Source organism: Emydura macquarii, unplaced genomic scaffold (assembly GCF_026122565.2).
Source record: "Emydura macquarii macquarii isolate MOO-44397 ecotype Brisbane River unplaced genomic scaffold, CSIRO-AGI_Emac_v2 contig_1790, whole genome shotgun sequence".
NCBI lineage: Eukaryota > Metazoa > Chordata > Testudines > Chelidae > Emydura > Emydura macquarii.
Window position 1 is genome coordinate 911,866 of NW_027131927.1, and position 131,810 is coordinate 1,043,675.

Here is a 131,810-nt window from a genome sequence, read left to right on the forward strand (position 1 = left end):
AACCCCAGCACAGACCAACCTCCCCGTCCCTCGGAGGGCCCCTTCCCTGGCTGTGCATGGAAAGAGCTCTCACTGGCCCATGGCTCCGGCGGGGGGGGGGGCACAGTTCTAGTCTCAGCTCTGCCTGTCGCTGCTGCAGCCCCCTTCCACTCCCCTCCCATCAGCACCATCCTGGGTCAGGATCTGCCAGTGCCGTTTACTGAGTCCCCTGGAAGGCACGGCCTCCATGCCCAGCAGCCGGGTGGGGGTAGGCAGGGCAGAGACAGCCCCACTCCTAGCTGGGGGGTGGATTCTGGGTCCCTCTCCCACCCCCCCCACCAGAAACAACACGTGTGACCCTCGAGCCCCCCGAATATTCCCCATGCAGCCTCCTCCCTGGTCCTTCGAGGGGAGGGGAGCCTGAGCCCCCTAAGAAAGGGCAAGCGCCAGGCACCCTCCCCCCACCAAGTGCCCCAGTTCCCCCCTCCCCTCCGGGGCCTGACTCCGCCCCCCGGGCCCCGTCCCACCCCAGCCTGTGCAACCTCCAGCCTTTCAATATAGCTCTGGCAATAGCTCTGGATATAGACTCGATTCATATATAGATCTCTGGAAAATACATCTCCCTGCCCACACGCCCCCTGCTGCCCCCAGAGGGCTAATGGGACCCCCCCCACCCCCATCTATGCGAGCCCCCCCCCCCCCGCCGGGGGAATAGCTGCTGGGTGCCTCTCCACCCCCCCCCCACTCCCCCGGCCCCTAGACGAGGCGCCACTGCAGGATGCTGGTGTCCACGCCCCCGGTGGAGAGCAGCAGGCTGTCGTCGGGCAGGAAGGCAACGTTGGTAACGTGGCTGCTGTGTCCACTCGCCGGGTGGCTCGGGGCCTGCGAAGGAGACGGGCAGGGGTCAAGGCTGGGGGGGGGAGATCTCACTAAGCCCCAGGGGCCTGCGTCAGCCGAGCGCTCCCCGGGGCTCTGCTCCCAGCCCAGATCCCGAGAGGAGCTCAGACCCCGCTGACAGCTTGCCTGGGTGCAGGGGGGCCGGGCCATTCCCAGAGCCCTGCGGGGTGGCACTGGGGTGCGGGGGGGCCCTGCCTGCGGAAAGGCTGAGCCCTTGGGGTGGGCTTGTCGTGGAGCTCGGGGGCGGGGCACACGGGCCACGAGAGGGGCTGGACTGGGGGGGGCAGGGGTCACAAACCGGAGGCGGGGGGAGGAGAAGCAGGGAAGGACCCAGAGGAGACATTGCCTGGAGATGGTGCCCATCGCAGCTGGGGGCAATGAGAGACACAGGGGGCCATGGCTGGCAGTCCCTGCGGCTGCCCTGGGGCTCAGGGCACAAGGGGATGGGGAGGGCCCGGCTTGTGTGGGGCACCAGGGGGCATGGGGCGCCGGGGGAAGGGCTGACGCTGGGGCTCACCCGCGGCTGGCAGCAGGGGTAGGAGAACAAGTGCACTTTGCCGAAGTCGTCGGCGGAGGCCAGGAACTTGCCATCGTGGGAGCGGCACACGGCGTTGATGTCCGTCCCGTCTGCGCCCTCCGGCCAGATCCCTGCCGGGGCAGCGAGGGCAGGTCAGGCCAGGCCAGGCCTGCCCTCGGGGCCCCCCAGCACCCCCGCTCCCCGACCGGGCCCCCCATCCTGCTCTCCATCCCTCCATTCACCTGCCCACCCCAACCCCTGTAGCCAGCCCCAGCCCTGTTCCCCAAACAGGCCCTCAACGCAGTGGGACCAGCCACCCCCCAGCCAGCTGCCCTGTCTCCCTCCCCCCACCACAGAGTCCATGGACCCTGGTGACAGGGGCGGGCTGCCCTGAAGGGGGCTGGCCCCGCAGCTCCCCGGCACTCACCAAAGACCCAGAAGCCTAGCACGCAGCTGGCCGTGGCCCACTCCAGGTTGCGCACGACCTCGGCGCTGGGGATCTGCCGGCAGGTGGCGGGGTCCCCTGGAGACAAGGGGGCAGGGATGAGCAGGGGACCCTGCGCCCCTCTCCCCCCTCCAGCATGGGAGGGGCAAGGAGACGCCACCCGGAGCAGCCACAGAGCCCCTGGCCCCAGCAGCCCAGGATACTCCCCTGGCCCGGGGGTCTCCCAGCCCCGCCTCGGGGGTGACGGTCCCATAATCCCCCCTTAGGGGGGTAGAAGCAGGGCACAACCCTGCCACCAGTCGGTGCCAGGAGCAGAACCCCCGAGTCCTGGCCCCCCGGTCCCCCCAGCCCAGCCCTGAGCTGGTTGCATCTTGGGCTCCCCAGGGACTTTTCTGCATTAACCATTTACTCTCCAGGCTGAGGAGTATGGGGAGGGGATCCCTGGACCCCCCAGGGAAATGGGGGCACCATGGGCTACCCACTGCAGAGATGCCCCACCGGGGACATGGGACTATTTCTCCCTTCCCAGGAGGAAAGATCACGCCTGCCCTGGTGTGATTCATCTCTGCCACCTTGGGGGCAAACTACCTCTGCCCTTAAAGGGGTGGTGCCCAGCAGGACCCCGGCATGGCGCCAAGCAGGGCCCTGGCTTCCCGGCACAGTGTCCAGTGGGCCCCGGCTCCCCAGCATACCCCAGGCCACACTCACAGTACAGGATCTCATAGTCCCCAGAGTTGGTGACGAAACAGCTGCTGTCGGCCGCCCAGTCCAGGTGGGTGATGAAACTGGAATGACCCTGGGGGTGAGGAGGTTAGTGGAGGGGAGGGAAGGGAAGATGACTGACCCTGGGGAGGAGGGGAGAGGGTTAACGGGAAGGCGGGCGACCCAGGACTCTGGGGGTGCCCATGCTATAGAGAGAACAAGGGTCTGGTTCTAGAGGTGCCCTGAGAGGCCCCCGACTGGCTCCCCCCATCCCGGGTAGCCCTGCGGTGAGCCTCACGGGGCAGGTTCTCGGCAGTGCCCCCGCTGGCCGCCCTCTGGGCTGCAGGGCATGGCTCCGCCAGCCCCATTGCTGCCCCCCCCGCAGAGCCCCCAGGGGGCAAAGCAACCCCCCCCATTCCCTGCCCAGCCCTGTGGGGTGCCCCCCGACCAGTACCAACCTACCGAGCACTTGCCGACGCGGCCGTACTTCCTGCCGCCCTCGGAAACAGCGTACACGTAGACGAAGTTGTCGTGGGAGCCCACGGCCAGGTAGCTGCCATCTGGGGGCACAGAGAAGGAGAGGGGGAGCTGGGCAGAGCCACACGGGCCGCAGAGCAGGGCCCGGCCCAGGGACAGATGGAGGCTGCTCACAAGCGACTCCAGCGGGGACGTCCCTCCACGGGAGCCGAGGAGCTACCGGAATCGGGGACAGGAAGGGCTGCAGGTGCGGGATCAAGCCAGGCACGACGAGATGGGCTCCCCTCCCCCAGCTCTGGCAGGGCCCCTCAATCCTGACCTGCAGCTCCCTGCCAGCCCAGCCCTAGATGGCCCCCCAGCCCCCTGGCGTCTCCTACCTGGCGAGAAGCTGACGACAGAGATGGGCTCGCTGCCGTCCGTGTGGATTGTGACCAGGTCCCGTGTCTCCGTGTCCAGCACCAGCCACCTGGCGGGGAGGAGAATGTGACTGTGGGCCAGGGACCCTGACAAACACCTGGAGAGACCGGGCCTGGCACACGCTCCTCCAGGCCCGAAGATGGAGGATTATTGGTCTCCCTGGGATCCCGGCAGGGCGGGCGCCGCAGGGTGCAGATCCCCGGGTGGGAGCTGCCCATCCTGCCCGCAGGGAGCACAGCCAGAGCTGGCTGGCGAAGCTCTCCCTGGGGATGCCCCGACACAGCTGCCTGGGGATGGGCTGTGAGTGGGGGGGGTCGCTCCAGCCCCAATGGGGAGCTACTACAGTGCTACTTCCACGCCAGGCCTGAGTCCCGCCTACCCCACTGGGCTCTGCGGGGATGCAGGGCACCATCATGGGACCGCCAGCTGGGGCAGCGGCATGGAACCTGCACCGCGCCCCACCTTTCCCTGGGTTCCCCGTGGGGCTGCAGTGCCCTAAAGGGTCAGCCCTCTCCACTCCCCACCCCCAATACCTTCCCGTCACCGTCCCCACCGCCAGCACCGAGCCGTTGGGATGGAAGCCAGCTGAGCGGGCTGCGTCCTGGGGGACAGAGAGAGAGAAAGAGAGAGAAATGGGGGGGGGGGATCGCTCCGGGCCTGGGACCACTGCAGCAAATGCCCCCGCACTCCCCCTCCCGGCTGCAGTGAATCGCTCCCCAACCACAAGATGCTCCCAGCCTGGCTCCTGCAGGAGGCGGTTGGCAGCTGACGCAGCTCACAGCACGCGCCAGGAGAGGGCAGCGTGAGTCCCAGGCGAGCCCCCCCCCCTCCCCCGAATCCGCGCACCTCGATGGCTTTGCTCCACAATGGCCGGCGGGTGGCCACGTTCCACAGATGGACCTGTCTGTCCTGGCCGCAGGTCAGGAACTGGTCCAGGCTGGGGTGGGTGGCCAGACCCCAGAGCTCCTCCGTGTGACCCTGGGGAGAGATGGGTCTGCTCAGTGCCCAGATTCCCGACCTTTCCTACCCAGGAGCCCCCCCCCCCCCCGGGCTTCAGCAAGGCGGGCTTAATCCAGGAGTCCTGGCCCCAGCCCCTCCCTGCTCTGACCACTAGACCCCACTCCCCTCCCAGGGCTGGGCACAGAACCCAGGTGTCCTGGCTCACAACTCACAAACCAGGTTGCAACTGTTTTCTATGTGCTGTGTATGTCACTATGGGTGTGACCCCCTCCTCCCCTGCCCCCCCTTCACATGCTCACCCCCACACCCAAGACCCTCACAAACCCTTCCCTCCCCCCAGGGGATCATAGAAACATCGGACAGGAAGGGACCTCGAGAGGGCAACTAGTCGCGGGCAACTCCATAGTAACTAGCCCATCCCTGACAGGTGTTGGTCCAACCTGCTCCCAAAAACTGCCAAGGATGGAGATCCCACAACCTCCCCAGGCAATTGATTCCAGGGCTTAACTACTCTGACAGCTAGGAAGCTTTTCCTAATGTCCAACCTAAACCACCCTGGCTGTAATTTAAGCCCATTGCTTCTTGTCTTATCCTCAGAGGTTAACGAGAACCATATTTCACCCTCCTCCTTGTAACAATCTTGTATGTGCTTGAAAACTCTTCTCATGTCCCCCTCTCAGTTTCTCTTCTCCAGGCTAAATAAGCCCAACTTTTTCGGTCTCCCCTCACAGGTCCTGTTTTCTAGCCCTTTCATCAGTTTTGTTGCTTTTCTCTGAACTTTCTCCACATCCTTCCTCAAATGTGGCGCCCAGACCTAGACACAAGACGCCCGCTGTGGTCGGATCAGCGCGGAGCAGAGCGGAAGAGCTTCTCCTGTCTCGCTTACAACGCTCCTGCTGATACACCCCAGAATGATGTCTGCTTTTTTTTTTTTTTTTTTTTTTTTGCAACATTGTCAGAGTCTTGACTCATTTTCAGCTTGTGATCCACTAAGACTAGGGGGAAGTGGCTGAGCCAGCACAGGGCTCTTCTATTGGCTGTCTGGGAAGTCTGTCCCAGCACCATTTGTCCCACCCCCGACTCCTGCTCCAGGCTGTGGCAGGGCAGCAAACTGCATAGGGGGTGGACATGGATACCCGCAGAGGGCATGGGGAGGGGGCAGGAGGTGATGGGTACCTGTGAAGGGGAGAGGGGGAGGGGATGGGTGTGATGAAGAGGGAATTTTCTGCAAACATTTTGTATGTTGTGTCTCAATTTCCCCCATATGCTGCATTGTCCCCGAGGGGGTGGAGAAGGGCTGGTTACTCTTGGGGGAGGCCTAGAGATGCAGATGTGAATGGCGCCTGGCAGTCTTGGGTTTGGGGGCCCAGGTCAATGGGGAGATGATGGCACACGCCACCACCCGGACACTTGGTACCTAGCAACTAACAATAGGAAGCCAGCCGGGTCCGACCAGCTGTGAACGAAGGACAGAGGAGGGGCCAGGTGGGATGGGCCCGGGAACCTGAACAAAGATGACACAGAGGGACAGAGTGGGAGCGAAGGGGGTCACACTGCCTGGCTGGGCTCGGGGCTGATCCCGACGGGCCAGGCTGTAACTTCCATCTCTCCGCTGACCAAGGACTTTCTACGCTTGGTCCAGTTGCCTCATAACCCCGACTGCGCCCGTGCTGTGAGCACCCCCTGCAGGTGCTGGCGAAGGACTGCGCTGCACCCCAGGATGGGACGAGTCTCCCTCAGGGTCTGCCTCAGTGGGTCTCGCTGAACGAGCTCATGGTGGGACGTAGAGGGGCTGATGGCCCAGGGGTCCCGCCTAAGGAGGTGGTGAGGCTGCATGGCCTGCCCTGGAGGGAGAGTGAGACCCCAGAGGGTCTGTTGCACTGACTGGAGGCTTCCCAGAGACTGTTCCAAAGCTGGGGCCAGAGCACTGACCGAGTGGATCTGTGACGATGGGACCTGCACTGGGGTGGGTGCCTGCATGGGGCGGGAGGAGTACCTGCACCAGGAGGGAGAAGCCGGTGGCCAGCGAGCCCTGCAGCACCGAGTTGCGGGTAGTTCCCACGAAGAGGGTGTCACCTTTGCCTTCTGCGATGGTGCGCACCGGCCCGAAGCTCTCTGGGACCTAGGGAGAGGACAGCACCAAGCCACGGGCATAGCTGGGGGATAGAACCCAGGTTTCCTCCTCCCCCCACCCCCCAGCTCTAACCCATCACTCCCCTCCCAGAGCCGGGGACGGAACCCAAGAGTCCTGGCTCCTGCCCATCCTCCCTCCTGACCCCTGCTGCTTGTGCGGCCACAGGAACACTGCACCCCCGTGGGGGCTCGGGGCAGAAGGGGACATGGCACCTGCTCCCCCGCACCGGCCCCCCTCACCTCATTCTCCTGCAGCTTCTGGTAGTCGCGCCCCCAGAGCACGACCCGGCGGTCCTTGCCACCGCCCGAGACGATGGTGCCATTGTGTAGCACGCAAAGCCCGAAGACGCCACCCTCATGCGCCCCCAGCACCGCCTGGCTGATCCGGTTCCCCCCTGCTGGGCAAGGGCACAGTCAGCAGGGAGAGCCCCCCCACTGGGAACCACATATTCCTCCCCCTCCCCCCCCACAGGGGCAGCTGTAATTTAGGGTCCCCGAGGGGGGGGATCATGGAGTCACTCCTTGTGCTGCTATGACTTCAGCCACCCACCCCCTCCCCCCCAAATCCAGATGCTCTTTCTGGTTGCTCCCCACACCTGGAATTCTACCCCCTAGCCAGTTCCCTCCCCAACACCGATGCCCTCTCCCAGGGCAGCTCCCACCGCCCAATGCCCCCCCTGCACCCGGTACTGACCTTTGCCCCAGATGTAGAGGTTGCCCCCAGAATCGCCGGTGACCACGTCTCCGTTCTCGGTGAAGGCCACGCACAGCACGTACTTGGGCTTCTCGTGTTTCTGGGGGGAGGAGGAGAAGACAGGTGACCTCCCTGTAACCGGCCTCTGCAGGTTCCCACCCCTGGGACGGCTTGGCAAGCGGGACGCCCGGAGAGGACAAAGGGGGCAGAGTCGTAACTGCCCAGCAGTTGAAGGGCTGCTCTGCCAAACCCAGCCCCTGGTCTGCTTCCAGATCAGACACACAACGTCTTGTCTAGCGTGACCTGTGCTCCATGGAGCAGCCTGGCCAAGCTCAATAACGGCTGGTGCCGCCATTTCTTTAGCACAATGAGCTCAAAGAGGAGCAGGAGAGGAATGCGAAGCTGACCTGTCACACTCTGCAATACAAAGTCTGCCCCTTCTAGATAGGGACTGTGCTGGAACTGCCTGGCCCCTACGTGAAACGAATAACTTAGGAGGCGACCTGAGGTCCTTAGTTCGATCTAGATAACACGAGAGCACTCTTCCTGAATCCACAGCATGTGACCTAGAATCCCCTTTACTTGTATGAGATTTAAGAGAAAACACAGGTAAGTTTACACTTGGATTAACTTGGAAATCCAAAGCTGCCTTCAGAAGGGATGTAGGATGCGGTCTAAGAACTGTTTTGTCTTTATGGAAAGCAGCATCGGGGAGTTGTGCCAACAATGTGCACGGCTCACTAACTCCAGCAGAAGTGATTGCTAGTACAAAGACTGCCTTTACAGAAAGATGAAACAGGGAACAATCCTGTAGCTGCTCAAAGAGAGGAAGACAGGAGCTTATACTAAATTCAACTTCCACATAGGGATTGGAGAACAGAGATTCAGTAAGCCTTTTACAATGTTCTTCACCAGCATGTGTGAGAAAATGCATTTGCCCTTAATAGGAGTGTGGGCTGATGCAAAAGCTGTTAGACGTACTTTAACAGAGGATAAAGATAAAAGAGGATGTCTCAGAGCAACAGATATTCTAAAATCAATTGAACACAGGATGAAACTGGGTCCACATTTTTATTAGCTGCCCATATAAAAAATCTTTTCCATTTAAAGTCATAATTTCTCCTGGCAGAGGGTTTTCCAGCACTAATGAGAATTTGCTGATTCTCAATGGAAAGGAACTTTTCTAGATCCCTCAACGTCCTGTCTCCCTAGCTGTTAGATGTATGATTTGAGATCTAGGCAGAGGACTCGCCTCTGCTGCTGTCAGGGCAGGTCCTCTGGCAACCGCAGCGTTGTGTATTTGGCGCTGGATAAGTGGGGTAGCTAGGGGTGTCACGGTTGTCCCCACCACGCTGGAGCAATCAAGATCATCCAGGCAGAATCCTGTATTCTTCTCGCTAGAACTTTGGGAACTGGGGGGAGATGCAGACATGAGATCTTTTCCCCAAGCTAAGAGGAACCCGTTTGTCAACGATTGACTGTCCCAACCTGCTCCTGAGCAAAAACAGGGTAATTTCTTCTCAAGTCCAGTGGTAAACAGAACTACGTCCAGAAACCCCCGATCGTTGAAGATACTCTGGATACTGAATCTTTTAGAGCTCACCCGTGAATCTGGGACGAGACCCTGCTGAAATGATCTGCCATCTCATTGTGTTCTCCCACAACAGGTCAGAGGACAGGGTAAATGGTAAACGGAACACCCCAGATCCAATGTTTTATTGCTTTGCAGGATGGTGAGGTTGATCGCACGCCATGCTCCCCAGTTGTTCACGTAATATACAGCAGCCACACTGCCCATTGCTACCTGGGTAACCGCATTGCGTATCTGTGTGAGAAAAACCTCCAGAGCCAAACGGATCACCCGCAAGTGCCAGCATGATTATGTGCAACAGAGATTTTCTGAATCTCCAAAGGTCCTGAACCACAACGCTGTGGAGATGCCCCCCCCCCCAACCAATCTTGGATGGGTCTGTGGTCACTCTTAAGGTAGGAGGAGGTGGGTTGAATGAGACAGGCACAGAACGTCCTCAAAGGTGTAATCGCCACGCTAGAAAAAGCTGAATTTTCTTTGGCACGGAGTATTTTTAGCATAATTTCCGCAGTGGGTTATAATTCCTTCAGAGCCAGAATTGGAGTGGCCCCATTCTGAACCTGGCGTATGGAGTTACTCCTGCTCTAAATGCCATGAGGCCCAGTAATTCAAACAATACATGACCCTTGGAAAGGGCTGTAGCATCAGCTTCTGTTTGGTAAAAGTGATTTTCAAAGAACTCTCTTCTGGGAGAAAATCCCTTCTCTTTCACACGGTCGAAGATTGCCCCCCATCACAGAGCCCCAGGAACAGGGCTACACCTCCAGATTTGGAAGCACCTGTCAGTGGGCCAGGGTCCCCAGGGGCTCACTCTCCTTCCAGGGCCGGCCACCTGGGATCCCCGCCTCGGAGACCAAACCTCTGAGCTCCAGGCTCCTGCTGCACTCGGTGAACTCTGCCCAGCGGAGATAGACTCCTGGCACAGCCTGGTCCCCTCTGCAGAGACAGATGCCCCCCACCAAGCTGTTTGCAGTGACACTCAAGCAGCGTTTTCTCAACAGTCGGGTTTATTAATCAGTTGGATCCCAGCCTCGGCAGCCCTTAGATTAGCAGAGAGCCATAAAGGTTAAAGCATCGTCCGCTGTAGTCAGCCTAGAACAATTCACCAGCCAAGCTGGAGTGACTCCATTGTCAGACTCCGAGGCTCCCTCCTTAGTCAGTTCCCAGGTAAGGGGTCCAAGCTTCTCCTAGAGGCATAAGCACACGACCTCGTTCAACATCTGACTTTAGATCCAATCCTGAATCCAATATCGAAGCAACCAGGGAGCTCCGCGCAAGGTGGAGAAAAGGTCTCCCCTGGTGGCCCTGTAAGGGCTTGAGGGGGTGGTGATAACCCCAGAGACCTCTAGCCTCCATCTTTTGCCCGGTGGGAAATGCAATCTGCTCAGATCTGAAGAGGGGTGAGGATCCAGAGGAATTGAAGCCATCAGCTTTACTGGGTGTTCTTGTCTTTGTCCAGACTTCGGATCCGTGAAACGTGAGTGATCCGAAGAGCTGCTGGACATAGACCAATCTAAAGCCTCTCTCCTCTGGGAAACTGTGGTAGACACTCCTGAGACACGCTGCGGATCCTTGGGTCGCTTGTTCAGACCCAGGTCAACGTGGCATATACCGAGGCTAAAGCCAGAGCTGAGAATGAGCTGGAACTGCAGCGTGGCACTGAAGCCCAAGCTCTTGTCTCTGATGCGGATGGTTTCTTGGATCTGGACCTGGTCGGAGCTGACTCCAGTCTCTTATCTTTAACATCAGATCCTTTAGAGCTACCGGATCCCAAAAGCTTTAGTGACCGAGGCCTCTTGTAACAGAAAAGCCTGCAGTCTATTTTCTCTCTTCTTCCTGGCGTGGGGAGCGAATGTGCTGCATACCTGACAACGTGCCGGCAAATGATTTTCCTCCGAGCATTTTAGGCACCAGACATGGGCGTAAGAAGGTGGAATGACCGCTGAAACCAACCTTCTTCCGCCACGACCACAAATAATTCTTATTAACAACGAAAACTAGACTGGACTCATCCGAACGAACTTAACCTAACGACTGACTGGGACTAATTCCTCCCCCGTCAACTAGCATCAGGCACGGAGCGCCTGATGGAAGGAAGGTGGCTCCCGTCCTAACACGGTGGCAGTGGGCAAGACCTGAGGGGGTAGCAGTGCTGGCGCCCCACCAATGGCCGTGCGCCCTGAGGGCAGGAGAGGAGAGGCAGGGGCAAGGCACCGCGAACAGGGCCTGCTAGTATCACTGTCCCGGCTGCACCTGTTCGGCACATCCCGGAGCGGAAATATGCAGAGGACACATGAGGAAGGATGGGAGGCTCCAACCCAGGGCAACCGCCCTGCTGGCCCTCTGCCAGGGACCTGCCCCACCCAGCCCGGGACCCAGGACCTGCCCTCCCGGGCCTCTGCCAGGGACCTGCCCCACCCAACCCGGGACCCAGGACCTGCCCTCCCGGGCCTCTGCCAGGGACTTGCCCCACCCAGCCCGGGACCCAGGACCTGCCCTGCCGGCCCTCTGCCAGGGACCTGCCCCACCCAGCCCGGGACCCAGGACCTGCCCTGCCGGCCCTCTGCCAGGGACCTGCCCCACCCAGCCCGGGACCCAGGACCTGCCCTCCAGGCCAGGAACAGGACCCCCAAATCCCCATTACTGGGGCACAGGCCTCAGCCCCCCCCCCCCGCCTTCAACTTTGAGGGCACAGGACTGAACCCCCGAATCCCTTATGAGGGCAAAGGCCTCAGTGCCACCTAACTCCCTATGGCAGAGCCCCAGTGGCTCCCCAATTCCCAGCCCCCTGGCTCTGCCCCCCGGGCCCTCCTCACCTCGAAGATACCCTGCCGTTTGCTCAGGCTGCCCCTGTCCAGGCTCCAGAAGTAGATGTGCGACTTCCCGCAGGTGATGAGCAGTGCCGGCTCCGTGGGGTGGAAGGTGGCAGCCAGGACCGACTCGTTTGAGCACTGCGGGGGGAGAGGGAGAGTGTGAGGGGGGTGGGTGCCGGAGGGAAATGTTGCGGGGGGGGGGGGGGGAAATATCGGAGTGCAGGGGGTTACCTTGACGTCAGCGATTTTCTGCTCCTTCTGCCAGTCCCACACCGACAGCACGTGCTCGTTGGAGTCGTCCACGGTGCACAGCTGCCCTCCCCCGTTCTGCGGAGAGGAGAGCGGGGGTCAGTACACCCTCTGCCTGCTGACCCCCCCACACTGTGCACATGGCCCCCCACATCCTCTGTCCCCCCCCGCACACTCTGACCCCCTCAACACTGCCTCCCCCACTCACCAGCCCTCCTCCCCCCATTCTCCTGTCCCTGCCACTCCCAGCACTTTGGCCACGGGGGGTGGGGGGGGGGGCAGTGCAGTTGGGTCATTGGTTCCCTACACCCCCTTTCGAAGGGGGGAAGGGCAGGCTCAGTGGGGTGTGGGGGGGATCACCCCGTGTGTTCCCCCAGGACCCCGCAGCCAGGAGATTCCTCCAGGGATGGCCAAGTGCCAGCTTCGCCCCCCCTCCAGGGCTAAGAGACAGAAGAGAGCACCCCAGCTGTGGTGAAGGGGTCAAGGGGAAGGTGAGGGGATAGGGGGGTGGTGAGTGGACAGGGACTGGGGCAGGTAAGAGGGGGGCGGGGACAGGGGCAGGTAAGGGGGTGGGGCTGAGATGAGTTGGGGGCAGGGCTGGGTAATAGGCCAGGGGGCAGGGCTGAGGTAGGGGGCAGGAGCAGGTGGCCGGCGAGGGGAGGCAGGTCACTCACAGACTTGGAGAATCCCACGCAGCTCACGGCTCGGTCGAAGGCCCCCAGGCCCAGCACGTGCAGCGTGTTCAGGCTGACCGAGTCCCAGACCCGCACGTGGGGCAGCAGCGGCTGCAGGGGAAGCCGGGAAGGGGGAAGAGGGGGGGCGGACTGTCAGCCTGGCCCAGCCCCCCCACTGCTCACCGGGGGCAGGGGCAAATTTCCCCAGCAGCTGCTGGGCCCTGGGAATGGGGAGACACCCCCCAGCAGACCCCTCCACCGTCCAGCCCCCATAACCCCACCTCCAGGACTGGCATTTTCCTAGCACCACCCTCCCCCCCATAGGCATCTGCCTTGCCCCCTATTGCAGACCCCACAGGTGCCCCCCTCCTCACCTTGCCGTCCTTGGACGTCCCAGCTACCTGCCCCGTTGCTATGGTTACCATGTCAGGGTGCACGGCCAGGCTAGGGGAGAGAGGAGCAAGTTCAGACTCCACAAGTGACACGAACTGCTGGGTCTCAGCTCTCCACAGGCACGCTGGATGGGGGGCTTGGGCAACTTTCCCCCCATCCACTACCATCCAACCCACATTGGAGCAAGACGCACCAGGGGGCAGGGATTGAAGTTCTGCCCTCCCCTTTCCCCTTCATTTGCTATCCCTAAGGCCTTGTGGGGCTGCTTGGTTTGGGGGGGGAGGGGAGATGGGGCAGGGGGCCTTTCCCCTTGAGCAAGGGACTGGTTGGGGGAGGAATGGGGCACAGTGGGGCCTTTCCCTTTGAGAGGGCACCAGCTCCGATCTGACCTGGTTGGGGGAGGAATGGGGCACAGTGGGGCCTTTCCCTTTGAGAGGGCACTGGCTTTGATCCAGGCCAGGCCCAGGTGCTGCTGCCGCTGCCCTGTGACACCTTCCTCCCAACACCCACCCCCACCGGGGGCGCTGGGTACCCACTGTGCCCCTCTCCCCACCACTTGATGTCGTCGTTGTGGCCCAGGTAGTGGCGCTGGCGCTGCTCCTCCACGCTGTACAGCACGGCCACGGCTGCCACGAAATAGACGATCTCCCCCGTGGGCAGCAGGAAGAGGTTGGCCCGGCAGTCGCGGCCCCGGTACCCATAGCTGGGGGCAACAGGTCAAGGAAAAGAGGGCAAGGCGGCTCCCATCCCCTCTGCCCACCCAGCACCTTTGGTCTGCAGCCAATAACCCCGCAGCCCCCTCAACTCCATGAGAAGGGGAAACTGAGGAACCAAGTGATGTGATCTGTCCCCTCCCCCGTCACCCAGGAGCCCTGATTCCCAGCCCTTCTGCTCTAACCACTAGCTACCACTCTCCTCTCAGAGCTGGAGATAGAACCCAGGAGTCCTGGCTCTCAGCCCGGTGCCAGCAGAGACCTGTTCTTAAGCTCTGTTTGCTAAATAGGGCTAGCCGGCAGGCCTCAGGAAGCGCGTGGCCCCTGGTGATACTGGTGTAACTGGTCAGACGTGTCTGTGTAAACAAGGCCCGAAGGACCAAAAAACGTTTTGTTGAAAAATGTTTCATTTCAAACTTGTGGCGGTTCCTGGCCCCGCCCAGAGGCAGCCACGGGGCCCAATCCACCCAAGGTGGGGGTCACAGCCAGAGACACGGGTTGCCAGGCTTAGCCACGGGCCAGGGACGCGAGTGGTGGATACACCCAGTCCAGTTTTAGCTTCTTCGGCGGCAGCTCCGGCTTGGCGTCCAGGCTGTAGGTGGCCACGAGGGCGTCGGGGACGTGCATGGGGACGGGACGGCCCCGCAGGAACATCTTCACATAGCCATCCTCTGCGTATAGACAGGGCTCATGGGGAGGGGGGCTGGGAGGCACTGCCCCTGCCCCCCCCAGCACCCCAGGGAGCAGATCTACCCCCCCCATCCCCCACAGTCAGCCCCCCGCACACCCGGAGATTGCTCCTGCCGTCCCACAGAATCAAGGTCTGTTTATCGGGGCCTCCCTCACCTGTCCCCCTCCCGGCTGCCCCATAGCCCCTCCCTCCCGCTTGCCCAGCGTGCTGCGGGGCACCCACTCACCAGCACTGAAGGTGGCCTCCTTGGGTTTGCTGCAGGAGAGAAACGGAGCTATTACATCAGGGACCTGGACTGGCATCCCATCATACCACCTCCTCCCCACGCCAGCATGGGCGATGTCCCCTGCACTTGGGGCCAGCAGCGCTGGGGCTCAGGGCCGTCCAAAAAACTGCTGACACCCTGGGCCACCTCCCTCAGGCCTCTGGTGGCCAATGGCAAGTGTGTGTGGGGGGCCCTCTTACTGTGGGGCTCACCTAGCCTGTCCCAGAGATCCCACCCCCACCCCAGGCACCCCTGCCCCACACAAACAGTCAGACGCCCATCCTCCCTCTGGCCAGGATGGAAACTCCCAGCCGGGAAGGAGTTAAGGCTCCCAGCACAGGGCGGCTCCCGGCCCATCTGTCGTTGTAGCTTTTATCTCCACCACTGCAAGGGGCACAACAGTTGATGCCTCCCCAGCCAGTCCCAGCCTGCCCCTCCTCCCCACTCCCGCCAGCCTGCCCCTTTCCCAGCCAGCCCCACAATTCCTTCCCCACTGGGCCAGCCTGCCCCAGTGCCCCATTTCCCTCTGCATGAGCCAGCCCCTCCCCCCACACAAGCCAGCCCCACTGCCCCCCCCTCCAAAAGCCAGTCTCATTGCCCCTCCCCCACCTGGTTGCATCAACCTGCCCCTCCCCCACCCTGCCCCATGTCCATCCCTACTACACCAGCCAGCCCCACACTGCCCCTCCCGCACCAGCCTACCCCATGGCCTCTCCCCCCACCTACCCCTGCACCAGCCTGCCCTCCGCCGCACCTGCCTGCCCCACAGCTCCCCTCTGCCCCTCCCTGCTGCACCTGCCTGCCCTGTTGTCTCAACCAGGATCCCCCCCACTCCGCCTGCCCCACTTCCCCTGGGCACCCGGCCCGAGCGCCACCCCCGCAGTCTCTGGAAAGGGGCCCAACCCCGCTGCACCCAGAGCTTGGGGGGCAGGCGCCTGGCGGGGGGGGTGTCTATAGCTGCTACAGTAGCCCCCCCCTCCAGGGGAGGGGGTCTGAGCGCGGGGCCGGGGGGCCGTGACCCCGGGGCCGATCCGGGAAGAGGTGGGGCGGGCGGGGGGTTACCTGGGGCTGGCCCCTGCCGCCACCGCCCTCCGCATGGTGCCGGCTGCGCTGCGCTGCGGTGCCTCCGGAGTCCTGACCCCCACCCGGGCTGCCGGGGCGGAGCTGCGGGCTGGGCCCGGCCCTGGGCGCTTCCCGGACGGGCCGAGTCCGGCTCCACCCCCGGGAGGCTGGGACCGGAGAGAGTCTCGGCCTCTTCTCCAGTCCCAGCCCGCGCAGCCCGCCCCGGCGGGGCTGGGCGAGCCCCAGAGACTCCCCGCCAGCGCCTGAGTCACCCCCAGTTCCCAGCCCCCCACACCCTGAGTCACCCCCCAGCCCTTCAGTGCCCCGCCCCTCACAACCCCAGTGCCCCAGCCAGCGCCTGGACCCCTGACTCACCACAAATGCCTGTACCCCTTCACCCCCAGCACCAGACCCCCATACACACAGCCACGCCCAGCCACCAGTGCCAGCCCCCCCAGTGCTGGACCCCCACATTCTGAATCATCCCGTTTTCAGACCCCCTGCACCCTGAGTCACCCCGGCCTCTTCCAGACATCCCCGTGTCTGAGCTCCACACCCCAAGTCGCCCCCAGTGACAGCCCCCAGTGCTGTCGGCCCCAGTCTCTTGCAGCAACCCCCAGCATTAGACCTCTAGTGCCAGGGCCCCTGCACCCCAAGGAATCCTGAGCCCCTCCCAGACCCCTGCAGCCTGAGATACTCTCAGCCTCCCGTTGCCGGCCCCTGCATAGTGCCAGACCTCCCCAAGTGCTGGCCTGCCCACACCCCCGAGTCACCCCCAGGTCCCAATACCTCTCCAGACATCCCTAGCACCACCCCCCAGTGCTGGGCGCCTCCTCTTTTTCCCTCCTGTAGTGCCAGACCCCTCCCTACTGAGTGCCAGGCCCCCAACCACCCAGCATCTGGCCCCCCATACTCTTGAGTCAGGCCCAGGCCTCCAGACATCTGTAGGGCCAGCCCCACAGTGCCAAGTCTCCCTGGCCTGCCTCCAGCCCCCGAACCTCCAGACACCCTCCAGCACCAAGCCCCACATCCCTGAATGACCCCTCCCAGAAGCCCTCCAATGCCAGGTCCCCAGCACCCCCAGACATCGCTCCCAAACACCCCCCCCCAGTGCTGGACCACCCCAATCCCTCCAGCTCCCTTCAGCCTTAAGCCACCCCAGCCTCCTCAGGGCTGGCCCCCCAACCCACTGAGAACCCTAGCCCTGAACTCCCCCAACCCCCTCCCAGCCCCCAGTGATGCCCCTGGTACCATGCTCCAATCCCCCCTCCCCCCCCCCGAGTCAAACTGGAGCCTGAACCCCAATGCACCCTGACCTTCCCCAGAGCCACCTCGGTGCCAGGTCCCCCCCCCCGAGCTTCCCCAGCGTGGTGATGCGGCCCAGCACCCCCTCCAGGCACTATGTCCTGAAACTGCCCCCAAACAGACCCAAAGACTAACACCAGAGCCGACCTGGTGTTGGGTCCCAGCCTCACGCCTGGACTCCACCGTCTGGCTGGGCTGCCCCGGGGCCCGTCCCCTCCGAACCTGGCCCACCCCAGCCTCCCTGAGCTCAGGTGGGGTCTGGCTCCAAACCCCTACGTCTCTCCCTCTGAGAGGGGTCACGGCCGCTGGACGGCCTGGATGCCACCATGTGGTGACTGGCTGGCTGCCTGCGCTGCCCTGGTATGGCCAGCGCCTGCCCAGCGCCCCATCCCACCCCACCTGGGGGCTCAGGGAGACAGGTCGGTGTGGGGAGGAGGAGGACGCATCTCGCTGCAGGAGCCACCCGCTTGCTGCTGAAGACTTCCAGGGACAGACTAGCATCCTCTGGGGGAAGGGATGGGGGCCCTGCAGGGCCCCAGGGAGGGGCTATCCCTGGGTGGGGTGGCCCACTGGCCTGTCCCCATCCCCAAAGGGCCTCTCTGGGCATCAGGGCGGTTGTCATATTATCCAATCCCGGCTAATGTAGCACGGCTTGGTGCCCTCTAGCGGCTTCAATTGTGTATGGCCATTTCCGAGGCAGCTGTGGGGGCCGATCCTGCGGCTCTGGTGGCCGAGCCTCGTGAGGTCAGATCCTGAGGTTGCAGGTTTGGTCCCTGCCATGGATAGTCCAGCAGTGCCAGGGGTTCCTTGGGCGCAGCGCCCCACTGCCCTGTGGCACAGCCTAGGACCCAGCGTGGCAGGGAGGCAGCCCAGCCGGCAAGGAGGGCGCAGGCTGCGTAGCTGGGCTGAGAGCACGGGTAGGAGCCTGGCAGAGAGGGGTGCAGGAGGAAGGGTGGGGTCTTTGGCCCCTGCCCCAGGAGGAGAGGCGGAGACACGTACCCATCACGCTTCCCGCTGCAGGAGCTGCTGGACGAGGTGGTGCGGCTCCTCTGCTCCCTGAAACAGTCGCGTCTGAGCGCGGCCGGCCGCTCCGGGGAGGGGCAGGTGTGCCCGCTGCAGGAGAGAGAGCATCAGCCAGCCGGAAGGGGGCCAGCCAGCGGTGGGGGGGCAGCCAGCCAGACAGCAAGGGGGACAGGGTGTAAGCGCACAAGAGGTAGGGCGGCGAGTGGAAGAGGAGGGTGGGCCGCAAGGTGCAAGAGTAGAAGGATGAAGCAAGGGGGTTGCACGGGGGGTCAGGCTGGGTTTGCCCAGAGCAAGGGGGGCCAAGAGGGTGGAGGGAGCCTACTGCCCCTCAGGTGGCTACGCCAGACGCTCACCATTCTATTTCTGGGCATTTAATTTCCCAGTGCGCACCCCCCTCCGGCCCCATTACATCTGTGACCGCACTCCCCCCTCTCCGCGTGCCCAGGCATTGGGCTCCCCCACAAGTGACTGGCCGGGGCAGGGGAGCAGTGGGGTGCAGCAATGCAAGCGGCGTGAGGCAAGACGTGACCCCGCAGCTGCTGGCGGGCGGGGGGGGGGGGGGAGTGTGACGGAAGCCATGCCACAGCGACGGGGCCTGGGCACACAGTGCACCAGCACATCCGTGCTGACAGACAGAGACCCCGCCCCTACTAGGCACAGCTATGGAGACCACACAGAAACCTGCCCCTTCCCCACCCGACACAGGCCAGACACACGGACACACAGGCAGCCCCAACCCAGACTCACAGTGCAGAGATACAGACTCTCCAAAGCTGCTAAGCTGTTTCAGGCCCCCCCAGCCCTGCACAGTACAGATACAAAACCCCCCAGCTGCGCCCCTGCATCCGACACGCGCATTCCCGCTTGACAAACCCCTGCCCAGTCCTCTGGCCCTAGAGATCCCCCAGCTGGCAGCCTGACGCCAAGCAGCATTAGCCCTGCCGGAGCTCTGGACGTGGGGTGGCAGGGATGGGGAAGTTGCTCAAACCCTAATTCCCCTTCCTCCCTCCCTCCTGTGAAGGGGCAGCCTGGCTGGAAATGCAGGCCTGGCCCCTGCGATGGGGTAAATCGGTGTCACTCAGGATGTGGCCCTTGTGTCTCTCCTTCCTCCATCTCCACACCAGCCCCCGGCCCCCCCGGCCGTTGGCCCCCAGGGACACACGCCAGCTGCACTGGGACAAGAACAGGCGAAGGCAGGAGCAGCTGTTGCTATGGAGCCTTCGGGACCCAATCCTGATGCTGGGGGGTGTCACCCATTGGGAGCATTGGGAGCAGGGCAGGAGACCAGCTGGGGTTTGTCACCCCTGGCTGGGTGCAGCACCAGGGGGGCCTGGGGCTGTGCTCACGGGAGGCCTGGACTTGCGGGGGGCGGTTCTAGGCCCCTTAGCGGCTGGCCTGGGCCAGCCCAGAGGAGCAGGACGGGTGCGGAGAGACAGGGAGACTCGCGCACGGCACCTTCCCACCCCAGCTGCTGGGTGCTCCCAGTGTCCGAGCCCCCTCTGCCCAGTCCAACCCCAGCAGCTTTGCTGCGACCCCTCGCCCCGCCCACTGGGCCATACTGCAACCCCCTAGCTCTGCTCCCCAACCCGAACTGCAACCCCCGACCCCTAGCTCTGGGGCTGTACCGCAGCTCCCCCTCCCCCAGGCCCCGGAGCAGCCCTGATGCAGAAGGCTCCTGCCCCACAGAGTCACCTCAGTGTCCCAAAGGGCCTCCCTGCCCATGAGAGCCCCCCCCACCCCCAGCGCAGGGTGGGCTGGGGACCAGTGCCTACCTCCTGGCGGCACCGTGGGCCGGCTCTCTCTTGGGGGACGACGGGGAGGTGGAGTAACCCCCGGATCTCTTCGGCGGGAGGATCCCGTTGCTGAGGATGGGCTTGGAGGGCAGCCCTTTGAGCAGCTGGCACACTGTGAAGGTGGGGAGACAGAGCAGGGGGGGGTCACTGCTCAGAGCTCCAGCCCCCCCTCCCCCTGCCCGCAATCTGCTGGGGAACTTTTCCCGCAGCCTTGGTTATTCCCAATCAGGGGGTGGAGGGTGGGAAGAAACACCCCAGGAGGCAGCCCCACTCCTGCCCCCTCTCTGCTGACTGAGCCCCACAGGGTGTGATGGGAAATGCTTGGCTGGGCTCCCCCATCAGCCCCCTCCCCACAACTTCCCCCTACTGGCACGGCCTCAGCCCCAGTTCCATGCCTCAAGGGGGAGCAAGGCCCCCGCCCCCATCCCTTTAACTCCTTCTAGAGCAGGAGGGATCCAGGCTGGGCCCTGGGACTCCAGGGCGGGTGGGGAGGGACTACCACCAGCTGTGGGGCTGTCAGAGCCGCCCTCCTGGTCTGACTGCAGATCTCAGAGGTGGCAGAGGGGGGAGCATACACCTTTGTCCACGCCCTGGGGGGGCTCCATGGGGCTCAGACCTTTCTGACCAGATTCTGTGGGGCTCAGCCTCCCCCATCCCCCCCCCGTCCTCGAGGTGGGGCTTGGCCTCTCCCCTTGGTGACAGGGGTAACCATCCAGCCCTCCTGGCTCTGCCCTGCCATTGAGGACAGCTCCTTTCGGAGGTGGGCTTGCGCCTTTGCCTGGCATGGGGCATGGCTGTGGGGCCTTTCAATCTTGCCAGAGCTCTCAGGGATCATGGGATAGGGTCAGGGGCCAGGGCTCTGTGGGAGGTGGGATTTGCCCCCCCTCCCCACACCTTGTCAGCAGGTGCTGATCCTACTTGGAACAGGCTCAGCGAAGCAGGTGATTGGATACAAGGTAAGTGAGAGGGGCTTTCTGGGAAGAGAGCACCCAGGGTGCGAGCTGAGCAGCCCTGAGGGAAGAGCCCTGGAACCTGGTACCTTTTGTGGGCCCCTTCCTCTGCAGGCTGACTCCGTTCTCCTCACAGGTACTCAGGCGCCGCAGCACGTCGGCCAGCGCTGCCTTCAGCACCTGGATCTCGTCTTCCTGCAGCTGCAGCCGCTGCTCCAGGTATGAAATGCGATCGTCCACCTCCATCCTGCTGGTGCCTGACAGGCTATCATCTGGGGGTGCAAGCAGAGGGACTGATGAACTGCTGCCCCTGGGATCTGGGTCCCTCCTGCTCCCCCAACAAAAGACAGCCCCCTGGGATCCTCCCCCTCCACCAGCATAACATCGTCATCAATGACCTGGAACTGGGGGGGGCATGGAGCTCAGACTCCCAGGCGATGCCAATGTGAGAGGAGCTGCAGGCTCAGCGATGGGACCCTGGAGCCTGGGCCATGTTAGTATCTCAGGGACACACCAGCTGCTTGTATCTCAGCCTGTCGCACAGTCCTGGCAAAACATGACACAGGCTGGACACAAGGGAGCCCTCCAGCCACGGGGAGGGGCACTGAGCTCCCAGCCGGCAGCCCTGGGCACTCTGATGCCAGCTCTTCGTATTCTGTGCACTGCCCGACCCTTATTCCCTGAGCCTCGCCCGCCTCCCACGGCCGTAGTGGAGGCAGCAATTCCTCCTGCACAGCCAAGGGAACTGGCAGGGTCCCAGCAGGCAGAGCTGGGAGCAGAGCCCCGAATTCAACAGGACAGGCCAATGGCTTAGCTGCTTTGCTCTGTGGAAAAGACTGCAAAATTTTGTGCCAGTGAAACCTCCGCTAACATGGTCCCAAGGCTGCTCCAGCCTCCGTGCTAATGGGCACTGTCCTTGCGGGAGGAGGAGAAGCTCAGACTTTTAGGTAGGGAGAGCCCGTGTCCAGCGCTCTGCAGATAATCCAAACGGGGGCATTGATACATGTGGCTAGGCTGTCTCTAACCACTAGACAACACGCCCTTCCTAGAGCTGGGGAAAGAACGGCGGAATCCTCACTCCCAGACCCCCTGCCCTGACCACAAGACCCCACACTCCTCCCAGAGCCAGGGGGAGAACCCAGAAGTCCCAGCCTAGAAGTCCCCCCCCCCCATACCTCTCTGGGTGTGTGGGGGGAGATGCTATCTGTCCCTCCCGCCTCCTGATATGGGACAAGAAATAACCACGACACCTCCCTTCCCCTGCCCAGAATCCTGCTGCTCAGTGGGAAGTGCCAGCCCCTCCCCGCCAAAGCTGTCCTGGCCCCACACCCATCGCCCACCCCACACGGGGACCCCAGCCCTAGGGCCCACAGGCCGGGCAGAGAGCGGCCCCCCTTCACCTGGGACCTCCATGCAGAGATAGGCCAGACGTTGTGGGGTGAGGCACAAAGTTGAGACTCTCTCACAGGGTCTGATGCCCTGCGACAGACACAGAATGCCCCCCGCTCCCCGGGAACTCCCGAGATACTCATCTGGGGAGCGCCTCATGGACCATCCCCAGCATAGATGGGAGCACCCATCTGAGCCAGCTGTGCCCATCCCCGAGCAACCCCTCTGACCAGCCATGCCAATCGCTGAGCAATTCCCTCCCCGCCCGGGCTGGCCATGCCAATCCCCAATGACCTCCCTAGTCAACCAGCCATGCCCACCCCCGAATGCCCCCGACCATCCATGCCCGTCTCTGAGTGCCTCCCCCCCCCCCCGACTGGCTAGACCCACCCCCGAGTGCCCCTGACCGGCCATGCCCATACTCAAGCCATCTGCTCCATGACTTGCTGTGCCCATTTCACATAAGGGAACTATGATCCCGGCTCATCCTCCTCTGGGGGCAGGAAGTGGGGGGACTGACTCTTGCAGGGGCCCCTCGGCCTGGCTGGGTGGGCCCTGGGTGAGCAGCTGAGATCAGGGGGCAGCCAGGTCCTCGTGACGGTGATGCCCCCCTACAGTGGCTTTGGCCCCCAGGCAGTGGCACCCCCAGAAATGCCCAAGCATGCAGGGAAGCAGATGAGTGACAGGCAGGATCAGGCCAATGGGCCCAGCTAGCCAGGTTCCCTCCCATACCCCAGCTGTGATCCAGGGTGGATAGTTCACGGGGACGTTTCTTTTCTGCCTTGGTGGGGGATGGGTCTGGGTCTTGGAGGGGGCCGTGGGGTGGGGGTGTCTGGTGCCACCCAGCCTGGCTGGAGACAAGTTCAGTTGTCTGCACGGTCAGGTTCCGCAGAACTTTACGGGTCCCCATCAGAGCCGGAAACAACCCCCTCCCTCCTTCCCCCTTCAGTGCCCCCTCCCCACTGCCCCCCGCCGGGCAGAGCCTGGAACCTGCCATTCCCCCATCCCTTAGATGCTGCTGCCCCAGTTCCCTGCAGAGCCAGCTGCAGCCCGGACACCAGGGCGGGCGCAGGCAGGAGCACCCACCTGTCATGCTGGGAGCTGCCCTGGGGCCCCGTGCCCTGGCTGGGCGCCTCCCCACCACCCTGCTCCCGGCCTCTGCAGTGGTGGCTCCTCCGTCCCTGCCCGCTCTCTCCTCTGCAATCGTATTTCACTCCTCGGCCCGCCCTCCCTGCAGCATCCAGGCAGCAGCCCAATGGCTGCCGCCCCGCCACAGCCACCCGCTCCTCTCCGGCTGGCACCACTCCAGTGGGAACAGCTGGGGCTGGGGGCCTGGGCTGGAGGACAGCACCACCCACACGCTGCAACCAGAGCACCTGAGCCGGGACTGTGTCGGGCACCACCCCAGTTACTGACCTTGAACCTGCCCAGGGGGGAATCAGCTGCAGGGGGGCCGAGGAGGGGCACTGGGAGCTGGGGAGCCGGGTGCCAGGCAGCCCTGGCATCTGGGGCGGGAGAGGAGGGATGATGGAAGGCACCGGCGCTATGGCAGATGCCAGGCAGTCCCATTACTGAAGGAGTGGGGGAATCCAGGCAGCCCAGGGCACAGGGAGGGCCTGGCGTGATAGAGGGTGGGGATGGGCTGGCACTAGGGGGCCAGGGAGGGGAACTGGTGGTCCTGGCACTGGGGAAGGGGAGTACCAGGTGCTCCAGGTGCCGGGAAGGAGTGCCCCTCCCCTCTCCACAGACAGCTGCATCTCAGTGTCGGGCAAAGTACCCCATTATAAACAGGCCTTGTGCCACACCCCAGAAGAGACTGCATCTCAACATCGGGCAAGGGACCCCTGTATAAACTGCTCCATGCCCCACCTCAGAGACGCTTGCATCGCAAAGCCGGGTGAAGGATTCCTGTATAGACACTGCAAAGGGCTTAGAAGTGCTGTAAGCCGAGAAAAGCCAGAGAATGGGGAGGTGTGTTATTCTACTCACAATGGAGTCTGGGGCAGCGCCAGGCGGTGCCAGCTCCTCCCACTGCTCGGCCACTTGGGGTAAGAACAGGGGCTGGATCTCTGGGGCCCTGGCAAGGAGTGCTGGGGGAACCAGGTTATGTACTCCCCAGCAGGATGTGAAGGAACCTAGCTGACGGATGGCCCTGTCCAGTCTTTTCTCTCCCACACCCTTTCCTGGCAGCAGATGAGTCCCCTCTGCACTCAAGGGGGAGGCGCTGAGGGTCATGTGCCAACGCGCCGGGGCCAGATGGAATTCCCAGGCTGCTTGGATATGAGCCCCGAGTCCTGCCGGGGAAAAGGGTTGCTGCAATCTGGGCAAAGGCTGGGAAAGGTCACACATGCAGCGAGTTCGGTGGGTCTCAGATGAGTCCCTCCTCAGGGTGTTTATTCATTTCTGTGTGGCCATCGAAGCAAAAGCAATCCAGCATCTGGACAGGGTGGGCAAAGCAAGATCAGTGCAGGAGAGGGCCCGGGCTGCCACAGCAGTGGGGTTGTGGGGTCGGGATTGAGGGGCATCAGCAGAGCTGCCCCTGTCTGCACGGCACCTTCCCATTTACCGGCTCTTTGCCCATCCCAGCTATCAGCCTCGGTGCTGCCCGAGAGCGAATCCTGCCCAAATGCCATTTTGCTGCATCCTCCCCAGAAACCGGCTTCCTCTGCAACCTGGTGTGCCCCCCAGGCACAGAGCAGTGCTGCTCCCCCCCCCCCCCGGAGCACCTACGGGAGGCTAAGGGGACTCGGAGCATCAGGAGCATGCCACCTGCAGAAGGGCCCCTGGGCTTGGCTGATGGAGCTAGAGGGCGGCTTGTAGGGGGCGCAGGGGGCCAGGTCTTGCTTGGCACGGCTGGGGGGAGGGGTGCAGGGGGCCAGCCCCGAGCACAGCTTGTGTGTGGGGGGGAGGGGCACAGAGGGCCAGCCCCGGGCACGGCTGGGGGCAGCGAGGGCCAGGCTGGCAGGCGCCCCGGCAGCACCCAGCGCCCCCAGCCCGCTGGCAGCAGCAGAGTCCGCCGGCGCTCACTCACCGTTGCAGAACTGGAGCAGCGAGGCCGTGTCGTAGGGGCCAGCGCAGCCCGGAGCCCGCTCGGCCATGCCCGCACCCGGCCCGGCCCGGCCCCGCCGGCCGCTGCCCTCCGCCCCGCGCCCCGCGCCTCCCTCCCTCCCTGCCGGTCCCTCCCTGCCTCCCGTTCCCATGGCAACCGCCTCTCGCCTGCATCATCTCGGCCTGGCAGCGGAGACATCGCAGAGCGCCCCGCCCCGCGCTCCCCCCGCCCCCCTCAGCCCACCCTGCAGCCCGCCCCGCCCCCTCTGCCCCGCCCCGCCCCCTCAGCCCACCCTGCAGCCCGCCCCGCCCCCTTACCCCCACTGCCCCCCTCCGGTCCAACCCTCAGCCCCCCAATTGAGCTCCCCCATTGCACTTCCTCTTTCTGTCCCTTCACTGAGCTCCCCTCACCCCTCCTGTCAGGCCCCCCAGGGCGGCTCCCCACTCAGCTTCCCCGGGTGGGAACAGACACCCTCTGGACAGAGGGACACAACTTTGTGCTGTTGAAGGGTGTGTGTGTGTGTGTGTGTGCGTCAGGCGAAATGCTGATTGGCTGGTTCCCACCCTTCAGACTCATTGGGAACCAGCGCCCTTCCTCCCCCCCCCCCCACCAACCGGAGACAGTGGGGGGCTAGGTAGGTGGGGCGGCCTGAGATGCTCTGGGGACACACCACGCTGATTGGAGAGTCACCGGAGAGGCTCCGCCCACCCACCAGTAGCAAATGGGAGGAGCAGCTAGGGCAGGCAGGGAGAAGGCCCGAGGGGGCGGAGTCAGAGGTGAAGGGGCGGAGCCAGCAGGGGCATGTCTGGTGTCACCCAGTTTTTGACACCTTTTCTTTCTATCTAGTTCCTTTGCTCGGTTGGGTCCCCATTCCCTCTCTGTCCCCCTCAGTTCCCCCTGCACATCCCTAAGCCCCTACATCCCTCAGCCCCTCTGCACCCCCTCAGCCCCCCTCAGCACACCCTCAGTCTGGAGCCAGGGGGCTTAGATCCATTGCTCCAACTGGTGGGGGGCAAGTTGGGGGGCACAAAGTCCATTGCAGGTAGCACCAGGTCAAAGGCGGAGAGGCTGCAGCACGGGTGCCAGCCGGGGATGGGCTACAGGGGCAGGTGTTCTCTATAAAGAGCAGGGCATCATGCAGGAGCAGGAGCAGAAATGATGCTGGAAGAGGCTTCCAGAGGCCCTGGCAAAGCAAAGCCAGACAAAGGGAGAATTTTGGTAATATATTTAAGATGCCTACTTGTGCCTCAGTTTCCCTATGGGCTTTGCATTGCCATGCATGGCGTGTAAAGGGTTAAACCACGGTTGCTGGGGCAGAGCAGGGGACAGGAGGGGTGTGTGTCACCTCACTAGCTGGTGTGGTACCTCTGGGTCCTTAAAGGACTGGCTGAAACTGACCTAGAGCGGTGCAGAGTTCGGGCTTGCAGGGTATGGCGTGGGCCTCGACTCATCATTGCTGGCTTCTCAGAGGTTTGAGTTTAGCTCCGCTCCACATTCTGGAACAGCTCAAGGCAACAGTCACAAAGTTTGGGGACAATTAAATACAGGCACTGCCAGACACCGGGGGATATCTATTCCCAGACAAAAACTGCACCCATTGCAAGGAGGTTGCAATTAGCCCAGGGCCACTACCACAAACTTCACAGTTAAGGTAAAATTTAAAAAGTCCTGATTCATTAAGGTCTGGGAGTGTACAGGCTGGTCACCCAACAACCTTAACTCCGCCCTGTCACAGAATCTGCTGGCCCGGACTGGCTGAAATCTTGTGCACAAGCTGTATGTAAATACTTCGACGTATGCATCACTGAAAGTGCCTTCTTGGGCAAGAACCTTGACTTGTCCCTGAACTGACGCAATGCAAGACCTGCTGATTCAGGCATTTCAGTGTCTTTGGGCCCACTTTGGATAAAACACCTGCGTTATTTCATTCCCTCTCCCCCAGCAGTATCGCTCCAGGAGGGTTAGGCGTGCATTTCTAGACCTTGACACATTGGGATTTCTCTTACGTTCAACCGCAGCTCTGAATGGTTTGAGTTTATAGTGCATGGTTCTGGGATAAATATAACATCCCCGTCACGTAATTCGCCCTACATGGCTGATCTGTGCTCTCACCGAGAAAGTCAAAGAGACAGTCACCCTGGGCTCTTGACGTCATGACGTGTCAACCTTCAATCATTTGTTATGTCTGAGTATTCATGGACTGAGTAGCACAAAGTGGCCAGAGCGGACTGGCCAGTTAAACTGTGTCCATCCATAACAGGTGTGTTTTGCATCTCACTTCTGTCCTCCAAACTCCCCCTGATCTCTTGCCCCTGTTATGGGGAAATGTGTGGAGTCCAGGCTGAGTTGAGTCTTGCACTGACATCAGGGAGCTGACGTTCACTACGGGGGAAGAATAAACTGTGACGTCTCTAGAATGACTCCTTGAGACCAGGCTCCGTGTTTTGAGCATTGACAAGTAAATCCGCCAACTGGTTTATGAGTTCAGATGGGTCCTTTTTGAAATGGAGCGCCTGGGGCCAGCTCTTGGAGTCTATCTGGTGCAAAGGGGATAAATGGTTTCGGTAGCATGATCTTGCTTACCATGGCTCTTCGTAGTCAGACTTTTCCTTCTCCGAGGAGGCTGGTGAATAACGTTAACCATAAGAGAAATTCATGAAGAACTGCCCTATTTTGACATGGCTGCCGTATCCTATTATTTCAAATAGGATTGAGGCCACAGGCTGCCCTTGGCCAAAAGTGGATGCCACCCCCCGGCTCCCTTGTGTCTCATGACAGCAGAGCAGGAGCTGAACTCCATGGCTGGATGGCTGCAGAGATCCTCCTCTGCTACCAGCCTCAATCCAGGAGGTTCAGAGCAACGTCAGGGACCCTGGGGTCTTCTCTCCGATGCTTTTTGTAGCTGGGACTTGGGCTGGTAAAGGAACCAATTCAGTGATGGGAGCAGAACTCCCAAGGATGGACCGGACCCAGCTTCTCAAGAGACACGGGTGTCTCCCTAAAGCCGAGGACCCCATGAGGAGTACCCCCGTGTGGTGGTTTGTGGTGATGGGACTCTTCCAGGGGAACATGTATAGTGGGTCAGTCCCAGCGGGCCACAGAACCATGCCGACCTGCGAGCAACCCATCCAGTGGGACGGCTGTGGGTCTACCCCAGAGCATCTGGGATTGGATGCCAGTGCTGGGGGTGGGAAGCAGAGCCCCAAGGGAATGACCTGTCGCAGTGAAAGATGCCAAGAGCTCAATCGCTTTTGCTTAACAGGGAGAAAGTTAAGGCGTGATTTGGTCCCAGCCTGAAAGTTCCTACACAGGGAACAAATATTTGCTAATGGGCTCTTCAGTTTAGCAGAGGAAGATCAATGTGATCCAGCAGCTGGGAGCTGAAGCTAGTTAAATTCAGACTGGAAAGAAGTATCAGTGTTTAACCGTGAGAATAATTAGCCATTGGAACACAGGTCGTGGTGGATCCGCTGTCCCTGGCAATTTGCAAATGGAGATGGGATGTTTTTCTAAGGGCTCTGCTCTAGTTCCAAAGGAAATTGTTGGGGGGCAGTTCTCTAGCCTGGGTTAGCACTCTGCAGCCAATGCCCCCTATCTAGCCCAGGGGGCACACCAGCAGGGCATGCTCAGTGGGGCTGGGGCTTTGGAACTGGCTCCCCTCCCCCCCGCCTCCCCGCGGGAGCCCCAGTCTGTGAGCATCTGGGCATGTGTCCGGCCTGTCTGAGCTCTGGGTAGGGAGTTGATCTGGGCGGTGGGGGGATGTACAATGGGGTGGGGGTGGGTTGGACAGCCACGTGACCTCGCCAGGTGCAGATGGCAGCAAGAAGGCCAGATGCAGCCTGCCCAGGAGTCCTTCCCTAAAATAAATAGAACCGTGCCTTGAGCCAGAAACTTATTTCTGGCTCTGTGACCTAAAGACAAGAGTCCCCCATGCCCCTCCCATTTCTCCTGCCCCTGATACCAAGGTCTCCCGTTTCTCCCCCAAGCCAGGGGCCCTGGTGCCCCCCTCCCTTTCTGCCTGCGAGATCGGTCATTCAAGGTGCCAGCATTAGTAGGGCCAGCAGAGCACAGGGGGCGAGTGGGGCTGTGCTGGAAGGTGTTAGAACATAAGAACGGCCAGGCTGGGTGAGACCAATGGTCCAGATAGCCCAGCATCCTGCCGGCAGCGGCCAGTGCCAGGTGCTGCAGAGGGAATGAACAGAACAGGGTAATTATCAAGTGATCCATCCCCTGTTGTCCACTCCCAGCTTCTAGCAATTAGAGGTTTAGGGACACCCAGAGCGTGGGGTTGCATTCCTGACCATCCTGGCTAATAGCCGTCTATGGACCTATCCTCCATGAACTTATCTAGTTATTTGCTGAACCCTGTTATAGTTTTGGCCTTCACTACACCCCTGGCAAGGAGTTCCACAGGTGGACTGTGGGGTGTGTGAAGAAATACTTCTCTTTGTTTTAAACCTGCTGCCTATTAATTTCATCGGATGACCCCTGGTTCTTGTGGTATATGAAGGGGTAAATAACACTTCCTTTTTCACTTTCTCCACACCAGTCATGATTTTATAGACCTCTATTATATGCCCCTTAGTCGTCCCTTTTCCAAGCTGTACAGTCGCAGTCATTTTAATCTCTCCTCATATGGAAACTATTCCATCCCCTTAATAATTTTTAATTGCCCTTCTCTGCACCTTTTCCAATTCTAATATCTCTTTTTTGAGATGGGTTGACCAAATCTACACACAGTATTCAAGGTGTGGGCGTACTATGGATTTATATAGTGGCATTATGATATTTTCTGTCTTGTTATCTATCCCTTTCCTAATGGTTTCTAACACTCTGTTAGCTTTTTTGACTGCCACTGCACATTGAGCAGACGTTTCCAGGGAACTATCCATGATGACTCCAAGATCTTTTTCTTGAGTGGTAACAGCTAATTTAGACCCCATCATTTTGTATGTACAGTTGAGATTATGTTTTTCCAATGTGCATTACTTTGCAATTCTCAACATTGAATTGCATCTGCCATTTTGTTACCCAGTCACCCAGTTTAGTGAGATCCCTTTGTAACTCCTTGCAGTCTGCTTTGGACGTAACTATCTTGAGTCATTTTGTATTGTCTGCAAATTTGGCCACCTCACTCTTTTTCCAGATCATTTATGAATATGTTGAACAGCACTGGCCCCAGGACAGAGCCTGCTGTCACCACCAGGCATCTGCATCTCTCTATGCTGTCTGTCTCATTTACAGATAATATTATTATTAATTGTGCCTCGGCACCAAACAAGAACAGGGCCCACGGTGCAAGGCGCTGTACAAACACAGACCACAATCTTGTTCTCGATCTAAACAGATCTGACAGACCCAGTGTGGAGGAAGGAGAGGAGGATCCATGAATTGAGCATGCTGACCTTATGGGATGGGTGTGGGAAGAGCACCTTGCTGGTTCAGTAAGGAGAGATGCTGCCCTGTGATGGTACCCAAGGGAATGGCATTTTGTTAGTACCATCTACAGAACAGGGCTGGGAAAGTGAAATCTTATTTTCACCAAGGGCTGCAAAGTATCAAATGTGTTTCATTTCAAAGGGATTAAACTGGAACTTGCTTTGGGGAAATTTTTTTTTTCATAAATGTTTCTTTCCTGCTCTCCTTTGAAATTTTAATCAAAACCCTTATCAAAATAGCTCCAGGCGTTAAAACAATGGATGTTTTTGATAATAGTTAAGAACAAGCAAAAAACCTTTAAAGAGGCACTGAACATTTTTGCAACAAACCCCTACAAAAACCCAAACCAAACCACACAAAAGCCCATAGCTTTCCATGCAAAGGCCATTCTTCTACCCAAATCAAGATGTTTTGTTTGAAACATTTTGGCCAGCTCTCACAAAAATTAACACAACTGCAGTTTGGCATTTATCCAGGCTGAATTTATATCAGGGTTCTCCACCTGGGGGTCGGGACCCCTCAAGGGGTCATGAGGCTATTATGGGGGGTGGCGGGGGCTGTCAGCCTCCATGCATGCCATGGCTGTGACTGTCAGCCTCGTGCATGACTGACAGCCGGAGCCCTTCAGAGCTGGGTGACCGGAGAGCAGCAACTGATGACTGGGTGCTTTGGAGTCAGTGCTGCCCCTAGCAACAGCGCAGAAGTAAGGGTGGCATGGCATGGGGGGGATTGTCACTTTTTTGGAGGGGGTCATCAGAGCCTGAAATATTGTCAAGGGGGTCCCAGAAAAAAAAGTTTGAGGACCCTCTGATTTATATGAATCAAGGAGTTATGCCTGGATACTTCACTCATGCTCAGGTACCGTCTGTTCTCTGTTTGTACAGCAGCTTGCACAGCAGGGCCCTGATCCTTGCTGGCTCTTAGGTACGACAGTAATAAACTATTAATTATTAAGAATGAAAAGTAACTAAGGTGCTATTCCCATTGCCACCCCAGAAAGGCAGCCTCTCCCCATATGGTTTTCTTAGCCATCAGGCTGCTATTCCACCTGTCACCACCAGAGGCCAGTGCCCACCAGGGGGAATCCCAGTTCACCAAGGGGCCTGTTCTAGTGGGATTTCCTGGCCGGACCCCCTTGCACCCTTGGGTTGTTCATCGCTGGAGGGAAAGGCTGGATGTCTCCGGCTTTGCAGGACAGGCTGGCAGGTGCTGCCTGAGTCTCGGCTGGAGCTGCAAAGAGAGACGCCATTTCCACCAGTGTATTAATTCCCCCCCACTGCCCCGGCTCTTGGTCCGGGGAGCTGCAGATGGAGCCTGGCACGTTCAAACCAGGATTTCCTGCATGGATCCTGGGGCATTTGGGCTCCGCAGCCTCCCAGGCTCCATGTCCAGAAGCAGCATGCCACGGGAAACCGGTGTCATTTGTTGATTGTGTTAACGTAGCGCCCTGGAGTCCCGCCCCGCCTCTGGGCCCTGGTGTGAATCAGCTGTGTCTGCGTCCAGACCCCCCAGGGGCCATGCCGCTGTCAGGGAAAGGGGAGTCGGGAGCAGAGACCTCAGCGCTCTGTGCGTGGGAAGCGGCTCCAGCCAGGGAACTCTTGGGGTCACTGCACCTCAGAGACAGCATCTGCCCCGCACAGGGAGGACTTGGGTGGGGTGGCTCAGAGTCAATGAATTTTAAAGCATCTGGGACACAATCCAGCCATTACTCTGGAGAGATCCAGGCTGTCTTGTTGGGGGTGGGGCGGCTGCTGTCTTTGTATTGGGTGCAACGTTAGGGAAATTCACAGCCTCGCACGAGAGCACAGAGCCCATGCACTGTGCCCCACACTGACGTAGGCCCCTATGCTAGGGGCAGGCACCGGTGCAAGGAGGTGCCCTCATCTCATAGGATGGGACAATGGTTTCCTGCCCAGCTCTAGTAGTATCATGAGTGCACCAGCAGGGAGGGGCCCTGCACCAGTGCCCACCCCTAGAGGGGACGCCTGGCACCAGTGCGGAGCGGCTGCGCTGGGGCTGCGCCCTGGTCCGGTGCCAGGTAGTGTAAGGGACATATCAATGCCCCTGCACAAGGCTCTGGCGAGCTCTGACCTGGAATCCTGCGCCCACTTCGTGTCTCCCGCATTGGAGGGAGGAGTTCACACTGGAGCAGGTGCAGGGCAACGGAAAGCCGATCTCCCAGGAGGGGATCGAAAGAACTGGGCTTGTTTAACCTAGACTGTAGGCTGCAGGGGGATCTGATTGCTCTGTAGAAATACATCAGGGGGCGGGAGGCAGAGATAAGGGGGAGAAGAGCCTGGGGGTGGGAAAGGGGCAGTTTGCTCTGGGCCTCCTGTTTGAGACGGGTCCCCCAAACCGAGGGGGCATTGCAGCCTGGCGCGCCAGGTCACGATGCCACTCACTGGCCTTTGGCCCAGCGGCCCCTCCAGTGTGTCCCAGGGGCCGCCAGGCCAAGGCTGAGTGGGATCTCGCTAAGTGAACGTGAGAGTGGCTCAGCTGGGGGTACCATGTGCAAAATTTCTGGGGTGCCCCTTCCTGGTCTCCTCCCCCAGAGCAGCCAGCAGCAAGACACCATTTGTAGAAATCACCTGCCCTGTGCAATCTCAGGGAGGGCCCCCTCCCAACTCCCTGGCCTCTGGCTCAGGGGAACATGGCTCCTCTGGGGCCAGTCACACGTCCCTAACCATGGGCTCTCTCCCACTGCCGACCAACAACTCCTGGAGCAGACCCGGGGGGGGGGGGGGATGTTACTCCTGGCCCATCTCTGCTCTCTGAATGGGCACCTGTCTATTTTAGATGGATCCCATTGGCTGCTCAGCCCTTGGGTCTAGGCAGTGACTGCTGCCCCAGCTCTGGGTCTCCCAGGCGCAGATACCCTCCTTGGGCAGGAGAACCACCTGGGCTGCAGAACCAGTGTCCCAGCCCTCCTGAGCCCCCAGTTGTTTAGACACGTTCTCCGGCATCCCTCTGGCTGGGGAAGCATTGGTTTCTAGTTAACCCCTTCAGGGGACGAGGTAGCACCAAAACAAGGGACATCCAACAAAGGGATTTCTGAACCTCAGACATTTGACTCTCAAAAAGCACAAGAGAGATACAGCTTTAAGGAAAACAGCAGACTTTGGAACACAGCCCCTCTGTCCTCACTCCACACTCTGGGGTTGGACCAAGTCCTTAGGGGAACCAGATGGGCAGGGACCCAACCCATGCTTCGGGTGTCCCTAAGCCTCTGACTGTCAGAAGCTGGGACTGGACGACAGATCACTCAGTAATAACTGTTCTGTTCATTCCCTTTGAAGCATCAGGCACTGGCCAGTGCGAGAGACAGCATACTGGGCTGGATGGACCATTGCTCTGACCCAGTCTGGCCACTCTTACGTTAGAATCATAGAATCCTAGGGCTGGAAGGGACCTCAAGAGGTCATCTAGTCCAGTCCCCTGCACTCATGGCAGGACTAAGTAATATCTAGACCATCCCTGAGAGGTGTTTGTTTAACCTGCTCTTAAAAATCTCCAATGATGGAGATTCCACTACCTCCTTAGTCAATTTATTCCAGTGATTAACCACCCTGACAGTTAAGAAGTTTTTCCTAATGTCCAACCTAAACCTCTCTTGCTGCAGTTTAAGCCCATTGCTTCTTGTCCTGTCCTCAGAGGTTAACAAGATCAATTTTTCTCCCTCCTCCTTGTAACAACCTGTTATGTACTTGAAAACTGTTCTCATGTCCCCTCTCAGCGTTCTCTTCTCCAGGCCGAACACACCCAGTTCTTTCAGTCTTGCCCCATAGCTCATGTTTTCTAGACCTTCAGTCATTTTTGTTGCTCTTCTCTGGACTTTCTCCAATTTGTCCACATCTTTCCTGAAATGTGGCGCCCAGAACAGGACACAGTACTCCAGCTGAGGCCTAATCAGTGCGGAGTACAGTGGAAGAATTACTCCTCGTGTCTTACTTACAACACTCCTGCTGATACACCCCAGAATCACGTTTGCTTTTTTTGCAACAGCATTACACTGTTGACTCATATTTAGCTTGTGCTCCACTATGACCCTCAGATCCCTTTCCGCAGTACTCCTTCCCAGGCAGTCATTTCCCATATTGTACATGTGCACCTGATTGGTCCTTCCTAAGTGGAGTACTTTGCATTTGTCCTTATTGAATTTCATCCTATTTAACTCACACCAATTCTCCAGTTTGTCCAGATCATTCTGAATTTTAATCCTATCCTTCAAAGCACTTGCCACCCCTCCCAGCTTGGCATTGTCTGCAAACTTAATAAGTGTACTCTCTACGCCATTATCTAAATCACTGATGAAAATATTGAACAGATCCAGACCCGGAACTGATCCCTGCGGAACTCCACTTGTTTCGCCCTTCCAGCACGACTGTGAACCATTGATAACTACTCTCTGGGAATGGTTTTCCAACCAGTTTTGCACCCACCTGATAGTAGCTCCATCTAGGTTGTATTTCCCTAGTTTGTTTAAGAGAAGGTCATGCAGGACAGTATCCAAAGCCTTACTAAAGCCAAGATATACGACATCTACCGCCTCCCCCCATCCACAAGGCTTGTTACCCTGTCAAAGAAAGTTATCAGGTTAGTTTGACGAGCTTTGTTCCTGACAAATCCATGCTGACTGTTACTTATCACCTTATTATCTTCTAGATGTTTGCAAGTTGATTGCTTCATTATTTGCTCCATTATCTTTCCGGGTACAGAAGTTAAGCTGACTGGTCTGTAATTCCCCGGGTTGTCCATATTTCCCTTTTTGCAGATGGGCACTATATCTGCCCTTTTCCTGTCTTCTGGAATCTCTCCTGTCTTCCAAGACTTTTCAAAGATAATCACTAATGGCTCAGATATCTCCTCAGTCAGCTCCTTGAGTATTCTAGGATGCATTTCATCAGGCCCTGGTGACTTGACGACATCTAACTTGTCTAAATAATTTCTAACTTGTTCTGTCCCTATTTTAGCTTCTGATCCTGCCTCATTTTCGCCTGCATTCATTATGTGAAACGTCCAGTTGCCACCAACCTTCTTGGTGAAAACCAAAACGAAGAAGTCATTTAGCACCCCTGCCATTTCTGCATTTTCTGTTATTGTTTTTTCCCCCCTCATTGAGTAACAGGCCTACCCTTGTCCTTGGACTTCCTCTTGCTTCTAAGTCATGTTCTAAGCCAACTCCCAATTCTACCTCTGCTCTCTCCAGCAGGGTCATCTGTACCCGGTGATGACATGGGCCCCCTCCTTTCAAATAGCCGCTGACACCATTCCAGCCCCTGCACATCACTGGGCAATTCCCAGGCACCAGCACTGCTCCTGGGCTCCTGGGCAAAGAGTCATTCACGTCAAGGTCCCATTGCCCCACTGAGGTAGAACATTCAGTTGTCTTCTGAAGTCACCCTTTCTTTTAAACCCAGCTCCCTCCCCAGTATTTATGGCAGAGGAGCACATCAGCATTGCCCACAGCGAGGAATAAGGAGGGGGGGGGGGCCTAGAACTCAGCTCGGCAGCGTCCGGGCCATTGCTCGTTCCCACATCGCCAGCAGCACCTCCAAGGAGCACGGGGGAGATTAGTCGTCGCGGGAAGCCCCGCCCAAAGGGGCTGAGCAACAGCACCTGCAGTCTCTGATTGGCCCATACTCATTATTTAAAGGGTGCCCTGAGAAGTTGTCTGGGCAGTCACACGGACATCTGGCTGGCTGCAACTCCAGACCCCACCTCGCTTCCTGATCTCCTGCCTCCAACCCCGGCCTGATGCGGACTCTGACTCTCGCTTACAGATCCCGGCTGTAGCGATTTCCTCTGACCTCTGCTCGCTGAGCATCGCCTCCTGGCGCCCTTGACTTGTGGATGCCAGCCCAGCTGTGATTGCGAGGTCAGATTACCTACACCCAGGCCCTTACGCAGGGCAGCCCGCTAGAATTTCTAGACCTAGATCAGTGCTTTGCAGGCATAGAAAGAATTACACTGAAACTGGTACCTGGGCATTCAAGTAAAGTACATAGAAGCGTTCAAAGAACTCTTGCCAGTGAGCCTGGTCATTTAGGCAGCCTGAGTTTTAGGAACAGCCTTGCAGAGTAAACAAGGAATGTCAACACTGGAAAAGGCAGCGCTTTGCTTTCCAGTCCGAGAGTCTAAATCAAATCATTTGCCTGATGGGCTTGGATTGTGGGTAGAGAATGTTATGTTCACATGGCGCACCCAGAGAGGTTGGAGGCAAAGATTAAATCCTCTTGCTAGGAGGTTGCAATGTGACAGGACTTTATTGCTTTGACTCCAGAACCCTAACCCACAAGAGCCGAAAACAGAGAGAGAGAAAACAGGCTGCTCTCTAGGGCAGAGAGGCCCAACTCACCCGCCTTGCTCTAGGCTGGCTCTCTGCAGAGTCACTCACATCATACGCTTCCCTATTGGAACTCTCTAGTCTGCCAGCAGGACCAGGAAATCCCTGAGAATTTAAAGTGATTGTTTGTAGTTTTAACACAGGTTTCACTATACCACAGAAAGAGGAAGAGAGATTCTGTTGCTCACTCCGATATCGAACCGGCTGGCAGGGCTGGGCAGGAGCCGCCACCCGTCTCTACTCGCAGTGGTGTTTGTTTTAGCCTGTCCTTCTGTACCTTGGCAGAAATGTTCAGGGAGATGCTCTTTGATCTTTGCTGGGACGTTTCTGGGAAGGGCAGCCTTCTTTCTCCCGCCGCAGTCGGACACCTTCCTATGCCACTCTGCCATGATCTCCAAGGTCATCTTTGGAGGAGAGCCCAGCAGCCTCTGGCCCCAGGAGACCTTTGGCGACTTCCAGCCGCTGCCTCTCTGGGCCAGCGACACCCTCAGGACCATGTGTCAGCCAGAATCCCCATTGCCTGCCCCTGGCTGTCATGGGCAGGTTAACAGCCACCTGCCCTAGAGTGTCGGGAAAGTCAAGCTGAAGCTGGAGTTCATCGTGGTGGGCTCCAGGGCTGTGCCATGCCCTTGTTTTCCCAGCTCCATCTCTGCTCTTTCTCTCCCCTCTGTCTCTCTTCCAGTCCCTTCATCTCAGTTTCCTGGCCATTAAGTGTTGAGGTTCTGGTGGCTGGGGTCCCATTGTCTCATCTGGATCTTCCGTTCACACGCGCAGGCTCTGTTCACTTCATGGGAATGATTCCGGTCTCCATCCAGGCAGCTCCATGAGTCAGACACCTCAGGCTTCCCTCTTTGCCCTCAGGGCACAGCAGGACCAAGCAGGGAGGGAAATTGAGGCAGGCATGTGGCTCCTAAAAATATTACCCAGGTTCCCACGTTCATCACACAAGTCTAGCAACATTCACTGCAGTCTCCTTACAACTATGGTCCGAGGCCTCCCACACCGCGACACACCGCACGGACAACAGGCTCCCAGAGATCCAGCCAAGTCAGGAGGCATCGCCAGCGCCCTTCCAAGCTGCCAATGGCGCATGCCACGGTCAGCTCATGCCGGCTCAGATAACTTGCCTTGCTGCTGTCCAGAAACGGTTCCATGGGCTGGGGACACAGAGCCTGAGCCGAGTGCCCCAGAATTGCTGTTGGCATCGCAACCCCACCCGCGTGACTGTCCTGGAAAAACGTCCCCACTTGCAGTGTTTGCTGTGGTCCTCTGGTCCTAAAGATGCAACCGTCACGCCCTGTCCCAGACCAGCCAGCACTAACCCCAGTGAAACGTCTCTGCTGCTCCACCAGTGTCTGTATAACCTGAAGACGTGTCCCTTGCTGGTTACGTCCTTCTTGGCAAGGTGGGGTGGGGGAATCAGGTTTGGGGAACTTTCTATCATCCCACCTCAGCTTGGCCGGGAGTGACAGCAGGACACACTTGATGCCCTTGCACGGGTGGAGGACAACGGCCCCCACCGGCGATTTTGCAACACCAAACTGATTGCCCGCTGACCAAAAGCAATGTGGGGCTGCAAGCGTCCGGAGAGCAGTGGCCACCTGGCTCTCCACTCCCAGAGCGGCTTGCGGGCTGGGGCCTGAGCCGGCGGGTTGGGGCGAGCTCGGTGCACAGATCCAGGGGCGTTGGGGCCTTTTGCATCTGAACATTTTGCAGCCACCGCTGCTTGTCCCAGATCTGCAGCCTGGAGCGATCCCCCCCGTTGGTGCCTGGTGCGTGGGCCCTGAATCACCACTCCATCGCGTGCAGCTGCTTAGCGAACACCTGCAGCAGCCGCAGTTTTTCCTGCCCTGTCTGCATCCTCCACACCTCCTTAGTTTTCTCGTGGTCACCGCTGTGTGTGGGTGCCCAGGGCAGAGCTCCCTGCGCTTGCGTGAACTGAGACCAGGGAAAAGGGCAAGTGGGGAGGGCAAACCTGGGCCCAGCCTGGCTTCCTAGCTAGGGAGTGGAAGGCGAAAGGGAGCAGAAGGTGGACACGGGAGGAGGAGGAACAGCGAGAGGTGCTCGATTCCTCCTAGCACTTCCCTGTGCTGCTTCTCTCCTGACCCACAGACCCCTGCAATCCCAGCCCTGGGTTCCCCCCAGCACTGCCGGTGCCCCTCCCTCCTGACATCTGCAGCCCCCCTGCTATCCCAGCCCTGGGCTCCCTGTAACCTTTCACTTAACTATCGTCAATTTGCATTTGAAATGTAAATAATAATACCAATCACCAAATTAAATTCTTTAGATTCGGCCCTGTGATGCGCTTACCATTTCGGTTCGTGGGGAGCTGCGGGTGATACAAGGCGTGACAGAATCAAAGCCTTTATTAAAAACAGCACGCTTGGTTCAAAGCAAACAGGCCTCACAGCAAAGCCACACGTTGCTTTGCTACTCATAGGCCGAGAGGAAACAGTTCATCCGCTGTGACCAGCCCCTGGCTGAGAAGAACGGGGATTGTAAAGCTGTCTGAGCATGTCTCTAACTGGCGCTGTGCTGCTGATGAGTGGGATACTCTAAAATTAGCGTGCTGTCCTTTCTATAATCACTTACAAGAGTGCCCCTGAATTAACGAGCATTGCATCAACCTTTTGCCATATCTATATTTCTAGCCGCAATAATTCAAATGCCTTCTGCTCCCTCATTGGCTATTTAATATTACACGTCATCTTAATTAACAGTTGCACAAGGGCCGTTCCCGTAACGATCCGTCACGCGAGCAGGTGCCCCAAACAGTCACATTTCATCCAAAATGCTTGTCCAAACTAGCTGGAGTCAAACGTGTTTCCAGCGTGACTTGGAGTTACAGCCGGACTCAGCTCAGCTTTGCCTCTGAACTGGCTGATTTAGCTTCCCCCCCCCCCCCCAATTTGCCAGGCTTCGCTATTAGCGAGCCGAATTTCGGGCCCCAAATCTGGGCTCTGCTTCCTTTTCAGCCCATTGCACCACAGCATAAATGAAGATCGCTTTTATAAGCTACATCCCTCCCGCTCCATTGCTCTGCTGGTGCCCCTCAATCCCCCTGCTAGCCCAGCCCTAGGATCCCCCCACAACCAGCTCTGTCAGTGCCCCTCAGTCCAGACCCGCAGAGGCACAGATTCCTCTCCCCTGCTCCCCCTCCCCCCAATTTGTGTGTGCATCAAACTCACAACAAGTGCTATGACCACTGACTCAACCACCCGGGCTGGAGCAAAAGGGGGTGGGGTAAATTTGGGAGGAAAGTGGGGGGGCTGCTGGCATCAGCTTGTTCAGGTTTGGGGACCTGGGATGGCAGGATCCAGCTTTGTGGCCTGTGTGCAGCAAATTTGATGGGTCTCAGCCCCTGGATTTTGGCCTGTGGCTCACAGAACTACCCTCCCCCTTCCCTGAGCTCTGCTTTGCCGGCCCTGGGGCTCAGCCAAGGGGCTCAGGGCTGACAGGTGTGCACGCGCACGCGTGCCCTGCTTCCCTCTGCTGGTTAGAGTGTGAGAAGCTGTTCCCCCCCCTTGGCTGCTTTGGGAGGTTGGTTTGGTGTGGGTGTGTCCCAGGCCCCCCTGGCGTGGGCGATTTGCTGGCTGCTGTTCTATGGCAGGTTGAGCATCCGCAGCTGATTAGGAGCCCCAAAGCAGTAGTAATGCACCGGCCTGATGGGTGTAACTGTGCCCCCCTGCCCCTTGCACTGACTGACCAGACAGAAGATAAGTGCCCTACTATTGCTGCTGCATGAGGGAGATCATCCATCAGCTCCTGACACAGAGGCCCATCAGTGATTCACTATTCTGGGTCACCAGCTCTTGTCAGGCCTGACCAACTTATTATACCTCACACCCTGGCCTCCTGGTATTTATTAAAAGGTGGCACATAACATAGCCCCGAAAAGCTCCCCATGCAATGATCAGTTACATTCCCGCAGGATGGATGGACGGTGAAAGACTTTATACATCTACGCTGGAAATACGTGCCTAAGATGTGTTTAAACCAGGCATGCTGGGGGCAGTTGAGAAGGAAGTTTTTCTCCAGACAAAGGAAAGAGCCCCACGCCTCAAACCAGGCGTGACCAAACTCAGTGGGTTGTTCACTGGTATCCGTCACAGCAAGAAGAGAACATTTACATTGAAAAAATAGCCGGTGGGGGAGTAGACAGTAGGGTGGCTACACCAGATAGCAAAGTATCTACATCCCGCAGGGGAAAGGAGCTTAGTCTGGGTGGATTTTGGGTTAATGGCCTATAAAAAGAAAGGGACGAGACTCCCCTCCGGCCTAGTTATCCATCACTGGGCCGATCGAAGAGGCCAGGGGTCTTGTACATCTGAGAAAGGTCGACCCCTCACGCAAGGGTGCTGAAATCTCGGGGGACTGACTATCGGTGAGGAGGTGAAGATTGTAACTTGCTGACGTTTTTTTAGGCACAAAAGCGTATTTTTACTTGTGTTTGCTTGTCACCCTTTCTATCATTGTCCCTGATACTCGAACTGCCTGAAAACCTCTCTTTTAAACCGAATCAGCTTGGTTTAGTTGGTATCCAAGCCAACCCTGTGCTTTGATTGAACTAAGCGAGTGTTAACGCCAGTCAGAGATAACAAGCTGCTATTTCTGTCTCTTGAAAGGCGCAGCAACCTGGGAGCGGCCCAGGAGAGGGCTGGGCGTGGCCGGGAGCTGGTTTGGGGGAATTTGGGATGGGAGGCGTTGGGGGGTCACTCTGCAAACGGCACCAGGGCGGTGGAAGCCAGCGGGTGACGTGTCGGCTAGCTCCCGCTGTCCCAGAGCTGCAGAGCGTTGAAGGCGGATGGGGCTGCTGGGTGGGGGCCGACACAGTCCCACGCTGACCCGGCCAGATCCCAAAGAGTCACCGCAGCTCCAGGGCAGCAGCCGTGTTTTGGAGTGGCAGTCAGCCGGTTCCAGTCCCCGCTGCCACCGGGCATTTGAGTGGCTAAGGGATGTGTATCTGCACCAGGCCACCCCGGGAACCCCCCTCCCGCCGGCCCTGTGTGGCATCTGGATCCGTTAGCGTGGCGAACCCTCCTGTGTGAGTCAGGGCAACGATTTTCCCCAGCCAGATGAGCACCGGGTGATTTCCCAGGGCGACCGGCAGGTCTTTGGGAGCGGAGCGAGGGGATTAGCGTGCGTAGGCAGGAGCATGCGCAGCGGGGTGGCTGAGCCCAGGATTGGATGTGGTGACACTGACAGAGCCGTGCAAACTCCTGGCTAGTAACAACACTGACGCGGGGAGGGGTGGGAGGTTAATGGGACTTGGAGCCTGGAAAGCTCCTCACCCCTCCCAGAACACCTGCAAGCAGCCCCCTCCCCCTGAAAATGTGCCCAAAGGGAAGACGCTGGAGCCTGCATAAAAACCCCACAGCCACGTCTCAGATCCAGGAGCTCACAGCTTGCGGCTATTCTCTGTCCCTCCCGCCCCGGGCCCATGGGGGTTGGACTGGAGGCATGTGACGGTGCCAGCTCCTTTGTTCGGGATGGCGTCTCCCTGCATTGGGCTCTCTCCTTTGCTTCTCACGCTCAGCTGTTTTGGCCTCTATTCTCAGTTCTCTCTGCAGGGATCCCCATAGGGACCTGTGTCGGCCTCAAGACCTGCACCCCCCCCCCTTCCCCGGTGAATCCGTTCTCCCTGCTGCTTAGCATCTTTCTCCAGCAGGGGTTTCATCCCCCCTCTCTCTCCCATTTGCACCGGAGCCTCCCGGCCACGGTCGGTCTCGACACAGGTTTTCCGACGGCGCTTTGGGAAGTTGAGGAGGCGCCTCCGGCTTGCTCGTCCCAGCCTTCGTTCTGTTTCCTTTGCCCGAAATAAACGTGCCGGAAATAACACATCGTGACCTTTCTCTTTACCTGTTTCCAGTCCTCCGGCTGGTGAACTTTCTCCTTGTCTGTGTTATCTGGGGCAGAGAACCCGAGAGTGGTAGAAATGTGGGGCTGGAAGGGACCTCAGTTTGTCTGTGCTGCGGGGTCAGCCCCCCAACCCCACCCAACACCGCTTGCACCCCAGGTGAGGGATTCAGGATGTTTCTTTGCCTTCCAAGTTATACCATGCCCAGTCCTTTGTCTTTATTCGGACTGCAGCTTTCCAAAGTGGCCACCGATTTGGGGGTGTCTCAGTTGCCGGGGAGCCCCACGGGATCTCTCCAAGGTGTGGAGTGACCCCAAGAGTCAGCGGGTGCTGGGAGGGAGGGGCTCAACACCCCTGGAAATCAGGCCCTGAGTGCTGGATGGGCTCCCAAAATCAGAGCCCCCTTTTGTTTGAACTGGGCAGTGGGGGAGCAGCAATGGAGGGGCATGGTAGTGGCGAGGGCTGGGACCCTCCCCACTGTGTCTGATCCTCCAAAGTCTTGCGTGACGTCCTGGCTGCCCACGCCCTCCCGGGATTGTGTGTGATGTCGGAGGCCAAGATTGAGCTTATCAGCTACCAGGTCCAGGTCCAGCTGGCTTCCGGGTGCCGTGAGACCCAGGAGTTTGGGTGGCAAGCTCGGAGGGAGCCCCTCTTCCCCCCCAGCTTCTCATTTGGGAGCATCTTCGTAAGCGAGCCTCAGCCCTGACATTTCCCCTCCCAGCACCCGGAATAGAACCGAGTGCGGCGGCAATTTTGTCATTTTCTTTAAACACCCGCTGCTCGCTCAGCTCCATTTCACTAATGTGTTTATGTGCCTGCTCCCCGCCATCATCTGCTCCCCACGGGCGCTCCGCTCTGCTCCCGGCCCGCCTGCCTTGTGACTCGCTCCTTTGCCTGACACAGCCCCGGGTGTCAAACACCGGCTCCCCGGGGAGCTGCCTCCAGAGATCTGCTTTCTGCGAGGCCCTGTCTGGGCAATGCCCATCCATTTAGCCGTGCCCGGGGCACCTCGCCGCATGCCACTGTCGAAGCCGCGTGATCACATGGCATCCTGGCCTTCCTTGCGCTGCTCCCAGCCCTCTGGGTGGTGAGTGGTGGGGTACTGCCTGGGAGAAGGGGCATAACTCAGAGACGTTAAGGCCAGAAGAGACCATCGTGATCATCTAGTCTGACCTCCTGCACATCGCAGGACACAGAACCTCACCCACCCACTCCGGTAATAGACCCCCTAACCTCTGGCTGAGTTACTGACGGACTCAAATCATGGTTTCAAGTTACAGAGAATCCACCATTTACTCTAGTTTAAACCTGCATATGACTTGTGCCCCATGCCGCAGAGGAAGGCAAAAAAACCCCCAAAACCACCAGGCTCTCTGCCAGCCTGACCCAGGGGAAAATTCCTTCCCACCCCCAAATATGGCCGTCAATGAGACCCTGAGTATGTGGGCAAGACCCACCAGTCAGACCCCTGGGAAAGAATTTTCTGTAGTAACTCAGAGCCCTCCCCATCCAGTGTCCCATCACTCCTGTGATCTGTCCTGCTGCATCCTGGCGAAAGCAGAGCCTGCCCGAAGAAGAGCTGGAGCAGGTCAGCAGAGCTCGGGGCGGCTGCACGGCAGCACATGGGTTCGCCGTCCTCAAGAGAGCAAAAAGAATGAGTTGGCCGCCAAAAGATCATGAGGTTTTTTGTGTGGTTTTTGGTCTGCCTCGGCTGCGAATCTCCGCCTGCCCACCCCTGAGTGTGGGTGACACTCCGGGTGGCCAATGCTCCTCCATCTATTGGGAAAGGGGGCTTGGGATCCTGCTACAGGAGTTGTAACCCCACCTCTGCCTGTCCCCTGCCCAGCAATTAATTCTGCCCTCACCCCCATCAGTTCACGCCCCCAGCCTCACCTCTGCTCCTCCCGGGATTCTTCATCTCCCTCTCCCAAGCCTGGGGGATCCACTCTCCCCTTCCAGGTTGGGGGCGGGGGGGGCAGCTCTGTGTGTGCTGCTGGGGGTAGGGTGAGGAGGGGAGGGGAGCAGAGTCGCAGTCCCATCCCCATTGTTCACAGGACAGGGGGAGCTGCCCTGAGTGGCTGGACTCTTTCTGCTCCCCCCGCCCCCATGAGAATGGCTTTGGGTTGTGGTGGGGAAGGGGAGGCCTTAGTTGCTCAGCCCCCAGAGGTAGGCAAGTGGCGCAGGCAGCGTCAGGGGGCTCAGATTTGCTAGCCGGCTGGAACGTCTCATGCCATGGCCAGGCAGCTCCCCCTCAGCCGAAATCCTGTCACTGTAAGAACGCCATGAGTGCTGGCAGCACCGGGCTCAGAGCACCAGCCCCGTGGCCAGCAGGCGGGGAGCGAGCAGGGGGTCAGGCCCATCTCTCGCCCAGCACCAGAGCTGACTGAAAGAAGAATCCTGGGGCATCCTGGGGAAGGGGTATGGTTGTTCTCAGGCCCAAGGCATCGGGTCACAGGGCTGACACTTTTGGACCATGGGCAAGCTCCAGGCTCCAGCATCTGAGTGCTAATGGGCGTCTCGGTGCCAATGGGCTGGTGCCCTGAATTCACCCACCCCTGGGGTGTCCGCCCCCCTGCAAGGCAGAGCAGGTTAAATTAGGCCGATTAACCTTGTATGTTGCACCTAGATGATTGAGAGCCAATAAAGCCCAGTGGAAAACGAAGTTCAGCTGGGAAGGAGCAGGCTGGGCCTGTCTAACGGGAGGAAGCTGGGAGCAGAAGGCAGCTGTGGGAAAGTAGCCGGCAGCTGTTCCCTGGGAAAAGGGAGGTTTGTTTGGAGCAAAGAGAGGAACTACTCTGCAGTTACTCCCTCGGATGGGGGAGTTTGACCACACCACACAGGGTGGGGGCAAGACAGTAGGAAGGAGTCCAGGGAAATAGCAGCAAGCTCAGGGAGCAATCAGGCCATTGTTGCTGGACACAGGGTCCCTGGGCTGGGACCCAGGGCATTGGGCAGGCCTGGGTTCCGGCCTCAGCTGCTGGGGAAGTGGCACAGGTCCTGGCCTTGGAGTAGAAGCCTGCCTGGAAGTTAACGGTGTGGGGAGAGCGGATCCAGTGGGACTTTGATACCCCGGAAGAGGAGGACATCACAGTGCCCTTGCCGGGGGGTTGAGTCATGGACAAGGAGCACCTGGAGACCGAGGGGGGACGTGGTGTGAGCCACCGTTGGAAGGGGCTGTCTGACCTGGAAGGAGATGTGGCTGCCAGGCGGCCCCCCCAAAGTGAGTGACCCCGTGACACAGCAAAGGCTCTGGGTGAGAAACCCCTGAGGTGTTTGAAAGTGTAGCTGGGAGAGCGAAGGATGCCTAGACATCCTTAACTCTGGCACCCGTGTGGCTGTGCTGAGAGCGCGCTAGACCTTTGCTTGGTCAGGGGCTGGGGGAACGGCTGTAAAGACCCCTCCTGATGCAAGATGGAAGGACAGAGGCAGACACGGGCGCAGGTCAGAACACACAGAAACACTGTGACTGCTGGGGGTGCTTGTGGCTGTGATCCCAGCCTGCGGCAGCTGGACGTGAATTCGTAGTGTTCCAGGGACCACGGGGTGGCGCTGAGGCAGGATTGAGTGCACCCAGACCATCCCTGTGTGTGACGTTTTGGGGATCCTCCAGACCAATAAGGGGCCCTGTCACCGCCCACCCTGTAGGCTAGGGGGGCTGTCTATTGTGCAACTGTATGTCAGTTCCCAGACATCACGAGCTCAATGTCTCCCCCTGCCTTACTCTTGGCAGGGTGCAGTCCTGAGTCTCCCCAACTTCCTCCCCCCAGAGTTCTTAACTACCAGGCCCTCGAGCCGTTCCCCTCTGGTTTGTCCCCGCCAAAGGTGTGAAACCAGACCCCCCACCCCCCCACCCCGATATCATCGGCACACGCAGTGACCTGCTTGGCGTAAAACCAAAGTTTATGTAATAGAAAAGCCACCGATTCTGAGAAGAAAGCCACCGCGGCCCAGCTCCACTCACAACAAACCCAGCGATGACGCTTCAGCCTTGGCACCTCTAGAGCAGCTGCATCGATTCCCTTTTCTAATACAAGCTCTCCACTGCCTCTGAAACATTTCCCAATGTGCCCCCTAAGATCCACCGGGCCCGGCCAGAGTCTCTCCCTCAGCTTCTGGCTGAAATTCCTCGGTCCTACCACCCCAGCCTGTTTCAAAACGGTTTTTTCCTTTTGTTCTTTCCTCTCCAGTCTTGGTGACGCATGTAGGGAAATGTCCTCGGGACTTGAGAGCCTGGAGATGTCTCAATGTCTTTCCATTAACGTAATGGTCCATCTTTGTCTTTTCCTGCGGTGGATGATGGATAATTGCTTGGAGCCGGCCTGGGGGGAGCCCCTCTCTCCTGTGAGGCGCAGCTGGAATTGTGAACACAGAGTTCGCTAGACATGAAGTCCCTAACCGCAGTCTCTATTCATCTCTCACAATGCCCAGCAGGCTCCGAACATTACAAGCTTACATCAAAGACCTCACCGAGACAATTGTATGGTTCAATAATATGTCTGCAGTCGGCTGGTCCATGCTGGGGATTTAAACCTTCTGTTCTCTCCTGGGGTGTCTGGGCCCCTGTTGTCCTGAAAAAAACCACTGATGGAGCTTCCCCAGTTTCCATGGGTGACCTGGTCTGGTGCTTACCCATCCTTAGAGCTAGAAAGTTTTCCTAATATTCAGTCTGAATTTCCTGTGCAGCAAACCCAGCCAATTCCTTCCGGTCCTACCTCTGTGGACATGGAGAATAATTGATCGCTTTCTCTTGACACCAACCCCTTCCCTATTCACCAGGTTCCCCTCAGCCTTCTCTTCTCTAGACTGTACAGGCCCAGCTGTCCTCGCAGGCCAGGTTCCCTAAGCCTCTAAGGATACGTCTACACTGACGGCGGCAAATGCGCCGCCGTCAGAACGATTTATCCGGATCGACTGAGCGGAAGTGAAGACCCGCTCACTGGATCCGGAAGTCGATTTAATGAAACCACCTCCCCCAAAAAGCGTCAACGGGTACACATTTCCCGGCGACGCGGCGTGGTGGAGGCCGCGCACTAAACAGAAGTTACCAAGTCGACGGGACTTACACAAACTAACTCCCGTTGACGGATGCCAAATTTTGCCGGCCGTGTAGACCAGGCCTGAGTTTGGTTGTTTTCCTCTGGACTCTCTCCAGCTCATCCACATCTGTCTTGAAATGCGATGCCCAGAACTGGATCCAGTGCCCCAGCTGAGGCCTCACTAGAGACGGACAATTACCTGCCCCCAATGCATCAGTGGCCAACCCTATGCTACAGGGCAAAACCTCTCGATCTGAAGGGCCTGGGAAGTAACTTCCCCTATGGGCAGGTTATTCCAACCTGGAATATAAGGAGCCTTGTTCTTCTCCACTAACACCACAGACTTTGGCAGAGTTCCCACGGATTTAACCCAGGACATGTGAGAGGAGAATTGGCCAGCCCAATTCAAAATCCTTCCCCACGCAGCTGCTCAGATGTTACTTCCCTGTGTTGTCATAATGCCGCTCAATCCCTAGTCTCCATGGAGAGAGCTCTTCACCCAGCACTGAAATGCAGCTGCCTCTGGCGTGAGACATAGCAGCTGTGTTACATAGCAATGGACACAATAGCTCAGGACAGGAAGTGAAGCAGGATAAGTTATCCGGGTGAGACTACAGGGGGAAGTCAGGCCAGCAGATTGTAGCGAATGGGGATATTTAACCCCATAGTCTGTGTGCTTCTGAATCTAATATCTAGTTATGTGCAAGGCTGGGATGCAGAGACCAGGAAGGGCCGATAACAGCAAGCTATATGCTCAGCCCTCCTGCCCCGAGTGCCCTGGAGGGTGTGATGTCAGTCCCAGGTGGCGCAAGCCTCCGTCTTGACAAAGGTGACGTGCCTGGCACATGCTGCTCTGCACGGCCTTGACTCCTGAGGCCCTGGGGTGGGGAAGGGAGAATTCCAGCACCCTGGGAGGTTGGAGGGCGTCTCCAGTGATGGGTGCAGGGAACCTGGCCCTGTTACTTATTAAAACTTCCCACAGCTGCGATGGCCATTGGCAGGCCTCCAATCCTGGGGCCGATCGATATCCGAAGGGAGCCTCTGCTCCCTCCCTGGACCTCCTGCCACATGCCTCCAACTCACTGCCTTTGGCAACAGAATTGATGTAGCCGCAGCTCAGTGCTGGAAGGTGCTTTAACTTCGCGGTGGGGATGGAGACCCAGATACCACGGCCAGAGTGGACCCTTGCCACCAGGTAGTCTGACCTCCAGGATAACACAGGCCTTAGGGCACCCCTGAATGTCTGATTGAAACAGAGCCGATCCTTTTTCCAAAAAAATCCCACCTCGATTTTAAAATTGCCGGTGACTGAGAATCCACCACAGCCTTGGGTAAGTTGTCCAATGGTTAATTGCCCTCACGGTTAACATTTTACACCTTCTTTTCAGCCTGAATTTGTCTCGCTGCAGCTCTCAGCCACTGGATCTTGTTAGACCTTTGTCTGCTAGACTGAAGAGCCCATTATTAAATATTTCACGAGGAGGGTGGTGAAGCACTGGAATGGGTTATGTGGGGAGGTGGTGGAATCTCCATCTTTAGAGGTTTTTAAGCTGTGGCTTGACAAAGCCCTGGCTAGGATGATTTAGCTGAGGTTAGTCCTGCTTTGAGCAGGGGGTTGGACTAGATACCTCCTGAGGTCCCTTCCAACTCTACTATTCTATGATTTGTTCCCCACTTCTAGACAGGGATCAAGTCCCCCCTTCACCTTCTCTTCGATAAGCTAAATGGAGTCATGACTCAGTGTATGTGTGGGGGTAGGGGGTCTCCAGAGGCTAGGATATAGCAGGGGGGATTCAGTCGTGTCTCTTTGTTGGGGGTTCACACGGGCTGGGGTGCAGCAGAGGGGCTGAGGTGTTCTAAACTGTGCCTTCTCTAACAGAAATGCACAACAGGTCTATTAAAAAAACCCCCAACAAAATGCACACAGCCCCTCCCCTGCTCCCCCTAAACCAGACACACCCGCCGCACACACTTCTCCCTCGGTGGAGAGGCTGAGAGAATAAACAACGTGACAGATGTTCGCTGCGTCGCTTCACCCACGACTGGAAGGGGCTTGTACTGGGGCATACGCCCCCACAGAGAATAGAAAGCCGGGGGCTGCTAGAGTTAGGGGTAAGAATTCCTTTCTTTTTTGGGGGCGACTCTGCCATGGGCTCTGCGAGCGGCTGGGGTACTCGCTTTGCTTTGCCATGTGCTGCCCCGCGTGTGGGCTGTAGGAGTCCCCCTGGGGGAGCGGGTGGGCAGCTGGCACTGCTCTGTCAGGGGGGCTGAAGCACAGTCCACCAGCTGTGTTGGCCAAGGTCTCTGCCCCCTTGTGGGAGTGGGGGAAGGGAGGGGATATAGTCCAAACAAAAAGCCTATGGGCTTCCCCAGGCCCGTATCCAGTCACGCGTGAGGCTGAGATGCCCGGAGTCCTAGACCTTTAGGAAGCCCAAGATTAAAGAAAAAAGTCCCAGCCCTTTTCCTTTTTGAGAGGGCCTGGGTGGCCAAGGCTCTGATGCTGCTTCCAGGGGCCCCCTTACCATCCTGTCCCTTCAGAGGGCCCCACCAGAGGGGGACTGGTCGAGTTAGCAATCCGGATACCCTCAAAACCCAGCATTTCCTCATGCTGACAGATTCCACCGGCAGATCTAGCCCTCAAACTTTGACTCTGATCACGTCCCAAATGGTCTGAAACACGCAGCATTTACCCCAGCTAGTCTGTGGCACCCACTACCCCTACGGTAGAGCAGACCGGTGTGCAGGAAAGAGTTTGGCTCCCCGGACAGGCGCGGGCCTCACGCTGTCCCGTGCCAGACAGATTGTGCACCGCAGGTGGGCAGAGCACCCAAGCCGGCAGCTCACTAGATACGACTCGCAGGACCCAGCTGGCTCCAGGGGCTGGTGACACGCAGCTGCTGTGAGTTCAAATCCACCCCGGGGGGGGGAATCAAAGCATGTCACTACAATCTGCCGCTGTTGGGGGCGGGGGACTTTAGGGAAATGAAATCTGGAGGCGTTTGAACATAAGTTCATGTACCCACTTGTGCTGGGAGAGGAGGAGGGCAATTTTGGGGAGGGGGACTCAATGGAGGTGGGGGAGGGGTGGGACACTGGGAGGAGTGATGCGGGCGTGGGTGGCCAGGCAAAGAGGACAAGCAGGGGGCACAGGTCAGCCCCACAGTCTCCCCTTCTGGGTGTGTGCTGGGCCCTGTCTCTCTGGAGATCTCTGAGCCCCTCTCCCTTCCTATGTGGGAGCCAGGATCTGGGGGCCCTTGTCCCTTCAGAGGGGTCTGCGCCTCTCTTGTTGCCCCCCAGATGAGCTGGGATCTGGGGGGTCTGTCACTCAAAGGAGGTCTGAACCCCTGTGCCTTTCCCCCATGTGAGCTGGCATCTGTAGCCCCTGCCCCTGTGGGTGGGGAGCCGAGAACAGGCACACTTGGTGCATATCACAGGCTATCAAGCCCAGGGGAGGGGCAGGGGAACATCCACTGAGATGGATGGAGCAGGCCCATCTCAGAGCTATTCTTTCAGGCTATCATTTCCCTGGGGTGTTCTCCAAGCCTCCTGTCCTTTCAGGCTTACCCTGTGTTGGGGATCTGGATCTAGCAACGCAGTCACTGTGGGTTAATCCGCAGACAACTCCAGGACTGGCACTGTTTGTGTCTCACTCTGAAGCCAGAATGCCTCAATGTCTGTGGAGTCAGTTGGTTGTAACCCTGTGGGTCCCAGGAAATTAGCGATACAATCTGGGTGAGTTCATGTCTTTTACCCTCAGCGCGAAGCGAGGGAAGCCACTACAAGGATGGCTGAGGCACTAGCCCCAGGGTCAGTCATGGCGGAGGGTCGTGGCCTGCTACTGGCCAAAATTTTTAAGTTCTCAGCGATTTCACCTTTATGAATGACCTGTGCAGCGGCCAGCTACAATAGGACGCGTGTCTGGGCCATGCCGTGGGTCCTACGCCATTGCGATAGCAGTGGGCTTGGCAGAATTCGATCTCTTTATCATTTGGATAATATCGATGTTTATTTTTAAACATTTTTTTTTTTTTGGATTTGTATTGGTTTAAAGGTTCACAGTCGCAGGAAATTGTGTGTGTGTGTGTGGGGGGAGAAGTCAGACAATAAATGACAGTGGACGTTGAGATTCAAAAAGTTAAAGCTTTATACACCTTGAACATACAAGCTGTCAGCATTACGTGTCAAAATATACAACGTAGATATAGTTCAATCAGCAGATTGTGTCTGGGTTTGCTTTTCATTCACTAAGAGAGACACGGTGGGGGAGGCGATATCTTTTATTGGCCCAACTTCTGTTGGTGAGAGAGACACGCTTGCAGGATACATGGAGCCCTTCTCCAGGACTGGGGAAGGAAGGCGTGGAAGCAGAGTGTCTGAGCTAAATACAGATTAGGACAGATTCTTTGGCAGAAGGAATAACACGTTAGAGGTGGTCACTTGAAACGAAGTAAGCAGACGGGGTTAGATTGTTACGCATACATGGTTTGAAGTGGACAATCAAGGGTAGCCGGCAGGGTGGCTTGGGTTACAGATTGTTGTACTGTAACGAGCCATAAAACCAGCGTCCTTATTAAATCCACAGGTTTTGGTGTCTCGCGGCGTTGTGAATATAATTTCCCACTCTCACCTTTTCAAGGCATTGGGCAGGTTGCTCGTGAGGACAAGTACCAAAAAATCAGTTCTGGAGTGATTGCGTTGTGCAAAGCGTTCGCCCACGAGGGATATGGTGTTTTCATCCTGTGAATGCATTCGAGAACTCGTTCATTCGCTGCTCCCTTTGGAATAAGCCTAATTCAGAAGTCTAAATTGCTGGATTCTGACTCTAATAAATGTTCAAGCAGCTTTTTTCTTCCTTTGCCTATCTGTAAATTTAGACTGTTATCGATGGAAATATCTTTTCGCCGACGTGCGTGTGTACCGTGAAGTCGATGTTTACCGACATTTACCAAAAAATAGCTAATCCTTGCAAGCCTAGATATCATGTAATTCAACCAATCACAAGCCTCACGCTACAGTTAATGTGTATGCAACAGTTTCATTGGTTGTGTGAAGGAGACTGCACAGATGGGGGATTACTAGGGCCAGTTGCCACATGCACAGATTTTAGTTTTGTATAATATTTTAATGGAGCGCTTGCTCTGCTACAGTTTACATTGAGACGTCTTTTCTGTGTAAAGGTTAATTTTTTTTTGGAAGGGCTCTAAAATGCACATGCTTCTGCAGATTGTCTTGAAATCTGTTGTGCCTCCCAGGGGCCTGGGGTAGAATTAATGATCAGAATTTGGGGGTCATTTGAGAAAGGCTCCAGAAACACAACGCCCACCAGATAACAGATTTTCTTAAAGGTGACAGATTCTACCAATCGTTTTGTGTGTGCATGCCTGGCTTCGAAAGCTCTAATGGCTTAGATGAGATGAAGGAGGGTAAACTGCGAAATGCTCACCTAGGAAGGGTCCCCTCTTGGCTCGATGCCTCAGTTTCCCTAGCTAGATGATGATACTGACCAGCCTCACAAGGGCTTTCCAATGCACTACCCTCCTTCTGTCTGTGGAGCGCATCCCCAGCAGAAGCGCTTCCACCGACTGAAGAGGGGCAGTGTTGGGGGGCTGAAAGCCTGGGCTGATCTACACTAAAACCGTGTCCCAGTATAGCTATGTTGGTCGACATAGTTACGTCACTGGAACCCGCAGTGTAGACGCAGCTATGTCGCTGGAAGAATGCTTGTGCCGGCACAGCTAGCGTCGGGCAGGGAGGCAGTGCCCCCAAGCGGCGGACACCGCATCTATGCTAGGGGGCTCTGCCAGAGTCCAGTAGGCATTGCTTGATTTCCACCCGGGAGAGTGAGAGGGGATTCAGACCCATTGACTCCAGTGAGGTTGGTCCTGATTTACACCAGAGGGCGTGAGATGGGAGTTGAGCCTTCATTTGTTCGATGACCTCGAAAGGAGAAAACGGTGACGTCGCACGGCAGCAATCGCCTCGGTGCTGGAAACAAGGAATTGGAGATGGTTTCTCGTAGGGGAAAATGAAAGAGGCCATCTCCCCAGCCGGTGTCAATCAGTCATAGCTCCATTGGTGTCAATGGGCCAGATCCCAGCTGGGGTCAATGGGTATTGCTCTATTGAAGTCAATGAACCAGATCCCAGCTGGTGTAACTGGCATAGCTCCACTGATGTCATTGGAGACACATTGTTCTAGACCCGCTCAGGATCAGGGACAAGGTGTGTAAAGTGCCTGGTTAAAAACAACCTTCACCCGCAGGTAAATCAGTAACTTCTCAAAGGGAAGCGGAGAATGGGGAGGGGCGGCTGTAGCTGATCCCTCCACCAGCAGAGCTCCCGGAAGTCAGGAACATAGAGCCATGTTCAAGGCACCTAACTACGGTCCAGCTCCAAAGCCCACTGGAGCCTCTTTCCCTCCGGTGAGCTGTGCACCAGGTCCCCTGTGTGCGCTGATAGCCAGGGGCGCTGAATACTCCCCGCTGCACTCAAGCCGGTGGGCCAGGTGGATGCTCAGCGCTTGCAGCACACAGGAAAGCCCAGTCCGGACGGCCCTTCTAGCACCGCATCCCGGCTCCAGCGCTGGCTGGGACCAGCTTTAGAGAAGGAAAGTGCAACCACTGCCCTTGAATGGGTGATTGTGGGATAACCTGCCTCCAGGGGATGTTACCTTCCAGCCCCTCCGGTGCCTTGAAGCAGGAGGGGTCAGAGCCCTTCCGTACTTGTTTAGTTTTTTTTTTTTTTAAATCCTTACTCATGTAACTGGCTGTTCTCACCCTCTGGGTAAGGGTCTGGTCCTCATCTGAATCCTGATCCATTCCTGGCCTGGCTGCCATCCTGTGGCAGGGAGTTCTGGAAAGGAGAATCCGCTCCCCCCATGGAGAGCAAGGGAGCTCTTGAAACCTGGCCCTGGCCCTTGGCTTTGCCAGCTGGACGCTGTGAATAAAGGCACCCAGAACAAGTGGCCATTTCCCCAAAGGTTGCTCTGCCCCTTTAAAATGATAACTTACCACAGCTGCCTTCTCCTGTAAACCTCCTTCTCCAGGGCTGAAGTCAGCAAGATGGGACCGATGGGGGGGAGGGGAAGGATCAGTCCCTATTGGTTCTCACACCTTTCTCTGAAGAAACTGGTGCCAAGCCCTGTCTGAGACACGATACTGGGCTGGGTGGGCCTTGGGTCTGGTCCCATCTGGGCTCCGAGCCTAGAAGCCCCCAGTGGCTGATGGGGGATGGACCAATGGGTCAGAGACTCTTGGAATTAGAGGGTTAAAACCTCCCCTCTGTCCTAGCTGGTCCTTCCTTCTCCCAGTGTTGGGTTACCGCCTCCCTTCCCTGGCCTCTTGTTTTCTTATTTGTGCTGATTTAATCTCCAATGGAAATCCAGTGAGCACAGGAGGGGGATTAGGAGACCTGGCTTCAGGGATTTCCCTACACCTCCTCTGAACTCCCCCATCCTCCCCACCACCCCCTATCCTGTGGTCAAAGCAACCCAGACGAAGAACACACCAAGAACCAAGAATAGACCAACCTGTCATCTAAAGGGTCAAGTGGTGTATCTACATCCAAACAGTCTGAAGCACAAATCCAGCTACCTACTGAAGAAACAGCGTCTCCGCAACCTAAAGGCAGTTCCTCAGATTTGTTGGTTAAACTTTTCCCATTTATTGAAGTTACAAAAGATGGCTACTGGTGCACCTCTTGCAAAAAAAAACCTCAGGAAGCAGGAAAGCTTCCCACTGCTACAGCGGGTAAAACGGAAGGAGCTTGGTTTGCCAGACTGATCAGCAAAGCCAATGCTGACAAACTACAAGAAAAGGCGGGAAAACACCAATCTCTGGACTGCAGTGACATGCAGAAAGCCTTAAAGCCAGTCACTGTCAAAGCCAGTTTTAGAAGGACTTTATGAAGCTGTTAAGAATGCTGGAGACATAGTGACAAACACGGCTGTCACATCATACTTTCTATTTAAGCAAGAGAAAACACACACCTCAGACTGTGGGCCAATGTTAAGTGTGTTGTCACGTGTTAACCCTGAAGTGAGACACTGGTTCCGAACAAGACCAGCAAATGCTCACTATCTTTCTGCAAGAAACTCAACTGATTGGTCAGCGCACGCGGAGCAGCGGTGAAAGACTCAGCAGTTGAAAAAGTGAAGAACTCTCTCACCACGTTCAAAAAAATGTGCATACATGGCTGATGACTGCACCGAGGCAAATGGACATCAAGTATTAAGTCATTGCATACGTTATCTTGATGTCAGTGGTGGGCCAGTAGATGCATTTCTAGATGTTCAGGTTCCAGAAGACACATCAGCTGCATCTGTGACAACCCACATCTTAGAAGAGTTAAATGCTTGTAAATTGGACTCCAAACGGATGGCTGCCTTGTGCAGTTGATGGAGCTGCAAACTTCTCGGAGTACAAGCTTTGCTCAGAGAAAAGTGTAACCCTAATCTCTCCTATACACACACGGCAGAGGTGACCTTAACTTCAGTACCCAGAAAGATAATGGAGCAAATAATTAAGCAATCACTTTGCAAACACTTAAAAGATAAGAAGGTGATAAGTAACAGCATGGATTTGTTCCCCCAAGAGCCAGGAGAAACAGCCCGGAGCTTCTCCCCTCCCCGTTCCCCACTGGGAGTGGGGGGAAGCTGCCTGGGGCTTCTTGCCCTTGGAAAGCAGGGTCCAGCTGCCCCGGATTCTCACCGCCCCCCATTCCCCAGCCATGAAATTGACAAGGCCGGACGGAGAAGCCACCTGGGCTTCTCCCCTCCCTGCTCCCCACTGGGAACTGGGGTCGAGCCGCCAGGGGCGTCTCACCCCACTCAGCTGCCCCATTTTCTTGTCAGTGTCACGGCTCCATTGACAAGAATGACAGCCAACAACCGATGTAAGGAAAGTAGCGTCTACACTCACACTGCGTCGCCCTATCCACGCCGACATAAGCCCCACACCTCTTGTTGAGGTGGTTTTATGATGTCGGCATTGCAGGGGAGTTACATCAGTGAGAGGAGCATTTCAGTGTGTGCATCTCCTCTGTTTTGTCAACAAAAGTCAGCTTTTGTTGACAAACCTCCATCCTGCAGACCAGCTCTATAAGGCGGCTGCCTACCTCGTTGGAAAGCCATTCCTAGACAGTATTTATCAGTGATTCACAGTCAAGCTGGAAGGGCATATCAAGGGGGTCGTGCAGGGATTGGTCCTGGGTCCAGTTCTGTTCAATATTTCCATCGATGATTTAGATAATGGCATAGAGAGTACGCTTATAAAATGTGCAGACTGGGAGGGGTTGCAAGTGCTTTGAAGGATAGGATTAAAATTCAAAATGATCTGGACTGACTGGAGAAATGGTCTGAAGGAAACAGGATGAAATTCAATAAGGACAAATGCAAAGTACTCCACTTACAAAGGAACAATCAGTTGAACACATGCAAAATGGGAAATGACTGCCTAGGAAGGAGTGCTGTGGAAAAGGGATCTGGGGGTCTTAGTGGATCACAAGCTAAATATGACTTAACAATGTCACACTGATGGGAAAAAAGCAAACATCATTCTGGGGTGTATCAGCAGGAGTGTTGTAAGCAAGACATGAGAAGTAATTCTTCCACTTTACTCTGCACTGATTCAACCTCAACGGGGGTATTCTGTCCAGGTTTGGGTGCCACATTTCAGGAAAGATGTAGACAAATTGGAGAAAGTCCAGAGAAAAGCAACAAAAATGAGTAAAGGTCTAGAAAACATGAGCTATGAGGCAAGGTTGAAAGAACTGGATTTGTTTAGTTTGGAAAAGAGAAGACTGAGGGAGGATGTGATAACAGTTTTCAAGTACATAAAAGGTTGTTACAAGGAGGAGGGAGAAAAATTGTTCTTGTTAACCTCTCAGGACAGGACAAGAAGCAATGAGCTTAAACTGCAGCGAGGGAGGTTTAGGTTGGACATTAGGAAAAACTTCCTAAGTGTCAGGATAGTTAATCACTGGAATAAATTGCCTAGGGAAGTTATGGAATCTCCATCCTTGGAGGTTTTTAAGAGCATGTTAGACAAACACCTGTCAGGGATGGTCTAGATATTACTTAGTCCTACTTTGAGTGCAGCGGACTGGACTATAAGACTTCTCAGAGTCCCTTCCAGTCCTACGATTCTATCACTCTAAGACCTATTCAACTAGCACGATACTAGCTGCAGAACCTTCAAAAATTAAAAAAGCCATAAATGGAATGTCTTCATTATACTCTTTTTTAAAACAAGAATCCAAAAAGATCGAATGTCTTGGAAAAAATAGAAGATGCTCTGGGACTGAAGTTCAAATTAGTCCAACTTTGGAAAATCTGCGCGCTTTCTTATGAGCGATCGTTGGCTGATGTCTTAAAATTACTGTTATTACTGGCTTTGGACAATATCTACCAAGATGGGCTGGATTTAAGTAGTGAGGCGGGTGGACTGCTTTTGCTACTCCGTTCAGAGAAGACAATCATCATTCTCTCTTTTGTAAGTCTACTGTTGAAAGCACTTGGGTCATTAAACAATGCCCATCCAGACATCTGCTACAACAGTAGTAGGTCTTTGTCCAGCAATAGAAGCTACTCTTAGATCAATCAGAGAGATATCTATCCATTGAAAATGTACTGGAAGAAGCAAAGCCTTCAGTCCAGAAGTTGACTAATGAAGGCACTTATATCCCTTAAGTGAAGAGGACAAGGAGTGTTTGTTAAGCCAGATGAAAAAGTGCATAGACTTGATTCTTACAAACAAGAAGCAACTGCTGGATTCTACTCAACCTCTTCGTAGCTTTTACAGATGCCCGTCTTATAAAACACCGAGAGTGGAGTGACGTGAGGCCCTATCAGCAATGGGGCTGCCATGTGAGCAGGACAGAATAGAGAATCTGGACACAGTGTGGAATGTCATATGATGAATGAATGAAGATTTGACTTCAATTTCTTTTTTATCGTCGCTAGCGGCTCGACCCGCTCTTCGTGCTGTGTTTCCTGGGATGAAAGCAGTAGGATTTCACCTCTGGTTACTCCCAGGCAGAACAGCTACAGCTGAGCGCTCTTTGTCATCACTGAACAGAATTTTTGTGTTCTGAAAAAAGTCGCCTTCTGCCTGATCCCGTGACTGAATGAATGAGCATATCAAACGAAGGACTAGACGTACCGGACACACGAGAAGCCAAAGCCAAAGATGAATACGCTGCATTCGAGACGTTCATTGACAGAGATGTGCAAAATTACAAGAAGAAACCGAGAAGGAGGTAGATGTAATGCTTCATAGAAGGCTTGAGTAGCCAGCTTGAATTTGTGTGACGGTTTTAAAACATGAGTTCAATTTAAGAAAATGGTCGTGCAACATTTTTCAGTTTTTCCTATGGTGTCACACAGCCTCACCCTCATGGTCTCACCCCTTGGCCTTCCTGTAATTTCAAACACCCCCTCCCCAATTTCAATTCCTGGGGAAAATACTAGGAATTTTTGATCTTGGCGTAAGTCAGTTGCCCTCTAAGGGCTTTGTTACCCAGTGGTAAAGGGATGACAATGCCATGGTGGCAGGGCCCAGGGGACTGGCCACAGGCTGAGTCTCAGCTCCTGGAGGGTAGCTGTGCCACCAACTCCCGGTGGAACTCTGAGCAAGTTACTCCTGAGCTGTGTGCCTCAGTTTCCCCAATGGGGATAATGATACCGACCCACCTTTGTGAAACTGCAGGGTAGGTATGAAAAAGATGCAGCAGCAGCACCTACCTACCTTTTCTTTCTTTCTCTCTTTCTTTCTTTCTTTTTCTTTCTCAGACAATCACCCCTCCGCCCTTGCAAGGGTTAATATAAATTGACTTCACCTCCAAGACCGGCACCTGCACTGCCCAATGACTGCGCCCTCCCTCCCCCCCGCCGCACCGTGCGCCCTGGGCTGGGTGGTTCGGGGAGACACCGGGCTCTGGCGGGACGTGCCATTGAGCTGCAGCGGGGAGAGAGGATCCCGGCGAGCTCCAACTCTTCCCCCCCCCCCAACTCTCTTGCATCAACCCACCCCCGCCCCTTCCCCATCACTCACGCACTGCCAGCTCCAGCCGGGCGGGGGAGAGGCGAGCGCCCCTTTAAACTTCGCTGCGCGCCCGGAGCTGCGGGGCTCGGGGATGGAGGCTGCGGGCGCAAGGCGGCGCTTGGCCGGAGCGCGCAGGTAAGGGGGCCGAGTGCACCAGGGGGCCGTCTGCCCGGGGGGGGCGCTGGGGGGTCCGGGGGTCACTGAGGAGTCGGGGCGCCGAGGGAGCGGGGGCTCTATGGGGTTAGCAGGGCTCGGGCTGCCTGCGCTCCCGTCTCTTTGGAACAGCTGGAGCCACTCCAGGGACCCCAGAGACACTCGGTCACTTTCCTCCGTGAGGTCCTGGTCTCTGTACACACAGGGATCAATCCGGATTCTGGTCTCTGTACACACAGGGATCAATCCGGATTCTGGTCTCTGTGTATGAGTCACTTTGGATCCAGATCTCCATTTCCAGCAGGGGCCATCTGGACTCTGCTCTCTGTACATAGAGATCAGTCCAGATTCTGGTATCTGTACACAAGTCAGTTTGGATCCAGCTCCCTGTTTCCAGCAGGGACCACCCCGATTCTGATCTTTATGTACCAGGAGGTCAGTTCAGATTCTGATCTCATTCCACCCTGGGCTTAATCTAGTTTTGGAGTGTGGCTCTCCCCAGGGTGGATATGGACTCTTCTGTCAGCTTACCCCGGCTCCCATCCAGAATTGCTCCCTTGACACCAGTGGTTCTACTGCAGGTCAATGAGATCAGGGTTTGGCCCCATGGGTGTTTAATTTAAAGGGGTGTGCTTTCAGAAAAGGAAGCTGCCATTTACCAATAAGATCCATGGCTGTGGCCAGACAGGTCTGGGCTGGGGGGACTGGCTGGCTGGGGGGCAGAGGGAGGGAATGGGGGATGAGGCTCTTCCAGCCCAGGCCCAGAGGGAAAGAGCTGGAGATGTCTGCTAGTTGGTAGCCAGGGGGGCTGGTGTCTCTGAGCGGGATGCAGGGACTCACTCTGGAGCTGTTTGTGGGAACCTCAGTAACTGTAAAAGGGGCCCAGGATCCCAGCGCCACTGATGGGCAGCGAAGTGGCCAGGTCCTAACAGGCACAGATCAGCCCCCTGGCCATCAGCCTCAGCAGAGAGGCCAAGGGCCACCCAGAGACAGCGCCCCCTTCCTGGCCCTGGCCCTATATGGCATGGGGAGACACGCTGGCAGGGGCTGGGGGCCCCAGGTGTAGGAAGTTTGCCCTGTGGATGAGCCTGGCCTTCTCCAGAGCTGTCGATCAGGCACCACTACCCAGCGCTGGACACTGAGTGGGACCCAAGCTGGGTCTGCCGGGGAAGCCTTGGGCTGATCTCGGATGGTTTTGCCAGGTGGGGAAGGGTGGGGGGTTTGCACCAAGGGCTCTGGGAGGCACAGAGAGTCAAGAGCTGGATTCTGCTTCATTTACACCTTCCAGATCCCAACAGGGATCAGACAGGGCAAGGCAACCCATGGTGTGAGAACCAGGACCAACTAGAATTCGCTGCCAAAAACTGAATATCCCAGCTCACGGGAGGAGGGTAGGGATGGGAGCTCAGGCCCCTCTAGAGGGGCAGGACCCCCCAGATCCCAGAGCACACCCAAATGTAGAGAGAGGGGTTCAGACCTCCCCCCTAAGAAAGAATAAAACGGAGCCTTTACCTTGTAGTCAATGGAGTTCCTCTGGTTTTGTACCAGAATCGGGCCAGAGCAGGATCAAGCCCCCACTCAGCTTCCTGGTCCTTGCTGTCCATTAGTGTAATGGGGAAAGGTGCCCAGGGCTGGGCGGGGGAGCATTCAGCTCTTGGCTCCCAGTCCCAATTGCAGCTGGGCTTTTTTTAATCAAATCAGAATGTTTTTATTTAGTTTATAAAGGACGAGAACAGAAGCAGCAGCACACGGCTCTGCCAGGGGAACGACATGGGAGGCAAAGCCAGTCTGAACAGGGTTCAGGCCATGAGCCGTGTGTATGAAAGAGACGGAGGCTAGAGTAGAAGTCCCCCTCAGAGCTAGGAATAGAACCCAGGAGTCCTGACCTCCAGCCCCCACCCCCCCCTGCTCTGACCACTAGACCCCACTCCCCTCCCAGACCTGGGAATAGAACCCAGGAGTCCCGGCTCCCAGCCCCGCCTGTTCTGACCACTAGTCCACACTCCCCTCTCAGAGTGGAACCCAGAAGTCCTGACTCCCAGTACAATGCCCTGTCCCCCCAGACCATGTTGCCATTCTTTCACCCTCCAGCACATGGCTGCGTGACTTGGCTGGGTGCTGGGGACCATCCCATATGGAATGGGAAGAGGGGGAGGAGTCTCTCTCCTCCAGGCCTTGGCGTGCGACGGGTTCTAAGGCTGGAGTAGACGCTGGCCCGCACGTCCCCTTGTTCCCCTGGGGCTGGCTCTTAGGGTGGGGGCAATTGGTCTCTCTCTCTCCCAGGTTCCCAGCCCCCCCGCTCAGCTCTGCTCTCTCTGACGTGACTGGCCGGATGCTGGGAGACGCCGAGAAGTTAACATTGATTTTTTAGCTTCCCCGGTGGCTTTTAGCCGAGTAAATATTATTGCGCCGCATCCGGGGAGCTGGCGGGTGATTGATTATAGACGGGAACACGGAGCAGCCGGTTTGCCTGGCTGGCTCCATGCTGTTCCCATGGCTGATTTCCTTCACCGCTACCTCCTCCAGAGTGGGGGGGAGGGCCTAAGAGGAGCAGCGATGTCTAGTGGTTAAAGCACAGGACAGGGCATTATGACTTCCCTCCATCCCCATATACGCCCATCCATCTGTCCATCCATTCCCACACAGGTCCGTCTGTCCATCCATCTCCTTACACATCTATCTCTCCATCCATCCCTGTACACACCCATCCATTCATCCATCCATTCCCACACACATCTATCTAGCCATCCACTCATCCCCATACATATCCATCTGTCCATCCATCTCCTTACACACCCTATCCATCCATCCATCTGTCCATCCAGCTCCTTACACATCCATCCATCCATCCATCCACCCCATCCACATCTATCCATCCACCTATCTTGCTATTCATCCGCAGATACACCTATCAATCTATCCATCCCCATACGCACCCTTCTGTCTGTCTGTCTGTAGTATCTGGGGCTCTTCGTAGGTTACACATGGCAGCAAAGTCCATCAACATGGGGCCATCAGCTACCTGGCATTGCTGCCGGGTTCTGACCTGGGGCGCGCTTGCTGGGACCCCTTCTGCTCTGTGGCTGGGACGCACTTTGCTAACGATGCTCAACTCTCGTTCACGCCTTTCCACCCAAGTGCTTTCCACCACTCCTTGCTGAAGGCGGCATGGCCTGATGGGTAGATAGCCGCCATGGCAGTCGAGACAACAGGGGCTGATCCCAGCGCTGGCGCTTAGCGGCTGTGGGACCACCCCGTACCACAGGCCCTCTCTGTGCCTCGGTTTCTCCAGCTGTACAACAGGGATAATGACCCTGACCTGCTAACGAGGGGCTTGTAATAATGAAGGAGGATGAAATTCCCCAAGACGTTGAAGGCCTTCAGGCGTGCCAGCCACTGGGACTCCAGGGAACCATGTCATGGGTTGGAGACTAAACAAGAACCATTTCCAAGCTAGTTAAAGTGTTTGCCCTCCACTGCTGCTATTGGGAGGCTGCCCCAGGCCCTCCCTCCTCTGATGGTTGGAAACCATATTCTTTCCAGCCTCCGTTCTTCCTGGCCTGTTCATCCCCATTGGCCTCCCTTGGGTGCCCTTAACTTTTGCAGAGTGCTTTGGGATCCCCGGCTGAGAGGGGCTTGCGGAGGGCCACAGGGGTATCTTTGCTGTGCGGGTGGTGTCATTTCACTGGCTGTTGTCCAGGGATGACCAGCCCGCTTCCTTCTGCTTGTCTGAATGAACCTCCCAAGGGGCCCAGGATTTGGGGCAGGGTTCAGGGCTGGTTCTTACCAGACTCCCTCCCCCCCCCCAGGTCCTTGGTTCCAAGAAGGAGCAGCCATACAGCCGTTGCTCTGGTTATAGACAGATCCCCACTGCCGACCTGGCACCCTCAAAACACCTGCCTGGACCAGGGATCCCAGGGCTGCCCCGACTCTGGGTTTCCACAGGGCAGATGCTGGGGGGTTCAACATGGCCCATACTAGGGGAAGAGGGCCTTTGTCCCCTATCTGTGTCTGCTGCACTGTTTCTGGGTCAGATCCAGTGGCCTGCTCCTGGGCGTGGCTGTTCGGTCCCTGCAGCAGGGGCATCCAGCACAAACCCTGCTGGGGTGGGGCCAGGTTCAGCCGGGTCTCCAGCAGCCTTTGGTGTTTTCTGCATGGGCTTTCCGGGCAGGGCTGGGTCCCCTGTGTTTGCCAATCCCAGACAGCCCCATCCACCCATCCACTGCATCTCACCAGCCCGGCCTGGGAGCAACCTCCAAGGCCAACTGTGACTCTCCCCATGTGTCCTAATCTCAGACAGGGACCCCTGAGCCCTCTCCTGGACAAGCCCCAGGATATGCCAATCCTGTCCCCAGCGGTAGTGGCCTATCCTGTGCTCTGTACCAGAGGGACCAGCAGGGGCCAGCTGTGTACAGACACGGTGGTCACATGCATGGGGCAGAGAAGGTCTTTGGCTTTCCCCACCCCCAGGGCATCTTATCCCTTTACAGCAGTGATTTTCAACCTGGGTCCATGGGCCGCTGGAGGGTTGGCAGTGCATGTCCTAGCTTTGCAAAGGGGTCCACACCTCCATTCGAAATTTTGTAGAGGTCCGCCAATGAAAAAAAAAAGGTTGAAAACCACTGCTGCAGGGGAGTGCAGGGATCTTCCAGGGGTGCGTCAACTCATCTAGATATTTGCCTCGTTCTACAACAGGCTACATCAGAAGCACTAGCGAAGGCAGTGCAGATGTCAGCCCCGAGGGTAGCAATAGACTCAGTGTGGAGAAAAATAGAATCCTTGCGGTCGCTTCTTGGCCTTCCAGAATGACAAGGCACCCCAGCGAAAAACAGGCTCCAGCGTCGCACGGAAACGGAAGTGCAATATTTATGTTCCAATCGATGGGTTTGATAATTGGATGGTAAACGTGACAAAGTGAGCCCTTTTCTGGTAACCGTGGCCTGTGACACTTCTGGATTTTGATGTCGGAGTTTTGTAAGCAGGTGGTTTTTAAGGGCGGTGACACTTGGGGTACGCGAGACAAATCAGCCTCCGGAAAGGCTCCAAACGAGCAGCTCCCCTCTGTCTCTGTCTCTCTCCCAGCCACTAGACGGAGAAAGACCAACCACTTGGAGAACAGCTTCTCTCCAGTAGGATTGTGCCATGGCCGCTGAAAGGCCAGGGTTCAAATCCCTTCCCCCCACCACCACTTGTGGGGCTGACATTGTCTGGATTCCCTCTGGGATTGGTTTTCCAGACCTTTGTCAAGTGGTGGGGTTGCTACAGGACAAGACTGGTGGGAGTTTGCTAGTCAATTAAGGAAGGACCCCACTCCCCACCCAGAGCCAGGAATAGAACCCAGGAGTCCTGACTCCCAGCCCCCCCCAACCATCGGACTTCACTCTCCTCCCAGAGCTAGGCACAGCCTACAGGGCTCCTAGCTCCCTTGCTCTAACCAGTGGACCCATCCCTCAGCAAGACAAGCTGCCTAGAGGGAGATGTTGCCTGGGACCTGCCCTTTAGGCCAGGTCCCTGAAGAATTCCTTGGGGGTGTAAAGAAGCCAGGGAAGGGTTCGCACAGGGAGGCTGAGGTCTGGCGAACTCAGGACTGGGATGGGATCATTGGCTTTGGAACTGAGGGAGATTCTGGCCCTTGCGGCAGGCCCAGGTGGGGCAGAAGGGAGGCGTGGTGGGGGACAGCGACACCAGGCTAGGGAGTGGCTCTTTCTTTAGGTCGGCGTCCTCCCATGGGGGCTGGGCTCGGCAGGGCCTTTTCTGGGCCCGCTTTGGGGAGAGAGCGGCTTTTTGCTCGGAGGCCCCAGGGCCCCGCGGGGCTCTGGTAACCATGGCATGGTCACATCAACGCCAGCCACTCCTAAGCAAAGAACCTCTGGTCTCTTGAGGTCTCTGTGTTTGGGACAGTGGAGTGGCACTGGGGGCTGGGCCCCAGGGGGTGCTACAGGGGTCAATGGCCCATTAACACCCCCGATCGGTGTGAGCTTCCCCGGCACCAGGAAATGCAGCTGTTCCTAGCAGGGCACGGGTGGGTAACTAAATTCCTGCCTCCTGCAGTTTTCAACAGGAAACAAGTCTTCACATCCTGTCCCAAAATGGGCTGCAGGACAGCAGTTAAACTCCCTCTGCCCCCTGCCCCAGAGGTGGCTGCATCTCAGTGCTGGGCTAGGAATCCCTGTACAAATAGCCTACATGCCCCACCTCGCTCCCAGTTCCCCAGAGGCCCCCACATCCCACCCCAGAGGTGGCTGCATCTTAGCAGGGGAGGAGGAATCCTATTAAGGTGACCAGACAGCAAGTGTGAAAAATTGGGACACTTTTTTTTTCTGGGGGAAGAGGAGAGATAGTTGTTTATATAAGACAAAGCCCCTAATATTGGGATGTCTAGTCACTCTAAACCCTATAGACAGTATTGCCCTAGGGGAAATCCCCTGATTGTTGACCAGCTGCCCGGCTCCCTTGTCCCAGGCCTGTCTGTGGACTGTGTGTACCCGAGACGCTTTTCCCCCCATTCCCTGCACTTCTTTCGAGGCGCTTCCTCCCGCTGCCAGGTCTCAGGTGCTGTTTTGATCCCGGGCTCCCTCCTGAGCTTCCCACCCGCCCGAACCCGGCTCACTTGGCCAGGATCGCAGCGGGACGACAGGCCGAATGCGCCCTATAAATAGCCCCTTCCCACCAGCTGCTTCTGCCGGAGGGTTCTCACGGGAACCAGGTCCTCCTGAGGAGGGCGGGGGGAAGCAGAACCCATTGCCCTGAAGGGAGGCGAAGGGGTCGGAGCCCTGTCTGTCTGTTCGTGGCATCTGATCCCTCTGCTTGAGGGCCGGTGGGCAGAGGCCATGGCTTTGCCAATGGGGGATCTGCTGGAGAAGGGGGGCTGGTGCTCTGGGCCTCTGCTCTGCAGTTGAGACCTGCAGGGAGCCCTGCGTTGGGCCCTGCGCCAAGCCAAGTGCCGGGGGCTCCCCGGTGTTAATCCATCTGGGCTGCTTCCCCCTAGGGCGCCTCTCCCCAGGTGCGCCCCAGCTCCGCTGGAGAGGGACCGAGACAACCGCCGGCGGCCGCTCCCGCTAGATCCCTGAGTCAGACGCTGCTCGCTGGCCTCATGTCTGCACCGCTGCGGCCAAAGCATGTGGGAGCCGCTTACTCTCTTCCCGCTGCTTGTGTTGCTCCAGGGAACTGCAGAGGTGAGACTGCGCTCCCAGACACCCCCTTTCTTCCCCCCCCCCCCCTCAGTCGCCCCTGGCTGGCACCCAGCTCAGTGCCCTCCCCACCCCAGGCTGCGCCTCAGACCCCCGTTGTTCCATCTTGGTGCAATACCATCCCCTGCAGCAACTACACGGCTGCCGGCCCTCCTGCCCTGCTCCCCACAGCGCCTCCTGCTGGGAGAGGCTGGGGTTGGAGTAGCCGGGAGCGCCCCCCACAGCCAACGCCCTGAGGCTGCAGCCTATTCAGGGGGATGGGGGGACACAGCTGCATCCGAGCCCTTCGCCCTGATTCTCCTCCCATTGCAGGTGAGCTCCTCCGAGAAGTCAGCCAAGGACACGTTTGCGGCCTGGAGGCAGTACCAGCAGGAGTGCGAGCGCAGCATGGCGGAGGAGCCGGCTCCCACAGGTGAGGGGCGCGGGTCTGGGGTGGGGCCGGCGGCTCTCGGGAGTGTGCATGACGCTCACTTGTGCATCCCAGGCCCTCCTCTCGGCCCATGTCGCCATGTTTGTGAGCCCATGTCACGCGTGCTTGCATGTGATAGTGTGTTAGTGTGGCCCATGTGCGTGCATGGGTGTGGCCTGTGTGCATGTGACCTGTGTGTGGGGGCATGTGTTTGGGGGAGTTGCATGCATGGGGTGGTTGTACAGGCATGTTCTTAACAAGTGTGTGGGATTTGCATGTGTGGCTGGTTTGCGTAGGTGAGTTTGTGTGTGTGTGTGGTTTACACATGTGCGTGGGATTTGCACGTCTGAGTTTGTGTAGGCGGGTTTGTTTGTGTGCAGAATTTGCAGAATTTGCACGTCTCTGTGTTTGTGTAGGTAAGTGTGTGTGGTTTACACACGTGCGTGGGATTTGCATGTGCCTGTGTTCGCATAGGTAGTTAGCGTGTGTGTGGTTTACATGCGTGCGTGTGACTTGCACATCTCTGTGTTAGCATAGGTGAGTGCGTGTGTGTGTGTGTCTGTTGGCGTAGGCAAGTTTGTGTGTGTGTGTGTGTGTGTGTGTGTGTGTGTGTGTGTGTGTGCTTTATACATGTGTGCGTGACTTGCCCGTGTCTGTGGTCACGTAGGCCAGCTCATTGTGCATGGGTGACTGTGATTCGCACACATGCGTGCTGCCGTCCAGGCCTGCATGCATGGCATTTGCCCGTCTCTGTGATGTGTGTTTTTAAACAGCCTTTTATCATTGCCCCCTCCCAGGCCTGGTGTGTAACCGGACCTTCGACATGTACGCCTGCTGGGGAGACGCGCTGCCCAACACCACCGCCATAGTGCCCTGCCCGTGGTACCTGCCCTGGCACCACCGTGGTAAATATCCCTTCAGCCGGGGCATGTTCCAGCCACGCACCCCGCCCTGCACCCCCTTCCTGTGTCGCCTCCCCACTGAGGGTCCTGCCCCCTCCCCCTCCTGCTGGGGCCTGCTCCCTGGGTGAGATACGGGGCCCGATTCTGATCTCAGTGGCACGCTGGTGGGAATCCGGAGTAGGGGCCCGGGGCCGCTCTTAGGAGGATCAGGCCGGTGAGCATCAGCACTGAGCACAGGCCAGTGCAGAGTATGGTGACGTTAACCCTAGCGAACCAACACTCCCCTGGCGGAGGCCTGTGGGGGAGTCGCTTTAAGGGCAAGGTGGGGACATCTGCAGGCAGTGGCATGGCTGTAGCTGGCTCCCTCTCACCTCCTCCCTGGCAGTTCCCGACGGGTTCGTGATGCGGCTCTGCGGCCCGGCTGGCCAGTGGCTGATGGACGAGTCGGGCCTGCCCTGGAGGGACCATTCGCGGTGTGAGGATCGCAGCACAGACCACTTCTTCCAGGTCAGTCCCAGGGCTGGTGCCCGGGTCTTGGGTGGCCCTTTCCGGGCCCCTTCTGTGCATGGCCGGGAGCTCCCGAGCCCGGGAGAACCTCAGGGTCTGCAAGAGTCTAGCAGCCTCCGTGGAGAACCCCCTTTATTCTCACGAACAGGGGGTCGCGGCGGGAGCGTCAGCCTGCTCGACGGCTGCGAGCGCGCTGGGCGTGCCGTGCGCTCGGAGGCCGGTGCTGCCTCCGCTGGACGGTGGGATCGTGTGTGGGAGCCCCCTAGGCACCGGAGCCAGAGGGACTCCAAGGGGCCGTGGTATTAGGGTGACCAGAAGTAAACGGGGCGGTGCACGATGGCTTGAAATTACAGGCAAAAGAGGATAAACCGAAGAGGAGTTGAGTGGGGGCGGTGGGAGGGAGGGTAGGACGGGGGATCCCTCCAGCTCCAGGCTATGTCTCTCCTGGAGGCTATTAGCCAGTGGCCTTCAGGGCCCCTGGCCACAGTCCAGACCTGTCATCCCATGACAGGCTGCTCCAGGCTACCTCTGATCTGCCTTCCCCGGCCAGCCACAGGCTGCTTTCCAGCCTGGCTTTTCACCCCGTCAGCCACACGGCTTTTGCTCTGCAGCCAGCGGCTGCTCCCACCCAACCTCCTAGCTCCCTCCTGGACCAGATTCCCTCTGAGCTCCCTTTCCAGCGCTGGAGGGATCTGCTGGCGGGATGCGGCGCTGGGCGGACTCGCTGCCCAGCACGGAGCCAGCAGCAGAGTCCGTCCTCTCAGTTTGCAGATCCCTGACTGACCCAGAAGGGGGCGCCATCCCCCATGAATGCCCCGAGTGGCCTAGGTGGGGTAGAGGGATGGAGGGAAGGGGCAAGGAGTCTGGGCGTGACCTTCTGCCATGTCCCTTTGCAGAAGCAGGTGCGGCTCCTGGAGCAGTTCCGGCTGATGTACACAGTGGGCTACTCCCTCTCACTGGTCTCCCTGCTGCTCGCCCTGCTGCTTCTCCTGGCTTTCAGGTATGGCAGAGCCCGTGGGCATGCCGGAGTTAATGGTCCAGATCCTGATGTCAGTGGCCCTTCTGTGAATGCAAATGACATGCACTGAGCTCCCTCTGGATTTGCACCTTGGTCATGGAGCAGAGTACGGACCCATGGATTTTATCTGGGCCGTGTCCCTTTTTAAAAAAGCAAGTTTCCTTTTGTAATTAAGGGTCGGATCTTGGATTTGGGCCCCATGGTGTTGGCACTCCGTTGACTAGCGGAGTCACTCCTGTTTGACGTTCCGTTTGCCCTTGGTTTGCACCGTGTGGATGGGGTGCGTGAAGCCAGGCCCACAGAGTTACCCTGGCGTAAAACTGGAGTAAACGAGATTGGGATTAGGCCTGGACAACTCCTGTTGATTTTTCGTTACTGGGGCCACACTGTGACTTTGGTCAGTTTCTGGCGTTTGTCAGTTTCCCTCCTGGTTGGTCAGTGTCAGGCCCAGGCCCCAGCACTGGGTAAAGCGATGCACAGAGCTCTGCACTCTGCATCCCCAGCTGTCTTCATACCTTGGCTCAGTGCTTGTGCATGTCTCTCCCCAGTGCTGGCTGCTGGCAGAGGTGTGACTCTGTGTGTAAGGGCCCGGCCCTGCATCAGTGCCTCTCCGACACTTGGAGGCAGTGGGTGTAGATGGCCACAGCTGATTCATTTCCATGCTGGAGTCTGGCTGACCGTGCAGCTCTGGGCCGCCCTCCCTCCCTGCCACACTGATGGGCCCACCCTCTCTCCCCACCCCGTCTGCAGGAAGCTGAGATGCACTCGCAATTATATCCACGTGAACCTCTTCCTCTCCTTCATGCTGAGGGCCATCTCCATCCTCACTCGGGACGCCCTGCTCCGCGTGCACATCTCCAAGGACCTGCAGCATGAGGGGGACCTCTCCCATCTCCTCGGAGACGACCAGGTACTGGCCCTGGGTGTCGCTCGGCCAACTTCTCTCCCAGCTCACAGGGGGAGCCGGGGAGAAGATCCAACCAGCTGGGCTGAGGTCCGAGCCCCTTTCTGGCCCCAGGGCATGGGATCCCTCCTCTTAGGTAGAGGGAGTCTGTGTGGGGCATTGCAGGAAGCACCCAGTACTTTGAGGGTGAAAGCCAGGGGACCCCCAAAGCTCAGCAGTGAGGCAGTATGGACCAGACCCGAGATGGTTTACACCAGCCCTGAAATTCCTGGAGCCACGTCAGCTGGGATCCAGCGCCAGGGGAGTTATGGCCCATTTACACCAGCTGGGGAATCTGGCCCAAGGCTCCACTGCTCCCGACAGGCACCATTTAGGGAGGTAATCCGGGGCTGGGAAGGATCCATCTGCATATCCATAGGGTGTCCTCACCCAAGAGGAAGGGGAATGACTCAGCACGATGGGACAAAAGGCAGGAAAAGGGAAACTGAGGCTGGATTCTGGGCAAAGCTTCCTGACTCTGAGATCTGTGGGGCGGAAGAGATGCCTTCCCAGGGGAAGGGCTGGGAACCCATCCCGTGGGAATCTGGGCCAAGCCATGATGGAGGGGGGGGGAACATGCTGTAGGGAGCTCCCCTGCCCCAAACCCCAAGGGGGGAAGGCCTGGACATGACCTGACAGGGCTCCCCCATCCACCACCCTCCAGCATTCCTATCTCTCCCTCCTCTCTGCTCCTCTCCCCGCTTCCTCGGGGGCCCAGGCTGCCGCCGGCTGTCGCCTGGCTCAGGTCCTGACCCAGTACTGTGTGGGGGCCAACTACTACTGGTTGCTGGTGGAGGGGCTCTACCTGCACAATCTGCTGGTGCTGATGGCCATCTCCGAGGAGAGCTGTTTTGTGGGCTACCTGCTAGTCGGCTGGGGTGAGTGGGGCCGTGTGGGCCTGGTTGGGAAGGGGCCCGTCGAGGCCAGACTGCATACGGGGAGGTATTGCGGGGCTGGCCGGGGCATAGGGAGACCCTCTTTGGTGGCACGAGGCAGCGCAAGCTAGGGTGCTGGAAAGAACTCCCCAGTCTGTCTGCATCTGGCAGCCTCCCCAAAATAATCCCCCACCCCAGCCTGGCCCTGCTCTGCCACGGTGGAGGTGCCCCCAGCATTACTCACAACTCCCACGGCGTTTCACAGCAGGCCTGGGCATCCCAGTGGGTAACGCACCAGAGTCCTGTCTGCACCAGCACTCCCACCAGCGGAAGGGATGCACCCACCGGAGAGGAGAGGGGAAATGCTAGTGTGCATGAGGCTGTACATGCGGGGGGAATCTCCCGGGTGGGGCTGGAGAACAGATCACTAACTGCTGCATCTCTCTGTCTAGGAGTCCCCATCCTGTTTGTCATTCCCTGGGTGATCATCAGATATCTCTATGAAAACAACCAGTGAGTCTGGTCAGCTAAATCTCTCTGGGGGTCCTGCATGGAAAGAAAGTGCTTGAAAATCCTAGAACTTGGGGTGACCTCGTGAAAAGGTCTCCAGGGAGAGAGGGGGAAACGAGGGGTTTGGTGCCAGGAAATGTTTTGAGGGAAAACATTTAAAAATCCTTTTTTGTTTTCTTCAAAACCGTCCAGGTTTTCCTTGGAAAGTCCAAACCCTGATTTAAAAAAAACCCAATTGTAGAATTTCGGCCAAAATGTCGCAGCCTGCAGTTTGGGGGGGGGGAATTTGTGAAAAATGAACATTTCCCTTTGGACGAAAAAGTCACTTCTTGTAAACAAACAAACAACATTTAGAATCAAAGGTCTCGAGTGACTCCAGCCCGTGGTGGACGCCATTTTCCCCATCCCTATGTTCCAGCACCCGTGTAAACGTGGTTGTGAGTGCGCTCACTGCATTCACATCGCTTTGCTGCCCCAGATCCACACATGAGCGATCGCTTGTAGGACTTGACCCAGCTAATTCCACTAACTGAAGGAAGTAGCAGGTCTGAGATTCTTATGTGCTCCAGCCACCTGTAGGGGCTAGGAAGAGATTTCCCCCCTCTCTCCCCTGGATGTATTCCCCCTCTCTCCCCTGGATGTATTCTGGGATGGGGCTTTTTTTTTTTAAATCTCCTTCCTCTGTAGCATCAGGCATGGGCCAGGGTGACACTGAGAATTCTCTCTCTCAGGTGTGTGGCTGACTGGTTCATCCTCCCATGCTCAGGGTTGACCTGATGACCAGATTTGGGGTGCGGAAGGAATTTCCCCCCAGGTCAGACTGGCTGTGGCCTTGTGGGATTTTTATTTATTTATTTGGCCATCCTCTTCCGCATGGGGCATGGCTCGCCTAATCAATCCCGTGCCATTGCCGGGGCCTCGGTGCCCCTCGGTCCCTTCTGTTCTCTGCCTGTGCCCCACGTGCGTGTAGTCTCCGGAGGGCTGTCCTACTTTGGTCTAACTAGGGCTATCAGGCTTGGTGTGGGGTGGCTGGGTGGGGTTTCGTGGCGGATGCTAGACAGGAGCTCGGGCTGGATGAGCTGATGGTCCCGTCTGTTCTTAAATTCTGTGGCACCGGCGGGGGACACAGCCCGGCCTTTGACTGATCTGGGTCACAGACAGAACTGTGCTCACGGGGGGGGGGAGAGGCTCATGTCACCGCCCCGGCTCCTTATGGCCCGTAATGCTGCGCAGGTTCATCCCGCCCAGCCAGTTTGACTTGAGCTGGTTTTCCAGGTGCTGGGAGAGAAATGATAACATGGCCTATTGGTGGATCATCCGCTGCCCGATCCTGATAGCCATCCTGGTGAGTTACAAAGCACCCGCGACTCTTCGGTCAGCCAAGAGAGAGAAGAGACTCCACTCCTGGTTTCATCCTGCAGAGGGCGCTGTGGGGAGCGGGGTGGGGGCGCTGGCACCTGGCGGGGGGTGATGCTTTTTCTTCCCCACTCTCCCTCCCCTAGGGAAGCAGCAGCCCTGCTGCAGGTGATCCCATCCCGTCCCCCAGGCGGAGGGTACCAGTGGCGGGGTGATGTCCCCTGACCTCCCCATGGGTGACTCCCCTCTGTCTCCCCCAGGTTAACTTTATCATATTCGTCCGCATCATCAAGATCCTGGTCTCCAAACTCCGGGCTCACCAGATGCGCTACACGGACTACAAGTTCAGGTAGGTCGGGGCAAGCCTGCGCAGCGCCCCCAGCTGGGAGCCACGGCTTCTGCAGCAGTACCCACTCCGGCTCCTTAGATCTGGCAAACTAAGTGTGCTGGGGCCCGGCTGGTACTTGGACAGTTCCACTTCCAGTGGCACAAATCCAGGGAGCCAGGCGGGGGCACAGTGGGGGGCGTTTTGCTGGCACTGACCTGGGCGCTATGCTGCTGGAAGTTCGTTCCCATGGCCGAGACCCAGACAGCCTGGTCTGTGCCCCAGCTGAGCCGTGGACTATCCCATGACACTGTAGGAGCCAGGAGCATTGGCTGGATGCCCTGTGCTGGGTGGTCTGAGAACTGGCCCTGCTACGTGGGGGGCTGGGAAGGCTCCAGGCTGGGATCCCAGCCCCGCTGGGGAAGGACCATGCCCTGTGGTGGGTTCGCTTGGTGTTGTCCCTGAGAGCCGTGCGGTCTCGCTGGGCTGCAGCCAGCTCTGAGCTGACCTGGCCTGAGGGATGGGTGTGGGGTTCGGAAGGGGGGCAATTCACCCCCCCACACACTCCACTATTGCTCTCTCGCAGGCTGGCCAAGTCGACTCTGACCCTGATCCCTCTGCTGGGTATCCACGAGGTGGTGTTTGCCCTGGTGACGGAGGAGCAGGCCCAGGGCACGTTGCGTTACATCAAACTCTTCTTTGAGCTCTTCCTCAGCTCCTTCCAGGTGGGGAGCAGAGCCGGGCACCCCCAGGGATGGCAGTTCAGGGTCTGGGGCAGGGGCCACCCTGGCCTGGAAGGATGGGGCTGCAGGCACAGGGACCACCCTACACAGAGGCTGGGCTTCAGCTCTGGGCATGGCTAGCGGGTGCCTGCTACTGGGATGGATGGAGATATGTCCCCAGCATCCCCCACCCAAAACATGTGGGGCATGTAGGGCCAGCCCTGCCCCTGGCACCCAGAGACCTGCGGGGTGCATGTGTGGTGCTACCCACTGAGCAGGGAGCTGGCGGAGGGCAACCCCACGCTGGGCACACTGCAGGGACGGGGCACGGAACGTCCCCAAAGGCAGCCTCTCCCCACATCTCCACCCCTTGGGTACCTTGTGCGTCCCCAGGGGAGCTGGGCTCAGCCCTGCCTTTATCTGCTCTTGTCTTGTAGGGGCTTCTGGTGAGCATCCTCTACTGCTTTGTCAACAAGGAGGTAGGTCCCCCATCTCCCCACTGGGGCTGTGCTGGCCAGCCGGCTTCTGAGTCCCATTTACCCTTCAGATACCACAGGGCTGGCTCCTGGGCAAAAGGGTGGGGGACCACGCCCTCCCCAGACAATGGCGGGTGAGTGATCACGCAGTGCGTGCATGCCATGGGGCACTGGCGGCAGAGCCAGGCTGTGGGGGGAGAAGCAAGGCAGTGCACGGGATCTAACGCACTATTATTTACTGGGGGAAAGGGGGGAGCGCGGCTGATGGCCAAGACTCGGTTGAAGCTGCTGTCTCTGATGGCCCCTTCGTAGGGCTGAAGTGGCTCTATTGGGTCCAGATCCTCTGCTGGTGTAAATCAGCAGAGCTCTGGTGAACTTCAAGGGAGCTCTGCTCATTTACATCAGCTGGAGTCTGGCCCCAGGGACTCCAGTGGAGCTTTGACCGATTGACACCAGCTGGGATCTGGCCATTTCTGGCTACCAATATCAGACCAACATTTAACCCCACGCTGGCCTGTGTGAAGCCTCCTTGCACTGCTGTGGCCTGCCCGCCTCCCTCCCAATGAACCAAGGTTCTCATCCCTTCCCCTGGGTGTCACTTGTCTCTCCCTCCCACTTTTCTCTGCCCTGCTGCAGGTCCAGTCTGAGATCAGGAGGAAGTGGCAGAGGTGCCGGCTGGGCGCGAACCTGCTGGAGAAGCACGGCCAGAGCTGCAGCCACGGGCCGTCCTGCCGCTGCCAGCACAGCAAGCCCTCTGAGGTGGGCTGCCCCCGGCGCCCCAGCCACCTGGGAAAGAGGGGGGCCGAGGCGGACTCCAACTGCAGCTCGGAGAACTCCACGGGCGGCCCCCAGCCGCAGCAGCAGCGCTGCCCCTACGCGGGGGCGGCGGGCAGCAAATCCTACTGCTACATCCCAGTCCAGACGCAGCCGGTGGGCAGGATGGGGGGCAAAGAGCTGCTCTCCAGTACCAGGGAGCCTGGGGGCAACAAGATCTCAGAGAGCTGTTGCTAAAATCAAACCTGGAGCCCTTCCTGCCCGCTGGGCCAGGGGCCGAGAGAGAGGAGCCAGAGTACAGACTCCTTCAGACTTTCTCCGTGGTGGGCAGGGGGCAGTCACTGAACCACTCGGGATGGAGGGACTTGGGGGTGGGGCAGGGCCCACAGGGTCTGCAGGACCAGCGTACCCACACTGCCTGGTGTCAGTGCAGATGCATGTCTCCTTCGGCCTGAGGTGGGCACACCGGCCCCTTGGGAATCCAGCCCCCTGCCCTCTGTGCAAAGGCCTCCCTCGGCAGTGTGGTGCTGCTGTAAGGGTCCTGCTCTCAACCCCCAGTGTAGAGCTGGCTCGGGGCGTGGCTGGAGTGCACTGCGCTGCGGGCATTGCCCGCCTCCCCCTCCCCCACTCTGGGCCCATAGGGGATGGAACCAGGGGCCCACTGGAGCACCCTGCGCTGTGGCTATTCTCTGTCCCCCTTCCCTGGGTCCATGGGGGTGGCAGGAGTGCCCTGCGGTGTGGGTATTCTCTGCCACAAGGGGCAGAGAGAGGGTGGGGCTGGAATCCACTGTGCTGTAGGTGGTGGGTCCTTAGTTAGGACGTGGAGCAGCAGTTAGATTGCCCCTGAGGTCTCCCTAACAGAGAACAGGGGCCCCCGCAGGGTCTAGAATGCAGAGAGCGCATTGGAGCTTAAATCCACCGCCTGCCATCCTGGCCTCAAGTGCAGAGATGGGGAACTGGGCCCCTGATGTGTGTCCCCCTCTTTTGAATTGGCTGCAGCTCTTGGCCTCGGTGACACTCTGCAGCAGTGAGTTCCACGCGTTAACTGCCTGTCGCATTAAAAAAAGCATTGACTTTCTTGCATGTGTTGCCTTTGAATTGGGAGGAGGTCCGACCCTGCCCAAGCCTGGGGTTCTGCAAGACTTATAGAAGTGAGGGGGAGGGGATCCTGGGGCACCTGAACCAAAGCTAATGAGCGTCCTAGGGGCTGGTCACCGGTTTATCCCTGTCCGCTGCCGGACTGGGACAACTGTCTTATCTCACCAGGTATCCCACCTCCTGCCATAGCTCAGGGGGAGGTGGGTCCTAGGCCCTGCTCCCCCAGGTATGACTGGCAGCTGCCAGGGCCCAGGCAGATTCCCCACTGTGGCTCCTCCATGTCCCAGGCTGGCCCCCTCCCCAGTGAGACAATGGGCCCCAGAACGTGGGATGTGCTGGTACCCTCCCCGCCCCCCAGCCATGGAGGATGGAGGTGGAGCGAGCCCAGTAGAATAGAAAGGCTGGGGGAGGAGAGATCCCACCAGAGACTACAACCCCCAGCATGCCCCGGGGCGGGGGAGGAAGGAACGGCAGCCCCCAGAATGCTAGGCGGCGGCGGCGGGCGCGCGCTCTGGGAGCCCCGAGCAGGCAGGCTGGCCCTGGCCGCGCCTGCGCGGTGCAACCCGGAAGCGTGGGGAGAGAAGGAGGAGCCGTGGGGGGAGGGCAGCTGAGCCTGGCCCCTGCCCAGGGGGTAAGAGATGGGGAACGAGGCGAGGGGTGGGGCCGTAGAGGGCGGTGGGGGCGGGGCGTGAAGGCATAAGGCCGGGGTGGGGGAGGGGGGCTCTGTGGGGGAGGGGTCTGTGCCCTTGCGGGGGTCTCGCTGGCTGACTCCCGTCTCCCCTGGGGCAAGGCCCCACCAGGCAGGCGTTTCCTGCCTGGCCTGCAGTCCCCGTCCTCCCCGAAGCGGGAGCCCCTGCTGACCCCATGACCCTGGGTTTCCCTGCCCCGGTTTGGCAAATGGGTTTCCTGCAAAGTGGTGGGGAGTTTTGTACAGCGCCTTGCGCAAGGGGGCGGGCCATTCTTGGTGGGTCGCTAGGTGCGACCGCGATGCGTGATCAGTAACAAGGTTTCAGTTGTGAAGTGGCACACGGGGAGCCAGCCCAGCATAGGGGAGCCCCTCCGATACAGCGCTGGGGAGACCTCACCGGGGGTCCTTTGTTCGGCGCCGAGTGCCTTGTTACCAGAAAGCTACTAACCCGTTGGAGGGAGTTCAACCACGGGGAGCTGCAGGGATTGATTTATGGGGCAGCGATGCTGAGAATCAAACATTTTGCTTGGCTAAACGAAGGCTAAGACCTCAGTCTTGCCTACAGCTCCCTACAGATGGTGGAGTTCCCTGCAGCATCAGGAGGTGTGGGGCAGTGGGGCCTGATGGATAGAGCACTGGGCTGGTACTCCGGATACCTCTTCCTGGCTCTGCCACTGCCCTGCTGGATGACCTTGGGCAAGTCACTGCCCTCTGTGCCTTGGTTTCCCGTCTGTAAAATGGGGATAATTATTCTGATCCTCCTTTAAACAGTTTGAGATCTGCTAAGGAAAAGTGCTAAGTAACAACGAGGTGGGATTATGAATTAAACCCTTAAATGCCCAAGGTGGGAAAGGACTAATTTAGGCTGTTACATATGTGTGTAACTAGCAGTAATGAGATTAAATGAAAATTAGGCCAAGTATAAGGGGAAGCATCAGATGTGTCTGGCTGCAGAATGGGTCTCTCCTCAAATGGGACCTTTAACACTAGGGCTGGGTAAGGTACTAAGAGTTGTTATTGTAAGGTGCAGGCCTGGAATGGGAATGGCTCAGGCATGCGCAAACTCCCAGGTCTTCTCATCCTATGCTGTGTTTGTCCTAGGTAGTTTGAAACCGATCTTTAAAGGACAAGGGTGCAAAGGTGAGCTGGACTCTCCAAATGGTGTTCAGCTGTCTCTCTGAGGCCAGGGTGCTGAGTAGGACCAAGCTCTGGGCTTCACTGAGCGGTGGCAGCTGCTGTTTTTCTGTGAATGAAGCCATGGGGGGGATGTCCGTTTGCCCCCTAATAGCTAGGAAAGTGTTGGTGGGTGGATTAGAAAGGATACTGGCACTGAATTGTCTCAGCCCAAATCTAACTACAGGCTTAGGTTGGTATAACTACATCACTCAGCTCAGCGATGTCATTATACTGACCTTAACCTCCTGTGTAGACAGAAGAGCTTCTCCTAAGGACATAGCTACTGCCTCTTGGGGAGGTGGATTAAGTGTGCCGATGGGAGAGCTCTCCCACTGGTGTAGGAGTGTCTTCACTTAAGCGCTACAGCAGCGCAGCTGTGCTGATACAGCATTTTAAGTGTAGAACTGCCCTCAGTCAATTGGATGACTGGACAGTTACCTGTACACCAATTGTGCGATTCCCTGAGCTCTGATTGGCTGTGGAGGATCTGATTTGCATAACAGTTGTGTGGTTGTTTCTCAGTAACTGTGTGGTGATTATATAAACCCTGGGCATCTGGAAACTGAACTCCGTTCCCCTGGGCATCTGGAAACTGAACTCAGTTCCCCTGTCTGTATTCCCACAACAAGCATGGACCCTCCAGCTTCTGACATCTCTTGTTGGGTACTGTACCAGCTCCTCTAGCCTGAGAGTACATTTAATACATCCCCCCAGTAAATGGTCTTTAAGCTGTTGGAGTGGGGAGTATGAAATGGAGCAGAAGCAATGTGGTGCAGTGGTTAGAGCAGAATACTTGGACGCCTGGGTTCTTCCTATTCTTCTGCCACTGAGGCACTGTCACTTAATTACTGCTATTGATTTCTTTCATCTGTATAATAGAGATCACTGCCGTCCCCCATCCTGAGGTACTTTACCTGAAAAACACCACCTAATGCTTAGTATTGTATTGAAAAGTGGGGGATCAAGCTGAGCACCAGGGTCCAAACTGTGGCAGGCAGTTGAGGACTCTATGGCTGATGAATTCTCAGGGCAGCAGGCAAGGAGTTGAAAGGAAGGAAGCCTAGTATAACAACTAGGAGATGAACCCAGTAAGAGCCTTACGCCAGGCTAACCCGCATCTCGGCCTCAGAGTTCATAAAGCTTGGGATACAGTGGTCAACTCATCTGAGCTTTTCAGATGCTGCAGTAATGGCGCAACCTAAGAGCTTAAACAGGAACCAGCAGGATAGAAACGCTGTAAACCGTCCCTCCACCCCACCCCACATGTACAGGGAAATTAATAAGACTCTTTCGTGCATGTGCTGGATGATTTGAGAGTGTTTCCTAATAGGAAGCGGGTGAGCAAACCATGTTCTGTCACCAGACGTGGGTGCTGTTAAAACGGCTGCTGCTGCCGCTGCTTGGGATTTGTTTGTGCACTGGCCTTCTGGTTTGTCCTGGGCGGAGTCTGAACTGGAAAGAGGAAGGTGCGTTGGTGCTAATGTGTTGCCCAGAAACGCTCTGGGGAAGTGCTGGAGGGTACTGGCCCAAAAGGGGAACCCACTCCTCAGCTGGAGGAAGGAGACCATCCAAATAGCAGTCAGCATTTTCTCTGCTTCAGTGCCTTTGCTGAAAATAGTCGTCAGCCTCCTGCAAGGCAGGTATTATCCCATTTTATGGACGGGAAAGCTGAGGTTCAGGGAGGGGAAGGGGCTTGCTCAAGATCATAAGATGAGTCGATGCCATGGCTGGGAGTGGAACCCAGGAGTTTTAACTCCAACATGTTCTCCCTGAACTGGCAGTTGAGCTTGGGAGCTTGTTTCTTTGGACATGGCTTCACCTAGATTCCCTTTTGGCCTCTTCTGCTATAGCAAGAGGTGAGGCTGGGGCACTGGGCTTCCTGCCCCGGTTGGTTCCAGTTCAGTTCTGATTCCAGCAGTAGCTTGTCCTAATTGGTTCAGGAATATGTAAACCACTTCCCCACTCTTCAGCTGACCAGTCATATAGCTCTGCGACTGTCACCTACTGGAGGGGGAGTACACTCCTTCCTGCCCCAAAAGACTGGTGTTGGAGGGCTCCCTTAAAATACCATATAGATCAAATTGTTTGGCAAATGCTCTGGCACTCAAGTCAGTAGCCCTTGTAATTTTCATCTTACTGGATGCTTTCCTTACCCTTAAAGCCTAATCCTTTTCTGAGCCTTGCCAAGACCTTTGCCTCAGTAATACCCTGCTGCAGTGAGTTCCATAGGTGAATAACACATGGTGCATTAAGCATGGTCATAGGTATGCCCTGGGGTTACCATTTTTGATCTCCAGCATTTCTTATGGCAGCTTTCCGCCACCCCTCTGCTCTCCAGCCCCTGTGCACTAGGTGCCTGGGGAGCTGAAGGGGCATCTGGGGGCGTGCATTAAATGGGTGGGAGTTTGTAAATGTCAAATTCCTCCTATGCCCTTGCTATAAACCAATTGTCAGGCGGGCGCCGTATCCCTGGAAGATGTTTGAGGAAAGGCCTCTGCTGAGCATCAAAAGAACAGCCCAGTTTCAGCAGAGGCGGATGCTGCCCACGCTCCCGTAGGTGTGACTGTGTTAATCAACGCTTTCAGCTATGAAGATCTTGTGCAAGTAGGTGTCGCTTGTCCACCTTCCCGGCATAAGGTCGTTGTTGTGCAGTCGGGCCAGCTGAGATAGTGGGGAGAGAAAGGATCTCTTTGCTTTGAAGCATCAGGCCTAATTGCTGGGGACAGGATACCAGATTAGCCATCCATCTGGTACTTATAACACCCTCTTCATCACGGTATCTGATTTGTTCTGGGGTGTCTGACTCGTTCATCTGAACGGCTGGATTTGGGTTGAGGAGAGGAGTGGGCAGAGCTGGGCCGGGCCAACCAAGGCTTTGAAAACACAGCAAACCCTAAGCACAATTCTAGGACCTGAGCAGAGAGTGCTACACCTCTCATGCTGTATCCCCTGCTGTTAGCCACCCCTTTCCCGCTTATGGTCCAGCCATGGAGAAGCTGCAGCAATGGGCACACTGGAAATTCATTGATTGCTGGCGCTTGGGCGTGCTGGGCTGAGTCTGAAAGCAGAGCTGGGGTGCTCAGGCAGCTTCATGTCTGATCTGACTTTGCGGGCTGGCTACAGTTGTTGGCAGCCAGCTGTGGTCATGGGGGAACCTGCAGTGGAGTAGTGGGTGAGGAGCCCGGCATGCAGAGCCGAACTGGGAAATCCACCTCTTTATGGAGCCACTCCAAAGCTTAGCGAGTCGGCTCTGTCCTTGCAAGGCGTTTTGGGGGGTGTTTCAAATCTGAGGCTTATCCCTGCGTAGTCATCCCTTCTCAGGCAACCCGGGCGCCACTCCCTGGGCTGCCTGAGCAGATGGCGGTAGGTTTGCCTGTGTACCACTACAGACTCAGAGGGGCTGGTGGCCCTTTAAATGCAGCTTATCAATCAGTGCAGGGAGGCAAGGGAGTGTCTCAAATTGGCAACTTTCTTGCAGAAGTAAAGCACTCAAAAGGTCTCAGGCAAGGGAGAAGGCGGATGTCAGCAGCTTGGCTTAAAGGGGCATCCCAGAACTGCCTGACCTGCTCTTTGCCCTGCTGAGATCTCACTCCTTGTCCCGACTCATCACTTCCAGGACCTTGGCGGTCCAGAATACTGCATCTACCTTAGCCTCACCTGGCACCATCTTGCCTCCATCACCTACTTTCCTCTTCGGCCCTAGCTGCTTCTCCTTTCTCTTCCCTCTGAGTTTCCCTTGTAAAGGCCCAGGAGAAGGCCCAGCTGGAAGGAGAGTTGGGGATGGAGGAAGCCCACAGAGCTGTGAAAATTGAGGGTAACTTTGAATTGAACTTGGAGAGAAGAAAACCAGTGAAGGGAAGTGAGGATGTTGGAACAGATGGGAAGCTGGCACAGGGGTGTAGTATTTGGGAGCAGGTGGAGATGTCCCCTAGGGCTGTGTTTGTATCCTGTTCAGATTATTTCCTGACTAGCCCCTCTTGGCAAACAGGTGGACGTGTGATATGTATGCTGCGAGCTCTCTTGCCTATACAGCGCCTAGCACAATGTCGAGCTGATCCATCACTACAGGGTGCTACTGAAATAGAGAGAATGTCAGGCAGAGAGGGCACTGGATCTGATTCTGGTCTGGTCTGCTGTCTGACCTTGTGCCTCTGGGATGGGGTGTGAGGCTGGTGAATCCTGGCTGCCATTGCAAAGGTCTTTTTAGAAGCATTGGCTAGGTGGTGGTGTTTGGATGGCAGTTCTCAGCAAGGCGGGATCTGGTGTTCAGGCTGTTATTGACCTGCTCCTTCTACTTTCCTTGCATGTCTTTGTCTTCCCATCTGTGCTTTGTGGCAGCCCCAAACCACACATCGCTGGCATCTCCCCCTTCCATAGAGCTGCTGTGCGGCTCCAGGGGCCGTGTGGCCCCCAGATCATCTCGCAGCCTGTGCCCTCTTTGAGTGAGTTTCAAATAGAAAGACACCCAGAGAGGGACACCAAAGACCCAGATTGCCTGGCTTGTGTCCTGGTCAAAGTCCCTCGTCTGCTAACATCTCTCCAGCCAGGGCGGCTTGGCTGCAGCTCTTCCGTGGCCTCTTCATCACCCAGGGAAGCAGGAGTTTCTTTGGAGCCTCAGAGAAGTGCACAGACATGGGGCAGAGGGGGGTACAATTCAGACAGGCTCGACGGCCTCAGGAATGACTGGCATCGTCCTTGGTCAGGGTAAATCCTACCTCTGGCTCTGCAGTTTCTGTATGGCCTCCTTTGGAGGGATCGGTCTGATGGACAGAGGCTGCGTAATCCCACAGGGGGCCTGTGCATGGCCTTTTGGAGGCCTCCCTTGGAGAGGAAGAAGGAGATATTACTGCTACCCCAGAACCAGGAGATCAAGTGGGGAAGCTTGTGTTTACAGAGCTAAAGGACCAGGGATTTAATCCTGGCGCCCTCTGTGCATGTGTGGAGTGGGGTGATAGTTGCAGGATATGGGTATCTGCGTGTGTGTTGTAGACTCCAGCACCACTGGGTATCACTGGGCAGCTGTGATTCAGGGGCTGAGTCAGTGGATCTAACGCCATATAGATGTAGCATGAGTGTAACCAAAACAGAGGCTGCATCAGCCCTGAAGCCAAGGAGTGCGTCTGCTGCGGCAGAAAAGCCTGATAGGGGAAGGAGGAACACCTCAGCACACAGCCAGGATAATGGGCTGGAGGATTCTCTGTTGCTTGGAGTCTTTCCAACAGATGTGATGTGTCTATTTCTAGCTCCTCCAGAAATATTATCTACTGGGTGGATTTTCTGGCCTGGGTTATGCAGAAGGTCAGAATGGCCCTCCCAGCCTTCCTATCTGCAATGAATGTGCCCTGGGCCAGGATGTGAGTGCTGGGCGGTTCACACCTCTCCATCGTCCCAGGCTGGCTGCGGAGTCAGGCAGACATTGTGGCATCAGGTCAGTTCGCACTGTGAAGTGCTAAAACCTCCAGCTTTCCAGGGGAGGTTTGCCTTCTGCGTCCCTGTGTTGCCAAACCAAACCAGGGCGCTCCAGGAAACCAGGACAGGAATTTGAATGTAGCCTCTGCCCCAAGAGAGCAGAAGTGGGGTTTGGGCTGCGCTGGGACCGCCTGGCCCTCTGAGTTTCTGCTTCAAATTCTGTCCTGAGCCACAGCAGGAGATTGAGAGGAGTTGGTGGCTCTCGGTGGTGTTCACAGCACAGCCTTTCACCCCTAGGTCACCAGACCAAGACCAGCGGTGAGCAGAAGCGTGACCCCCCCCATCCTAGCATGGCTTCACCCCAAGTCAGAGGGTGATGGGCAGACCCCTCCCTCCCTAGCAGAGAGCAGCAGGGTGTTTGCAGGGTAATCTGGACCAACCCCATCTTGGGAAGGGAAGGAAGCCCTCTTTCCCCTGCAGCAGGGGGGCATGGGGCCAGCGCCCTCGCGGTGGGAGTGAGGGTGGAGCCTGGGCCCTGGGTTCTCCATACGCAGCTCCCCTGCCTCCCCCCATGTGTTCAGCTACTGGGATAATCCTCCCCCCCGCAACCTGATCTCGCTCAGCTCCGGGGAGAGCCGCTCTGCGGCCCGGCCTGGGAAGGGAACAGCTCCACGCTCCCTAAGCGGGAAGCCCCTGGGTAGGCTGAGGTTCTGCTGTCAGCCATATATGGGCATGCCCCAAACTCGGCCTTCTGATTGGCTGCCCGCTCCATGCATATGTCTGTCAACAAATGGCTGGAGCGGGAGGGGAGGGGGGCCGGGATCAAAGGCCCCTATTGTAGTGTAGGGACCCGCGGGCCCGAGCAATGGGGCCTCGGCCCCTTTAAGGACCGGGGAGGGGGGGCCCCCTAGAGCAGCGCACAGCTGGGGGCCAGATGCCCGGGGTCCGGCTGTTGCCCCGATCCCGGCCCCCGGAGGCTGCTCCGCAACCTGTGGCTGCTCGGGCCGAGCAGGGACTCGGGAGGTGGCTGGACCGTGGCGTGCATCGGACCCCCCCCAACCCCTGCCGCCTTCGGGGCTCGGGTAAGGCCGCCGGGCTCCCTGCGGGGCGGGGCGGGGCGCTGCTCGGGCACCGGGGCACTGCCCGGCAGGGGAGGGCGTGTTTGGGGGAGCGCCTCGGACGCCGCGCCCGGTTTCCCCCCCCCCCCCCCCAGGCCAGCTGAAAGGCCGCGCTGTGTGTTGCTGCGGGGGGGGCTGCATCGCCGAGCACGCACCAACGTCCTGCCATCTGCGGTGCCTCCCCCGGCATCTGCCCGGGTCCTGCTGCGGCCCCCGGGGTGCTGCATCAGTCCAGCTCCCAGGGGCCTAGGTGTGTAAAGTCGCAGGCCCCCCTGAAAGGAGGATTATCCCCATTGTACAGATGGTGGGGGGGGAACCGAGGCATAGAGAGCGCATAAGAGCAGCCATCTGGGTCAGACCAAGGGTCCATCGAGGCCAGCATCCCGTGGCCAAGGCCAGGTGCAGAGGGAATGAACAGAACAAGTGATCGCCAAGTGATCATCAAGTGACTTGACCAATGTCGCCCAGGAAGGCTGTGGCAGAGCACCCGGGACTCCCAGCCCTGTGCATTATCCATGAGACTCCCCCCCCTGCCCCAGCTTCGGGGACTGGCTCCATATTAGCCCTGTGGGGGAAGATGATGTGGGCAGAGCTGGATCTCTGGCATGGGCCTGATCCTTGGTGTCGATTTCTTCCACAATTCTGGCTTTTAGCAGCAGAGCTGTTTGTTTTATTTTTTTTAAACTACAAATGGGATCCGCCCCCCCCCTTCCAAAAAAAAAAAAAAAAAAAGTCCTGTCTCCTCCAGAACCAGTATGAAATGGAGCAGTGGCAGAGTGGTGCAGTGGTTAGAGCAGGATACTTGGACGCCTGGGTTCTTTCTATTCTGCCACCGAGGCAACGTCACTTAATTACTGCTCTTCGATTTCTTTCATCTGTATAATAGAGACCACTGTCGCCTCCCGTCCTGAAGCACTTGGCCTGAAAAACACCCCGTAATGCTTAGTATTGTATTGAAAAGTGGGGGATCAAGTGAAGCGTCAGGGTCCAAACTGCGGCAGCCACGTTTGTTGAGGACCCTTCGGCTGATGAATTCTCAGGGCAGCAGGCAAGGAGTTGAAAGGAAAGAAGCCTGGTATACCAACTGGGAGGCAAATCTGGTAACAACCTTATGCCAGGCTAACTCGCATCTCAGCCTCAGCCGATGCCATGGCTTGGGAGTGGAACCCTGGAGTTCTGACTCCAACATACTCTCCCTGAACCGGGAGTCAGGCTTGGGAGCTCCATTCTCTGGACGTTTCTTCACCTACCTGCCCTTTTGGCCTCTTGTGCTGTAGCAGGAGGTGGGACACTGGGCCAGCTGCACCATTGGTTGGTTCCAGGAGGGGAAATGCATTCCTCCTCTTAGGGGAGGGACACCCCACATGGCCCCCTGGGTTCCCCTGTCGGGGGGGAGGCAGACAGAAGAAACAACTGGCCCTTCTTAGCTTGAAAAACAAGTCAACTTGAGAGAAGCAAGGGGGAAATCAGGGGAGGTCTGAGTAGGGGTCCAAGTGATAGCCTCATCCCCCACCCTCAAAGCTCTCTCCTCCTGCAGCATGACATCTCCCAAGTTCTAGGGCAGAGAGGCTGAAAGGACCCAGCATTTAAGTCCTTAGAAGGTAGGTTTGGGGCCTGCCTATCCATCAGGATCTCCGTGCATGGTTAAAATAAGGCTGCCTGAAGGGTGAGTCAAACTTGCACCAGCCCTAGCGTGAACCAGAGCCGGGGCCGGCTGCGTGGACAGGGGACACGTTTGCAATGAGTGAGGTGTCGGGGCTCAGGCAATTTTTTTTACTTTCATAACTGACGTGGCAGGCCCAGAGGTGCTGGGGCCATGAACGGTTCAGCCTAGAGATGCCGGGACTCAGCCCTGGCACACAATAGGCACTGGGGGCAGCCCAGGGAACCTATGGGGGCAACTCCTCTGCCCCACCTCTCAGCTAAATATAGAGACATCTGCGGGCCTGTTAGCTAGATGATCTAACCCTGCCCGGTTCAGAGCCAAAGCCAGCCCTTCCCTGCCCTGGGTCAGGCTGAGACTGCCCCCATGGGCAAATTCTCTGCTATAGGGTTTCTTTGAGTATCTGATGCAGGCCGTGGCCATGCACAAGACTCGGTGCCTTGTTCCACTGCTCTGATCCATTACGGCAGCACCTGTGTCTGGTCCAAAGGGCGCAGCCAGCTATGCTCTCTCCAGAGCCCAGGGGAAGGCCGGCTTGCATGGCGCTCTGGCCAGTGGAAGTGAGTCCCTTGGGCTCCCATTGCTGCCCTGCGGTGGGCATGGTGTGCGGGCCCTCAGCATAACAGTAGCTAGAACCACTGTGTCGATGTCGTCCGCAATCCGTCGATTCGAGGATGGTCTCTACCACAGATTTACACACGGGTCCTGAGATGATTCAGGAGTCCAATCCTGGAACCACGGATCCACCCGCAATAGGTACAGACATTTCTCAGCAGGTCAGCTGCCTGCTGGAAGCAAGTTCTTCCTGTGGTGGAAGCCTGCACATGATTTCTTGCACCGCACCTACAGCGACCACACGATCATGAGAAACTGGAGGTCTGGAACCCAGTGGCAGAGGAAGGTCCGAGACGACTGGACATCTGCAACTTGCATCAGCCTTCATCCACTTGCACAGCCGTTGAAATCCAGGAGGCAGCTCTTCCGCCTGATCCACCATTGAGGACTTGGGGGGGTGGGATTTGGAGGGATTTGAACCATGCTTTGTCAGGGTTCTCCCCTCAGACCCGTTCGCCTTGGGTGACCCTACCAGGAGCGCGAAGCTCCCGACAGCAGAGCTCTGAGAGTCATTGGAACACGCAAACCCCTTCACCATAGCAAGGTGATGGTCTCCGAAGAGCACCAGATGGGGAAACTGAGGCACAGAAGGGCAGTGACATGCTAAGAATCTCGCCTCGAGTCAGGGACAAAGCTGGGAATAGAACCCAGGAGTCCTGGACCCCCCATGCGCTGGAAAACTCCGCCTTGCCTGGGATGCTGGGGGGGGGATGCGTACCTCTGAGCTGCTCCAACTGCCTCTTGCTTTTGAATGCTTCTCTGACGTCTCCTTCTTTTAATGCCAGTGGCAGCTCAGACTCCCTGCTGCCCAGGTCCGCGGCTGTGGGGATTTCTGCACCCACTGCCTGGCAGGCTGGGTCTCTGTCTTCTTAACAGTGTAACCCACCGCACAGGGAGGAGTTTAACTGGCCAGCTCTGAGTGCTTTAGACGTGCCATGCTGCTGAGTGGCAAAGGGAGTCTGTGCTGGTGCCTTTCCTGGCTCCCGTGTGTTCAGATTTGCCACCGTAGTGTCACATTAACACTTGATTTTTTTGCATTATTTTTCCTTTCTTGTAAGCCCTTTCATGCCCTTAAATCCTTGCTTTGCAGTCGCCTTCCTTTGACTGGCCCAGGCTCCTGGGAGGGCCCCTGGCTGCTACCCCTTGATCCGTCCGAGCCTGTGAGTGGAGACTGCTGCTCAGTAGAGCTTTGTCCCTCCGGCTCCTGCAGCAACATGGAGCAAGAAATGCAGGCCCTTTTCCCCGCTCCCCACCCTTTTCAGGGTAGGATAGGAAAAAGGGGTGCTCAGTGAAACTGAACGTGTAATGAAAAGGGTTTGGGTTTTGCCTGGTGAGCTTGTGGAACTCACTGCCACATGATCCCATTAAAGACAAGCGTTCGGTTGGCTCCAGACGAGGATTGGGTGTGTATGTGCAGTCCACGGCCCACTGGGGGCCCCAGGCTGGTTTCAGGGAGCTGCAGGGCACCATGGCTGAAGTCCAGAGCCCCCCGTGGTGCTGAAGCTGGGAACGGAGCCACAGGGTTAAAGCCCTGAGCCCTGTCACCTCATGGGGCGGAAGGCCTGAGCCCCCCCCTTCCAGTGTCTGAAGCCCTGAGCCCCCCCGTCACTCAGTGTCTGAAGCCAGGAGTTCCCCGCTGCCCCTGCTGGGCCCTGGAGTTTTTATAGTATGTTTGGGGGGGCAGCTCAGGGAACCCCTGCAGTAGGGCATTGCCTTGGCACCAGACTGTCCCTGAGGCCGCGGAGGGAAGCTGGGGTGTGTGTCTGCTGCACCGAGCCTTTGTTGTGCCCATTCCAGGCAACACTTGACCCCGGAGGCAGCCAGGAGGGCGAGGTGCCTGGAGCAGAATGAAAGGATTCCCGTCTCAGAGCAGCTGGTGACTCCTGGCCTCATCCCACATGTCTTTGCATCTCAGCTCTGTCCCCAATGCATCTCACCCCCTCCCCCCCCCCCACACACACCCCCTCCACCGCAGAGCAGCCTCAGACTTTGCTATGTAGCATGATCCGCCCATCCCCAGGTCTGGATCTTTCTCTAGTTAGTTCCATACGGCGGGATTGTTCTGACCAGGGGCTCATGGAGTCTGGTATTGTGTTTCTCTGAGTAGCCAGGACAAGCTGCTGCTGAGGAAGGTGCAAAAAACTCGGTAGGGGGCAGCCCTGGGCTTCTCTGCCTCATTGATCCCTCCCTAGCCCCCTTCTCTTCAAGGCTTGGGAGCGGTCAGGTCCCTTCATGAGTACCAGGTGACTAGGGTTTTAGGATTTATCCTTCTAGCTCTGGGCACTGTTTTTTCCCCATGGTGGCGACCAATCCCTTTTTACTCTTGGCCTTAACGGTGTCCTGTGGCAGAGAGTTCCACAGGCTAACAGCACGTCGTGAGCGCGCGTGTTCTCTCTGACCCCTTAGGAACTTGCCACCTTTCCACTTAGCTGGCTGCCCCTCCTCCTCATCTCAAGAGGCTGGGCAAACAGAAGCCCCTGGCCTGCTTCCCCGACCTGCATTGTGGGGCTGTGGGCAGCTGGGGCAGAGTGTGGGGCGGGGGGTGCCTTCAGCAACAGGGGGTTAGGTGCTGGGCCAGGACATGTCGGTCTCCCCTCCTGCTGGTGGGCTGCGGTGAAGGCCATGTGGCATTTGTGGGGAGGGGCGACGGGGGGCGGCTTGTACCCCTAGATCCTGGAGTCTGGGATGGGCGAAATCCCCTTGCCTGGTTTCCTTGCTGGACTAGCTCTGGGTTGTCACACTGATGCTGAATTTCCATCCAGCCTTGCTGATCTGTGTCTGTCTCTTCCCTCCTCCCCCTCCCCAGGTGGCTCCAAGGCCAGTGACCATCTCAGCAGCCGGCACCAGAGCGCCATGAGCTAGGGGGCACTGCCTGTGCCATGAGCCCGTGATGGATCAGAACACCTTCTCGCACATCCAGCTGTGGTGCCCCCGGCCCTTTGGCACCTACTCCCAGAACAAGCCGTGCAGCGGCGGCCAGGTGAAGAAGCCCTTCGGGGACTTCACCTGCAGAACCAAGGAGGGGGAGGACAGTGGGGAGGCCTGCTCCGAGAACACCCCGCCCGCCCCGGCCCCGCCACCGCCTCCCCTGGTCTCCCCTAGCCAGGTGGAGGAGGGCCGGGTGCTGCTGGACACCTGGTACGTCATCAAGCCAGGCAACACCAAGGAGAAGATCGCCTTCTTCGTGGCCCACCAGTGCAGCAGCAGCAGCCGTGCCAGCACCATGAAGGTCAAGGGCAAGTGGGGGAGCGACAGCTCCAAGGCCAAGCGCCGGCGGCGCTCGCACGACCCCAGCAAGGCTAAGACATGCCCAGTGAAAGGCCAGGATGGCAGCAAGGAGGCAGAGGACGTGTACCTGTGCCCGGAATCCCACGCCGAGCCAGGCAGTGTGGCTGGCGACGCGGACCTGCTCTCCGTGGCCGAGATGGTGGCCCTGGTGGAGCAGCGGACGGCGCTGGCGCTGCAGAACTACTCGCGGCCTTGCTCCGGGGGGGTGTCTGCGTCCCCGGCCTCCCCTGTGGTTTTCCTCTCCACGGATCAGGAGCAGGCAGATGGGGAGAGGAAAGTGGCGGGCGGAGGGGGAGGCCCGGACTGCAGCCGAGTGGCCGAGGCCGTGGCCCATTTCGAGTCGCAGCAGCAGGAGCGGAGCGTCTTGCGGCAGAACGGGTTGTGCCACGAGTCGGCCGAGTGCGTGGCCAATGCCCAGCGCAGCCCCGGCGAGGTGCGCATCGCCTTCCGCATCTCCAGCAGCCGGGACCCCCGTTCGCCCCCCGAGGGTGGCTCCGGCTCTCGCCCCAACTGCATGTTCATGAGCTGCGGCACTGGGGGCTCCCCCACCGGCTCAGGCGCCCATGCCAAGGACAAGATCACCTGCGATCTCTACCAGCTGATCAGCCCCTCCCGCGATTCCCTGCCCAACAACGTGGACTTCCTGCTGTCCAGTGCCGCGCCCAAAGGCGATGGGGCAGGCGAGCCGCCCGACGTGGAGATGAGCTGCGGCGAGAGCCAGGCCATGCCAGGCAAGGTGGATACCAGCCCCGAAGGCAGGGCCGGGGAGAAGCTGGGGGGGCCGGCGGCAGCACCCCGGGACTGCGTGGCCGGCTTCCACGTGGATGTGGTGGTGACTGGGGTCGTGGATCAGTGCGTCTTCTTTGGCAAGGACAGCACCAAGAACATGAAGGAGGAGACGGTGTGTCTGACGGTGGGGACCCCCACCCCGGACGGGCTGTGCTCCACCTGCGAGGATCCGCCTCCCGGCCAGCTCTTCTTCCTCCACCCCCAGACCCCCAGGCCCGAGGACGCCCGGGAAGCTGCCAGCTCCCTCCTGGACAGCAAGAACAACAACGGCGAAGGGGGCGCAGAGCGGCCGGACGGGCTTGGGCTGGAGTCGGCGGCCTCCGACACCTCCCTTTGCCGCCTCTACCGGCACGTCTCCCACGACTTCCTGGAGATCCGCTTCAAAATCCAGCGCTTGCTGGAGCCCCGCCAGTACATGCTGCTGCTCCCCGAGCACATCATGGTGAAAATCTTCAGTTACCTTCCCACACAGTCGCTGGCCGCCTTGAAATGCTCCTGCCACTACTTCAAATCCATCATCGAGACGTTTGGCGTGCAGGCCACGGACTCCCGCTGGAACAGGGACCCGCTGTACCGGGACGATCCCTGTAAGCAGTGCAAGAAGCACTACGAGAAGGGGGACGTGTCGCTGTGCCGCTGGCACCCCAAGCCCTACCACCACGACTTGCCTTACGGACGCTCCTACTGGATGTGCTGCCGGCGCACGGACAAGGACACGCCGGGCTGCCGGGTGGGGCTGCACGACAACAACTGGGTGCTGCCCTGCGACATGCTGAGGGACCGAGCGGCCAGGCGGGAGGACGGGAGGTGAGGGGGACGGACAGGAAGAGGCTCCTCTGCCCCACTGGGGAGCGCCAGGGCGTGAGCCCATGAGTTCTTGTGTGTGTGGTTTGGTTTGTTTGCCTGGTTGTTTGGTGCTGATTTCGACTGCGCCCGCCTCCCCCCCAAAGAAATTGACTCACCCACAAGCAAAACTATACAGGGTCGGGGCCCGATCACCTCCTCCCCCAGCCGCTACAGCTCCTCCCGCCCGCCTCGGGCAAGGGGGGTCCTTGCTGTGCCCCGGATTTGCAACTTATCAGCAGCTTCAGGGTGAGCAGCTGTGAATTCTCTGCCTAGCCCGCCTGCCAGAGCTTCTGGCTGGGAGTCTGTCTGGTCCAGTCCTGTCCAGCCCCTTCTCATCCGCTGCTCCTACCTGTTTTCTGAGCACTGGTAGGTTATCACTGGTGGATTCACGCCCCCCCATTCTCCTTCCCCCAGCCCTCTTCGCTGGAGCAGAGTTCCCCTCAGCCTCGCTCGCTCCAGCTCCCAGCGGGCAGGTGGCAGCTCCTGGCAACAGGAGGGAGCACGTGATCGGAGCCAGGCTCTGCTGTCTGAAGCTGTGAAATCCCCACCATTGCTAGGGCCCACTCCGCCCATGCTCTCATTTGGGGGGGGCACAGCCCCTATCCTAAACTCTGATTAGCCTCACCAAGAGAGGACACTCTGCTCCCAGCCCCGCAGGCTGGCACGTGGGCGTCACGTCTGCTGGGGATCCTGTTTCCAATCCAAGCCGCTCGCCCAAACGTATTTCAGGGGGGCGAGACATTGGCCCTCAGAGAGAGACAGCCAGGCCCACCGCTGCTTGGTAGAAGCTTGTCGAGCCAAGGCCAGCCAACCCTGCCCACCCCCAATTTGCTGGGGCCCAGAGCCAGCCGCAATTTAACAGCGCTTGGCTGGATCCTGCATGGCTGGGCTCTCCCGTCAGTTGGGGGTAGGAATATGGGGAAGCGCACCTCTGTTTCTAGTCACCGAGCGCCTCCTCGCTGTAATTGGTGGCTCCAGCCCCTACGCTCACCCGGGCCTGGCCTGGTGCCGCTATAAGGGCTCAGCATGGTGCCGGGGGAAGCTGGTACTCCATCAGCTCTTTGCCAGTGGGTCACAGCTAGTGGCAGGGAAGCTGGGTGGGTGCCTGGATCCCCCATCCCCAAAGAGAGCCCCTCTCGCCCCCCTCCCCGCCTACCTGCGGCAGCCTCTCCGGAGCTGAATGGTGCTAATGCAGTTTACCTTGTCTGTGGCTTGCTTAGCACGGTGGCAGCCAGTTTGACTTTTGTGGAGCTGCTGGGGTGTCTCGGCTGGAAGGGGTAGCAGCTGCCGGCCGGCTCGTCCTTCCTCTTCTAGTCGCATTGTTCTGGAGGAGGGGGGAGGGGGAGGGGATGAAGAGTGTCAGTGGGAGTCAGCCCCAGCCTGGCCCCAATCGTTATTGGCCGGCATAACTGACTGTGGGGTCTGGGTCTGTAGCTGTAACCCCCTTCTGTACTCGTGGGCAAAGAGATGCAGCTTGGTGTCTGCCCCGGGAAACGTGCCCGACTCTCTTCTCCCCCTAGGCTGGAGCATGGCCCAGGATCAGCCCAGTGCCAGGCTAGGGTGGGCATTTCGGTGACCATCAGGCCAGCCCCACAGCTGAGGTGAGTCTGCCTGGGTCCACTGGCTCCACGGTTGCCGACTGCCACTGGGGATCTGGCCCTCAGCCTCCCTGCTGTGCCTGGGACTGGATCTAAGAGCCACAGCGGCCTTTCAACCTGCCTCCCTGGGGTCCTGACCCCCTCCCCCTACACATGGCCTTATCCCCCCATTGCAAACCCATCTGGCTGGGCACAGCTCCCACCGAGAGGGGCAGGGGTGTTTTTCTCCCCCAGATACTGATTGTTCCTCTCCCTCTTTTTTGCAGCCGCCTTATTTGAACCCACAAATCGTGTCCCCTCTCCCCCCAGCACCACAAGTTGCCTTGAAATCCTAGCACTGTTCTCTTGGCTTACACACGAGTCGGGTGGGGCTGGCGCCAGCTCTTGTGTTGCTGGTCCCACGTGTCAAACAGCTCCACCTCAATTCCCAGCTAATGTCGCGGTCCCAGATCAGGGGACTCTCCCCTGCTCTCCCCAACGGGCCCATTTGCTTCCCAACCCCCTGCCCCAAGAAGGCCATCGGCCCATGGTGCTCTAGTCCCCAGGTGCCGATCTGGTTCCTGATTCCCCCAGCACGGGCACATCTGCGCCTGGTATTTATACGCCTGTCTCTGTGCATGTGTGACATTTCAAATGACTGTTGAGTGGAAAACAAATTAAACAGCAGTAAAACTGGCTCCGGAGGTGATTTTCTGTTTTGCTTTCGTGCAGTCTCCTGGCAAAAAGGAGCTTGTGGAAGCTGCCACATACACACACTTTGTGTCTCACTGCCACGCACACACTTTGTGTTTCACTGCCACATACACACTTTGTGTGTCACTGCCACGCACACGCTTTGCTGCTCCCCACGTGAAAATCCCTTCTGCAGGATGAAATGAATCATGTCCCCCCTGCACCCAGCCGTGTGGTGTTAAAGGCTGGTAATGTGTTCCCCCTTTTTAACACCTACCATGCCACCCCCGGGCTAGGATACCTCTTCAAAGTGTGTGCCTTACGCCCCTTCCACGCGTGTGAGGCAGCCCCCTTTGAAATGAGGTGGACAGTCCAGCCATCTGACCTATTGTTTAAGGTGTTTATTGTTTAACCCACTGATAAAAAGTAAGATACAAGAGGCGAGCTTTGGCTGGAAAACTGGCTCTTTTTCTGGCTGGAAAATGTTGATAAGAATGAAAAAAAAAATGTTTTTGCCAAAATGTGTTGGGGGAAAGTTGGAAGCTCTGGAGAAAAGCAGCCATATTGCTGCAGTGCCTCATGGGAGTTGTACTTTGGCTGCTTAATGCTCTAGCCACTGTGGACGCTGGGTGAATAACGGCTTCCATGGTGCACCGCGCTCCCTGCCTGTGGAGGGGTCTGCTGGCTGCAATGTGGGAGATGAAATCCAGTTGAGCAGCCAGACAGCTGTATACAGCTCGCTTGAGGCTCTCTGACTCTAAATAATTTGGGGAGTTGGTTTTTTTTTTTTTTTGATTAACCGAATCTAAGTGGTCTTCAGGAAGCAGACGCCTTTTGTGAACAATTGCGGTTGCTTAATGACTCAATTGTCCATCCAAAAAACAAGGCTTGGTGGAAATTTTCCAAGCCACCCTTGTGGCCAGCAATGGCGAGGTCTGTGCCTGCCTGACCCCCTCCCCGGCTAGATTTTCACTTCCCCTGCTCTCTGGGAAATGCCGTGCATCTGCTGTGGGTTGTGATGGAACTTGACCGTCATTGCTGGGGGTGGGGGAGGAGAGGATTGTGGGAAAGCGTTGGAGGACTAGCTGCACTCTTCTGGACCATTTTTGAATCATGGTTGGATGTTTTTCTAACAGATCTGCTCTAGGGATTGTTTGGGGGCAGTTCTCTGGCCTGTGCGATCCAGCAGGTCAGGCGAGGTGATCACAATGGCCCTGGTTGGCCTTGGAGTTGCCGCATCGTACCAGGTAGTGCAGTTTCATTAGGCAGTGCAGAGGTCTCTCTGGTGCATGGACGACCCAGTCATCAGCCAATGGCTTAGAGCTATCTCCCTGCTCTCCCAGGCTCACAGCACACGTTATGGAACCACTTTTCTCCCGTGGCAGGTGCCTAGTGAACACAAGCGGCTCATCTGCTCCCAAGGGAGTGGATTGACGCCAAACCTGTCCCTAAGTCGTGCTCCAGGCTCTTGAATACATGCCACGTGGGTGTAGATGGACAGAAAAGGTTCCTTCAGGCTGGGCCCCACACAGTGGCTGGGACTGGTTTGCATGATGGATCTGTCAAGGTTCCTCTGGGGTGGAAAGCTTTCTTCCCTGCCGTCATCCACCGGAGACCGTGGATGTTACCGTAGCGCCCAGATGCGGGGCTGTCACTGCACAGACACAGAGTGGAGACCCTGTCCTGCCCCCAAGCTCATGGTCTGAACAGACCGCCCCAGGCAAACCCAGCTCTCCCAAGTCCCTGTATGGTGCTAGATTTCCAGCCCATCCGACTCAGGGCTGGCGGGCTTGGGTCCTCTACGTTCTTGGGCTGAATCCCTCAGCTGCCAGGAGCTTCACATGCTGTGCTCCCCATAGCCTCTTGGCTACCACATTGGGAAAGGGGCGGGCAGGAGGGAGACACTATTGCTAATCTCCCCACCAGCAGGACACATGTGGCTGCTTGGAGTCGAGGCAGCTGTGGGCTGGGCATGGCGGAAAGCGCTTGCCCCTTGGGGCTCCGCCGTGACCTCCAGGACAGTGTGCCCTGGTTCATCATGGACGGCATCAGCTGTGTATCCATCCGCCCGCCTCGAGGGAAATGGGGCCCCAGGTGTGAATGTGATGGGGCAGCGGAAGAAAGGGGGTTGGGGGCTGCCACGCACTGGGGATGAACTAGCAGTCTGCCTCTCCCCATCTTCTCTCTAAGGCACCCACCACCCTTGTACCCACTGGGAGATGAAAAACCCTCCACTTGAGGTGACAGTTCTCGAAGTTCCCAGCTCTGTGAGTCACCCCCAACTCCAGCGTAAGGGAGCCTGGCTTATGGTGGCTGGGTGTGAGTCGCTCTAGCCCTCTCCTCCAAGCTATGCCAGCCCTGGCTTCACACTGGTGAATCCCTTTGATGCGTCCATCCTGCGATATCCAGGGCCCAACTCTAGCTACTCCCAGAAATCCCAGCTTCTCCGCCCCCAAACCAGCCTGTAGAACAAGCTAAGGCCACTGAACAGGAGTATGCAGTTAACTGTGATGCCCATTGCCACTAAAATATGTAATGAACCACTAAAATGATAATTTGATGGATAGAAATGATAAAAGGTGATACATGGAGTTGTTTTGTCCAAATTAGCCAATTAACGGAAAAGGGTGGCAACTATCTACGTCAGAGGGTGGCAACTACCTACGTCAAAGGGGGCAGGAATGTATGTAACAATGCATAAAAGAGGGTGTCAGAGGGAATACCGGGGTCCGGTCTAGGGGATAACAGAAAGTCCCGCCGTTGGGCCGTGGCCATTGTAACGCTGCCTATACAAAACAAAATCATGAACTTCTTATGCAATAAACCTGGCCTGGGTGCCTTCGTTGCTCAGCTAATCCGTGGTCGTGTCGATTCATTCGATCGTGAGAGCCGTCTCAGTTTCCTGGCCAGAACTGGGACAGCATCTACACAGGGACACACGCATGCAGCCTATACTAATAAACATCAGTGACCAACACACCATACCACACTGGTGACCCCGACCACCACATACCCCAGTTTACCAGTTTGACCTTAGGCCACCACTGCAGTGTGATGCCCAGCACTAGTAATGAACCACAGGAAGGTGGATTTAGGAAAGAACAGAGGTTCTCCGAGAGAGAATGATGGAAACAAAAGATTGCAACACAAAACAAAATCATGAAATGCAGTCCTTTTACCTTTTGCTAACACAGCAAGTCCTTCCTTGCCCCCTCGCCTCCCACCGAGTTCAGTCCGTTGCAGAGCTGGCTGGATACCCCGGATCCAATCATGCATGAAAAAGCCCACACCCCAAACCGTCTGCTTGGTGAATGGATGCAGAAGGCCTCTCCCCACTTGGTGGTTTGTCTCTATGTGTCAGCAGATCCCCTGTCCGTTGTAACGTTTCTTTCCACCTCCACGTGCGGTTGGTTGTTTGCAGTCATCTTTGGTGGCTCTTTATTGACTGTTCTGGGATGGAACAATGGCAGACCATTGAACCTTGCGCTGGATCACCAGCCAGCCAAGGAAGGTAACAACGCCCCTCCTGCTTGAATAGGCTGTCACCGAGTAACTGTCCCCATACTCCTTTTCACTTTAAAACCATAAGGGCATAAACGTCAATCTAGTTACATTACTCCTTAACTCTCGCCCGTACACATACCACGCCAGCTTTCAGCAGAGAAGAGGCTATTGCTAGATTGGGTGTGTTGTGGGGGAAGAGATAACTAGGGCTGCCCAGGTGCTATCCCATGCTGGGCGTGCAGGGATTGAGCTATTCCATGCCTGGATACAGAGGCAGGCAACAAAAGTGATGAGAGGGATGGAACAGCTTCCGTATGGGAAGAGATTAGAGAAACTGGGACTGTTCATCTTGATGACGAGACGACTAAGGGAGGATATGATAGAAGTCTACAAATCATGACTGGTGCGGAGAACGTGACTAGGGAAGTGTTCTTTACCCCTTCACATAACATGAGAACCAGGGGTCACCCAATGAAATTAACAGGCAGCAGGTTTAAAACGAACAAGAGGCAGTACGTCGACCTATGGAACTCATTGCCAGGGGATGTTGTGAAGGGCAAAATGACAACTGGGTTCAAAAAAGCTCATGGAGGACTGGTCCATCAATGGCTATTAGCCAAGATGGGCAGGGATGCAACCCTGTGCTCCTGGTGTCCCTAAACCTCTGCCTGCCAGAAATTGGGATTGGATGACAGGGGATGGATCACTAGATAATTGCCCTGTTCTGATCATTCCTTCTGAAGCATCTAGCACTGGCCACTGTCGGCAGACAGGATATGGAGCCAGCTGAACCATTGGTCTGACCCAGCGTGGCCGTTCTCATGCTCTAGAGCACAAGAACGCAATGACACGGGATGTGGAGACACAGCTACACATGGCCAAATCTCCCTGAGTCTGGGGAAGCCAGAGCATTTGCTGGCTGCTGGGTTTCAGCAGGGTAGGCCTGTTATCCTCTCCAGAGGCAGCGTGGCTTAGGGGCATTTCAACGCCGGGCACGTAAGTTGCGAGAGGTGGCAGTGGCAATACAAGACTGACACACGGGGAGGGGTGTGTATCCTCCCAAAGCCCAGGCACTTGGGGTAGCGATGGTGTGACAAAGTGGGGAATTGTCTGCAATAGTTGTATGAAGCCTATGTGTGCCTACGTTTCCCCTAGATTGGGCCTGGTTACCCAGTGTTTGTTCTCGGGGCAGGCTTCAACAAGACACAGGTTTGAATGGCGCCCAGCTGTCTGAGCCTGACTGGGGCATTAAAAGAGACCGGCTGAGGCTCACCCCACAACAGTGAAGCATCTGAGATGACCATGGCAAACCCAGTTACCAGGACACTGACATCTAGCAACCAAAGCCCCCCTGAGGGAGCTGAATTCCCCCACCTTGGAACAAGGGAGCTGAGCAGAGCCCCCAACTCAAGAGCAAAGGATGGGGACTGGGGAGGGGAGGGGGTAAGAGCCGACTCTAGAAGGAGCCGGGGCTCTCCCCTTGGAACTGGCCAAGGAGGTCAGACCGAGAGACACAGAGCCCGGTCATAGGGGACACTCCAGCTTAGCTGGGCCTGGGCTGACCAGGCTGGACAATGCTTTAATCTCCATGTCTCGGCGCTAACCTGGGACGTCCCATGCTGGGCTCCGGGGACCGATAAAGCCGACTGCTCTGCCAGTATGGACAGGTGTCCCTGCCGATGCTGGCCGGGGGCGTCAGTCTCTGCAGTGGGGAACAAGGCTCTTCCAGAAGCCCGGCTGGACCCGCTGGGCAGAGCTCGTGGGGCATGGCAGGGGGGCTGGAACCTAGGGGATCAGCCACGGAGACGGGGAGGCTGCGTGGTCGGCCCTGGAGGGAGAGCGAGACCCCTCGGGGGCCTTGCCCACTGATGGCTTCCTCTGAGAGACTCTTCCAAAGCCGGGGCTGTAGCCCTGATCCTGGGGCTCTTTGACAGAGGGCACTAAGCCAGAGTCAAGGCCTCGATAGGGTGTGATGGATCCTGCAGGGTAGGAGGCCTGGCTTAGGTCAGGAGGCCTTGCCCCTCTATGGAGCTGGTTTGATAGAAGCTGGAAGTTGTTTTCATCTAGCAGGATCCCCCACGCTGGGTGGAATGAGTTCATCGAGTCTCAGACAGGCACACTGTTCCCCCCACCCACCTCCGGCTCCAGCCTCTCCCCACTCCATTATTCTTCCTTCGCCCCATCCTGTTTTCCCTCCATGCATTGTCCCTGTTTGCTTTCCTCCCATTGTGCGTGTGGAGTGGGGGAACTGCTTGAGGGGGCTGCAGATTGCCCCCATCCTATGTCCCTGGGAGGCACAATGGGCATAAGATGGAGAAGCTAAAGAGCAGCATGTAGGCCCAGAGCGGGAGTTTGCCCCTGAACACCTCTGAGGAGCTGCCCCCGAAGTACACACAAAGCCAGGGGAAAGCTTGTTTTCTGCTAGCCAATCGGTGGCATTGCTGCAGGGCCAAGTGGCCGGGACCCTGTGTCTGGGGGTCGGGGTGGGGGAGTTATAGGTGCCTATATAAGAAAAAGCCCCAAATATCGGGACTGTCTCTATAAAATCAGGACATCTGGTCACCCTACTGGGAGGATGGGAGAATCTGTTCTCTAGTGTGCAGTCTGGGTTTAAATACCCCAGCACCAGGCCTGATTCTGCAGCCAGAAAGGCTCCAAGCACCAAGACTAAGGCCCGTTGTGCTGCCCAGCCTTGTCTCATTGTTTGTTTGGACTCCCTCGTCGGTCTGAATCCACCCGTCAGCTTTTGTCTGACGTGGAGATTGTGTTCTGCATTGGTACAGCGCCTAGGGGCTCCAAGGCGCAACAATAATACATATCACAAATAATAATGATCGCCAGGAGGCCTTAGCAAGGGACCGTCTGCCCTTGGGCTCTGAGATCTCCCCTTTATAACCTGCTCCGCTGCTCACTGACGCTTTGGGATCCATGAGTCGGTCTGCATGGTACGTTCACTTTCTCAGTGGAAGCCGAGATTCTTACTCCATTCTGTGACTCCAGGAGCTGGTGCTTTAAGAGAAACGCCAAATACCAGGGGAACTGTGATGAAACCACAGGAGTTGGCCACATGGCAGCACCCTGTGTGTGTCACAGTCACACAACCTCACACACTGTGCTCTTGGCCATGTGGGATGGGGGCAAATCCTGTGATAAACCCTGTGCCCTGGGTTATACAGCCCAGGAGGAAGGTCGAACGCAGGGACCACCCTCAGTGGTACACATCAGGTTAGCTCAGTGATGTTACCATTGCAGATGAGGCCTGTGCCAGCAGCAAGGGGGTTAAATCCAGCTGCTGTCAGCTGGGCCCTAAGCGCTGTTTTCCTTGCCAGTATATTGACACAGGGGCACAGGGGGCAGGGGCACCTCTATCTAGTCACCCATCCGTCCCTGTACGCTCCCCTGCCCTGGGATTTCCAGCTGCAATAGTCAGTCTGTCCTTCTGTCCTTCCATGTGCTTGCTCTCTCCATATGGACCTGTCGTCTGTCTCCAGTCCCCCCCAAGGCCATGTCATCAGGGCCCAGTGGGGGAAGGGTCGGAACTATGGGTATGGGGGGGGGTCAGACCCATGCGTGTCAGGGGGAGGTTGTAACCATGGGTGTATTAGGGGACGGGGGTATCAGTCCCAGGGGTGTGTTGGGGATGGTCAGACCCATGGGTGTGTGTGGGGGGGTACCAGACATGGGTGTGGGAGGGGATGTACCGATGGGTGTGAAGCAGCAGGGCGGGGGGGGGGGGAAGAATGCGGCCCATGGGTGCATGGACGGGGTGCACCCAGGGGTGTGTTAGGGGAACAGGGGTTGGACCCATGGGTGTGTGGTAGTCGGACCCAGGGATGTGTTATGGGAAGGGGGGGAGGTCAGCCACAGGAAGCAAGAGGGGAGACGGGATAGGATATTGCACGTTTTAATGGTCCACTGTGAGATGAGGTGTCCTTATCTGGCCCCGCCCCCGCCCCCGAGTGGGCGTGTCCTGCTCTAATCCCGCCCCAAGGGCGTGGTCACACCGCCTTCCCATATGCGGACATGTCCCCGCCCAGAGGGGCGTGGCCATCCACGGCCCCGCCTTCTGTGGGCGGGTCTTGCGGATCACTCCGCTCACAAGCGGGCGGGGGCTTTATCTCGCCCCATATTGCCCCGCCCCCTGCCTGCGGCGGCCCTCCCTGTGGGCGGAGCCTGGTCGTTCTTCGCCCGCCCCCCATGGCCGGGGCCGGCTGTCTGCCCGCCCGCAGGAGGAGGCGGCGGAGGTGTCATGCGGAAAGGGCCGGGTGCGGGGGGCCGGCGGGTTCGGGCCCCCGGGGGGGCGCCGGAATTCAGCGCCCCGCCGCGCCGCACCCCGCCCCGCCTCCTGCTGCTGCTGCTGGCGTTGGCGGCCGGCGCCGGCCTCTACCTGGGCTGGGGGTCCGGGGCCGGCGGAGGGCAGCCGCGGGGCCCGCCCGGGGCTCAGGTGAGGGGCGCGGGGCCGGGGGAGGCTGCCCCGAGGAGCTGGGGATGGGGAGTATGGGGGGGGCAGGGTGCTCGGCGCTGCGGGGTGCGTCGCAGCGAGGCACGGAGGGTGCAGGGGGGCTGCGTGGGGCAGAGCTGTCTAAGGTGGGGTGCTGTGTGGAGGATCCCGGGGGGGGGGGGGAAGCAGGTCCCTGGCTAGGGGGCATGGAGCTGGGCCCCCGGGGGGGGGGTGCCCGTGACCTGCAGCTGCCCGGAGCCCGCAGAGAGGCATTACTGATGTCCGTGCTGGCATCTCCCCTGCGATCTCCCCGCTGCCCTTCGCCCTTTCTCCCCCACCCCTTCTAGTCAGGGCAGATCGGGGCCCTTTAATTCTTCCTGGTTCTCCTGCTCTGAGTCTGAGGCCATGTCAGGGGACGTGGTGAGAGGGCCACCCCCCCCCCCTTAGCCGTCACTGCCTGTATTTAGGGCGCCCCAGACATCCTACCCCCAGTCAGGGAACAGGGTCCTGTTGCGTTCGGTGCTGTGTGAACACAGAGGAAGGAGACAGCTGCTGGTCCAATGAGCCCCCAATTCACTGCCTATGTGGATCCCCCTACTCCCAAACCCATGTCCTGCTGGGCACGGCACCCTCCTCTGCTCCGTAGGGTGTGTGCCCCTTGGACCTTCCCGCTCTGCTGGGCGATGGCACTTCTCAGCCCCATGGATCCCTCCCCTCCCATCACCTGGAGGGTGACCAGTTGCAGAGGGGAAAATTTCTCCTTCCCCCCAGGGTCCTGCTCTCAAGGACACCTTGTCTTAGCCCGGAGTTATGGATTGCAGTTGCGTGGATCAGCATAATCAGGGCTCAGGGGTCTCTGGGGGAGATGGGACCTTGTCCTACTGTGTGACCTCTCTGCTCTTGCCTGGGTGCTCTCTGTTTGGTCTGTTCCCGGGGGGCGGGGGGGGGTGTTGTGTTTCGAATGGTCCCTTGGTTTCTAGCGGTGTCCCTTTCCGCAGCTCGGCCACAAGCCCCGGAGCCTTTCCAGCAGCCAGGTGAAGCAGCTGGCCTCCCTGGTGGACCTCCAGCGCCTCTGGGGCTCCTTCCTGAAGCCCATGCTGATCGAGAGGTACCCTGGCAGCCCGGGGAACAGGAAGGTGCGGCAGGTGAGTGTGGGCCGTGGCCAGGAGAGGCCTTTGGGACGTGCTCACCTGCATGTCTTGGTGTCCTTGTGCCAGTCAGGGGCCAGGCTGGAGATCGGGGCGCATCCCGGCTTAGACACCCAGAGACGTGGGACCGCAGAGTTTGCTCGGGCCCTGCAGGCACTAAGGGTTTGCCCCAGCTGAAGCCAGTGGCTGGAGGCCAGGAATTGCTTTGGTGTAGCTTTGTCTGGTTTCAGGCTCTGGTGCAAACTGCGGCTTTGCCTCCCTGCATTGGAGACCTGGTTCTTTGCTGCCACTGGTGCGAAGTGCGTGCAAGACACCAGCCAACTCGGTATCCACATGGCACTGGTGTTAGTGATTGCATGGGGGAGAATCCGGAGTAACCTTGGACAAGGGCTACTGAAGAAGCTAAGTCGTCGTGGCGTGAGAGGCAAAGTATTGTCTTGGATCAAAATCCGGCCAGGAGACAGGAAGGAAAGAGCTGATTAAGTTATGTCCACACTGCAATAAAAGCCCCGTGGCATGGTCGGAGCTGGCCCAGCTCAGCTGATGCGGGGTGGAGCTGTGGGTTTATAAAATTGCTAAGTAGACATTCAGGGATGAATGAGAAGGGATGGTCTCAGAGTTTGGACTCCAGTCTGAGACCAAACATCTACACAGCAATTTTTAGCCCCGTGAGCCAGGGCAGCTGACCCAGGTCTGAGACTCTGTGCCGCAGGTTTTTATTGGAGCGTAGACTGTTGCCTGGGGATTGGTAGGTTCTCGTCCCAAGATCAGGCCTGGTGTGGTTAGAATTACCAAGACCGGACATGCACGGTAGTGACGCTCACTTTTGGGAAAAACCATCCGTTTTTGTAATAGTTTTAGTAACGCAGTTACAAACACTCCCAGCCCAGCCAGGTAGACAGAGCTCACACAGAACGAGCATCTCGGCATCTGTATCCCCACGCCTTCCCTTGCAGAACAACCTGAAGTGTTAGTCATTCTCTTCCTCCCCCGCATCTGTGTCACCATTATCCTGGCATCTCCCAAGGCATACAGGTTGGGATCCAGCTTTCACAATGAATTCTACTGACACCACTGTGGCTAAGGCATATTCGGTAGGGGTTTCAGCTCCTTATCTGCAATTCCTCACCCTACTAATGTTGGGGGGTCCTCCCATCGGTCACTAGGCCTTCTACCTCAAGCTTTATTAGCGTATATGTCAATTGCCTTTGTATTCTTGTGGCTGGATAGCTGCTGATGTTCCTCTCTTAAAACCTTTGGAGTGGGTATAAACTGACATCTTGTGGTTACCAGTCGGCTGTTGAGGCGTTACAACATTCTGTCCTGGGAGATCTTGTGGGCTAGGTGCTTAGCGTCTTACTTTGAGGCTACTTGTGCTTTGTTTAGCTAAGCTATTGTCTTACAGGCCTGAGGCCTGCATTCTCATTGCATTATGCCTTACCTAGCCAACACCGATAGGCTGCATGCCGTACCTCACCTGCTCAGTTTTTGTCAGGTTCCGCCGTAGGTCCTGGGTTGTTTAACATATTTGTGAATGATCCGGAAGTTGGAGGAGTGGCACAATTTGCAGATGGCCCCTTATTTAGGTTAGCCAGGAGCAGAGAGGCTGTGGGGACTTTCAGGGAGACTTGAGCCAGCCAGGGAGACGAGCAACACGCTGCTAATGAAATTCACCAGTGATAAATGCAAGGTAATGCACGCTGAGGGGAAAATGCAGACTCCTCAGGGGGTTCTAACCCACCTGGATCGACTCAGGATAGGGACCTGGCGTCAGTGGAGACGGTTCAATGAAGAGCTCCGCTCAGCGAGCAGCTGTGGTCGAAAGACCTAATGAGACGTGCAGGCGTGTAGGGAATAGAGTGGAGCATATCATGGAGAATGTTCCAAGGCCTCCAGTTGTGGGGCAGCCCCATCGGGGCGTTGGTCTCCCGTCTCACACGGGATAGCACCGAACAAAAGGGGTTTGGAGACGGGACTGAGCAGAGCCTGGAAAACCTCTCGGGTGTAGCTGGGAACAATCGGGATTGTTACACTAGAACGGGGACGAGTGAGAGAGCTCACGGCAACAGTCTATCAAATAACGGCTGGTCTGGAGAGGGGAGATGGGATGCTTCTGTCCTGTGCCTTGTGCGCCAGAACCAGGGGACGTTCCAGGGAATTAAGAAGTGGGGGAGTCAAATCTGGTAAAAGGAAATACTGCTTCACGTGCTGCGGGATTAGCCCGTGGAACTCACTGCCACAGGAATTCACTTGTTCTGAGAACTTGATAAGGTGCACAAACAAACAGGACGTTTGTATGGAGAACAAGGATATCCAGGGGCGTGGTGGTAAGTACCCACAGTCTGGCAGAGCCTGCTCCAGGGTTTGAGCCGGTCTCTGAACTCTTATGGATAATCACCCTGGAGGCAGATTATCCTACATCAGTTCCTGGCGGGGTTCTGTCACCTTCCTCTGAAGCAGCTGGTGCTGGGCTCTGCCAAAGGCGGGATACCAGGCTAAGCCAGGCCATGGCTCTGATCCCATCTGGCAGTGCCAGGGGTCCGTCTCGCAGCCGCCTAGCCCCGTTGCACCGGGCTGCTCCCTTTGGAGAGGCTGCCCATCTCTCCACCCCTACCCCTTGCCTCAGAAGGGTGAGACAGGCCCCCCCGGCTGGGCACCATGACAAGCCTCCCTGTTGACACCCCCCACCCTGCTGCCTCCCAGCTGGGTGCCTTGAGGGCCTGCCCCACCGGCACACTGACGGCCTCTCTCTCTCTTGTCCCAGCTCATTGTGGATAGCCTGAGCAGGCTGGCTGCAGGCTGGCGGGTGGAGCTGGACGCCTTTGAGGACCGGACCCCACGGGGCATCGTGGGCTTTGCCAACGTGGTGGCCACGCTGGACCCTGCTGCCGGGCGGCGCTTGGTCCTGGCCTGCCACTATGACTCCAAGTACTTCCCCCGCGACCGGCGGGGCCGCACCTTCCTGGGGGCCACCGACTCGGCCGTGCCCTGCGCCATCCTGCTGGAACTGGTCACGGCCTTGGACAGGGAGCTGCTGAAGGCCAAGGAGCTGGTGAGACCTTCCCACGTTGGGGGTTCTGCTGTTGGCTTGGGGAAGGGAGTGGGATCTAGTGGGTTAAAGGAGGGGGAGCTGGGAGCCAGGACTCCTGGGTTCTATCCCTGGCTCAGGGAGGGGAGTGGGCTCTAGAGGAGAGGCCTGGCAGCTCGGACTCCTGGGTTCTATCCCCTGTTCTGCCGCTGTCCTGGGTGCAGTCCCCTCGCCTGTCCGGAAGTGCTGGGTGTTGAGCGAGCCCCACGTCTCCCTGCAGAGCTCCGAGGTTACGCTGCAGCTGCTGTTTCTGGATGGTGAGGAGGCCTTCGGGGAGTGGAGCGAGACGGACTCCTTGTATGGGGCGCGCCACCTGGCCGAGCACATGGCAAAGGCTCAGCACCAGCCGGGCACCAGCCAGATCCAGGCTATGGTGAGAGCCATCCGCCCTGCCCCTCAGAGGTGGGGGGTCCCCTGGGGAGCTCCACAGAGGGGATCCTGCCTCCTGCAGGCTGAGGAGGGGGCGGGATCATTGTCTGCACTGGATCTTGTACCAGTCCCTACCTCAGATCCTCCCAGGGGTGACTGGGCTCCCTTGGATTTAACCCTTCATTGCCTCCTTGCAGAGCTTGTTTGTCTTGCTGGACCTGCTGGGGGCCCGTCAGCCGACCATCCAGAACCACTTCCCCCTCACTGCCTCCTGGTTCGACCGGCTCATTGGCATTGGTACCGTGCCTTCCTTCCTCGAAGGGGTGGAAGGGGAAGTGGGGGGCTTGCCCTCTGCTGTAGGGAATGCTCCCCTCCCAGCACCCATAGGGGGACAATTTGCCCCCTCCCCAGTTCTGCTGTTACTACATTTGTCTGATAATGAATAAAAGTGCCTGGGTTCGGTTCCCAGAGCTAGGAGAGGAGTGGTGTCTAGTAGTTAGATCAGCGGAGCTGAGAGCCAGGACTCCTGGGTTCTGTCCCCAGCTCCAGGAGGGTTGTGGGGTCTAGTGGTTAGAGTTGGGGTACTGGGAGCCAGGACTCCTGGGTTCTTTTCCCAACTGTGGGAAGGAGCCGGAAGTTGGGGATTCAGTCTGTGGGGCTGTAGACCAGGCACCTCTCACCAACACTTTATTTCCATGCCCTTTAAAAAAAACCCAACACACAACTACTTGTTTGGTTTGAAATCCTCCCTCCCTTCCCCGCATTCTCTCCTGCTTTCGGAGGCAGCACCATCTCAGGGATCTCTGGTGTGAGCTCTTGGAGGTCCCGGAAACCAGCCGATTCCTCACCCTCTGCTCTTTGTCGCCCAGAAAAACGTCTGCACAAGCTGGGCCTGCTGCAGTCCCACCCCCGTGAGCAGTTGTACTTCCAGCGGGAGCCTGCATACGGGCCTGTCGAAGACGACCATGTCCCCTTCCTCCGCAAAGGTACCTGCCCCTTGCTACTGGGCATGCAGGCCCAGAGCAGGATGGATGCTTGGGGGGGACCATCCCTCGACGAGCCAGGGCGGGATGTGTGCAGACAATACGTGATGAGACTCTCCCAGGCTCCCTCCACAAGCCTGGCCTGGTGGATGGAGCAAGGGACTGAGACCTGGGTTCCGGTCCTGGTTCTGCCACTGCCCTGCTGGGTGACTGCCTCTCTCTGCCTCAGTTTCCCCATTTGTAAAGTGGGGATGATCACGCTGACTCCCTTTGTAAAGTGCTTTGAGATCCACTGATGGCAAGGGCTGTGCAAGAGCTAAGTATTATTTACATAGCTTCAGGGACTCGAGGGGGTGAAATGCTTTTTGTTTGCTTGCCTGGGACGCTCCACCCCAGAGGTAGCTGCATGTTGAACGTAGGCTCTGAGATCCTTGGGGGGCAAAAGACTTTATAAACACCACTGCTACCTAGCCATTTGGCCTAGGCCCATTTGATGTCTCTGGCCAACCCAGTTCCCATAATGCACCTGGCCAGCTGTTTGATGCTAGGTCGTGGGAGCACATGGCTCCTGAATGCAAGGTCAGCTCATGCCTTGGTGCCTGGGTTTCTAGCTCCATCTACTGAGCCCATGTGTGGGTTTAGGGTGTGTCATATGTTGCCCTCCAGTGGCCGGGCCACATGAAGATAACAGTCTACTACTACTGCCACTAGTGGAGCTGAGTAGCTCCAGCAGTAGAGGCTTGTGCTTCCGGCGCTGGAGGTCCCCGGTTAGATCCCCGCTGACCGTCTGTGCATCTGTCTGCAGGAGTGCCAGTGCTGCACCTCATCGCCACCCCCTTCCCATGGGTCTGGCACACGATGGAGGACACGGAAGAGAACCTGCACCCCCCGACCGTGGAGAACCTCTGCAAGATCCTGGCTGCCTTCCTGGCCGAGTACCTATGGCTGTGAAGGCCCAGAGCATCCCCTGACACAGAAGCCGACCCCTTCCTGGGCCACGCAGGCTCCTTCTTCCCTCCTGGGCTGAGATCAATGGGGCCAGCAGCCCCAAAACGCCTAGGGACAAGGCAAGGCAGCTTGTGGCCTGGGAGGCCTGAAATCAGAGACGACCCGTGCCTGCTAGCAGTGGGGGGGCACCGTCCTGGAACAGTTTGTCATGCTTCCTCCAGGCAGCTCCCCACACCCTGGGAAGCAGGGGCCCCTCTCTGTAGCTCCCCAGCTGTTCCTCCTCTTCTTCCTGACTGGTGCAGCTTGCAGGCTTAGCTGCCCCCCAAGGAGGGGGCCTGGCCACACCATATGACTGAGCAAACTGGGGGTGGGCATGTCACTACGCATGTCCCTCCCCCGTGTCACGTCTGCCTGAGACACCGTAGGGACCAGGCAAGACAGTGCGTGGCTTGTGGGGCCCGGGCTGTGGCAGGGGTCGGGGGAGTTGTTCGGGTGCTGGCGTCCCAAGAGGAGGATGGGAACGGAGACTGTGCTGAGAGCCTGCCTGGGCCAGGTCGGGGGGCTGCAGTGGGGCTGGAGCTGGCCCAGGAGAGAAACCTCTTGCCTGAGCCCCTTGAGATCTCTGAAGAGGCCAAAGCCCATTGGCTGGGCCTTCTGGGCTTTCACATGCCCTCTCGATCTCCGGCCGCTGGGGTCTGGATTAACCTCCCAGCTGGCCGCACCCCACCGGGCCCAAAGCTGAAAAGCACGAATAACGGGGATGAACTCAGGCTGTGCCCGGGATAGGATACCAGGGACCATGGGGGGGGGGTCCCGGCCTGTGCTCTGCGCAACGCAGCATCCAGCTGCCGGCCCGCCAGGGTTTGTCCCTGTCTCTGGGGCCCGTCTGGTGCAGGGGCGCCGGGTTCCCAGCCTCCCTCGGGCTGCCCCACAGCAAATCTCGTAACGAAGAGCTGCCCCCTCAGTCCTGCTCCCCCTTCCCCTCATTCTGGGCAGCCCCGGGCATCAAGGGAGTGGGACGCTGCAGCTGGCATGGTTGTTTCCTTCCTCCAGCTCCTTCCCTCCGGTCTCCAGCCCTCCGGCCTGGGCTGCCCCCGCTCGCATCAGCAGGAGCAGACCCCAGCTCTCCTGCCAGCTTCCTTAATCTCAGGGCTGTCGGGCTCGTGGCTGAGCCTGACGATACTGGGCTAGACGGACCTTTGGTCTGACCGGGTATGGCCGTGCTTATGAAAAGCAGCGCAGTCTAGTGGGCGGAGCACTAGTCTGCAGCTCTGGGGTCTGTTCCCTGCTCTGCCACGGACTGGCCCTGTGAGCTTGGACAAGACCCTGTCCCTCAGTTTCCCCTTCCAGACTTTGTCTAGACAGACTGTGAACTCTTTAGGCCGGGGACTGTGTGTACGCCACCTTGCGCAATGGGGCTTCTTGGTGCCAATCTGATAGATCTAATCAAACCCTCTGAGCTCTCCCTTTCTATCCCGATGGCTTTTGGGTGGGGGGTTATGATTAAATGGGAGATGAAATGATTCACTGAGCTTTTAATTTTTCATTTGCTAGAAACGGGTTTAGTTTTCGCTGCTCAGTAGCTTCCAAACAAAGCAAGTGCTAAGCCGCAGGATCAAAGGCAGATTGCGTTTGAATTAACAAACCCTTTGTGGGATTCTGCGAGCTACCCAGAAAGCTCCGTCCCAGGCATCGGCTGTGTGATGATCAAAGCATTTCGCCCCCTCCCTCAGTGGAAGAGGATCACGAAAATGTATTGTAAGGGGGTGAAAGTCTAAAAGCTGTGAGAGCCAGATCCTGGGGCTGGAAAGGCAGAGCCGAGTGTCAGGGGTCGGGGACTCTGTGCGGTTCCATTTGTGTGGTGTGTTAAACAGTGACAAATTTTGGGAGGATTCAGGAAGAAATTTCAGCTGCAGATTTAAGTGGGGGTTGGGAGGAAAAGGCTGATTTTACTTGGGAATTGATTGTTTCGCAGGTTTTTAAAACGAGAATTGAGGCGACATTTCCAAAGCTGCCCAGGGATTTGCAGGGCCGTCAAGCACCGATCTCGGTTGAGGATTGGCCCCAAACCCCGTCTGGCTGCTTTAAAAACCTCAGCCTGGGAGTGTGGAACTGGGCGGATCTGATGTGCCCGTCCAGGGTGGGAGCTAGCGTCCAGGCCTGGCATCTGCGAAGGAAGCAGGCTGGTGGAGGCAGGTGACTCCCAGCTGCCATTAGAAATCTGAGCCCTGGGGACGGGCAGCGGAGCCCAGGTGAGTCGGGAGCGTAACCCCAATGATCAGATCCCAGAGCAGCTGTGGGCAGGAGCCCTGCAGAAGGGATTCCCAGCTCCTCTGGGGGCCTAGCTGGGGAAATCCATATAGAAGGGACCCATGTACTGGAGAAGTTGCACAGAAAGCTGAGTCCCAATGACTCATGGCTCCAGCTGCTGGGGTGGACCCCCATTGTCAGTCAGGAAGCTGGAGGCAGAGCGCAGTGCTAAACCCACACAGACACGTGTGCCACGCCCTCTCCTCTCCTCTCCATCAGAGCTAGAGACTCAATCCTCTGCCACAGAGCTGAAGACCCACCGAGGAAACAGACTGGAACGGGGCGCTAACCCACATTGCAGTGTTTGGCCATTAGGTGGCGCTGTGTGAGACACCCTGTATTGAAGCAGCCCTGGGCCCCACCAGGACACAGCTGTGGGGTGAGCGAGAGCTGTAGCTGGCCCAGATCTAGGGCAGGAGAACAGCACAGGGACCTTCCACCCCGTGGGAAATGCCCAGCTGGGTTTCCATCCCCCAACGTCCCAATCTCAAAATGTTTCACGGAGCAAAATATCCCAGCCAGATTTTTATTCTGGGGCGTCAGCCTGGCCCCAGTGAAACGTGTTGATAATGTCAGCCCGGGGCGGTGTCACATACGAGCAGGGTGCAGGCCGTGTGGCATCTGTCAGCTGAGCTAGTGGCACAACCCAGGGGCTCCCTGTGGCGCCCCATCCCTCCCACGAGCTCCAGGCCTGTCCCCTTCCCGCCACCCCAGTGTCTCATGGTGGTGAGAGCCAGGAGGAGGGGTTGGAGCAGCCACCACAGTGCTTGAGGCTGGGCCAGCCTCTGGGAAACAGGATCAGACTCTGCCTCAGGAGTTTGGCATTAGCTGTCCAAATAGGTAAGGCTGCCGCTTCTTAAGAGCCCCTTCCCCATCTCCAGGCTCTCCTTCGCTATGGCCACATAGTTCTGCTCCTGGGGAAGCAATTTCTTGCTCAAGTACATGTTGGGGTGTCTCTCCCCCTTCGCATCAGCGGCATCCATGGACACCAGGAAGGGTTTGTAAAAGTTTGTTTAGCAGCACCGGCTCCTGGCTTCGGATTTCCTTCAGAGCGCAGGGAGCCCCGTGGCACTGCTTGGTCCAGACTACTTTGTCTGACTTGCTCTTCTTACAAAGCTCCGTAACAGGAGCTACCAGGGAGTTAAAGTGGGGTACAAACCTCGGGTAGTGCCCTGCCACCCCAATCAAGGCCTGTGGGATCTTTTTCTTGGTTCAGGGAGCGGGCCAACCCTGATGGCCTCCACCTTGGCCGGCTCGGGCTTTAGGCGACATTTCCCACCTTCAGGCCCAGATACGACACTTCTGCCATCCCCACTTACGCTTTCCAGCCTTTGTAGTGCATCATGCAAGTGTCCCAGCAGCCTCTTCACCTGGGACACAGGTGCTTCATCAATATACACCAGGGCAAAGTCTTCTGTCCCCCTCAGGACCTGCTCTGCCAGGTGCTGGAAGGTGGTAAGTGCCCCCTTGAGGCTGAAAGGTAGGACCAGGAACTCAAAGAGCCCTAGAGGGGTGGTGAAGGCAGATTTCTGTCTGGCATCTGAGTTCAAAGGCACCTGCCAGGAGCCCTTGATGAGATTCATAGTAGTGACATAATGCTCTCCCCCTCCCCCCCCCGCTCCCCCCCACTTGTCTAGGATCTCATCAGCCCTAGGCAGGGGGTAGCATCGGACAAAGCGATGGCGTTAGGCTTCCGATAGTCCGCACAAAATCTGATCAACATGTCTTTTTTGGGCTGAGGCCCATGGGCTGGTGGGCTGCTGGATCACCCCTACAGCCAGCATGTTCTTGACCTCTTTCTCCAGGTCCTGAGCAGTTTTCCCAGCGACTCTGAACAAGGGACACCTGGTGGGAGGATTTGCTCCTGTCTCCACCGGTGGAGGGCCAGGTTAATGAGTCCAGGCCTGCTGGAGCACAGCAGCTGGTAAGAACTCAGCACCTCTCTGATCTCTGCCTGCTGGGCAGGGGTTAGCTGGTCGGAGGGGGTCTCAGGGAATAGATCTACCAGGGGATCTGCCCCCTTCTCCTCCCACTGACCACAGATGTCAGCACCAACTTCTCTCTGTCAAAACATGGCTTTATTCTGTCGCCATGATACACAGCCATTGGACAGTTCCACCATATCGTTTACCTCATTTAGGTGCATGATGACCTTGAAAGTTATTCCTCCGCACTGGGATGAGAACCATCACCTGGTCCCCAGGGCCATTGGGATGGACCTGGGCCATGCAGTCGTACCAGATCTTCTGTTTCCCACGGGCCCGGGCTAGGTTCTTCCTGGCCAAACCCATGCGCTTGGTGAGCTTTTCTCGGCAAGACAGCACATGCTTTGCCACTGATTCCCCATCAGGAGAGGCCTTCCCCTCCCATTTGTCCCTCATCAAGTCCAGGGGCCCTCTCACTTTCCTCACATACAGCTACTCCAACGGGGGAAACCTTATGGGTTCCTGGAGCATTTCTCGGTACGCGAAAAGCAGATGGGGCCAAATACTTGTCCCCGTCCTGTGGGTGCTGGCCCATAAAAGCCTTCAGCATCATCTTCAGGATCCCATTAAATCTCTCCGACAGCCCACTGGATGGAGGGTGATATGCAGGGACCCAGGCGTGCCGGACCCCACGTTTTCCCCACAGAGCGCCGGAGCAGGGCTGACCACGAAATTGGTCCCCTGGTCCGTAAGGACCTCCTTGGGAAACCCCACTCTGCTGGAAATAGTCAGCAGCACGTCTGCCGCTGTGTCTGCCTCGATGGAGGACAGAGCTACTGCTTTGGCGTAGTGGTAGACGTGAGAGCCTGAGGCACAGCGTAACAGGCCAAGGCGTAAGGCCTGAGCTGAAAGATCGGTCACGTCTGTTATAAAGTCAAGTTAGCAGGAGTCAGGCTGGAATTTACAACCTCACAGAACCTGGCAAGAAGAAAGCTGATACTGCAAACACAGATACTTCCAAAACATTACTGCCGTCTAAAAATACATCGCAGAGACAGAAGGTACCGGGACATCCTAACACCCAAGCGATAACACGGGCCACCTGACCCCCTGAAATGACACTTCAATGGATAGAAATGTCTTTTTAATGTGACAAATCGAGATGTTTTGCCCGAACCATCCAGTGCAAGCTAAGGGGTGGTATCAGACTACGCCAAGAAGGTGGCAGCTACCTGCGTCCAAGGGGCAGAACGAAACTTGTCTGTAACAGTGTCTAGAAAAGGGTGTCAGAGGGACCGGCGTTGTCCGGCCTAGGGGATAATGGAGAATCCCGCCATTAATTGAACCTGTCCAGTGTAAAGAAGCACTCAGGTTTGAAGTGTACATGTAAGCTATAGGTCGCTTCTCATTGTGCTTCACTGCAGTAATCCTGGCCTGGTGCCTTCGTTGCTCAGCAGATCCGTGGTTGTGTCGATTCGTTCGATCGGGCGGGCCGTCTCGGTGACCTGCGCAGAGCTGGGACAGCACCTACACGGGGGGCGCACGCACGCAGCCGACAACTGACACGCGCTGCACAACTGCCAACACTACCGAGTTGTCATGGACTCACAGGCCCCGGGCTCTCTCGGCTCTGTACGGTCCCTGGGAGTAACCCCCTTTAGTGTGACGGCCCTCGGCAAGGGTTGCACTCGCTCTCTGGGGTTAGGCCATGTGCCCCACTGCCTCCTAGGACCCCACCTCTGAGCCGTCAGCAGGCCTGTATCTCTCCATGAGCCCCCTCAGGGTGTACATTCCCACTGGACCTCTGGGGCCTCCACACCCCGAGGGCGCTGTGCGACCCCCCGTCTCTAGACTGCAGCGACGCTCGGCCAGCGTGGAACAGAAGGGTTTATTGAGCGTCTGAGCACAGCACAGGAGATTCCCAGGCCTTTGAGCCTAGAAAGTCTCAGCACCATCCATCTGGGTCTGCCCAGCATCCTCTTTGTCCCAGTCCAGAAGTGACCCCCTTCCAGCCAATCGTTCTATAGCACCTCCCCCACAACCTTTTCTCCGTCCTTTGTCTTCTTTCATGGGCAAACGGCTCACCTGCGCCCCCTCTCTTCTGTCCTTTCTTCCCCCACCGGCCAAACCCATCTGCCTTCCCGATCACCGGGGCCCTCTCTCCTCAGCCCTTTGTCCTTCCACAGGCCAGAACTGGCTGGCTGTCAAGATGGCGTGGACCTCTGGGTAACCCATTGCTAAGGTACACAGTGTCCAGCTATTGTCTGGAGTCCAACCTGCTAGGTGGGGTCACACCTGCTCCTCTGCAACAACAAAGCCCATCTCCCGCCCCCTCGTTAAACATGCAACATACATGGAAAACAGACACGCACGGTATTCATGCAAATTCATTAAGAAAATCCCCCACTTTGTCACACACGCAGTAACTGAGATCAGGTTCCATGTAGACACACAGTGACTGAGATCGGGACCCCGTCGTGCCAGGCACTGCACAGACACACAGTAAGTGAGAGCCGGTTCATATTGTGCAAGGCACTGCAGACACACATGATAACCGTCAGTATTTCCCCCAGGAATTGAAATGGGGGGGAGGGGGTTGAAATTACAGGAGGGTGAGGGCCAAGGGGGGAGACTGTGAGGGTAAGGTGGGATGCATGGCACCATATTAAAAACCGAAAAATGTTTCACAATCGTTTTATTAGATTTAACTCATGTTTTAAAATCAGCACACAAATTAAAGGTTTTCTACACAAGCCTTTTATGAAGCATTACATCTACCTCCTTCTTGTAATTTTGCACAACTCTGTTAACGAACTTCTTAAATGCAGCGCATTCATCTTTAGTGGCTTATCATGTGTCTGGTACTTCCAGTCCTTCAACTGATATGCTCATTAGTTCACTCACATACTCAGGCAGGAGGCGACTTTTTTTCAGAACACAAAAATTCTGTTCAGTGATGACAAGGAACGCTCAGCTGTAGCTGTTCTGCCTGGGAGTAACCAGAGGTGAAATCCTACTGCTTTCATCCCAGGAAACACAGCACAAAGAGCGGGTCGAGCCGCTAGCAGTGATAAAAAAGAAATTGAAATCAAATCTTCATTCGTTCGTCATATGACATTCCACACTGTGTCCAGATTCTCTGTTCTGTCCTGCTCACATGGCAGCCCCATTGCTGATAGGGCCTCACGTCACTCCACTCTCGGTGTTTTATAAGACGGGCATCTGTAAAAGCTACGAAGAGGTTGAGTAGAATCCAGAAGTCGCTGCTGTAGATTTGTAAGAATCAAGTCTGTGTACTTTTTCAGTTGGCTTAATAAACACTCCTTGTCCTCCTCGCTTAATGATTCAATGTAAGTGCCTTCATTAGTCAACTTCTGGACTGAAGGCTTTGCTTGGTCCGGTGTGATTTCAATGGCTATCTCTCCGATTGATCCAAGTGTAGCTTCTATTGCTGGACAGAGATCTACTACTGTTGTAGCAGATGTCTGGATGTCATTGTTTAATGACCCAAGTGCTTTCAACCGTAGACTTACAAAAGAGAGAACAATGATTGTCTTCTCTGAACAGAGTAGCAAAAGCAGTCCACCCGCCTCTTGGAAGATACTTTCTAAAGCTAGTAATAACAGTAATTTTAAGACAACAGCCAAGGATCACTCATCAGAAAGCCAGTGGGTTTTCCCAGTTGAACTAATTGGAAATTCAGTCCCAGAGCATCTCCTATTTTTTCCAAGACATTCGATCTTTTTGGACTCTTGTTGAATACAGTATAACTAAGACATTTCATTTGTGGCTTTTGAAATGTCTTTTGATGATTTTGCAGCTTGCACTCGTGTTAATTGAGTAGATCATAGGATGATAGAATGGTAGGATTAGAAGGCACTTGGGAGGTCTTTCTAGTCCAGTTCCCTACACTCAAGGTAGGACTAAGTATTATCAGACCATCCCTGACAGGTGTTTGTCTAACCTGCTCTTAAAAATCTCCAAGGATGGAGATTCCATAACTTCCCTAGGCAATTTATTCCAATGCTTAACTATCCTGACAGTTAGGAATTTTTTTCCTAATGTCCAACCTAAACCTCCCTCGCTGGAGTTTAAGTCCATTGTCCTGTCCTCAGAAGTTAATAAGAACAATTTTTCTCCCTCCTCCTTGTAACAACCTTTATGTACTTGAAAACTGTTCTCATGTCCCCCCTCAGTCTTCTCTTCTCCAGATTAAACAAACTCAGTTCTTTCAATCTTTCTTCATAAGTCGTGTTTTCTAGATCTTTAATCATCTTTGTTGCTCTTCTCTGGACTTTCTCCAATTTGTCCACATCTTTCCTGAAATGTGGTGCCCAGAATTGGGCACAACACTCCAGTTGAGGCCGTATCAGTGCGGGGTAGAGCTGAAGAATTACTTCTCGTGTCTTGTTTTCAACACTCCTGCAAATACATCCCAGAATGCCTTTTTTTTTTTTTTTGCAACTGTGTTACACTGTTGACTCATATTTAGCTTGTGATCCTCTATGGCCCCCAGATCTCTTTCTGCAATACTCCTTCTTAGGTAGTTCATTTCCCATTTTGCATGTGTGCAATTGATTGTTCCTTCCTAAATGGAATATTTTGCATTTGTCCTTATTGAATTTCACCCTATTTCCTTCAGACCAATTCTCCAGTTTGTCCAGATCATTTTGAATTTTAATCCTATCCTCCAAAGCACTTGCAACCCCATCCAGAACTGGTCCCTGCGGGGCTCCCCTTGATATGCCCTTGCAGCTTGACTATGAACCACTGATAACTACGCTCTGAGAATGTTTTTCCAACCTTGTATTAGTAGCTCCATCTAGGTTGTATTTCCCTAGTTCATTTATGAGACGGTCAAGCAAGACAGTATCAAAAGCTTTACTGAAGTCAAGATATACACATCTACTGCTTCTCCCCATCCACAAGGCTTGTTACCCTGTCAAAGAAAGCTATTAGGTTGGTTTGACATGATTTGTTCTTGACAAATCCATGTTGACTGTTGCTCCTCACCTTATTATCTTCTAGGTGTTTGCAAACTGATTGCTTAATTATTTGCTCCATTATCTTTCTGGGTACTGAAGTTAAAGTTGCCTCTGCAGTGTGCATAGGAGAGATTAGGGTTACATGTTTCTCTGAGAAAAGCTTTTACTCCCCCATGTCTTCCAGAGAAGTTTGCAGCTCCATCAAATGCACAAGGCAGCCCTCTGTTTGGAGTCCAATTTACAAGCATTTAACTCTTCTCAGATGTGGGTTGTCACAGATGCAGCCGATGTGTCTTCTGGAACCTGAACATCTAGAAATGCATCTACTGGCCCACCACTGACATCAAGATAACGTATGCAGTGACTTAACACTTGATGTCCATTGCCTCGGTGCAGTCATCCGCCATGTACGCACATTTTTTTGAACGTGGTGAGAGAGTTCTTCACTTTTTCAACTGCTGAGTCTTTCACTGCTGCTCCACATGCGCTGACCAATCAGTTGAGTTTCTGGCAGAAAGACAGTGAGCATTTACTGGTCTTGTTCGGAACCAGTGTCTCACTTCAGGGTTAACACGTGAGAACGCACTTAACATTGGCCCACAGTCTGAGGTGTGTGTTATCTCTTGCTTAAATAGAAAGTATGATGTGACAGCCGTGTTTGTCGCTGTGTCTCCAGCATTCTTAACAGCTTCATAAAGTACTTCTAAAACTGGCTTTGACAGTGACTGGCTTTAAGGCTTTCTGCATCTCGATGCAGCCCAGAAATTGGTGTTTTGCCGCCTTTTCTTGTAGTTTGTCAGCACTGGCTTTGCTGATCAGTCTGGCAAACCAAGCTCCTTCAGTTTTATCCGTTGTAGCAGTGGGAAGCTTTCCTGCTTCCTGAGTTTTGTTTTGTTTTTTTACAAGAGGTGCACCAGTAGCCATCTTTTGTAACTTCAATAAATGGGAAAAGTTTAACCAACAAATCTCAGGACCTAGTTGTGGAGCCGCTGTTTCTTCAGTAGGTAGCTGGATTTGTACTTTAGACTGTTTGGATGTAGATGTAACACTTAACCCTTCAGATGACAGGTTGGTCTATTCTTGGTTCTTGGTGTGTTCTTCATCTTGGTTGGTTTGACCATGGGGGAGGAACAGGGGAGTTCAGAGGGGTGTGTGTAGGTAAATCCCTGGGCTGCATTACTTCACAGAGACAGTCCCCCTGTCATGGAGATCTTACAATCGAAATAGGTAGGACAGATTATTATCCTGTTTTACCAATGGGCACGTCAGTCACAGGGGAGATTAAGTTACTCAACCAAGGAGTATGTGTCAGAGCCAGGAAATTGACCCTGGCTCTCCTGAGCTGGGTAGATTGATATAATTGAGAATGATTTAAATCAACAATTTTACTCATGGGTTAAATCATCTGGGAGAAAAACCTGGTTTGAATCACTGATTTTAATCATGTTTTGCATTAGTATCTTTGAGTTATTTTCCTAAAAAAAGGGTTGCTTTTCATTGCTTGGTGACCATTAAAACATGTTGATTTGCAAATAAATATAGCCTTTACATTACATTTTGTACTTTTTTTTATAATCAGGAGAACGGGTTATATCGATATGTATTTAATCAAGTAATTATATAGTTGGATAAACATTTATTCAGAGTCTTAATTTTTATAGTTTTTCTATTATGGCAAATGACGCATTTCTTATTTACTAGATACTTAATTTTTTTGACAAGCTGCATTTGGATGGAAATTGGAATTCAATTAAAAATGCACAAAAACAGTATTTAAAATTGTTTTCCATTAGTTAAATGAAACTTCATTAAGTGTTCTGGTTACACACACACACACACAGTAAGTTTGGCAAAACATATTTTTCATTTAAAATGAACTGACTCACTGAACAAAGGGGGGACTTGTTGGTAGTAAAGGAACTGTGTTGATTGTTTCTGGCCCCCATGTCCTTCAAGATTTTAAAACTAGTAGATCTCACCCTCTCCCGCCTAGTTTTTATTCACACATTTGTAAGGAGGGTCTCAATGAGCTCTCCCCTGATCTCTAGTGATGAGCTGGGGGAAAAGACATCAGGACCCGACCTGGCTTGCACAGATACACTCCAGCACAGAGCAGGCACGCCTAGGCAGAGCAGGGGTGGGGCTCTTTGCGTGGGGTTAGGCACAAGCAGGTGTGGGGGTCACATTCTCTGTGCACTGGCAGGCTCTAGTTGCTGCCAGCAGAATGTTAATATGTTGGAAGAAATAAACAAGCCTTCCTAGGTTTTCAGACTGAGCTAGTCATTGTGAGAAACACATTCTCTGTGCAAGCTGGCGGAGCCCTTCCACAGACTCTGCCTCCAGGTGCTTAGCCAGGGACTTCCACCAGTTCAGCGCTTTGACTTCCTTTAGAATTGGATCAGCAGACCCGTACTGCTTGAATAGTGTTCTTTTTGAATTTCATTTCAATGGTCTTAGTCATTATCATAAGTTAGGCCTTCGCAGAGGCTGTCAATATTTCGAATGTTAAGTTCAGATGGGTTTATTTTTTTAAAAGAAAAATGTCTTTAATTTATATTAAAATAATCCCATTTAAATAAAAAAAATCTGATTGAATAAATACATAAATAAATAAAAACCAGATTTAAAAAAAAAATCATTGATTTTTCTCCACCCCTGCTACCGAGTCCTTGCTCACAATCCTTAGAACTCATTTCCCTCTTTGGTCCTCTAGCTCAGAGCCTCAGAATCACCCTCCTCCAGGAGCTGAGGCTTTCAGAAATACACACCCAACATTTTTCAGGTGGGAGGGGCGGGATTCTCATTGTCAATTTTGAATGGCCTTCTTAGTCACATGAGGACAAAGTTTTCCAAAGAGCTGCAGGCTAGACTTTCAAATGCTCGGCATCTAGCCGGCAAGCAGGACACCAACAGTGGTGTGGGGTTCCCCCCAACCCAAATAAATAGATGATTTTAGAGAAGCTTTGGTTTGCAAATGGGGGTTTTTCTGGAAAACAACAGCAACAACAAAGCAATGGTGGGAAAAATTCATCTGAAGGTTTTGCAACAGTTTTGAAATTCCAGGAATAATTTTTATTATGTTTCTCGCCCTCCATCACAAATTAATCGGTCTCCCAAACCACAGTGGTGCCCTGGAAGATGATAAGTGAAGGCTGGGTCCAACTGTGTAGATTACTGACCTTATCAGCCATAACTGACCAGATGAACACAGAACCAAAGTCTTTTTTCAGGACAAAGGCTGATCGATTGGAGAGATCAGAATTAGTTTCGCATTCCCATTGTGCGGTGGCTAAGTGTGATACAATTATAAGCTATCATTTTAAATTCTCAGAGGGTTCCTGGTCCTGCTGGCAAGCTAGAAGACTCTGTAGGGAACATAGTGACCTGAGTCAGTCTCAGAGAACTAGAGTTAGGTGGCATGTGTTGGGCCTCTCTGCCTTAGGAAGCAGCCTGCTTTGTCTCTCTGTTTCGGGTTCTTGCTTGTTAGGGTTCTGGATTTTAGGAAATTAAGTTGTGTTATGTTGCAACTTTCCAACAGGAGTATTGCATGTTTTTAATCGAAATTCTCTGCACCTAGGCAGCAAACATAACCTATTGCTTAGGGGCTAGCAATTTTCCTCAAACACAATGGTTTCCCTGGGGGAGTGGCTGCTACTCCCAGCCTATCTTGATGATGTTGAAGGAAATTAAAAAGGTGGTGCTGACATCAGCTTTCTGAGGCGTTGTATGGGGGAAGATCCTAACAAGATGTGGGACTTTTGCTGGGGCTTGACGGGCTCTGGTGCCACAGCTGATCAATTCCAAAATGTCAGGGAATAGGCTTGTCATCAATAGGAAGCCGCGGATAGATTCTGGTGAAAACCAGAGGTCTGATTTTCGCTAAGACCAGGTCTACACTCAAAAGTTCCGTCGACCCAGTGGGTTTTTCCTCACTCCTGAGCGATGTAGTTAAGCTGACCTAGCCCCAGGAGGAAACAGCACTAGGTCAACGGAAAAAGTCTTCCGTCAACCTAGCTATCGCCTCTCAGGGAGGTGGATTAAGTGCGGTGACGGGAGAACCCTCCCGTCGCTAAACTGAGTGGCTACACCGATGTGCAACAGTGGCGAGCGGTAGCATTTTAAATGTAGACGTAGCCTGAGATTAGCCCCCGTCACCCTGAGTCCCACAGGGGGAAGAATCTCTCCAGCGCATATCACAGGCTCAATATCCTGCTCTCTCTCAGGGGGTGCACAGCACCTCCGCCCTAGGAAGGACCCTGTATAACTCAGTTTCACGGAGGGCACAGAGGGCCCCAACCCACTATCGTTTCAAAATTTTTCTTTTTAAAGGAAAACATCCACAGCAAAGTCCTTTTAATGCAAAAAATAACCACCATAGCTAGTCAATTGCAAGGACGGAAGGAATTTTACAACTCAGCTGAGTTAATTTCAAGGTCCTTACTCCTAAAATTCCTTCCGTCTTTGAAACTGACTCAATTGAGTTGTAAAATTCATTCCCTGCAATCTTTGTGAAATTCAACCGCTTGCCATTTACGCTGTCATGAATTTTTTTAACAATAAATCAATGGAGTGATTTGCTGGGGCCCTGTCCATAAATAACAAAGCAAGCAAGCCTTTATTCTCACACGCCCCAGGGAGGCAGGGCAGAACTATTATCCCCAGTGCACAGCTGGGGAACTGAAGTACAGACAGGTTAAGTGACTTGGCCAGCATCACACAGTGCGGCTGTACCAGAGCAGAGATTGGAGCCTACTTCCCCTGAGTGTCCAACGAGCCCCCTAACCACTGGGCCACACTGCTAGCTAGTGGCTGCTTGTGATTAGCTGTGACATATATCACTCCATTCCCCGCCTCCACAAATCTCTGGGGAGTCACGTACAATCTCAACAGCGGCAATTTCCCAGGCCACCACGGGGTTGACGCCTTGTGCTGAGCAGGGCCCCCACCTAGCAACAAAGGGTTTCCTAGAAGCTCTGTCAGACGCGGATCCTTCTACGGAGCAGTGCCCGCTCCCTGTCTGCAAAGACTCGAGCAACGTGGGCTTCCCGCTGGAGTCGTGGGGCCAATTCCTGCTCCCATGATGCCAGGGGGCTGGCGTGTGTGGAAGGGGAAAGCGACGTTATGGTCAACGCGCCCATCTCAGCTACGGGTGCCTTGGGGTTGGACTTTCCGCTGGTGTATCTCCATCATGCTCACTAGAGCTCTGCTGATTTAGGTCAGACAAGGTCTCAGCTCTCCAGGCCTCAGCCGTACCCCTCCTTTTGATGCTTGTGTCCATGTAGGCGGGGAGCGTTTTGGGGCAGGGAGCTGCCTTTCACAGTGGGTCTGGAGCACAATGGGGCCTCCATCTCGATCTGGAGACTCTCCGCGCTGCCACAGTTTGAATAATAATTCCCCAAGTGCGCTGCTCGGCCTGAGACCCGATTCAAATCTGGAGAACAAAGCCAAAGCCTCAGCAGCTTTATGAGCAGGAGACGACCCTGAGACAGCTCAGCTGGGACTCTGGAGTGGTGCAATTACCGCCATTTACCCATTTAATGACGAACATGTCACCCAGCAGGTTTTCCTTTCTCACCAAACCTTTCACACACCCCCACACGCACACACGCACACACACACATCTTGCTGAATGCGTCAATTAACATTTCAACCGTCTTGTCTTTCTCAATCTTGCTCTGCATCTCGAACTCCAGATAATCATCCCACCTAAGACAAAGCAGCAACAGAGCCCTTTTCCAGGCTGGAAGAAGAGCAATTTCAATCATCTTTCATCCTCCAAGGGCCCTTCGGCTTCATTACTGATGTCATTTTTAATGACATCTTTACATTTTTTTGTGAAAAGAACAATTTTTAGGAGCAATTCCAACTGCAGTATGTGTCTTTTTTTAAAAAAAGAGTTTGGCAGAATGGCACGCTGGGAATTCTGCTAACTCCAAGCTCCATCTTGTAGACTTCAGCTGTGGGTTGGTTCTAGATCTGATTGGCTTTTAGAGTGCGGCTCACGTAGTTGCTTTAAGTAAAAGTGATTTTAAAAGTCACAGTGGCTGCCCATCCTGCCTTCCATCCCATCAGCCGCTGGGCTTCGGGAGTTGAAACAACTGAGGGTTGAGTTCAAGCTACCAAAGTTGAGATTCTGGGTTTCAAGGCGCTCCAAGGGGCCGGCACGTTCTGATCCCTGGTTCTTATTTAGCTCATTCCTAAATGCAGCCCAGGTGAGCATGCAAAAGCAGAAGAAAACCCATCTCGGTAGCACAGGGCTTTGCAAATGAGAGCAACGGCATATCGTACCGAAAAGAGATGGGAATAAATCATACAGTGCCCCAGAAAGACAGCATCACCTGCAACACAGAGCCCCCTGGTGCCCTGCTGCGGTATTGGGGTCCACACTGTCTCAGAGAGGAGAGTGCTCCGTACTAAGATCCCACCCTGCTTTCTGCAACACAGTTCCCCTTAGCACCGCATTGGGACATCCAGGCCAGCATTGAATCTGGTAAGAGAGGACCTCTACTGAGTCATTCACGTGATCCCCAGTGCTGCACTGAGGTCAGCACTGGCTCAAAAGGAGGGTCGCTCCCTAGAGCACAGCGCCTTTTGGATCACCTACTTCTATTTCTTCTGGAATCATACAAGTTTTTAACTCCTTTAGCGAAATCTCTGCCCTTCACGTGGAGGGCCATTCGTTTTTGCAAAGCTCACAGGTTTGGATTCTCCTGGATGGTGCGAATTCAATTATTTTCACTGCACAGGGAAGTTGGAGAGATGCAAATGCCACGTTTGGAACTTAAACGGTGCAAATGAGATAACCGGCCTGGATCTGTATCACTAATATAAAAAAAATCACATCTCATGCTAGTGCCTCGCTCCAATGTGTGAGGCCTGGCACCGCGCAGGTTTAGACAATCACCTCTCTTCTTCTCAGCACTCTCCGTCCAGGGAAATTAACTGCGTGTCTCTTCCCCGAGCAATCTCCATTCCCAGCAGGGATCCCAGCGTATTTATAATTCCTCGGTCGATCGTTTTGGACACTGTGAAGTTTCCTATCTCTGCAGTGACTTGAGTCATAGATTCCAAGTCCTACGGGGGCTGCGGTGACATCCAATCTGACCTCCGGTATAACACAGGCCAGAGAACTGCCCCCGAATCATTCCTAGAGCAGAGCTTTTAGAACAACATCCAATCTTGATTTGCAAATTGTCATCAATGGCCAATCTGCCACGACCCTTGGTAAATTGTTGCAGTGGCTAATTACACTCGCTGTTAAAAATGTCCGCCTTGTTTCCAGTCTGACTTTGTCTAGCTTCAACGTCCAGCCACTGACTCATGTCAGACCTTTCCCTGCTGGACTGACGAGCCCACTAGTAAATATGTGGTCCCCATGTAGGTACTGATAGACTGCGATCAAGTCACCCCTTAACCTTCTCTTTGTTAAGCTAAATAGGTTTGAACTCTTTGAGTCTATCACTGTCAGGCAGGTTTTTTAAGCCTTTAATGATTCTCGTGGCTGTTCTCTGATCCCTCTCCAATTTATCAACATCCCTCTTGAACTGTGGACACCAGAACTGGACACAGCATCCCAGCAGCGGCCGCACCATGGCCAAATACAGAGTAAAATAAACTCCCTGCTCCTACCTGAGATCCCCTTTTTAGGCATCCCTGGATCACATTCCTGTTTTTAGCCACAGCATCACACTGGGGGCTCATGTCAGCTGATTACCCACCAGGATCCCCAAATCATTTTCAGAGTCACTGCTTCCCAGGACAGAGTCCCCCATCCTGCAAGTATGGGTGACATTCTTTGTTCCTAGATGTTTATAACATTTAGCTGTATGAAAACACACAGTGTTTGCTTGCATCCAGTTTACCAAGCGATGCAGATCAATCTGAATCACTGACCTGTGCCCTTCATTATTTACCACTCCCCAAGTTTTGTGTCATCTGCCAACATTATCAGTGATGATTTTGTTTTCTTTCCAGGTCATTGATAAAAAAGTTAAATAGCACAGGGCCAACAACTGATCCCTGCAGGACTCCACAGGAAATACACCTGCTGAGGATGATTCCTCATTTAAAATCACATTTTGAGTTCTATCAGTTAGCCAGTTTTTAATCAATTTAATGTGTGCCATGTACATTTTATATTGTTCCAGGGTTTTAATTAAAATGTCATGTAGTATCAAGCCAAACACCTTGCAGAAGTCTAAGTATATTACATCGACACTACTACCTTTATCTACCAAACTTACATTCTAATAAAAAAAAGATATTAGATTAGTTTGAAAGGATCTGTTTCCCATAAGCCCATGTTGATTTGCATTAATTACATTACCCTCCATTAATTCTTTATTAATCAAGTCCCATATAAGCCACTCCATTATCTTGCCTGGGATCAATATCAGGCCGACAGGGCTGTAATTATCTGGCTCGTCCCAATTACGCTTTTAAAAACTGGAATAACATTTGCTTTCTTCCAGTCTTCTGGAACTTCCCCAGTGCTCTAATATTACTGAAAAGCAACATTAATGATTAGTGAGCTCCTCAGCCAGCTCTTTTAAAACTCTTGGATGCAAGTTATCTGGATCTGCTGCTTTAAAAATGTCTAGCTTCTGTTTAACATCCTCCAGAGACTGTGTGATTCAGCAGCAATGTGGCAGTGGAATGGCTCATTTCCATGGGGCCTTGGGGATCACACTCAGCACCACAAACAGCCCTGTGATCTGAGCTCTTCCCCAGTCCCTGTAACGAGACTCCCTCTGGCTGCATCCAGCATTTCTGGGGTAAGTCTCCTGTACACACTGCTCCCTTCCCCAGTCTTGGATCCCCAACTCTGTGACTGTTCTCAACAGAGTCCCCCATCCACAGGGCAGGTCCGATACAACTGATGGGCAAAATCGGGTCCTTCACTCTACTGCTCTATAGGTTCTCTGGGAGTCAGGGGCATTTTCTTTCAATTGCCATTTAATTCAATGTGTGATGACCGTGAGGATTCGCACCCAGGACATGTAGAGCTAAAGGTACCTGCCGCTGTTTCTCAGTGTAGCCTAGTGGATAGTACTTTGGCTGCTGATTCAAGAGACCTAGGTTCTAGTCTTACCTCTGATAGTGGGTGACTTTGGGCAAGTCAGGTCTTTCTGTGCCTCAGTTTCCCCCTGTGTAAAATGAGGATAATGATACTGAGCTGCTAGGGATTATTAAACTAACAGCCCGGTCCATTAGAAGGAGGCTCTTGTAGTCTTACAAACCTCTTACATGTTCCAGCCACCAGCGAGGGGAGGAGACAAACATGATCACAGATACCTGCTGTTAGCTAAAACACTTTCCCTATCGCTCGGCCTGGGGGGAGGTCTGCCAGGCCTTGACATCCCTGCTGTTGGAGTGGAGTCTGATCTCTCCAGGGCAAGCGCCTCATCTCCCTTGGCAGGTCCTCAAGTGGGCAGAGCTCGGTGGGCAGGATTGAGGTCCGGGCACAGGGACCCACCTCACCTGATTGGGTATGAGGCCACGTAGCCGCTGAGATGTGTCTCAGAGCAGACGTACCACAAACCTCTCAGCAGCGTCAGCTCTTATCTGCAGGGTAGGGCTAGGCTGAGCTTTTCGCCTTCCTCCCTGCTCAGTTGCTCTGCTGCCTGATGAGAGCTCCTTGTTGGGCAGCGGCCCGCCCCCTTCCTGCACTCGGCAACTCTGGTCACCACTAACCAAGCGAAAACAAAGCCCTCATCCCAGAGTGATGCCAGGAGAAAAACGGACTCATCTGTGGTCAGAGTAGGGAGGGACTGGGAGTCAGGCCGTCTGGCTTCAATTCCTGGATCCTCCGCTATCTGCTGTGTGACACGGGGCGAGTCGCTCTGTCTTGTGCTGCCAGTGCTGTAGAGTGGGTTTCACACTCACTTTCTCAAGTGCTGTTTGCCTTCCTCTTCCAGACCCAGTGGCCCCAGCTCAGTGCTGCAGGAAACATGAAGCAGCCAACGTTAGCGCCAGTCCTCGGAGAGTCACCGGCTAATTCACCTTCCTGGCTTCTAATTTCCTTTCAGCCTCAGAAAATGAACAAGGGCCCTTCAGAGATTTCTCTGGCTAGCCCTCGCGCTCAGCTTTGCCGTGAGGACGCTGAGGGCTGGCTGCTGAACTCACTCACCCATTTTTTGCCTCTGCGTCCTTAAGCGACTTTAGCACACGCAGAGAAAGGGTGAAAACAGAACCCAGGCGTCCTGACACCCAGCCCACCCTGCTCTGCCCATGCCATCTAGCTCCCTTCCCAAAGCAAAGAAAGGAAAATAGACGGCGCGACTGAGCAGTCGATGAATCACCTAAAATGCAGTCTTTGGGCCTTTTGCACTTTTGCACTCGTTCCACTTGAGATGTTCGGGCCGATGAGGGTCCCTGCTGCCCCATCACGGGCAGTAACTGAGGCCTTGTCTTCAGCCTTGAGAGAAGCCTCTGCACCGCCCAGCCCAGCAGCCCCAGGATCTAAACCAAATGGCCTCAGACTTTCATGAGATGGACAGAAGGCGCAGATGCCCAGCGCGGATGGCGGACAGAAGGCGCAGATGCCCGGTGCGTGGTGTCCCCGGGGGCGCTGCGCCTCCAGAGGGTAATAACAGCCTGGAGAGAGGCCCTCGGAAATGGAGCTGGCGGCTGTGCTCTCTCCTCCTCTTGGCTCTTGTGTCTGATTAGAAACTAACTGACTAAAGTGGCTGTTTTGTTTTGCCGGTCAGACAGGTGGGCGCTGGGGAGGAGAACCAGCCCTGCAGTCCATTAGGAGCAGGGCATGCTGGGGACACCGGGGAGGAGCCCGCTGGAACGACAGGAAAATCTAAACCAGGCAATTAAAGACTTTGGAGAGGTGCCATTGCCGTAGCAACGGAAATAACAGCCTGATTCTGGCTGTAAAGCGTAAATATCAGCGCCGGTGGCGCACAGGACATCAGCCAGGTAGCAGTCCCCCCCGCCTGCCCCTGTGACCTTCACGCAGGGCTGGCTGGCTCATCGCCTTCTGGTTTCAGCCCTCATAACAGAGTTAAAATAGACGCAAGGGGGGTCTGCTTAGTGCGTATGGCACTCAGCTGTCCCGTAACGCTCTGAATGGCGCCAGGGCTCAGTGCCCAGACCAGACAATAAGGGTCATGATCCCTCTGTCTTTGGGATAGAGAATGCGTATCTGTTTAGTGCTGGGCGCGACGGGGCCCTGATCTTGGTCACTGTGTCTATGCAGGGCCGGGCGCAATGGGGCCCTGATCTCGGTCACTGTGTCTATGCAGGGCCGGGCGCGACGGGGCCCTGATCTCGGTCACTGTGTCTATGCAGCGCCCGGTCATTGTGTGTCTATGCAGGGCTAAGCGTGATGGGGCTCTGTGTGGTCCTTCATTACACCCAGGATGGAGATGGCAATGTCTGGATACACATGAACAAGCGGAGACACTGTAGGAAAAGGCCATTCAGCACAAACAGGGGCTGGCTTGGATCTTTGGACTCTGAATTTCCATTGAGCTGGAAATAGGCTCTGGGGTCTGCCGCCCATCCCTGGCGTGCGGGTTCCCCGCTGGGAGCAGCGACTGGCAGGTGGCCGCCTGCCTGCGCAATTAAAGTCAGATTGGGGGAAATTATCCCCAGCTGCTGCAATTACACTGGCCAGCAGCAGGAAATCGTTCTCTGCTCCCCTCTCGGTTCCAGCAAATTGCCTGCGATCAGCCCCGGATTGATCCATTCCCTCGTCTTCGCCCTAGTAGTTAAAGGACAAATAAGTCCATTCTGGGATCTGAGGGATGAAGAGTGTGGGGGGTGCGGGGCACGGTTTAATCCTGTGAGCGATGGGGGGTTGCCCAGCCAGCAACTGGCCAACATGGCGTGGGTACAAAGGGGCCAGACAGGCGAGGCTGGGGGACAGCGGGACAGGTCCTGCCCAGCTGCTCAGTTCTGGAACAGTCTCTGGTGCTCAGAGCAATCTGCTTTCAAACCAGTCTCCCCCACTGCTCCCATTGCCCCAGCTACATTAGCCCCTGGTCCCAGCACCCCGCAACTTCACTCCCAACCCCCGCCGCTACCAGAACCCTGCAACTCCATCCTCTGCCACCAAAACCCCCTGACTCTGTCCCCCACCCTTTGGCCCCTGCCCCCCTATCCGCTGCTACCAGAATCCTCCTAACCCAAATCACCTCCCCCCTGCCACCTCCCCGACACCTGAACCCCCATCACCCCAGCCCCATCACCCCGTTCCCTGGACCCCCTCTCTATCACCCCCTCATCCCAGAAACCCTCCTCACCTCCCTGCTGCTGGAAACCCTTCCCACCCCCTTCCTGCCCTCTCCCACTCAGACCCCACAGGCAGAATCCCTTCCTTCCATGCTGCTGGTTCCCCAGCCTGGCCCGCGGGCCAGGAGCCAAGCCTGCAGAGGTGTCAAGTGTTCGTCGGCTGGGAGAACCTGCCCGGGGCTCGGGGCAGGACCTGGGCTGGGAGGCCAAGCTGGGGAGGGGTTTTTTTGGAAGGGGTTGAGGGAGTCAGGGGTCATGGAGCTGGGAGGATGCTGTTGGGGGTTGGGGTGGGGGGGAAGGCAGGTGAAGAGCGCACACAGCATGGCTGGGCTGGGCTCCATCTGCAAGGGGGTATTTCTAGGTTGCCTGCTGGATGTGGGCAGATGGGGAGAGCTCCCAGCCGGTGCTGCCTGCTGGCACTACACAGGGGCACAGCAGCTTTGGTACTTCAGAGTTTCAGTCACAGACCATCCCCACCCCCAAAAAGGCTCAGGATCCTTAGAGGGGGAGACTGAGGCACAGGGAGGGGCAGTGACTTACTTGTCATACAGAGTCACTGGCAGAGCTGAGCCTGGGACGCAGGAATCATGGCTCCCCGGGTCACCAGCTCTAACCCACTAGATCCTACTTCCCTCCCAGAGCTGGGGATAGAACCCAGAAGTCCTGGCTCCTGGCTCTCCCCGCTTTAACTACTAGACCCTACTTCCCTCCCAGAGCTGGGGATAGAACCCAGGAGTCCTGGCCCTCCCGGAGCAGGCTGTCGCCTAGCTGTGTTCCCCACAAAGTGAGGAGAGCCACACCGGACCAATGGGCAATTGTCACGGGTTCGGGTGCCATCCAGACCAGTGAG

At 56.5% G+C, this 131,810-nt stretch overlaps 4 protein-coding genes and 1 long non-coding RNA gene across 11 annotated transcripts; 4 read left to right on the forward strand and 1 right to left on the reverse strand.

The window, feature by feature from the left end:
- Positions 1 to 725: 725 nt before the first annotated feature.
- On the reverse strand, positions 726 to 25,603 carry EML2 (EMAP like 2). 4 transcript variants are annotated; one of them, XM_067556490.1, is made up of 22 exons: positions 25,592 to 25,603; positions 20,833 to 21,015; positions 19,773 to 19,905; positions 17,977 to 18,090; positions 14,572 to 14,600; positions 14,196 to 14,325; positions 13,495 to 13,644; positions 12,923 to 12,992; positions 12,549 to 12,659; positions 11,857 to 11,952; positions 11,629 to 11,763; positions 7,222 to 7,321; positions 6,768 to 6,922; positions 6,391 to 6,516; positions 4,281 to 4,412; positions 3,968 to 4,035; positions 3,395 to 3,483; positions 3,003 to 3,100; positions 2,547 to 2,634; positions 1,821 to 1,916; positions 1,394 to 1,524; positions 726 to 861 (listed from the first exon to the last, which is right to left on the reverse strand). In XM_067556490.1, the coding sequence occupies exons 2-22, from the start codon at positions 20,987 to 20,989 to the stop codon at positions 736 to 738; spliced, it is 2,334 nt and encodes a 777-aa protein (XP_067412591.1). In that variant the 5' UTR covers positions 20,990 to 21,015; positions 25,592 to 25,603; the 3' UTR covers positions 726 to 735. The 4 variants fall into 4 exon arrangements, with proteins under 4 accessions (XP_067412591.1, XP_067412590.1, XP_067412592.1 ...); XM_067556489.1 differs by lacking the exon at positions 25,592 to 25,603 and adding an exon at positions 25,164 to 25,277; XM_067556491.1 differs by lacking the exons at positions 17,977 to 18,090; positions 25,592 to 25,603 and adding an exon at positions 25,164 to 25,277.
- Positions 25,604 to 45,894: 20,291 nt separating this feature from the next.
- LOC137158721 (uncharacterized) lies at positions 45,895 to 47,468 on the forward strand. Its single transcript, XR_010921472.1, has 2 exons — positions 45,895 to 46,040; positions 47,008 to 47,468. It is a non-coding gene; the product is annotated as an uncharacterized lncRNA (long non-coding RNA).
- Positions 47,469 to 49,090: 1,622 nt separating this feature from the next.
- GIPR (gastric inhibitory polypeptide receptor) lies at positions 49,091 to 76,936 on the forward strand. Its single transcript, XM_067556558.1, has 14 exons — positions 49,091 to 49,187; positions 67,038 to 67,224; positions 67,552 to 67,651; positions 68,446 to 68,553; positions 68,936 to 69,057; positions 69,954 to 70,057; positions 70,826 to 70,985; positions 71,737 to 71,896; positions 72,346 to 72,406; positions 73,679 to 73,748; positions 74,020 to 74,108; positions 74,671 to 74,809; positions 75,244 to 75,285; positions 75,919 to 76,936. Exons 2-14 carry the CDS (start codon positions 67,168 to 67,170, stop codon positions 76,291 to 76,293), a joined length of 1,587 nt encoding a protein of 528 aa, XP_067412659.1. The 5' UTR covers positions 49,091 to 49,187; positions 67,038 to 67,167; the 3' UTR covers positions 76,294 to 76,936.
- Positions 76,937 to 77,690: 754 nt separating this feature from the next.
- FBXO46 (F-box protein 46) lies at positions 77,691 to 95,799 on the forward strand. 4 transcript variants are annotated; one of them, XM_067556502.1, is made up of 3 exons: positions 77,737 to 77,785; positions 86,432 to 86,645; positions 90,630 to 95,799. In XM_067556502.1, exon 3 carries the CDS (start codon positions 90,714 to 90,716, stop codon positions 92,709 to 92,711), a length of 1,998 nt encoding a protein of 665 aa, XP_067412603.1. In that variant the 5' UTR covers positions 77,737 to 77,785; positions 86,432 to 86,645; positions 90,630 to 90,713; the 3' UTR covers positions 92,712 to 95,799. The 4 variants fall into 4 exon arrangements, with proteins under 4 accessions (XP_067412602.1, XP_067412603.1, XP_067412604.1 ...); XM_067556503.1 differs by lacking the exon at positions 77,737 to 77,785 and adding an exon at positions 85,251 to 85,509; XM_067556501.1 differs by lacking the exon at positions 86,432 to 86,645 and having other exon boundaries at positions 77,691 to 77,785.
- Positions 95,800 to 102,720: 6,921 nt separating this feature from the next.
- On the forward strand, positions 102,721 to 111,017 carry QPCTL (glutaminyl-peptide cyclotransferase like). The gene is made up of 7 exons (XM_067556530.1): positions 102,721 to 102,964; positions 103,960 to 104,106; positions 106,874 to 107,161; positions 107,418 to 107,570; positions 107,764 to 107,863; positions 108,436 to 108,552; positions 109,355 to 111,017. The coding sequence occupies exons 1-7, from the start codon at positions 102,770 to 102,772 to the stop codon at positions 109,498 to 109,500; spliced, it is 1,146 nt and encodes a 381-aa protein (XP_067412631.1). The 5' UTR covers positions 102,721 to 102,769; the 3' UTR covers positions 109,501 to 111,017.
- The last annotated feature ends 20,793 nt before the right edge of the window (positions 111,018 to 131,810 follow it).

Bases quoted from the DNA above. Each gene is read 5' to 3' on its own strand.
- EML2 (XM_067556489.1), bottom strand. From the start codon at position 25,230: ATGGCCGAGCGGGCTCCGGGCTGCGCTGGCCCCTACGACACGGCCTCG. The intron at 19,906-20,832 runs GTACCAGGTTCC...CCACCTTCACAG, and splicing joins GAGGAAGGGGCCCACAAAAG to TGTGCCAGCTGCTCAAAGGG. The intron at 1,525-1,820 runs GTGAGTGCCGGG...CTGCCCCGGCAG, and splicing joins GCTAGGCTTCTGGGTCTTTG to GGATCTGGCCGGAGGGCGCA.
- GIPR (XM_067556558.1), top strand. From the start codon at position 67,168: ATGTGGGAGCCGCTTACTCTCTTCCCGCTGCTTGTGTTGCTCCAGGGA. The intron at 70,986-71,736 runs GTACTGGCCCTG...TCGGGGGCCCAG, and splicing joins ATCTCCTCGGAGACGACCAG to GCTGCCGCCGGCTGTCGCCT. The intron at 72,407-73,678 runs GTGAGTCTGGTC...CTGGTTTTCCAG, and splicing joins TATCTCTATGAAAACAACCA to GTGCTGGGAGAGAAATGATA.
- FBXO46 (XM_067556501.1), top strand. From the start codon at position 90,714: ATGGATCAGAACACCTTCTCGCACATCCAGCTGTGGTGCCCCCGGCCC.
- QPCTL (XM_067556530.1), top strand. From the start codon at position 102,770: ATGCGGAAAGGGCCGGGTGCGGGGGGCCGGCGGGTTCGGGCCCCCGGG. The intron at 107,571-107,763 runs GTGAGAGCCATC...GCCTCCTTGCAG, and splicing joins CCAGCCAGATCCAGGCTATG to AGCTTGTTTGTCTTGCTGGA. The intron at 107,864-108,435 runs GTACCGTGCCTT...TTTGTCGCCCAG, and splicing joins CGACCGGCTCATTGGCATTG to AAAAACGTCTGCACAAGCTG.